The 144,179-nt window shown below is 41.4% G+C and overlaps 2 protein-coding genes and 1 pseudogene across 2 annotated transcripts; 2 read left to right on the top strand and 1 right to left on the bottom strand.

Annotated features, from left to right (window-relative positions):
• Positions 1–24,242: 24,242 nt before the first annotated feature.
• On the bottom strand, positions 24,243–24,725 carry LOC138841610 (cytosolic iron-sulfur assembly component 2B pseudogene; annotated as a pseudogene).
• A 5,765-nt stretch (positions 24,726–30,490) lies between these two features.
• LOC138841627 (zinc finger protein 585A-like) lies at positions 30,491–39,153 on the top strand. The gene is made up of 6 exons (XM_070042403.1): positions 30,491–30,541; positions 33,212–33,338; positions 34,056–34,145; positions 35,463–35,563; positions 36,684–38,459; positions 38,947–39,153. Exons 1-6 carry the CDS (start codon positions 30,491–30,493, stop codon positions 39,151–39,153), a joined length of 2,352 nt encoding a protein of 783 aa, XP_069898504.1.
• Positions 39,154–49,644: 10,491 nt separating this feature from the next.
• LOC138841626 (zinc finger protein 182-like) lies at positions 49,645–124,660 on the top strand. The gene is given in 9 exon segments (XM_070042402.1): positions 49,645–49,830; positions 60,693–60,889; positions 87,494–87,636; positions 114,331–114,389; positions 117,193–117,319; positions 119,291–119,391; positions 119,629–120,117; positions 120,196–120,928; positions 124,626–124,660. Coding segments are annotated over 9 exon segments (2,070 nt in total).
• The last annotated feature ends 19,519 nt before the right edge of the window (positions 124,661–144,179 follow it).

Below are 144,179 nucleotides of genomic sequence, written 5' to 3'. Positions count from 1 at the left end.
GAGAGGGATCTAGTTTGAAACTAGAGATTCTACATTTGAAACATAGAACTTCTCTTTTAAAAATATGTAACTAGCCAGGGGTCAATGGCTCACGCCTATAATGCTAGCTACTCAGGAGGCTGAGATCTGAAGATCATGATTCAAAGCCAGCCCATGCAAGAAAGTCCATGAGACTCCTATCTTCAATAAACCACCAGAAAACTGGAAGTGACACTGTGGCTCAAGTGGTAGAGCACTAACCTTGAGCTGAAGAGCTCAGGGACAGCGTCCAGGCCCCAGAGTTCAAGCCCCACAACCAACAACAACAACAATATGTAACTAGTTATTGTTTATAGCTGGATTTTTTTTTGGGGGGGGGTCCGGTCATGGGGCCTGAACTCTGGGACTTGGCGCTGTCTCTCAGCTCTTCAGCTCAAGGCTAGTACTCTACCACTTGAGCCACAGCGCCACTTCCGGCTTCTTTTCTTTTTGCTTATGTGGTGCTGAGGAATGGAATCCAGGGCCTCATGCATGCAAGGCAAGCGCTCTACCACTGAGCCATTTCCCAGCCCCCATAGCTGTTGTTTTATAACAATAAAGCCTTATTTAGATTTACCAGCATGTCCACTTCATTGCTTTTATTTCAATTTTTGTGTGTTTGAGAGGGCTACTAAGATTGAATTTTTTACCTTTTTGCTCTTATTTGGCTTTTTCTTTTGGGAAAGATTCAGGGCGGGGAGAGGGCTTGTCCTGGTACTTGAACTCAGGGCATACATGCCATCCCTAAGTTTTTTTTTTTTCCCTCAAGGCCTGTCCTCTATCACTTGAGCCACAGCTCTACTCTGGCTTTTTGTTTTGTTTTGTTTTGGTGGTTAATTGGAGATAATCTTCAAAATTTAGAATCATGAGTAGTTAAGATGACAGGCCCCCAGCTATTGGTACTCAGCTCAGCTCTCATTTTTTGAGGAAAGTTTTTCTCTTTTTATTTTTAATTTTATTTTTTGTCAGGTGTGGTATTGAACTCAGGGCCTGGACACTGTCCCTGAGCCTCTTTGTGGTCAAGCCACTTGGCTTTTGAGTGGTTAATTGGAAATAAGAGTCTCATGGGGACTTTTCTGACCAGCCTGGCCTTGAACTGCAATCCTCAGATATCAGCCTCCTGAGAAAGTAGGATTACATGCATGAGCTACTGGTGTCCAGGTTTTCTTCTTTTGGAAAGGTTGGATGATAGTCTTACTTTTAGCACTTTAACTTTGTTGCTCTTGCTGTCTGCTGTCCTCCTACGTTTCTGATGAGAAATTGGTCATAATCTCATTGAGGATCTCTTGTGTATGATGAGTTGTGTGTATTACTCTGGAGGTTCTCTATCTTCAACAATTTAATTACAATGTGACAGTGTGGATTTCTGAGTTTATCCTACTTGAAGTCTGGTTATTTTATTTTTTATTTTATTTTTTTTTATTGTGAAAATACTGTACAGAGGGGTTACAATTACATGGGCAAGATAATGAGTACATTTCTTATCAAGCATTGTAGCCTCCTCCTTTGTTTCCCCTTCCCATTCCTTCCCATCCTCCCTCTGCCCCCCCCACCGAATCCTCCTCAACCCCCCCCCGAAAGTTGTAAAGTTTGTTTTTTGACATAATGACTTGTACATCTCATTGTTGCAATGGGTCCACCTGTATCTCTGTTTTAAAGATTTGTTTTTTCCCTTCCCCTCCACAAATTATACCAACATCATATACAGTGAAAGCAGGGGTTATACCATGGGGAACGGTTGAAGTTTGTTGAGTTGCTAAATTCTGGTATATGTAGGTACATGCTTTAAATAAAAATTGGGAAATTCATTATGACTTCAGGGACTTTAATAATGCATATATTTGTGTCTGGTTCATTACTTTTATGTCTATTGTGTTTATTAGTTGTAGACACTGTAGATGTAACAATGAGAAAAAAGAAAAGCTTTATTTTTGAAGGTTAACACTTTAGTGTGATTGGGGGTTAGAGAATATGTATACATACACATACACATTCCTGCTTCAAACAAGCTCTCTAGAGGGGTTTGAGAACCACTAGCTAAGGTGGAGCCCCTCAGGCTATGGTGGGGAATTTGACTTTTATTCTGAAACAGAAGTTCTTAAAGGTTGGGGGTTGGAAAGTGACTTAATTTGGTTTAAGAAACATAAAAACTGGGTGCCAGTTGCTCATGCCTTTAATTCCAGCTACTCATGCAATTGAGGTTAAAGGATTGTGGTTTGAAGCTGGTCCAAGCAGGAAAGCCCATGAGACTGTTTTGTCAGTCATGGGGCTTACCAAACACCAGGAAGTGGAGCTGGGGTTCAAATGGTAGAGCACCAACTTTGAGTTAAAAAAAAGCTCAAGGATCTGGGTGATGGTGGTGGCTCGTGCCTGTAATCCTAGCTACTAAGAAGGCTGAGATCTGAGGATTGGGATTCAAAGCCAACCAGAGTAGGGTAGTCAGTGAGAGTTTTATCTCCAGTTAATCACCACAAACCCTGAAGTGAAGTTGTGGTTCTAAATAGTAGAACACTAACTAGCTTTGAACAGAAAAGCTTAAGGACAGTGCCTAGGTCCTGAGTTAAAGCCACAATTGACAAGACAAAAAGAAACACAAACAAAAACACAAGGACAGCACCAAGCCCTAGGATCAGCATTACAAAAACAAATCATTTTCAACATTCCAACAAGTGACTAGGAAGTTCAATAATTTTCCCAATGTCTTTCTGCCAGTGAGGAGCAAAGCTAGGATTAGTTGGATGCCAGTGGTGGTGACTGATGTCTGCAATCCTAGGTTACTCAAGAGGCTGAGAGCTGAGAAATAACATTCAATGCCAGCTCTGACAGGAAAGTCTGAGATTTTTTAAATTTCAAATGATCAACTAAAAAGCTGGAAGTAGAGCTGTGGCTCAAGTGGTAGATCACTAGGCATGAGGATGAAACACTCAAGAATAGGCCAGACCCTGAGTTAAAGCCTCAGGAATGGAAACAAACTATGAAACCAGAACCAGACAAGAGTGCCTGTAACTCTGTGGCTGGCCAGGAGAGGATGCTGTAGAGTCATGGATTGGGCCAGGAGGCCCACTGCTGCTCTTCCTCCCCATGGGCTGACCTAGAGTCCTGAGTGGCAAACAACAGGCTACAGCTCAGTGACCAAGCAAGCCCAGCTGGCTTGGTCACCTGCTCAAAATCAAGCCTGGCAGTTCCTGGACAAATCCAGTGAACATTTGGAATAGAAATCACCCCCAAGCTAAAGCATTTCAACATGTTCCCACCAGCTTTGGTGGACACCAGCTCCTGGAGAGAGTTGGAGAGGAAAGAAAGAACTTGTCCTGGCTCAGGTAGACACTATCCAGAATCTGAATTGCAGTGGAATGCCACGCCGACCCCAGTAGAGTCTGCTTAGCATGGGAAACCATCTATCAGACCATGATAGGGGCCTCGAGACCTATCTCTGAGTTTTGGGACTTCACCAAAGTCTACCTCAGAGAATGGGACTTTACAGAAACCTATCTCCAAGTTTTGGGACTTCACCGAAGTCTACCTCGGAGAATAGGGCTTCTAAGAGGCCTACTCCTGGGAAAAGGCTGGAAAATCCCCTGGGAAAAGATGTGTTTCTGTCTTTCTTCTCCTCATAAGAGTGCCTATCAATCTTTTACTGTTTCTGCTGTTCATTGTACTTACTCATTGTCAACGTTCCCTGATTCAAAGCTCTTTCTTAAGAGTGTTTGACGACTCCAATATCTGATGAGTGTCTTAAAAATATGACTAACTCACCAGAGTTAAGTGCTACCCTGAAACCCCTCTTATGGAGGCTAGTAGACAAGCCATAAGCAAATATAAAAGTATTGGGGGTTTCACAAAGTCACTCCAGCAGAAGGAATTGTAAGAAATTTACAAGAAGCTGTAGGCGCTGCTAGAATAGAAGGAATGTATGGCAATTGCTGAGATAACTACTTAGGAGAAAGAACTTCCTGGTACTCTCATTTACTAAGAGACTTGCTAGATCTAGGCCTCCATGACCTTACTATTAAAGAAGGAACAGGAAAAATCTTATGGGATAATTAAGGCCTCTATAGAAATAAGGTAATGGTGAGATGGTGACAAACGTCGAAACCCATTATATTTCTTAGAGATAAGCCGGAAACAAGTGCCTTTCAGGCGACCAGCTGGTGACCACTAAGAATGAAGCCCTGCAGCAAGATTGTGTAAACTTTTGCCCTTTCAGGCGACCAGCTGGTGACCATCCAAGAATGAAGCCTTGCAGCAAGATTGTGTAACCTTTTGCCCCTTTTCTTATGAAGACTTCTATTATAAAAGTTTGTTATCCTCTGCATTAAATCGCACTCAGCACTCAGCACTCAGCATCCACTCCTAATGTGTGTGAGTTGTCTGTTTGCCATCTCCCCATCCTATTCCAGGTTCCTCACCTAGGTATCCTCCGTCGTCCCAACAGAACCCGGTCCGCGGCAGTGGAAGAGTGACTCTGATTTGGAGGCTAGAAAGGAAATCCCCAAGCATTCCAGAAGGGAAAGGCAATGCCCCAGCTTGATTGGTTCATGACATGTGTCTGGATGTTCTGGTGCCACTCCCTCCACTTCTCTACTTTCCAGTGTGTGATTGGTGGAGAGAGGGTGCATACACACATTGTCTTTCATGTTCACACCAATCCTGGGGCTTGAACTCAGAATCTGGGTTGTGTCTCATCTATTTTGTTCAAGGCTAGTGCTCTACCACTTGAGGCACAGCACCACTTCTGGTTTTCTGGTGGTTAATTAGAAGTAACAGTCTGAAAGACTTTCCTGCCCTGGATGGCTTTGAACCATGATTCTCAGATCTCAGCCTCCTGAGTAGCTAGGATGACAGGCCTAAACCACCAGCTCCTGGTATACTTACAGCTTCTGGCTAAGCAGATCTCTCTGTTGCCAGCCTGGAAATCATACCATTACAATCATCCTCACTTGGAAGATAAAGAAATGGGGGCTAGGGGCTGGGAAGGTGGCTCAGTGGTAGAGTGCTTGCCTTGCATGCATGAGGCCCTGGGTTCCATTCCTCAGCACATACCCAGAAAAAGCTGGAAGTGGGTGCTATGGCTCAAGTGGTAGAGTGTTAGCCTTGAGCTGAAGAGCTCAGAACAGAATGTTAGCCTTGAGCTGAAGAGCTCAGAACAGTGCCCAGGCCCAGAGTTCAAGCTCCACGACCAGCAAAAAATAAAAAATAAAAAATAAAAAAAATTAATGGGGGCTAATGGTTTCTGGTGATGAGATGGGAAATTGGAGACTGAGTTTGTGAATCAGCAGTTTGTTAAACAATATTAAAACAAGCCACACACTGGTGGTTTTTCGCCTGAGCAAAAAGGCCTGTGAGACTCTTATCTCCAATTAACCTTACAAAAAAGCCAGAAATAGAAGTTTGTCTCAAGTAGTTGAACACCAGACTTGAGCAGAAAACTAAGCAACAGAGTAAGCCCTAGTACCAACACACACACACACACACACACACACACACACACACACACACACACACACACACACACACAATCAATTATCAATCAATACAATGTGTTTAAAACATGCTGGCCCATAAACCAGCACCTCTAGAATGGTAGATCTATTCTTTCACAATCCGTGGCTCAAGGCTTTGGCCTCATTAGCTTGAGGTTCCATGATGAATGGCATTACCATTGAAGGTATCTAAAAAGCCAAGGCAAGGACACATAGTAGAAAAGGTTTTTGTATCCCCACCAGAAAGGTTGAAGGCCTGCACTTGTTACCATTCTTCTGGTTGACTTTTCCAGTTACTAACAACAAGATGGAAAATTGGGGACAGAGTCCATGAATAAGCAGTCTGTTAAAATAAATAAATAAAAGGACCTGGATGATGGTGGCTTATGCTTGCAATCCTAGATACTCAGGAGACTGAGATCTAAGGATCATGATTTGCAACTAGTCTGGGCAAGAATGTGAGCTACTACTACTACTACTACTACTACTACTACTACTACTTTTTTGCCAGGCTTGGGCCTTAAATTCTGAGCCTGGGCACTGTCCCTAAGATCCTTTTGCTCAAAGCTAGCACTCTATCACTTGAGCCATTGTGCCACTCTGGCTCTTTCTGTGATTAATTGGAGATAAGAGTCTCATGGACTTCCATACCCTGGCTGCCTTTAAACCATGATCCTCAGATCTCAGCTTTCTGAGTAGCTAGGGTTACAAGTATGAGCCACCTGCCCTGGGTGTTTGTGAGACTCTTCTCTCCAATTAACCACCAAAAAAGCTGGAAGTGGAGCTGTGGTTCTAGTAATAGAGTGCTATACTTGAGCAAAAAAACCTCAGGAATAGTGCCCAGACCCTGAGTTCAAGGCTGAGGAACAGAGAGAGAGAGAGAGAGACAGAGAGAGACAGAGACAGAGACAGAGACAGAGACGAGACAGAGAGACAGAGAGAAAGAGACACAGAGAGAGACAGAGAGACAGAGACAGACAGAGAAAGGCAGAGACAGAGAGAAAGAAAGACAGAGAGACAGAGAGGTAGCAAGGTGACTATGGAAGGAGAAACTCACCATTCATCAGATACATATCAAATGCAAATGGTTCACAATGTAGTCTAGGAGCAGACAAGGCATCTATCAAAGTCTCAACTGATTATCTATTTGGGGAAGCCCAGTGGAAATCTAGTATATAAACAACTATATGAAGCACCCATAGCAAGATAAACAGTGCAGGTGAGAGTGCTTGTGAGTTGAGTGATGGTGAGTCACAGCTGTAATTCTAACTACTCAGGAGACTGACATCTGAGGATCATGGTTCAAAGTCAGCTTGGGCAAAGTCTGCGAATTTCTTATCTCCCAGTAACTAGCAATAAGTCATAAGTGAGAACTCAAGTGGTAGAATGCCAGCCTTGAGATACAAAAACTAAGCAACAGTGCCCAAATCATGAGATCAAACCCATTCAAATCCCAGAATCCACACACAAAGAAGGTCTCTGTAAAGAAGTGGCATTGAAGCCAACACCTGTAGGATGAGAGGGAGCCAGCTTCAGGGGCAATATGGAAATGATCAGGCAGAGGCAATAGCTAGGGTGAAAGCCTTAGGGCTGGAATGAACTCAAGACAAGGTGGAAAGGGTGTGTGGCTGGTTCCAAATGAGAAAGAGAATAAGGCTATGGCATGAGCAAGGTGGGGGGCTATCCAGGCCCTGGCTATAATCTTAGCTACTCAGGAGGTTGATATCTAAGGTTCATGTTTCAAAGCCAGCCCAGGCAAGAAAGTCCATGAAACTCTCCAGTAAACAACTCAGAAATAGCTGGAAGTGGTGCTTTGGCTCAAGTGATGGAGTGCTAGCCTGGTCTCAAGGTCAGGTCCCAGGTCCTAAGGGCAAGCCCCAGTCCTCAGACTTTAGCTTCCTGAGTAGTTAGGATTCTAGGTGTGAGCCACCAGGGCCAGGGAACACCTTATTATATATTCTCATTTAATGCCCATGACTGTCCCATAGGAAGGCTCAGACTTGAAAGCAGCAGTTCTGGTTCAGTTTTCGTTCATGGTCAACTCTGTTTTCCCCCTGGAAGTAGACTTTTCTCTGGGAGGAGGAGAAAGCTCAAGAAGCCCCTCCCCCTGCTTGGTGCATCCTATATTGCAAAAGTGATGAAAGAGGTCCCAGATTGAGGCTCAGTTATTAGGGCAGATTCCCTATTGTGGGAAGACTTGGCTGGTGTGTATCTTTGATCAAAAAGTGACTCTGGCCAGGCACCAGTGGCTCACACCTGTAATCCTAGTTATTCAGGAGACTGAGGTCTGAGGATCACAGTTCAAAACCAGCCTGGGCAGGAAAGTCCATGAGATACTTATCTCCAATTAACCACCAGAAAAACCGAAGTGGTACTGTGGCTGAAGTGGTAGATTACTTCCTGAGAGCTGAGGAACAGTGCCCAGGACCAGAGTTCAAGCCCTAATAGAGACAAAAAACAGTGAATCTGGGAAGATAAAAACAAAACAAAACAAACCTCAAATCCAGATTCCTTCAAAATCATCTAGGGAGCAAGAAGAGGAGATGGGAAGGGGAGAGATTCTAAATACTGTCCTTTCTGATTGCTATACTTTGCTCAAGCAGTAATTACTGGATACAGTAGTTACAATGTGCCTAGTCTGGGAAGGTCCTCAGTTCACCTTCCCATGGTGGAGAGGTTTTTGAGCTAAAATCTTAAGGTCTCAGCTTTACTTGGGCTGCTTAGCTCAGGGATGTAAGTTGGTCACACCATATAGGCCTCACAGGCTGTAAGGATTCTCATGGATAGTTAATGTAAAGGAAAGCCACAGGTGGTCCCCAAAGTTCATCTGAGTTTCTTATGAAAGGATGACTTTGGCTACTCTGTTACATCAGTCTGCTTAATATAAGAGACATATAATGTTATTGACTACGTTATTCACTATAGTGAAAATGTAGAAACAACCCAAATGTCCACTGATGGATAAACAAAATGTGGTAAATCCATCCAAGGGAATATTATTGAATCTTAGAAAGGAATGACATTCTGAGCAATAACATGAAAGAATCTATAAAATATAGCAAGTAAATTAAACTAGATATAAAAAACTATATGTTTCCACATCCATGAGGTATCAAAAAATAGGCAAATTTGTAGGGTAACCGTGGCTCACATTTATGATACTAGCTACTCAGAAGGCTGAGAACTAAGGATGGAGGCTTGAAGTCAGATTAGTGCCTGAGACTCCAATTTGTAAGAAATAAAAGGTGCGTGAGAACAGTTCAAGGCTTTATTGAGGGGGCAGACCTGCTGGGCCTGCTCCAAGGAAAAATGGAAGCAGCAGCCATGGACAGGTATAGGCTGAATTTAAACAAAATTTTAGTGGTAGTTTCATGGGTCACACGGCAGTCATAGGTCACATTACATACACTATGGGAATTTGTGGGTAGGGTCAGTTCTGAGAAGAGGTGTTATGAGGGTGCTACATGGACTAGCTACTCAGCCTCCTGAGTAGCTAAGATTAGAGGCATGATCCACCACTGCCCAGTTTGATTAACTCTTGCATGTCATCCCCAGAAATGCAGACTCAGCCAAGGTGACCCAAGCCTTCAAAGTTTTGTTACAGGTGTTAAGACCAAGCTGTGATGTGAGAAAAACGGACCCCTTACTGTTTGGCCTGGAGCTAGAAGAAATGGGAGGCGAGAGTCATCAGGATGCCTGTCTAGGGCGGGGGTTGGTAAGTCACCAGAATCAGTGGTTGGGCTGGAGAGGCAGAGAATCAAGAGGGCACTGTGGAGTATGCCAGAGAGGAGGGTGTTGGAAGAAACAGTTAAGGAATGAGTACTGGAGCAAGAAACCCAGATTCTCTGTGGTCCAGCCTTTCTTCAGAGCCCTTACCACAGTGATGCACACATTTCACTGTCTTGGGTAACTGCATATTTGTTTAATGTTTCAGTCCCCAACCCCCATTTCAACTCCCAGGGTTTTGAACTGCCTGCACATCTTCCTGGAGCCTGGCACAGAGTCTGGCACACATGGGTGCTGGCTGATGGCTTGCCAAATAGGACTGAATGGAGACAAACCCTGAATCTGAGGTTTTGGGAAGGGCTCAGCCTGTGCTGAGTGTCCAGTGGATATGTGTGGGACTAGACCTGCGTGAGGAAGGAGCCTGTAGATAGGCTTGGGTTACCTCCCCACCACTTTGTTAGGCATGGCAGATAGGTGTCACAGGCTGGTGGGCTCTGATTGCAGTCTGGATTACTTATGGGAGTGAACACACCCAACATCTAATATCTTCTACACAAAGAAACCTAAGACCTGTGGGCAGAACTGCACAGGGATTACTGCGTGGGCCTCATTTCACCGCACAGGACACTGAAAGAATCCATTCTGGCCATGCCAGGGAACCATGCAGAGGCAGGCACATACAGGACAAGGACTGTTGTAAAGAGATTGATTAGTGGGGCCATGTTGCCCACGGGCTAGGGAGCAATACGGTGTCTACTCCTATATAGGTGATAGTTCATAACTCTGGGGCTAGTGGTAGAGGAGGTTCTCTGCAGGCGCAGGTAGACCTGGGCAGAGTGGGAGTGGCCAGCTATTCTGGTGGGAACTCTAGGGCTGGAAGGAGCTCAGCTCTGGGTGGAGCTGGAGGGCTATGGGCTGCCCCAGGAAAGGCAGTGGGAGCGGCTGAGGATCTGAGGAGGGAAGAATGCCAAAAGACACTGCGATGCCTGGGTCAAATGAGATCTGGTTGTCCTCAGGGCCCTGCCAAGATGAGTGGGGAGTCCCAGACTCCAGGGGCTGGGAATGGCAGGGATCTACCACTATCTGCAAAGCCCAAGGACTCCCTCCCAGCAGCAGCAGAAGGAGGCCAGGATCGGATTCTGAAGCGCACTCAACCACGCCCAAACAGAGGCCTCTCAACAGCGTGTAGCCGGCACCATTTCAGCGCCCAACAAGAACTCAAATCTGCTTTCTCACCGCCTGGTGGGCAGGGGATCAGTGGAGGAGCAGGATACACTATTGCAGCGATGGAGGGGGTATCTCTGAGGTCGGACCCTCAGGTGGCATCCGGACATACTGAAACATTCCAAAAAGAGGCGGAGGTCAACAAATATAGGCGTTTTCTAGCAATTGTAGAATACAGAATCGTGGATCTGATGGCTCCTCAGGGCCCAACATTGTTATTGGTAGCTGCAACCCCCCCCCCCATGGCAGTGAGTCAATGGTATCTTCTGGCTTACATCCTGGGGAGAGGCGGAAATGCTAGGGAATTGGGGCCTGGATGGTGCTGCGGCTGCCTGAGTTTGGTGAGTTGCGGCTTCCGCGACCCGGGGTCTTGTGGTGGGTGTGGAGCAGGGCTTCGGGGCCAGGGGCTGCCGGGGTCAGCGGAGCCAGATGGGGCACGGCGATGGTGACTGGCTCTGAACTGGCAGAAGCAGTAGGGGCTTCTGCAGACGGGCGCCTTGGTACTGGCGGCCCTGGTCTTTCTACCCAACCTGGGGCTGTGGGCTCTAGACCACCAGCAACAGGCCGATGGCACCTCGTGGCCCGGGAGGTGGGATGGGGGGGCGGGGAGACAGGAGCTGTGCTGGTCCCCATAGCCGGTCAGGTGAATGCTTTGGTGCTGTGCGGCCTTCTCCCCTACCCAACACCACTCTGCAGCTCCTTTTCCCTCCTCTTCTGGTCGATGTCCTCAGAGGCAGCACCAGAAAAGTCGGTGCTTCTTCCTGTTTTTTTGGTTTGTTTGTTTCCCGGATGGAGTAAATTGAGGCTCTGAGGACAGAGATTTGACCACTCAGTAGTCAGAATTAGAACCCAGGGTCCTTGGTGCCCCATTCTGGGACTCTTATTTCAAATTTCCATACTTTACTATCTGGCCTCCTTTCTGCTGCCCTCTCCTGTCCCCTGACCTCGTCCAGTGTTCTCTTTCTTTTTATTTTCTTTTTTTTGGGGGGGGTTCGGTCATGGGGCCTGAACTCTGGGCCTGGGCACTGTCCCTCAGCTCTTCAGCTCAAGGCTAGTGCTCTACCACTTGAGCCACAGCGCCACTTCCGGCTTTTTTCTTTTTGCTTATGTGGTGCTGGGGAATCGAACCGAGGGCCTCAGGCATGCAAGGTAAGCGCTCTACCACCAGTGTTCTCTTTCTGGGGAGTACTCTTTCCACATATGCCTGTATCCCATATGCCTTCTGTAGGACTGGTTCCCTCATCATCTTTGCTCCCCTCCCTCATCCCCACCTGCTGATCCTGTTGTTTCTACTCAGGTCAGTCCCTTTCCCATTTTCCCATTTTCACAGAGATCCCTGGGCCTCCCTGCTTCTCTTTCCTTATCCAGCTTTCCCCATCCTCTTTCTTTCTCAGATCCTGTGGATTCCTTGGGGAGTGAATGCAAAGATCCTCTTAGAACTTCAAGTCCCTTGGATTGGGGTGAAAGGTGAGTTTCTGGTTCTTGAAGAACTTGCCGCCTTTGACTCACAAGAAGTATAGAGGTATCCTAGTAGAAGGATCCCCCAAAATATCCCAGAATGCAGTTCCCTGAGGGAACATACATTCCACTCTCCTCTGAACTGATGGGACTTGGTATTTTTTGCATTCAAAACTGTGATCATATTTGTTTCTGCCTCTTTGAAACTTACATGTGTACATGCACTTGGACTAAATTAGCTTTTTTTTTTCTTTGTGTGTGTGGGGGGGAGGGGGGGTCTTGAACTCAGGGCCAGGGCGCTGTCTTTTAGTTTTTTAATGGCCAGTGCTCTACTACCTGATCCACAGATCCACTTCTGGCTTTTTGGAGGTTCATTCGAGATAGGTGTCTCTTACAGACTTTCCTGCCTGAGCTGGCTTAGAATCAGGATTCTCAGACCTCAGCCTTCTAAGTAGCTAAGATTACATATGTGAACCACTGGCACCTGGCTTTGATCAGCATTTTTCTGCTCAGTCACATGCTTCAACTCTCTCATCTCAGCAAGTCTATGCAGGCTTGAATTGCTTCATATAGTAGGACATTTCAGATTTACTTAGGGGATTTTTCCTGGTCCCATGGGAAGTGGGTAATTCATGTAGCAGGGTCAGACTTGACTGATGGTTGGCTGAAACATGGTAGACTTATACCTTTCTGTTCTTTTCATGGTTAGGCACAATCGTATGATTACAACATGTCAGTGTGTAGTCTGAGTTCATTTCCCTTTGCCTGTGATCTTAGGGAAGTGTGTCAGAGCAGAGACTCTGCTCAGTGACTTCTGTCCCTCATAAGAAGAACAGAAGCTCCTACTGACTCACCTTGAACTCATATTGTGAGTAGAAAAAATGCCAGGCTGTTTGTCAATGCAGCATTACTTGGCTGGTCTTGACTCCTCTTGGTGCTTTGAAGGCAGAGTCTCCCACTGATTGTACTTTAGGGGTCTCAGAGGAGGTCACATGAAATAGGTACTGAAGAATCTCACCAGCTCTCCTTCATTAAAACCTTATTGCAGCCATAAGCCAGTGGCTCACATGTGTAATCCTAGCCACTCAGGAGGCTAGCAATCTGATGGTTGTGGTTCAGTGCCAGCTCAGGGTCGGAAAGCCTGTGCCACTTTTATCTCCAATTAAACACCAGAAAAGCTGGAAGTGCACCAGTGGCCCAAGTGGTAGAATGCCAACCTTGAGCAAAAAAGCTCAGGGACAGCCCTAGGACTGGCGCGCGCGCGCACACACACACACACACACACACACACACACACACACACACACACACACTTTATTGTTAGCTCATCTAATGCTCCCAACAACCATATAAGTCAGATATCCTCATTTCCATATTACAGAGGAGAAAAATTTCTGGTGAGTCAATGGCATCGGACAACTAATCTCTGCCCCTGTCCCAGTACCTTTCCTACGAGCAACACATGTGACCCAAGAGAAAAACAGGCTAGAGAAATTCTGTGTCCTGTGTGTGTGTGTGTGTGCTTTATGTGCGTGTGCATGCATGTGCACACATGCACCACTAGTAGGCCTTGAACTTGGACTCTGGATGCTGTCCCTGAGCTTTTATTCTCAAGCTTGGCACACTGCCACTTCAGCCACAGCTCCACTTCTTGCTCTTTAATTCTTCATTGGATATAAGAGTCTTACAGACCTTTCTGTCCAAGCTGGCTTTGTACCATGGTTCTCAGAACTCAGCCTCCTAAGTAGCTAGGATTATAGATGTGAACCATTGGCATCAGGCATAGATTCTTTTTTTTTTTAATTGTGAAAATACTGTACAGAGGGGTTACAATTACATGGGCAAGATATTGAGTACATTTCTTATCAAGCATTGTAGCCTCCTCCTTTGTTTCCCCTTCCCATCCCTTCCCATCCTCCCCCCCCTTCCCCCACCTAATCCTCCTCCCTCCCCCCACTCAATCTTTCTTCCCCCTCTCCCCCCAAAGTTGTAAAGTTCGTTTGCGACATAATGGCTTGTATATCTCATTGTTGAGTCTTCTAGATAAATCTGCTTAAGTGAGCTTAGTTTCCCCAGTGTGAATGGTTTTAATAATGTTTGATCCTAGGCCAGTTGAGACATGTATGTCCTTTTCACAGTGCCTGGCTGGTGTTTCAGTATAGCACTAACTACTCTGCCTGCAATTATAGTTCTTGAAAAGGACAACTAAGCCAGGTGTTGGTGGTTCACACTTGTAATCCTAGCTAGTCAGGAGGCTGAGATCTGAGGATTTCGGTTCAAAGCTAGCCTAGGCAAGAAACACTGTGAGGCTCCAATCTTCAATTAACTACCAAAAATCTGGAAGTGGAGCTGGGGCTCAAGTGGTAGGATTTCAGCCTTGAACAAAACAGCTCAGGAACAGTGCCCAGACCCTGAGTTCAAGAAAACAGAAAGAGTTGGGGGGGGGGGATGGAGGGAGGGAGGGGACAAAGATCTGGGCATCAGTGACTCATACCTGTAACCCTAGCCAGAAAACCAGAATTGGAACTGTTTCTCAGTGATAGAAAGCTACTCTTGAGAGAAAAAGTTCAGCACCTAGGCCCTGAGTTTAAGCCCAAAGACTGACAATAAAAGAGAGGAAGGAAGGGGGAAAGGGAAGAAGAGACGGAGGGAGGGATAGGAAGGAAAGAACTATTTCCACGAGCTGAGTGAAATAGAAGCTGCTAGGTATCTGAGAACCTACAGAGGGCCAGGAGCCAAACTTGAGTTCTTTAACCATTTGTCTGGCTGGTGCTGAATGCCAGATTCTCCTTATAGAGCCCCTGCTGTACTTTAGTTCAGGCCTACTGAATCCTCCTTGGGCTGGGCCCTGGGAAGGAAGTGCTAGCCTTTGCTTCTCTTGTGAAGACTAAGAAACTAAGGACATCAAGGACCTCTGCTGACGAGAAGAGGCAGAGATGGTTGTCCACTCCCTGGAGTCCGAGCCTTTCTGTGACATTCCTAAAATCTTCCAATCTGATCTTTCTCCTATCCCATGTTCTTGTGGTAGCCAGGAAAAATGTAAAAGCAAACAAACAAAAATACCTACAACATCAGCACCCCAGGAAAAGGAAGGGCTGGTCTCTCCAGCCCAGTTGGCAGCCTTGGGCCAGCCAGAAAAGACTGTCAGCACCACGATTAATAGACTAAACAGCTTGTGGAGCAGCCTCCTCCTTCTTTCTCTTTCTCCCTCTCCTCTCTCTCTCTTTCTCCTTATTGTCTAGGGGAACCTTCAAAGACCATAGTCTAGATTGAGCTGCTATCTCCCCATTGTCCCCAGCAGCATTTAGCCACTTTCCTCAAACATACAGCCAGAGCACTAGTGGTTAAAGTCAGTTCTGGCAGCAAGTCAGCCTATAAGGATGGGACATTTATCATGGCCAGGGGCCTCTGGTGACCTCAAAGGGGGCCAGTGAGGTAGGACAGGGAAGAGGCGGCAGTGGGACTTCTCTCATCTACCTTGCACCTTAGAAGGCTTCTCAGCTCAAGGCCAGCCCAAGTAATGACAAATAATAAATACTGATAACTAATAACTGCCGTATTTGAGAGAGGGATATTTCATTTGTTTTATCTTTATCCTATCTAATATCCATAGCCACCCCCACAAAGTATTCTGCTTTTTTAAAATCCTCATTTCACTTATCAAGAAATAGGAGTCAGGAAGTGGCGCTGTAGCTCAAGTGGTAGAGTGCTAGCCTTGAGCTGAAGAGCTGAGGGACAGCGCCCAGGCCCAGAGTTCAAGCCCCACCACCGACAAAAAAAAAAAAAAAGAAATAGGAGTCAGAGAGATTAAGCCACTTGATTAGAGCCACACAGCTAAAAATGAAATTAATATGACCAATAAGAATACTATCTGAGCCAAGTGCTGGTAGTTGATGCTTGTAATCTTAGCTACTCAGGAGGCTTATACCTGAGGATCTTGGTTGAAGCCAGTGTGAGACTTATCTCCAACTAACCACTAAAATGCCTCAAATGGATCAGGAGCCCAAGTGGTAGAGTGCTAGTCCTGAATAAAACAGCTGAGGGACAGCACCCAGATCCTGTGTTCAAGCTCTAGTACTGGCACCAAAAAAAAAAAGAAAAGAAAAAGATTTCTGACCATCCCCCAAGACAAATTCATAGTTTCTTGCCCCTTTGTCAGAACCTCCTTTGCTAGCAGCCAGGGAATAAGCCTGGCATCCTGTGTGACACCCCAGGCCTGACCCAGATCCTTGGTATATATTGACTTCCTACTAGGTGGCTTGAGCTCCTGGAGGGGCTGAGTATAAGGTCCACATGAAGGAAGAACAGCCAGTGTCTTTGATTTCTCTGGAAACAGAACCAAGATGTCATATATGTGTCATATGACAGTGACTCATGCCTATAGTTTGAGCTATTCAGGAGGCTGAGATTTGAGGATCATGGTTCAAAGCCAGAAAGTCTTATCTCCCACACACCAGTCAAAACCTGGAAATGAAGGTGTATTTCAAGAAGTACAGTACTAGTTTGAGGCAGAATAAGCTAAAGGGAAATTTACATATGCATGTGTATCATACATGTGTATATACATGCATGTGCATATATGTAGATTGGGGGATATCAGGCCTGATAGCTCAACAAGAACTCATGTTGCATCATTAATCTGTAGATTGGAAACGCAGGTAGAATTTCTACTTTGCAGCTAAGTGACAGAATTTGGGTAACTTCAACTTCCTTCTGAAGTTTATCGAGTCATTGAGTAAAGGCCATTCCTTTTAGGAAAGGTAATCACTCTTCTTTACCCAAAGTTTAAAATTACTTGGACTTACCCATTTAAACTTTACCCATGTGATTAAAATGGTAATCACATCCAAAAGTATTTTCATAGCAACATATACTGATGTTTGCCTCAAAAATGAGGTACTACAGTCTAGCAGAACTAATATGTTAAAATTCATCATCACTAGCCAGGTGTTGGTGGCACATGCCTGTAATTCTAGCTACTCAGGAAGCTTAGATATGAGGGCTGTGATTATCCCCATTTTACAGATATAGAAATAGAGACAAACAAATTCAAATGACTTGTCTTTGATGTCACAAATTAGTATATGCCAGAGCTGGGTCTTTTATCCTGGTCTTTCCAATTTATCCTTTCCAATTTTATCCTGGCCTTTCCAATTTGCTCACCCTCAAATAATACTCCATTTGTGTGTGTAGCCTTTGTCATCCCCTACCCTCACCCTCCTTGCTTTCTTTTTTTTTTTTTTTTTGCCAGTCTTAGGGCTTGAACTCAGGGCCTGAGCTCTGTTCCTGAGCCTCTCTTTGCTCAAGGCTAGCACTCTCCCACTTGAGCCACAGTGCCACTTCTGTTTATGTGGTTCTGAGGAATCGAACCCAGTCCTTTATGCACACTAGGCAAGAATTCTACCACTAAGTCACATTCCCAGCCCCATACCCTCACATTCCTCTATCATGGAATCCACAACACCCACAGTTTTGTGATCTTGGCCCTGGGTGATCATTTTTTCTGTGTTCCAATGGCCAAGGTAATCATTACCTGTCTCTTGGGTCTGTTAGCAAGTTCACATAGCAAAAGGTGAGTTGGTTCCTGGCCTATATAGTCAGCAACCCATTAAAGTCAGCTGTTATATTGGGTAAAGATGGCAACCTATGGCTGGGTGTCTCATTTAGTGGTAAAGCCTATATTTGTTTAGCATGGTGAGGAGGAAGAGGGAGGGGAGGAGAGAGGAGGAAGAACCAAGAGGAAGAAGAAGAAGAGGTGGAAGGTAGCTAGGCTCAAACCTATAATCCTAGCTACTCAAGTGGCTAAGGTCTGAGGATGTGTTTCAAATCAGCCAGGAAGGGAAGTCTGTGAAACTCTTACTCTAATAAACTATTCAGGAAAAGCTGGAAATGGCACTGTGCCTCAAGTGGTAGAGCACTAACCTTGGTTGAGCCCAAAGAGGCTCAGGGCCAGTGCTCAGTAACTGAGTGCAAATCCCATAACTGGCAAAAATAAATAAATAAATAAATAAATAAATAAATAAATAGAAGGAAAAGAGGCAGATTAGGTTGTGTTAGTCATATGTTTTGATGTTGTTGCCATAACAAAATACTTGACCCAAATAAGGGAGAAAGGATTTATTTTGCTCAGTGTCAAGAGATTTCAGGCAATCAGGACAAAGCAGAACAACTCATGGAAGCCAGGGAGCACTGGGAGGGATAAGAGGGAAAGAGAATGCCTGGATTGCAGGCCCCTTTGAATTCCATATGGAACACCAGCCTAAAGGATGGTGCCACCCGCAAGCAGGAGCGATTTCTGCTTCAGTTAATCTGCTAGGGAAGGTCCCCTTCCCCAGATTGGTGCTTTACTAATCAGCTGGGTGCATCTAAATCCAATTAAATTGATTCCAATTAAGTTCAACCTCAAGGTTAACCACCGCAGAGGTGGTTAACTTCCTTGTTCTTTCAAAACTCACCTATCATATGTCATTCTGGAGGGTTTTTTTTCACTATTAGACTACTTTCTATGTGTGTGTATGAGTGTATGTATGCATGCATGCATGCATGGACATGTGCTGATTCTGTGGCTTGAACTCAGGCTCTAAGACCTCTCCCTCAGCTTTTGTGTTTAGATAAGGTTGATGCCCTACCATTAGAGCTAGGCTTCCACTTCCGGCTTTTTGGTGGTTCATATGAGATAAGATAAGGCTATAATGGCTCACACTTGTAGCTACTCATTAGGCTGAGATCTGAGGATTGAGGCTCAAAGTCAACCAGAGCAAGCCTCTTATCTCCAATTAACCACCAGCTGTAATTGAAAGTGGTAGAGCACTAGCCTTGAGGAAAAGTTGTTCAAGGCAACACCCAGACCCTGATTTCAAACCCCATGATTGACAAAAAACTAAAAACTCACTAACTTTCCTACCTGAGCTGGCTTTGAACTCTGATCCATAGATCTTAGTCTCCTGTGTAGCTTGGATTATAGGTGTGAGTGAGCCACTGGCACCCAGCTTTCAGACTCTGAGATAATGGATGTTCCTAAAATTGCCAGAACTTTTTGTCTTTAATGGAGCCTGCAAGATGCAGAATAGGGTCAAAGCTGGGTGTGGAGTGGCTCTGCCCAGTGAAGAGGGTAGAGGGGAAAAAATAAAAGGTCAAAGACAGTTCAAAGAAAGGAACAAAAGAAACTGAATATATTAGTTATATACTTAGGGTTTCATTATGACATTTTCATATATGTTTATAATGTATTCTATTCCTTATTCTCTTCATCATGATGTAAAATAATTTGGACGTTTCATTGTTTTATTTTTTTTTATTTTTATTTTTTTGCGTATGTGGTGCTGAGGAATCGAACCCAGGGCCTCATGCATGCAAGGCAAGCACTCTACCACTGAGCCACCTTCCCAGCCCTCATTGTTTTATTCTTATACATGCAAATAATATGTTTATTCTCTTTCTGTCAAAGTATATAGAACCATTTACAAAAACAGTGCAATGAAGTAGGTTAAAATTATTTTAGGAAGGAGAGTGAATGAGGGAGAATGATTGAGTGGGGCTGATGAAGTAAATTATATTATTGTATTGAAATATCACCATGAAGCCAGGCACCAGTGGCTCATGCCTGTAATCCTAGCTACTCAGGAGGCTAAGACCTGAGGATCATGGTTCAAAGCCAGCATGGGCAGAAAAGCAAGAGCAGGAAAGTCCAAAGAGACTCTTATCTCCAATTAACCACCAGAAAACAGGAAGTGGTGCTGTGGCTCTAGTGGTAGAGTGCTCACCTTGAGCTGAAGAGCTCAGGGACAGCGCCCAGGCCTAGAGTTAAGCCACATGACCGACCAAAAAAAAAAATGTTACCATGAAACTCCCTGCATAACTGATAGATGTTAGTAAAAATATTTGTTTTTTAAAAAGAACAGTTGATAGCCATACATAATGATACATAATGGTGAAACTACAAGTAGTAATATCCTAAAATAAATATATATACTCTCATCAATTTTAAGTTGCACTGTACTAGAGTTCCTTGTAAGGTCAATTTGACAATAGAAATGTAAGTATCTATGTAGAAAGGAAGGGGTGTAATTATCTTTTGTGCAGATAAAATTATCTTTTTATTTGTGCAATCCTGGACCTAAAACTCAGGGATAGTGTGTTATCCCCGAGATTTTTACTCAAGGCTAGAGTTTTCCCACTTGAGCTGTTGTTCCACTTCTGGTTTTTTGATGGTTAATTGGAGATAAATCTCATATACTTCTTTGTCCAGATTGGCTTTCACTGTAGTCCTCAGAAGTCAATCTTCTGAGAAACTCAGATTATAGGCAACAGCCACTGGTGCCTAAAGCTAACATTTTCTTTTATTTAGAAAATCACAAAACTCATTAAAAGTAATTATGGTCAATAACTGAATTCACTGAACTAACAGGGTATAATGTATGTATAAAAATAATGAACTTGCTGGGAAAGTGGCTCAGTGGTAGAGCGCTTGCCTTGCATGCATGAGGCCCTGAGTTTGATTCCTCAGCACCACATAAGCAAAAAGAAAAAGCCGGAAGCGTTGCTGTGGCTCAAGTGGTAGAGTGCTAGCCTTGAGCTGAAGAGCTGAGGGACAGTGCCCAGGCCCAGAGTTCAGGCCCCATGACCGGACCTCCCCCCAAAAATAATAATGAACTTTCCTTTGTGAGCAATGAACAATTTTAAAATAATGTAGGGAGTCAGTTCTGTTTATACTAGTATAAAAAATAAAACATTTTAAAATAAATTGATCTAAAATGTAATCTCGAAAAATGAAAACTGCACTGTATAGCTAGTCTTCAAAGCACCCTGTTTTTACCTGATCCTTGCCTCCTTGCCTCTCAGTAATTTACTTTTATAGAAGGAAATTATTCTTTCCTTTATATTAGTATAGATGCTCTCAATTTGAAGCTTATACTTACAAATATGCCCTATGATCTCCATTTTTATGAGGAATAGATAAGGTCCACAAAAGAGACATGGAGATCCCATACACTGGAGGACTGAATATCAGGCATGAACGTTTCCTATCCAGTCTTTCCAAATCATATTTTATCATCCAAAATCACAAGAAACCTTTAAGAGAGCAGCATGGAAACTCAGATATGAGGGAGGGAGACAGTAGATTTATTGCTGATTGATAAGGTCTGGGAAGACTAGTTAGAGGTCCCTTAGATATATAGCCTGGAGTTACTGAGTGGAACTTTTAGGATCAGACAAGAGGTAGGAATTCAAAACAAAGTAGGGCGTGCAAAACAAGACAAAAACAGACTGGATTGAGGCAAGTGATAAAACGTCACCACAACTCAGACCTACCCTAAACTTCATTCCTCTACTCAAACCCATATTCACCCTGATTACAGCAATCCAGCATTTCTTGAAGGGCAATAGAAGTAATATACCATGCTCTGAGAAACTCCTGTAGGAGTTTCACTAGTTAGCTGAAGAAATTAATGAAGAAAAGGCAAGTAGAACACAGCAAATTTGCCAAAGGTCTGAGTTCAAGCAACAGGACCAATAGCAACAAACACATTAAAGGAAAGTCAAAATTCAGAAACAACCAACCAAAAATGCCTTATTGTTTCATTGATGGAATTTGGTAGTTTCTGGGAAATTAATTAATAGATTTTTGAGAAATCTAACGACACAAGCATTGTGTTTTATATCTACCTAACAGTCATACCGTTTCATTCCAGTGTATACATTTGAGCAGTGGAAAATGATCCAAGAATCAATTTAGTGGCTGTGACTATCTTTACAGTGAGAGGGTAGTTATTCCAAAATTTAAGGCAAAACAGAGACATAACTTACATTCAGCAGAACATATGTGTTAAACAAAAATAGAAAATGGAAACAATAGTCTCATAACCTCAATTACATTATTAGAACAAAGAACTAAAATGCCAACTCATTTAATGCTCCCCAAACATTTCCTTTCTCTGTTTGGTCTTGGAATTTTTCAGGAAGCAAACTGATTTTTCAAGAAGAAATTCAACTTACAGTTGGGAGAGGAAGGTCCCCATGCATCTAAGCAAGCCTAGGGTCAAGCATTGGTCCAAGCTCTGCAAGGAGCCTACTTCCTCAAGGATGGCTCATCACTTTGTGGGAATTATCATCTCAATTGCACCTAGATAGTTTGAGAGGGAGAGAGAGAGAGAGAGAGAGAGAGAGAGAGAGAGAGAGAGTGTAGATCCTTCTGCATGTGGGCCTCCCCACCCATGATTGGTGTTTTCCATTTATAAATTGTGGTTCCTGGCCCTTTGCATTGCTGTTGGAAGTGCTCTGAAGTGCAGTTTTGCATTCAGTAGGTGAAAGCCCCAAGGCAGGCACTCAGCCTCTCTTCAGTGGACTTTGGGAGTTGTACCTGTAAGGGATCTCAAGCTACAGATACGATGTCAGGCACTAACTGCAAGTTGGGCACAGGACCCGGTGATTCTACCTTGCAGGTGTTCCTATAGTCTGGGGTTGATGATTTGTTTGGGAGTCATGAACTTGTGCTGCCATTTGCCTGTGTGCTTCCAGACACCAGAATCTGGCTTCTGAAGCTCCAAGAGCAATTTGGGTGTTTCTCCAGACTAGGAGACCCTGGAACTTTATGTTTATTATTTATTATGACCTAGAGATTTTGTTGTTAACCCATGTGACTTTAATTCACTTTGCCCTGCTGTAACATGAGCATGGTAACAATTGCAGTAAAATTGTAAAGTGTGTGCCTTGAATCTTCTTATATTGCAGCTCTATTTTGGGGTTCTGTGTTGTTTATCTGAGAGGCATTTTTACTCTGCTTCTGTTTGTTAGCCTTCTTAGCACTTCTGGCTTGTTTACTCATGTTTGTACGTAACCTTGTTTTTAGAGAAAGGTCTACATGGGATATTGGAGTAGTGTGTGCTGGTCCTATAGTTTCAGGAATGAAGCCTAGCAAGGAGGGCACCCTACAAATAGAAATCTCCCTCCTAAAGAACAGAGGCAGAAAAGCACAGGAAGGTGAAGATGTTTTTAGCTTTCCTTCCCCTAAGCAATAATTGGTTCTACTTCTTAAAGCAATCACTTGATGCTTTGGAAAGGAGCAATCACTTGACGCTTTTGAAAGGTTTAGACCAACTTTCAGGAGGGAAGGTGAGCTGAGCTGAGGAATAAGCCAGAGCATAGTTATCAGAGGGTACAGGAGGGTATGGTTTAGGGTAGAAGGAAAACTATCACAACTGAAAGTATCAGTCTAGGTACTAACCCCTAATCCAATTCTCAATGATTTATTCAGCCTCTTTCCACAATTATTTATAGTATGTGATCTGTCATACTTATCTTCAGTGCCCCATCTGTGGATTTGCTGATGCTAGCTCTAACATGTTGGTACTTCCTGGCAGTTCAGGGAGTTGAAGAGACCTTTGGCCTTCTAAGAAAATTGTAGAAGAAACCTTGAGAAAATATATATTGCTTGAGGTTGTATGCTTTGTAGATGTTATATATCCTGAAGATTTAGCTAGTATTACCCATTTGTCACAATCTTCTTAAAAAAGTAATAATTAGGAAATTCCTTTTGGAAATTGAAGTTAATAAGGCATAAACATTCCTTAAAATACCTTATAGGAACATGTTGGTCCTATTTTTGTGCACTTCTTATGGCATTTGCAACTTTAAAATGTTACTAACATGGATATTCTCTACTTTCTGTTTTTTTTGTTTTTTGGGTTTTTTTTGTTGGGGGGGGGGGGTTGGTCGTGGGGCCTGAACTCTGGGCCTGGGTGCTGTCCCTCAGCTCTTCAGCTCAAGGCTAGCATTCTACCACTTGAGCCACAGCGCCACTTCCAGCTTTTTTCTTTTTGCTTATGTGGTGCTGAGGAATCTAGCCCAGGGCCTCATGCATGCAAGGCAAGCGCTCTACACTGAGCCATCTTCCCAGCTCCTCTACTTTCTGTTGTTGATAAATTACAATTTCTCCAAAAGAATAATGAGCATATTTTACACCACTTAAAATGAGAGAGTGCCTAAAAATATATTCCAAGACAATTGATAAACTATAATTAAAATACAACGCCCTCTTTTTGTGTGCTAGTCCCAGTTCTTGAGATCAAGGTCTAAACACTATGAACTTCTTTTGCTCAAGGGTAATGTTTGCCACTTAAGCCACATCTCTACTCCCAGCTATAATTGGTAGTAATATGTCTAATAAAATAATCTGAAATAGAAATTTTTTAATGAATATAAATTAAAGGTTTATTACAAAATGCAGAATGTTAATTTCTCATTGTCAGTGATTCAAGAAAACAAAGTCATGACCCCTGGATGCAGCTGGGGCCAGTAGAGACCAGTGTGCAGGCTGGGAGTCAGAAGCCAAGCTTAAGAACGAGCTGACAGACACTGATTCACAACCTCTAGTAGGTGGGTGTTCTCCAGGGTAGCTGCTACTCGCTCCTTATCTGTAAGCTGTTTGTTCACTGCATGCTCCGAGGCGTGGGTTCCTGGGGTAATGTGCACATCCATCTTGAAACGCTGGGGAAGGGATCGCAGAAGCTTGACTTTGATAGACAAACCAATAAGGGTGGCCATGCTGCAGTGCAGAATGGTGGGCGTGAAGGCCACCGCCACTGTGATCTCAGGGTCACTAACCTGAACCCGAACTTGCTCTACTACGTTCAACTCCTCTAGGGTCAGGGGATGCCCTGGGTCATTGATGGAGCGAATAAGATCGAAGATCTCTGGTGCGTCAATTCTGTCAGAAACCTCCCCGTCCTCCTCCCCTGCAGTCATGGGCCGCTCCCCAGAGCGCTCATAGATGAGGGGGTTTGCATTCTCCAGCAGGCCACAGCCACCGCCTACCATCCAGCAACTGCGGCCAACCTGAAATAGAAATTTTTTAATGTTTAAGGAGTGATCTTCAGTCACTTATGTTTATGATGATAGTCCAAATCCCAAAAGAAAAAAAATGCCCACCCTGAAATATATTTCACTCCCGGTGTCAAGCATTGTGAATATAGACACATTGCCAATAATTAAATCTTTTAAAGTTTTTTAAAGTATGAAAGCATTCAGGTGATGCGGACAAAACCAGTAGTAAGATACAAACATTGCTTTAAAATGATTCATATTGTCTTTCCTAAAACATCCTCACTGAAATCTGCAGAGTAGATTCTCATTCTTGGCAAATATCACCGTAAAGTTCATTTTTTTTTCACCAATAGAGAATTCAACATAATTATCTCTAATTTTATTACCAAACATTTATATAGGTGATCAAGGACTTTGTAGGTCTATGTGTTTCTGTGTTTTCTCACACAGAGCAATTATGTATGGTCAGTAAGATGGTGTTTCAGATTTTACTTCCTTTTTTTTTTCCTTTTTTATTGTCAAGGTGATTTGCAGAGGGGTTGCAGTTACATAAGTAAGGTAATGAGTACATTTCTTTTCAAACTTGTTCTTCCTTCCCTCAATTTTCTTTTACTTTCCCTCCCCTACAACCCAGTTCATGTTATTTTAGATTAGCAAATTTCCATTCTAAGTAATTGTGTAAAAAAAAAAAAACCAGAACTGTGGATAATAGCAATTCCTATGTGATAAACCAACAAGTATAAGCAAAAGTTCACAGCTATTTAATTCATTATATTTAACTTTTATGAATCTAAAATTTGGGGTGTCCTCAGCTTAGTATTTAGAGTTAATGTTGTTTAAGTAACATAGAAAACTTTAATATTCTGTGTCCTTTGCTGAGGGTTGTTGGTTGGATTGTGTCACTCCTATGAGCAGTATTTTATGTTGCATCTTTATTAGGCCCTGTATCTCCAGCAGGATGGCCAAGGTTCTTTTTTTTGGGGGGGGGGGGCGGTTGTGGGGCCTAAACTCTGGGCCTGAGCGCTGTCCCTCAGCTCTTCAGCTCCAGGCTAGTGCTCTACCACTTGAGCCACAGTGCCACTTCCAGCTTTTTTCTTTTTCTTTTTTTTTTTTGAGACTAGAATTCTGTTTTATTTAAAGATAGGATTTTAAAGGATTGGGACTTCTGGGTGTGTTTTTTTCTTTCTTTCTTTTTTTTAACTGTAAAATGGGGTCAAAGTTAGTTTCATATTGAGCTGGAAGATTTTCCTCCTATGAACCTAATGCAGGCTGAGTTCTCTGTTACCTCCTGACCAAGCAATTCTGACGTGGTTGCTGTTCCATGGCTTCATGGAAGGACGTGTATGCATGCATGCATGTATGTATGTATGCATGTATGTATGCATGTACGTATGTATGTATATGTATTTATTTTTGTGCCAGTCCTGGGCTGAAACTCATGCACTGTCCCTGAGCTTTTTTGCTCAAGGCTAGTACCACTTGAGCCACAGCACCACTCCCAGCTGTGTGTGTGTATGTGTGTGTGTGTGATTAATTGGAGATATGAGTCTGAGTTTTCTACTCAGGCTGACTTTGAACTGAAATCTTCAGATCTCAGTCTCCTAAGTAGCTAGGATTATAGGCCTGAACCATAGGCTCCTGGCTTTACTTTTTTTTTTTTTTTTTTTTTTTTGGGTCCGGTCATGAGGCCTGAACTCTGGGCCTGGGCACTGTCCCTCAGCTCTTCAGCTCAAGGCTAGTGCTCTACCTCTTGAGCCACAGCATCACTTCCGGCTTTTTTCTTTTTGCTTATGTGGTGCTGAGGAATTGAACCCAGGGCCTCAGGCATGCAAGGCAAGCGCTCTACCACTGAGCCACCTTCCCAGTCCCCACTTTTTTTTTTTTTAATCTACAAATGGGGTGACATTTTTGTTCTTTGTCTACAAACATTTCCTCTTTCTGCCTATGTTTACAACATGTGTCTCATCGAAGGCCTGCTACCTGGAGTTGTCCTATAGACATGCTATGTTACAATCCCTTGTATCCTATTTCACAACCCTTAGAGGATGCCCCAAACCACAAACGGAACTGAGCCTTGAAGGACCAATGGTTTTCCTATCCATGTATACCTAGGATAATGTTTCGTTTCTAAACTAGACACAATAAGGGATTGGCAAAAACAACAATCACAACAACATACTGTAAGAAGTTAGTTAATTTTTGGAATCTTCCACTTAGTATTTTCAGACTGCGTTTGCTTGTAGAAGCCGAGAAATGAGGTCATGTGCTCTAGGGGCTGCTTCCAGCCAATAGCTGACCATTAAAACATTCTTCCAGTTCCTTCCATTTTCATCCCCAAATTGAAAGCAATGGTAACAGCCTCAGGTAGTTGACCACATTTTCCTTTGCTCTGCTTATTGAATCAGTTGGGGAATCTCTAAATTCAATAGAGTATTAAAAGGAAGAGTGACAGCCAGGAACTTCTCACTGATGAGTAACAGACAGACCAATTTCACTCGTAAGTCTTCATTCACAACATCCACCAGATCTTGTAGCCAATGCAACTTCATCTACAAACTGCTGGCCCATGATAGGTGCTGTTGCGGTTTGAATGTGCAGTGGAAACTTAAATCCCCAAATGGTTTCATGCTCATTATTAAAGAGCTTGACGTTGTGAGTTCAAGCTCTTTCTCTCTCATTGTCCCTTCCTCTTCTGCTTTCTGCTATGAGATGATGCAGCATGAAGGGCCCCTCTATCTTGCATTTCCCAGCTTAACTCCACGGCTGGTCTTCAAAACCCCAGGGCCTGCTTCCAATCCGGGCTTTGACAGCATGAGCCATTGAGAGGCTGAAGGCCTTGTCATTGCTCCCTTTCCACTTTGGACATGTTACTTCTCCAGGACTTGAAATGTGCAACTTAGAATCTCTTTCCAAATAGGGAGCATCCTCAGTGCTGGTAAGTAGTTTGCAGGGTCCCTAAGAATGTTCACTTCAGCAGGACCAAGGCTTTGGCGGTCAGTGGCACTTACCCCAGGCCCTTCTGCATACCCAGATGACAAACATACAACCAGTCTAATGGAACTGTAGGCTGTCAGGGAAGCTATCCCAGGGAGGTGTCACACCTTGGAATCCACCACAAAGTCCAACAGGAGGTGCTGGAGGAAGCACTGCTTTCTGGAGACTACATCCCACTGCCCGCTGCAGAAATCAGGGTACTGGGGAGTGCGCGCGGCCTTTTGGGCCGGGAGGTGAGGCGAGACCGGGGCTGGGCGGGGCCGTGCTCCAGGCCCCGGAGTTCTCTGAGTTCTCTGTGGCCAGGCCCCCCCGCATCCCGCTGCCGGTGGCAGGGGTCGCCCCAGCTTTTTTCTTTTTGCTTATGTGGTGCTGAGGAATCAAACCTAGGGCCTCATGCATGCAAGGCAAGCGCTCTACCACTGAGCCACCTTCCCAGCCCCCAAGGTTCTTAATTTGACTGTTTAGGAAAGAGAATTAGGAGCTTCTCAAACCTGTGTTTGCATCATCTTTACTGGTGTCAAGCAGGTTCAATGGCAAATAGCAAGTCATTGCACAAGGGTGCTCTGAGTATTTCGATACAGGGAATTAGGCCATTTGGCAACCATTATTGGAACACTATAACATTAGAAAAACCAATTGTATATATTTTTTCCGGTATAACTCTGGGTGAGAAAAATTAAGTTATAACATACATGCATTCCATGGTGTCTAAGTATGTATGAGGTAGAGCACAAATGGTCACTGGAGTCCTAAGATGGATACCTGTGCATTAATAGATTAATAGCTCATGTGTCCCTAAGTGTATTTCAGTAATAACTAGTTTTAGTAAAAATGTGATATAATTTTTTTTGGTTTCAATTATTCAATTATTTTGTGGGAACATTAGTTTTTATGAATTCTACATGTATATTAAACATAGACATGAATTGCTTTTATACTATACCAACTAATGGACTGTGGATTTGTCTTTAGTGTTCAATGCTTTACTTCACACTTGAAACAATCTTCCCTTATAAGAAGGCTTTATGCTTTTCCAGCTTATGTATAATGGTTTGAGCAGGAAAATCTGGGGCAAAATCACACAGGTTTTTTCCTGACTCTGTAATTTGGCTTATCTTCCAGCCATGCTTCCAGAATAATCTGTTCATTGTCAACAGCAAGAAAGAATGAACGGATCTCTGGTGAGTTGCTTTTTATTCCTCTTTACTGTACATTCCATTTTATGAACCTAAGTATGTCTAAGATTTAAAAACAGAAAAAACAGGTCCAGCTTGAGGAACATGTTCATAAATTAATTAAAAATTGCTTATAGATTTAGTAGTTTATAAAATCTCACCTTTTGTCTTGAGTGCAGATTTGCTTGTTTCCAATGTTTTAAAATTTATTTATTGAGATGAAGTGATTACTTAAATTTCCACAATATTTTGGGATAGTTAGCCAAAGTCAAAACACATTTTTAACTTTACAAGGCTAATTGTCATCATCATGGTCTATGAAGCTTGTGAACTCTACAAACTTTGACAATACAACTATCTCTTCCATGTCGGGTGATATGCACATTTCTTTCTTTGTGCTTAGTGTAAGCTATTCCCTCTTTCTCTCTCATTCCCTCCCTTGCACCACTGCCCTTGAGTTGTGTATGTAGTTCACTTTCATGGATGTCCAGGGCAGCTGATAGACCCCTTTGCTGTATTTTATCACTTGTTTCTTTCTGATTCTATACCCTCCTCCTAGATTTCCTCATATGTGCACTTGTATATCAGGGAGACCATATGTCAGCTTGGCTTATTTTGCTCAACATGATTTGTTCTAGTTCTATTTTCCTACAAATGTCATTATTTTGTCCTTTCTAATGGCTACATAAAAAATTCCATTGTATATAGGTACCACAATTTTGGATCCATTCATCTGTAGTGGGCATCTGTGTTGTTTCCATATCTTGGCTATTGTGAAAAGTGCAGCAATGAACATGGAGGTGCATGTGTCCTTGTATCCTGGTTCCTGTTGCTCAGGGTAGATACCTAGGAGTGATATAGCTGGGTCATAGGTAAGGTGTATGTTTAGTTTTCTGAGGAACCTCCAGACTGCTTTTTCCAGAGTGGTTGCATTAGTTACATTCCCACTGCTAATGCATTCCCACCACTAATCTTTCTCCACATCCCCACCTTCATTTGTTGTTGTTTGAATTTAGGATCTAAGCCATTCTGACTATGGTAAGGTGGTACCTCAGGGTTGTTTTTATTTGCATTTCCTTTATGCCCTGGGATGATGAACATTTCCTGTGTTTAATTGCCATTTTTATCTCTTCTTCTGAGAAATTTCCCTTTAGATCCCTTTCCCATTTAATTATTGGTTTGTTAGATTTGGGAGAGATTAGTTTCTTGAGTTCCCTGTATATAGTGGATATTAGGCCTTTGTCTGGTATATTGCTGGTAAATATCTTTTCCCAGTTGTTTGGCTGTCTTTCTAGTTTGGTAGCTATGTCTGTAGCTGTGCAGAAACTTTATTTTAAGGTAGTCCCAGTTGTCGAGTCTCTCTCCAATTGTTGTGACCCTGGGACTCTCTGTTCAAGAAGGTACTGCTTGTGTCTTTAAGTTCCAGTGTCTCTCCTACTCTGTCCTGCGGTAGTTTCAGAGTTTGAGGTTTGATGTTAAGATCTTTAATCCATTTTGAGTTGATATTAGTGCATGGTATTAGGCTGGGGTCCACTATAGTTTTCTGCATGTGGCTGCCCAGTTTTCCCAGCACCAATCGTTGAAGAGACTATGTTTTTTCCAGTGTATGTCTTTAGCTCCTTTGTCAAACAGCAGCTGATGGTAAGTATGTGGTTTTATTTCTAGGTCTTCTAGTCTATTCCATTGGTTTTCAGGTCTATTTTAGTGCCAACACAAAGCTGTTTTGTTATTATGACTCTATAGAAGAGCTTGAAATCTGGTATTGTGATACCTCCTGCTTTGCTCCTTTTGCCTAGGATTGCTTTGGGTATTCTAGGTCTTTTGCAGTTCCCGATGAATTTTTGGGTTGTTTTCTCTATTTCCATAAAGAATGTCATTGGGATTTTTATTGGAACTGCATTGAATTTGTATATCATTTTTGGCAGGATGGCCATTTTCACAATATTGATTCTGCCTATCCAAGAACATGGAAGGTCTTTCCATTTCCTGATGTCCTCTTTAATTTCTTTCTTTAGGCTTTTATAGTTTTCACTAAATAGGTCCTTTACATCTTTGGTTAGGTTAATTCCTAGCCATTTGGAGGTTATTATGAATGATGTTGTTTTCCTGATTTCCCTTTCTTCTTGTATATTGTTGATATACTGAAAGGCAACTGATTTTTGTGCACTAGTTTCATATCCTGCTACTTTGCTCAAGTGACTTATAAGTTCTGTGAGTTTGGGAGTGGAATTTTGGGGGTCGTTTAGGTATAAGATCATGTCATCTGCAAATAGGGATAGTTTAATTTCTTCCTTCCTTTTGTGGCTCTCTTTAATGTCCTTTTCTTACCTTATTGCTCTGGCTAAGGATTCCAGAACTATTTATTCTAGATTTTCTACTCACTAGCTTTCATTATTTTTCTCGCTCTCTCTTTTTGTATCTATTTTTCTATCACTTTTTCATTTTCTTTCTCTCAGGGCCTCTTCCATCCATCTGTCTCTTTTTTTCTTTTCTTCAACTGATCTATCTGGGAACTAGTTTTTCTTACTGATCAATTTAATTTGCTGATGTGGCTCTTAGAATTCAGATTTTTATTATCCATTATATAGGGAAAGTGTTGCCTAGATAGTTCTATGGGATTCCAGAGCCAAAGAAAATTAGAAAAACCTAAAGACATATACACATAGAGAGATTGTTAGTTATTTCATTATAATTTTGATATGAATTTTTCTCATTACTATTATTTACTATTTGCATATATTCTTCAGTTTTTTTCCCATTTTAAAATCAGATTTTCTGTGCAGTAGTTTTGGATTGGTTTTATATTTTCTAATGCATTCCAGTAATTAACATATTTAGAAATATTTGAGAACATTTTCTTTTATACCATGTTTTTTCTTTTTGGTTCATTGTACCTTTTGAAGGAAAAGTTTTAAGTGTATGAATTTAAATAATGTTTAGCTTTGTATCAGATACTTTTGGTGTCCTATCCAAGGAGTTACTGTCAAATCTAATGTCATGAAGCTTTTCTTCCCTCCTCTCTTCTTTTCTTCCTGCCCTTTCCCTCTCTTTCCCTCCTCTCCACACCTCTCTTGCCCCTCTTCTTTCTTCTTTTCCCTACCCCTTTGCTCCCCTTCTCTCCCTGTTCCACTTTTTCTTTTCTCTTTAGCTCTGAGATGAGGATTGCTGTGTTGTCACAGTTGGTATCTAACTTGGAAACTCATTTGATATTCCTACCTCAATCACCATCATACCTTTCTTGGGCTAGTACTGGATCTTGAACTCACAGCCCTCATAGTCAGTTAGCTTCTTCATTCAATGTTGGGCCCATCACTTTAGCCATGAGTCCAACCTGCTTATTAGCTGCTTAAATTGAGTTGTCTACTCAGGCTGGTTTATAGACCTCAGCCTCCAAAGTAAGTAGGATAGGATACCAGTTGAGCCAGAAGCAATTGTTTTGTTTATTCTTACCTGAATATTTAACATTAACAGTTAATTGGATATTACAATGAAACAAGATTATTGTTATTGGTTTATGCAGAATTAATATTCAACCTAAACTCAAATATTTCATGATTCAAATTAAGTGTTGTATTTTATTTCAAATAATCTTTTCAAGAAATATTTTATTACTCCCTCACCTATAGTCTATATTGTAGGAGGTAGGCAGTGTTTACAAAAATTCATGCTAGCAGTTCTTTTTTACTTAGGAAGGAAGTATCAGAATATCTATGACCTTACTACATTCTTTAGAAAATTAATAACAAAAATGATTGACATAGGATATTGTTATTGTGGGAACTAAGTCAAATCTTGTATGGCCTTATCAATCATTAGCTACTTTCTTGAGTACTATTACTCCATTTAACATTAACCTGGACACTGTGCTTTTTGTAGATCTACTAAAGTGGTATGTAGTCCATGTGATGTCCTTAATGTGTTTTGATTGCTTACAACAATACTTTTTAATAGAAGATCTAAATAGGCTCTTCACTGGGAAGAAAAAGTAATTTTTTTTACTATATTGTTACCCTAATATGTAGTAAATTTTATCAAAACATCTTTCTGGTACCTACTTATATTTAATGTTATCATGTCAGGTTATTAGCTCCTTAGAATTGTTATCTTCTTTCTCTTGCTAGCACCAAAAATGTGTTCTGATTTATTAGGGAATCTTTGTATTTTAATTAGTGTTAACATAGAGGCAAAATATTTGATTTTTAATTCTCCCAATGTATAGATGACACAAAATACATGTTAAAAGGGTGAAATTCCGGACCTACTGTTCCCATGACTGAAGGCTAATTATTTGATGGAAATATACCCTCACAGAAGCTGGTGTCATTTGATGATTTGTCTGTGGACTTTAGCTGGGAGGAGTGGATGGACCTGGACACTGCTCAGAGGACCTTGTATAGAGATGTAATGCTGGAGACCTACAACAACCTGGTGTCTTTGGGTGAGCAAAAGTCATACTAATTTGCAAAGTCAAATGATTTGTTTTCAGTAGATATCTGAATATTTGTCAGATTTTCAATAGTATTTAAATGTAAAGTTCCAGTGTGTGAGAAGTATCATGTCTTCCAAAGGAAAACTTCAACTTTATCATGTAACTCTTGAGGCAATTTTATTCTCATTCTTCAAGGAGCAAATCAGAAATTTGACAAAAGTTTTAAACTATGCTCCACTAACAGGAGACTGTCTTCCAAACTTGAGGTGATTATTTTAGGTGGTATACAGTAGAAGAGGTATGACTATTGGAAATATGAACTGGAAATCACTAGTTGAAAGTGGCTATTTATAATCCAAACCTGTCCCTGGGTGCAATGGTTCAGGCCTATAATCCTAGCTACTCAGAAGGCTGAATCTGGGGAATTTCAGTTTGAAGCCAGCAATGGCTGAATAGTCCCCATGAGACTCTTATCTCCAATTAACCACTCAAAAATTAAAAGTGTAGAGGGGACTTAAACTTTTACAATGCTATCATAGAGCACAAGGGCCGAGATTAAGCAACAAAACCAGTAAAATAAATCCAAAGCTGGGGGAAAGTCAATCATGAAGCCAGTGAAAACTGAGAAACAACATTTAAGAGCAACATTGTGAACAGGATGTCTGAGATGTTAGAGGAATAATGACTCAGCATGAACAATAGTTCTGCACTGGTTCTTATTAACAGAGCACTGTGTTCCTAAACCTAACTTGATTGTCAAGCTGGAGCAAGGTGTAGAACCATGGATAGGAGAAGCCTCAGACAAGAATTTCTCAGGTAAGTTAATGCACCTTGCATAGTGACATTGGATCCAGCCCCCAGTTGGTAAGTTCATCTTGTGCTGAACTGAGCAATAATGTTCCTAGTCAGAGAATTATGTGATCCTTTATCTCCTTTGTGAATCAAGAATTAATATGGAGATACCCTGAATTCTGTGTGGCAGTTGAGTTATAGTTAGCAATTCTCTTTCTCTGTATGGAAATCATTCTGAAACAAACCAACAAAAAGTAATGGAGGAAATGAGATATCATTTTCTTTGAAACTAGCACAATCCGGGTAAGTGGAAATAAGGAGTACTTCTGGGCTACTATCCTTTGAGAAAGCAAATTTCTTTTTTTTTGGGGGGGGGTCCAGTCGTGGGCCTGAACTCTGGGCCTGGGTACTGTCCCTCAGCACTTCAACATAAGGCTAGTGCTCTACCATTTGAGCCACAGTGCCACTTTCCGGCTTTTTTTTTCTGCTTATGTGGTGCTGAGGAATCAAACCCAGGGCCTCATGCATGCAAGGCAAGCGCTGTACCACTGAGCCACCTTCCCAGCCCCAGAGAAGGCAAATTTCTTATCAGTCATGGTTGGCAGAGACTGGGATTCAGAACCAAAGATTTTAGTATAGAGAGGATAATTGAGTGATCTTTACCTGGAGGATATTTGGTCTTCCATGAATCTAAAAGGCAGGAGTGTTAGAAAAGGAATTTTGATGAAACTTTGTTAAAGATGGAGAGAAATGGTTTTTAAAATTCTCAAAGGGACCTAAAAGTAATTCTTACTAAGAAGTTAGAACTGAAGAGATATAGGTATGAATCCTTACTTCTGAGAACAATTCCTGTTTAAGTGAAAGGACAAGGGGTGTATAAAACATTCTTTTGGTCTCTGAATCTAGAAAATATTACTTTTCCTAACCTACTAGTTAAGAAAAAAGCAGCACAGTACATAAATTTTTTCAAGAAAAATGAAAAACACAGCAGCTATCCCCTTATGATCAAACAAAAGTATATTTGAGAAAAACAACACCGTAATTACTAAAGGCAGATGGCTAGTACTTGGCTTAAAATTCTAGCAGCACATAGTTGAGTGATTTGAGTAAATATTTCCTCTGATATAAAAGAAGAAAAAATTTAAACACAAAAACATTATTTTCCACTGGAAGTAATCAGTATTACTTCAATACATTTGAGAAAAAAGCATATATTTTCTATAAATCATTTCTGACTTTGATATTTTAAAATCTCTAACAGTTACAATGAAATAAATGTCTACACTAAGTGAACTTTGGATTTTACTTATTTTTTATATTTTTTTCTATGACTCATCTTAGATGTCCCAGGAATTGAGGATGTGATTAAGATGTGCCAGAAAAGTCCAGATGAATGTCTGTGTGAAGCAACAGTCACGAAAATTAACACAGTGGAGGAAAGGGTGAGATTAGTAATGACCCTTAATTTGAGCTCAAAACATAAGCCAGAGGTGATTAGAAATAATGTGAACTCCTTAGAGATAAGGACTGAGGATTTCATTGAGTATCAGTATAGTGAGCCTGATGAGATGCATGCTGCATGTAGGCCTGGTGTGTCTCCTGTAATTGAAGAATCCTGCAGATATTCAGAACATTTTAGTCAAAAGTATGAGAACTCCAAATGAGCTGCAGAATTTTGAATATGGAGAAGGGAAGTATTAAACTCAGAGACCATATTCTTTTTTTAAATTTTTCTTATTTAAAAAGCTTTTTTGTCAGTTGTGGGGCTTGAACTCAGGGTCTGTGCACTGTCCCTCAGCTCTTCAGCTCAACGCAGTGCTCTACCACCTGAGCCACAGCACCAATTCCTGTTTTCTGGTACTTTATTGGAGATAAGAGTCTCACAGACTTTCCTGCCCTGCCTGGCTTTGAACCACAGTTCTTAGATCTCAGCCTCTTGAGTAACCAGGATTACAGCATAAACCACCAGTGCCTGGGTTAGAGATCATATTCTTTTTTTTTTTTGGTCATGGGGCTTGAACTCTGGGCTTGGGTGCTGTCCTTGTGCTCTTCAGCTCAAGGTAAGCACTTTACCGCTTGAGTCACAGCACCACTTTCGTTTTTCTAGCAGTTTATTGGAGATAAGAGTCTCATGAACCTTCCTTCCTGCCCGGGCTGGCTTTGAACCGCAATCCTCAGATCTCAGCCTCCTGAGTAGCTAGGATTACAGGCGTGAGCCACCAGCGCCCGGCTAGAGATCATATTTTTTAGATGTAATTGGGTTTGTGTGAGAGAGACCTTCCACTTAGTAAATATAGAAAAGACTATAAGTCAGCTCTCCTTGTCTAAGAAATACTTCAGAGAGTAAGGAGAGCACCTGAATGTATGGTCTGTACGAAAACATTCTACTTTAGCCTTATAGTCACTACACATCAGAAAATATACTCAGGACAGAATCCTTGTCCATGTAGTGGACATTAGTCCATTAGTCTTTCACTAAAGCAATATACCTTACAAAACCTCAGAGCAAAGCTCCAGAGGAGTAGTCTGATGAGTTTCCAATTTGCAAAATTTATCTTTCAGAAGTCAGACCTGACTTTCCAGCCTGAAACACGCACAGTAGAGCTACCCTATGCATATGAGGAATGTAGGAAATTTCCTACCCAGAAGTCATCTCTCAGCAGGCATCGGAGAACTCACACAGAAGAGAAAACTTCTGAATGCAAGAAATGTGGAAAGACCTTCAGGCAGTCATACCTCATTTTTCATCAGAGAACACACACAGGAGAGAAACCTTATGAATGTAACAAATGTGGAAAATCTTTCAGACACAAGGCAAACTTTACTGTCCATTGGAGAATCCATACAGGAGAGAAACCTTATGACTGTGACAACTGTGGAAACTCCTTCAGACATAAGTCAGGCCTCACTTTGCATCAGAGAAGACACACAGGAGAGAAACCTTATAAATGTGACAAATGTGGAAGGTCTTTCACCCGTAAGACACACCTTCATGTTCACCACAGAATACACACAGGAGAGAAACCTTATAAATGTGACAAATGTGGAAGGTCTTTCACCCGTAAGACACACCTTCATGTTCACCACAGAATACACACAGGAGAGAAACCTTATGCATGTATAAAATGTGGACAGTCTTTCACCCGTAAGGCATCCCTTCATGTTCATCAAAGAACACACACAGGAGAGAAACCTTATGAATGTGACAACTGTGGAAACACCTTCAGACAGAAGTCAGACCTCACTTTGCATCAGAGAAGACACACAGGAGAGAAACCTTATAAATGTGACAAATGTGGAAGGTCTTTCTCCCGTAAGACACACCTTCATGTTCACCACAGAATACACACAGGAGAGAAACCTTATAAATGTGACAAATGTGGAAGGTCTTTCACCCGTAAGACACACCTTCATGCTCATCAAAGAACACACACAGGAGAGAAACCTTATGAATGTAACAAATGTGGAAAATCTTTCAGACACAAGGCAAACTTTACTGTTCATTGGAGAATCCATACAGGAGAGAAACCTTATGAATGTGACAACTGTGGAAACACCTTCAGACAGAAGTCAGACCTCACTTTGCATCAGAGAAGACACACAGGAGAGAAACCTTATAAATGTGACAAATGTGGAAGGTCTTTCGCCCGTAAGACACACCTTCATGTTCACCACAGAATACACACAGGAGAGAAACCTTATGCCTGTATAAAATGTGGACAGTCTTTCACCCGTAAGGCATGCCTTCATGCTCATCAAAGAACACACACAGGAGAGAAACCTTATGAATGTAACAAATGTGGAAAATCTTTCAGACACAAGGCAAACTTTACTGTTCATTGGAGAATCCATACAGGAGAGAAACCTTATGAATGTGACAACTGTGGAAACACCTTCAGACAGAAGTCAGACCTCACTTTGCATCAGAGAAGACACACAGGAGAGAAACCTTATAAATGTGACAAATGTGGAAGGTCTTTCGCCCGTAAGACACACCTTCATGTTCACCACAGAATACACACAGGAGAGAAACCTTATGCCTGTATAAAATGTGGACAGTCTTTCACCCGTAAGGCATGCCTTCATGCTCATCAAAGAACACACACAGGAGAGAAACCTTATGAATGTAACAAATGTGGAAAATCTTTCAGACACAAGGCAAACTTTACTGTTCATTGGAGAATCCATACAGGAGAGAAACCTTTTGAATGTGACAACTGTGGAAACACCTTCAGACAGAAGTCAGACCTCACTTTGCATCAGAGAAGACACACAGCAGAGAAACCTTATAAATGTGACAAATGTGGAAGGTCTTTCGCCCGTAAGACACACCTTCATGTTCACCACAGAATACACACAGGAGAGAAACTGATGCCTGTATAAAATGTGGACAGTCTTTCACCCGTAAGGCATACCTTCATGTTCATCAAAGAACACACACAGGAGAGAAACCTTATGAATGTAACAAATGTGGAAAGTCTTGCAACTGGAAGGCAGAACTTACTATTCATCAGAGAACACACACAGGAGAGAAGCCTTATGAATGTAAGATGTATGAAAAGTCCTTTACCTGAAAGTCAACCCTCAACAAACAAAAGAATTCACACAGGTGAGAAACCATATAAATGTAACGAATGTGCAAAGTCTTTCATCCAGAAGACAGAACTTCATGTCCATCAGAGAATACACACAGCAGAGAAAGCTTATGAATGTAAGATATGTGAAAAGTCCTTTACCCAAAAGTCAACCCTCAACAAACAAAAGAATTCACACAGGTGAGAAACCATATAAATGTAACGAATGTGCAAAGTCTTTCATCCAGAAGACAGAACTTCGTGTCCATCAGAGAATACACACTGCAGAGAAACCTTATGAATGTAAGATATGTGAAAAATCCTTTACCCAGAAGTCAAACCTCAAGAGGCATAAGAGAATTCACACAGGTGAGAAACCTTATGAATGCAATAAATGTGGAAAGTCTTTCAGCCGGAAGTCACATGTCACTTTGCATCAGAGAACACATACAGGATAGAAACCTTATGAATGCAACAACTATGGAAAGATTTTAAGTGGAGGTCACACATGATAGAATTCACACAGTTGAGAAACCTTATAGATGTAACAAATGTGGAAAATCATTTAACCAGAACCTCCCAACTCAGCAGGCATAAGTGAATTCATACACATGAGAAATCTTAGGAATATAACAAATGTGGAAGATCTTTCACCTGGAAAAAACTCAATTTATATCAGAGAACCCACACTGGATAGAAGCCTCATGCATGTAGCAAATGTGCAGTTTTTCACTCAGAAGGCACAGCTTAGGATTCTTCATTGACTACCCACAGGAGAGACATATTATGAATACAACAAATGTGGAAAGTTTTTCAAGAAGACATAGGTCAGTTTGTCTCAGAAAATACCCAGAGGACAGAAGCCATATGAATGTAACAAATATGGAAATTCCTTAGCCATTAAAGCATAGCTGAGCCCTGGATTCAAATAGAACATGACATCTATACAATGAATAGATTATTCTATGCCACAGTTCCATGTTGGTTGTTGTGGACATGTTACTCCTGCCTATGTTATTCCAATTGTCTAACCATGGGAAAGTCAAGTGAGCCTTAACTCTACATCCTTTATATTGCAGCTCATAGATAATATCTACTGTTTCCTGTGATCTCAACCCAGCCCTGAGGGAAGGGTAGATTGTTTTTAAATACTTCCTCAGAATCCCAACACTCCTGAGTAATGGTAATGAGAAAAGAATCTAGTTGAGTGCTGGAGAGCTATCTCCTGGAACCCTTCATTCCTCTGTATAATGTCATGGAATCCAAAGCCAGAGCAAGTTTTTTTCCCTTTCTTCAAATCTTCATCAACTTATCCTGGAAATACTGATGCTCTAGTAGATAGCCTAAGCCAGGAAAAGATTCAAATCATGAATGCCTACCAAGTCTACATTTCCACTCCTGGCGAAAAATAGGTCACCTTCTTCGAAATGGACTTTTTCTGAAGGACATGAGGAAGAGCACACTTGTACAATCCACTCACCATCTTGCTGTCAAAGACCTCTAGGGAGCCTTTCTGATCAGTAGGTGACCCCACCTGTGACCATTGTTCTACGTGGCTCCCAAGATGGTTCACAGATCAGAACATCCTGAACCAATTACCAATTGATATCTGTGCCAAGAATTCACTTTTCCTTGACTGATTGGCCCCGGTTTGTCTTTTGTCCTACTGAAGTGATGCTATGAAGGGAATGACAACTTTCTGCTGATTACTGATGTGAGTCAAACACGCCAGGGGTCAAGGTCAGCTGAGAAAAGTTATCTGCCTCTTCAGGTACTCCTCAACAATCAGGGGCCCAGTCAGTCTTACCCTCACCAGGTGCTTCAGGATAGATACCCAGTCACTCCCACAGTCCTTAACTCACTGAGAACCATCCAAGCTATTTTCCCTTCATCATCCACTATGCACTCTACTGACCTGATGACACTACGCCTTGTGACTACTTCCTCAGGATCCCCCTAGTCACAGGGACAAAGTTATCTTCTCTCTTTCAGGGACAGTTATCCTCTCTCTCTCTCTCTCTCTCTCTCTCTCTCTCTCTCTCTCTCTCTCTCTCTCTCTCACACACACACACACACACACACACTACTCTGAAAACCCATGTAAAATTTCTGGATTTCCATGTCTAATGTTTTCTATTTGGACATCAACACAAATAAGATGATGCACAATTTGTTTCATGATATTCTATTACTATATTTATCTTTTTTTGTTTGTGCTCATAGAGAGCTTTAAACTCATGGCACATTAGTCTTTGGTTTTTATGCTCAAGCTTGGTGCTCTACTCCTTATGCCACATATCAAATTTTGATATTGTTCTATTTTGTATCACGAGTCCTTCTGATAAGGGCAGTGAAGGTGTGCCCCCTGTTACATTTTCTCTTCTAAGATGTTTACAAAAAGATGTTTACATTCAAAGAACTACAATATTTTAAATTAGAAAAGTATTTTTAAAAATGGTTTCATTGCAGAACCTTAAGTCAAAATGTAGTATTTTGTTGCATATTTAAAAATAAGTAAAGATATTGTTTGGTTTTTTTTCTTTCTTCCTTTTTTTTTTGTCTTTCCTGGGCCTGGGCACTGTACCTCAGCTCTTCAGCTCAAGGCTAGCGTTCTACCATTTCAGCCACATCACCACTTCTGGCTTTTTCTGCTTATGTGGTGCTGAGGAATCAAACCCAGGGCCTAATGCATATAAGGCAAGCACTCTACCACTGAGCCACCTTCCCAGCCCCTATTAGAGAATTTTTAAAAAGATGAGGAATAGCTGGGCACTGGTAGCTCACACCTGCAATCCTAGCTTTTCAGAAGGCTGAGATCTGAGGATCATGGTTGAAAGCCAGCCCAGGAAGGAAAGTCCATGAGACTCTTATCTCCAATAAAAACCACTCAAAAACTGGAAGTGGCGCTGTGGCTCAAGCAGTAGAGAGCTCCCCTTGAGCTGAGAAGCACAGGGATAGAGCCCAAGCCCAGAGTTCAAGTCCCACGACTGACCAAAAAAAAAAAAAAAAAGATGAGGAATATAGATTAAGTAACATTGAGCAGTCTCTTGTAAAAGCAGCATTCAGAAACTCTAAACATACCTCCATAACAATAGTAAAGATTTCCCATTTCTCAGAATTTTAGAAGGAACCTGAGCATATCCCAACTGTTCACAAATGTGAACCTCTTGGCGCTGAATGACAGTTGGAGTTGAAGGCAAGACTTCATTCTTCATCTCATTGTGGTAAGAGGTCATAGAATGTTCACATTGAGCACCTGCCAACATACACATTGACATCGTATTGTTTCAAAAATAAATCCCACAACCACATGTTACTATAATGTCTGGATATGAAATCATTTTAAAATGGCAAAAGAGAGCATCAATCAAAATGTACTTTCATTGATTGAAAATTTCAGTGTGAATTAAAAAAAAAACAATAAAATTGGATTGGAGGAAACCCCATCACTGGAGCCCGTGAACTTCAAGATCCAGGGCCAAGTCTCAGCCTTAATGCCACTCCTGCCACCACCCAGAAGCCACTGAAACCCTGTCTGTCCTCCACCACCTACTCAGGACACAAAATCCAGTCATGGGTACAAATGAGCTGGTACAGAAGGCCAAACTGACCTAGCAGGCTGAGCAATATGGTGACATGAAGTCTCACTGAGCAAAGAGCTGAATTGTCTAATGATTAAAGGAATCTTCTCTCAGTTGCTTACAGAAATGTTATAGATGCCTATAGGTCATCTTAGAGGGTCATTTCAAGTATTGAGCAAAAAAATGGAAGGTGCTGAGAAAAACAGCAGATGATGAAGAACATAGAATCAAGAATGAGCTAGGAGATAGCTACAATGATGCACTGTCACTTTTGGAAACGTTCTCTATCCCTAGTGCTTCACAAGCAGAAAGCAGTCTTGTATTTGAAAATGAAGAGAGACTACTACCACTACTTGGCTGAGATTGCTGCTGCTGATGACAAGAAAGGGATTGTGAATCGTTCATAACCAGCATACCAAGAAGCTTTTGAGATCAGCCAAAAGGAAATGCAAGCTGAGTGCTAGTGGTTCACACCTGTAATCCTAGCTACTCAGGAGGCTTAGATCTGAGCATCACCGTTCAAAGCCAGCCCAGCCTGGGCAGGAATGTCTGAGAGACTTTTGTTTTTCTTGTCAAAATAGTGTACAGAGGGGTTACAATTACATGAGCAAGGTAATGAGTACATTTCATATCAAGCATTGTTGCCTCCTCCTTTGTTTCCCCATCCCATCCCTTCCTATCCCCCCCTCACATCTCATCACACCCTCCACCCCCATGTGCCAAAATTGTAAAATTCGTTTTTCGGCATAACGTGTTGTACTTCATATTGTTGCAATGGGTCCACCTGTATCCCTATTTAAACAATTTGTTTTTTCCTTTCCCCTCCACAAATTATACAACATCAAATACAGTGAAAACAGGGGTTATACCATCAGGGAGGGACATACAAAGCAATAAAGAAATCTTATAAATATGTTAGAAACAATAGCAAGATAGAAACATTTGAGACTCTTATATCTGATAAACCTCTCAGAAAACCAGAAGTGGCGCTGTGGCTCAAGTAGTAGAGCACTAGCTTTGAGCTGAAGAGCTGAGAGACAGTGCACAGACCCAGAGTTCAAGCTTCACAACTGATAAACCTATCAGTTTGGGTCTGCCCCTTAACTTCTCTGTGTTTTATTATGAAATTCTGAACTCCCCAGAGGAAGCTAGCTTTCTTGCAAAGACAGCTTTTGATGAAGTCATTGCTGAACTTGATACATTCAGTGAAGAGTGGTTCAAAGACTGCACGCTAATAACGTAGTTACTGAGCGAAAAGTTGACATTGTGGATATAAGATGAAGTGAAAGCAGGAGAAGGAGGGGAAATTAAATGGCTTTCCAACTTTTGTCTGCCTCATTCTAAAATTTATACAGTAGACCATTTGTCATCCATACTGTCCCACAAATAGTTTGTCGTTTATGATTTATGACAGGTTTACGTTGCTTCTATTTGAATTTCTATATTTCCCAGGGTTTTTTTTTGTTGCTTAATATTAGGGGAATAGATATTGCCCATTAACATTTAGTAAGCTATCTGTTTTCATCTTGAGATGACCAATATGAGGATGTAGAATTTTTATACAAGTTGTAAATGTTTGGCATGTACTTTGGTACATGGTGACTTCACAAAGGCCAGTGTTAAAACTGCTTCCAGGTCAAAGTGAAGAAATTTTCCTACATATTGGTTTGTACTGGTGGAGAATAAAAGGGAAAACTGGTTCCAGGCACAGGTGTAGTTATTCTGGATATTAGAAAGTTTGGGCGCACTTGCAGGGCTGTGGTACAAACATATTCCATGGCTGTTACATGCTGGAATCATGTATTTCTGTGGAAGAGTTATCTCAGTGTGCACAACTTAGAGTACAGCACTAGAAGTATTCTTTGACACAAAGTTGCGTCTCAATTAACTCTGGATAAGGGCAGAAATGGTTCACATTCCATTATTTGTAATGTTTGCTCATTATTTTTGCTACACATTTTATTTGTATTTAAATGTTTTAGGCAACCTACGAACAAATGTAAAAGTAAAGATGCAGTGAAAATGAACTGTTTGGTAATCATTATTACTACTTTCTCTACAACTTTCATGTAAATTAGTCTTTTGGTTTTGAAACACCTCAAAAGAAATTGTACATTATTATAAACTTGTTCCTTACTCCCTTTTGGCAGCTAATGGGCTTTCACCAAGTTTAAAGTGCAAAGTTTATCACAATAGCAAAAATACTAATCTATCTAATGACCATCTCCTACAGAGCCAAGTTTTTCCTTTGGGAGGGGAAAATTGATTTGAAAAGTAATATGTTCCAGTTAAAATTTTGATATATAGCATTTTCTAACTTAGGAAGCCACAACGTTTTTGACCCATCATGACATTGGTTAGCATTAACTATAAATTCTGTTTTGGTTTTTGAGAATTTCTTGATTCTGTTTGCCTTCTGATTTTGGTCATCTTATTTGTCAGGTGCACAGGATTACCTTCCTTTTTTTTAGTCTTCTGTCTTGTCACCAAACATTCCTCCTTGGTGGCCATGTGCTTTGGAAAAGGTCACATGACTTTTCTGGCTCTACTTACTGTCTAAGATCCCTTGCTTTCTTTGCTTGCATCCCACAAACTATTAACCTCATCCTCTACTGCAGCATATCTCACCTTACTTGATGAGACTGTATATCTCCTATAAACTCTATCCCAAATGGTCTGCCATTGTTTGCCTTTAAATCTTCTCTAAGTAATGATGGGTCTGAGTTATACCAAATCTCCCCTACAGAGTATTTCCTCAGAATGTTACAGAAGACACCAAATAAAAGTGCCATTTTAAAAGACAGGTGGGGCTGAGAAGGTGGCTCAGTGATAGAGTGCTTGCCTCACAAGCATAAGGCCCTAGTTTCTATTCCTCAGCACCACATGCACAGAAAAAGTCAGAAGTGGTGCTGTGGCTCAAGTGGTAGAGCACTCACCTCAAGCTGAAGAGCTGAGGGACAGTGCCCAGGCCCCACGACCAAGAAAAAAAAAAAAGATATATTTTTTTCTTTCAGAATGTAAGATCCTCCAGAGCAGGGACAATATTTTCTGTATGTTCTATTATGTCAGTACACTGTAAATGCTCAATAAATATTGATTATTGGAGGCAAAAAAAATCTGCTGTCATTGGAAATATCAACTATACCAATTACTATTCTTGAGTTTGATATAGTTCTAAAATAAAAACTGCCATTCTTTCAAAGAAACAGACACATATGTGTATATAAACACACATGCAATGCTTTGGAGTAATCAGATTACATTTCATTAATATGAAATATTAAATCAGTGTTTTGTATAAATCAGTACAAACTCATCCAGTCAATTGAATCCATCCAGACTCCTTCATAACACCTGTAAACTTATCAGATCTTTTGCACAAGCATTAGTCCTCCTGAGTTAGCTGGTCAGGAGAAGCCACAACAGGACACAAGGTGTATTATCAGGGCCTTAAAAATAGGCCCACAAAAGAGGTGTGATCAGTTTTGAAAGAAGGGATGGATATCAGTAAGATTATTAAATTATTTGGGATTGAAAATCAAAGAAATGAAGATCTCTACAAAGAAGGGGACTAAAAAGAAAGGAAACACCTCTGAGGTCCAATCAGTCCAGTGTTCATGTACAAGTCTTCCAGGGGTGATGGGCCACAGTGTGATGCCCAGGGGCCCACATGCTTAACTGCTCAAGGCAGGATGAGATGAAGTCTGGGAGCCTGTATACAGGAAGGCTGAAGGTCAAGGTGATAGGAGGCAGAACCTCTATAAGAGGGGCCCTTTGTGTGTAATCCTCGTTACTCAGGAGGCTGAGATCTGAGGATCAGGGTTCAAAGCCAGCCCAGGCAAAAAAAAAATCTATAAAACTTTTTTTTTTTTTTTTTTTTTTTTTTTTTGCTACTCCTATGGCTTGAACTCAGCATCTGGGAGCTATCCAGAGCTCTTTTGCTCAAAGGTAGCACTCTATGCCACAGCACCACTTCTAGATTTTTCTGTAAATAATTGGAGATAGGAAACTAACAGATTTTCTTGCCCAGGCTGGCTTTGAACTGACATCCTCAGATACCAGCCTCCTGAGAAGCTAGAATTAAAGGCCTGAGCAATTGACACCTAGCTCATACGAAACTCTTATCTCCAAGTAATCACCAAAAGGCCAGAAGTGGAGGTGTGGTTCAATTGGTAGAGTGCTAGCCTTGAGCATATATATTAAGGGACAGCACCCTGGCTTGAGATCAAGCCCCAGGATCAACAGAAGGAATAGAAAAGAAATAATCTGAAAATCACAAGCCAGGAAGATGCAGGATATGGAGCAGAAGGAGTCTACTGTGTTTATGTAGGAGATAGACAAGGTGAGACCCAATGAGACCAGAGGTCTGTGGAGCAGGTAAGACACTTGCCTAAGTGTCTCCTAGAATGGCAACATGCAGCATTTTGCATCTTTACCAGCAGGTGGCACTAAAACAACAAGGTTAGGCAGGCCTAGTTGGTTGGATCTGAGTAATGAGCAGGTGATTTTGTATATTTGTCAGGTGTTGGGGGTGGAATGGGGTGAACTGAGGCCCTTCAGGATTCCTTCATTCTTCCATTATCTTGCTCATCATTCCATTTTACAGATGAGGAAAGCTCTGAGCTGATTTTTTAAATTAGTTATTTGCCTGATTTTTGCTAGCATTGGGGCTTTAACTCAGAGTCTGTCACTCTTACTTGGCTTTTCTTCTCAAGGCTGGCACTCTTCCCACTGGAGCCATATGTTCACTTTTGGGATTTTGCTGGTTCATGGGAGAAAAGAATCTCTCAAATATATCTGCTGGGGCTGGCTTTGAACTGAGATCTTCAGATCTCTGCCTCCCCGAATAGATAGGATTACAGTCGTAAGCCATCAGTGAGTTGTTTTAGAGATGATTTTTTAAAGTAATATTTTTTTCTTTTTCTTTTTATTGTGAAAATACTGTACAGAGGGGTTACAATTACATGGGCAAGATAATGAGTACATTTCTTATAAGATAATATTTCTGTGTTCATCCATGGTGTGTATGTGTGTACCCTCGTGCACACACACACACACACACACACACACACACACACACACACACACACACACACACACACACACACACACACACACACACAGAAGCAGGGACCTTGTCCAAGCCCAGTCAAAGGACAGAGCAATGTTCACACCAACCATTTATTGTCCAGTGGTCTTAGATTTTGGGTGAGGGGAGGGGAGTGTTCTGTTACTCCCTGCCTTTTGGGCTATTCCTATTCCTTCCTGGTGACTACTTTGTTTCTCATCACAGACTCCCAAAACTCTCCTAGGGAGAACATCCTTTCTACCAGAATGGGAGTTCAGGGCTGCCACCCCCAAGATCTCATGTCTTTCTTTCCAGCTGTAGGCTTTCTCATTATGGGAAGAACATGGGCTCACGAGCCAGGGATCATAAATTAGCCACCTTTACTGCCTTAACCTGAAACCTGCCACATCCCTAGATGGAGGCTGGACACACAGACTTCATTCCTTCATTCTGCAAGCCATTCCTTTGCCATACTGCACATGGCAGCATGCGTGATCTGGGAAGGGTCTCAGATCAGCTTTCTGGACAAAAGCAGATAAATAGTAACAAACAGATATGGAAAAATAACATAGGAAGGATTCTGGAGGCGGAGAACTAAGGATCTTGGTTCAAAGACAACTTGGGTAGGAAAAGTCCCTAGACTTACCTTCAAAGAACCAGCAAATATTCCAAAGTTGGGCTGTGTTTAAAGTGGCAGAGTTCCAGCCTTGATCAAAAAAGTTAAGGGATAGTGACTAGGTTCTGAGTTGAAGCCTCATTACCAACAATAATAGATAGATAGATAGATAGATAGATAGATAGATAGATAGATAGATAGATAGATTTTCTGTGTACTGGTATTAGCTACTCAGGAGACTGGGAGTGAGGCAAGAATCATGGTGTGCAGCCAGACAGGAAAGTCCATAAGACACTTATCTCCAATTAACTATCAAAAAGCTGAAAGCAGAGCTGTGGCTCAAGAGATACAGAGATAACCTTGAGTAGAAAAGCTGAGGGACAATGTGCAGGTCCTAAGTTCAATTCCCAGGATGAGCGTGCACACATGCACACATGCATACATACACACACGTGTGCATGCGTGCATACACACACACACACACAGAGGAAGATACAGTAGTATGACCATGGGGTATGGGGTATAGAGGGGGTGGCTGACTGGGAGCCGTGTTTTGGGTGTGGTGCTGGGGACAGAACTGGAGGAAGGGTCTCCTAAAGGCCTAAGAATGGGGACTTCAGTAACAGGAAGAGCCAGCATCCAAATCTAAGGGAGAACAGCAAACGGGGAGGAGACAGAACTCTCTACACAGTTCTAGATTGTTCTGCAAGGTCCTAGTGTGGTAGGCAGGTGAATGAATGTTCTCTTCATGGCCTTCATCACTCTGGCTGTTAGTGGACCCCCTTGGTGTGTATGCAGGTCCTTGGTGTGTATGTATGCAGGTCCTGGGGCTTGAATTCAGAGCCTGGACATTGACCTTGAGCTGTTTATGCTCAAGGCTAGCATGCTACTTTTTGAGAAACATCTGTGCTTCCAGCTTTTTAGTAATTAAAGGGAAATGAGTGTCTCATAGCTCATGCCTGTAATCCTAGCTACTCAGGGAGCTAAGATATGAGGATCATGGTTCAAAGCTAGCCCAAACAGGAAATTCCATGAGACTTTTATCTATAATTAACCAAACGAAAACTAGAAGTGTTGCTATGGCTCCAAGTGGTAGAGTGCTAGCCTTGAGCAAAAGAGTTCAGGAACACCTAGGTCCTGAGTTCAAGCCTTGGTACTGACTCCCTCCTACCCCCTGTAGTAACTCAAAAAAAGAAGTCTCACAAACTTTCATGCTCAGGTTGGCTTTGAACCATGATCTTCAGATTTCAGCCTCCTGAGTAGCTAAGATTACAGGTGTGAACCACCAGCATCTACCTCACTTGACTTTTCACTCAAGACAGCCCTCTACCACTTGAGACACAGCTCCACTTCCAGGTTGTTGTTGTTGTTGTTGTTGTTTTGAGTAACTGGACATAAGAGTCTGTTGGATTTTTCATCATTCTCTGATCTCAGCCTCCTGAGTAGTGAGAATTACAGGTGTGAGTAACGAGCACCTGGCTACAGCTCTCTTCTTGTCCATTTTTCAGTCCCGCCAACCTCCCTAGCTTCCTGCCCTGGCTTTTCACTCCCTTGCTATCATTGGTGTTGATTGTCACTCCCTCCTATTTTGAATGAATCACTCAGTATCTGGTCCTAGGAATCTACTGCAATGCTATTATGATGAGTAGGGCAAACATAAGGAAATAAGCCAGGGATAGACAGTATGGAATCTGAGCCTGCTACCTCTTACATCTGCCACAGTATGAGTGATCTTGGGGCTTCTGATAATGCCACTGCCCTCTTGGAGACCTCTAAGGAGTTAGATGAATGCCCACTCACTGCAGACATGCCAAGTCCTGGGGTGCAGGGCACTAGGCTCCTCCTGTACCCCACTGCCACCACTGGGACTGTGAGAGGTCACCTCTGTCTTCTGAGCCTTCATTTCCTCCATAGTTCACAGACATTGTCCTTAAACCCTTGCATTCCAATCCCTTCTCCTTTCTCCTGGATCTTTGCCAGAAGTCTCAGACTTATGATTTTTGGGCTTTGCTTTCAGCTAAGCCGATCTGTCTGGTGCCAGCCTGGAAATCACACCATTATCATCATCCTTTCTTCATAGAGAAGAGAATGAATGGGGATTAAAGGTTTGTGATGATGAGATGGGAAAATGGAGACCCAGTCTTTGAATCAGGAGTTTGTTAAAGAATATTAAAAACATGGAAGTGGCTCTGTGGCTCACGCGGTAGAGCACTCGCCTTGAGCTGAAGAGTGCAAGGACAGTACCAGGCCCAGAGGTCAAGACCCACGACAGACAAAAAAAAAAAAAGAATATTAAGAACAAGCCAGGCACTGGTTCCTGCCTGCCATTCAAGCAACTTAAAGAGGCTGAGATCTAAAGACCTTGGTTTGTAGTCAGCCTGGGCAAAAAAGCTTGTGAGATTCTTACCGACAATTAAGTTTTAAAAAGTCAGAAATGGGGGCTGAGAAGATGGCTTAGTGGTAAAGCGCTTGCCTTGCATGCCTGAGGCCCTGGGTTCGATTTCTCAGCACCACATAAGCAAAAAGAAAAAAGCCGGAAGTGGTGCTGTGGCTCAAGCAGTAGAGTGCTAGCCTTGAGCTGAAGAGCTGAGGGACAGTGCCCAGCCCGAGTTCAGGCCCCACAACCCGAACCAAAAAAAAAAAAAAAAAAAAAAAGTCAGAAATGGAAGTGTGGCTTAAGTGGTAAATACCAGACTTGAGCAGAAAATCTAAGCAAGAGAGCAAGCCCTATTATCAGAGCACTCGCACATGCATGCATGCACACACACACACACACACACACACACACACACACACACACACACACACACACACACACACACACACATCCATACACACACAATAAAATGTGTTTTAAATACTGACCCATAAACCAGCACTTCCAGGTGAATCTATTCTTTTTTCAAAACCCTTGGCTAAGGCTTTGGCTTCATCAGCTTGAGGTCCCAGAATAAATAGCATCAACACTGAAGATCCCTAAAAAAGCCAAAGTAAGGACACCTGGTAGGAAATTTTGTATCCCACCAGGAAGGTTGAAGACACAGACCACAGTTTGTTAAAATAAATACTTAAATAAAAAGGGACGAGGATGTTGGTGGCTCATGCTCGTAATCCTAGCTACTTGTGGGACAGAGATCTGAGGATCACTATTCGAAGCAAATCTGGGCAGAAATGTCTATGAGTTTCTTTTTTTTTTGGGTCCAGTCGTGGGGCCTGAACTCTGGGCCTGGGCGCTGTCCCTCAGCTCTTCAGCTCAAGGCTAGTACTCTAACACTTGAGCCACAGTGCCACTTCCGGCTTTTTTTTTTCTTTTTGCTTATGTGGTGCTGGGGAATCGAACCCAGGGCCTCAGGCATGCAAGGCAAGCGCTCTACCACTGAGCCACCTTCCCAGCCTGTCTATGAGTTTCTTTCTTGCTTGCTTGCTTTCCTTTTTATTTTTTGCCAGTCTTGGGCCTTAAACTCTAGGCGTGGGCACTGTCCCTAAACTTTTGCCTAAGGATTGCGCTCTATCACTTGAGCCATATAGCCACATCTGGCTCTTTCTGTGATTGACTGGAGATAAGAATCTCCTGAACTTTCCTGCCTTTACTGGCTTTTAAACCCAGATTCTCAGATCTCTGCCTCCTGAGTAGCTAGGATTACAGGTGGGAGCCACCAGGATAGGCTTGTCTGAGACTCTTTTTTTTTGTCGGTCGTGGGGCTTGAACTCTGGGCCTGGGCGTAGTCCCTCAGCTCTTCAGCTCAAGGCGAGCGCTCTACCACTTGAGCTACAGCGCCACTAGTCTGAGACTCTTATCTCCAGTTACCCACCAAGAAAACTGAATGGGGAGGCTGTGGTTCAAGGGGTTGAGTGCTAGCATAAGCAATAAAACCTCAAGGACAGGACCCAAACCTTGAGTTCAAGGCACAGGACCACACAAAAATAATAAAGAGAGAAGTAGCAAGGGGACAGTGGGAGGAGAGACTTACCATTCATCAAATACAATAGTCTAGAAGCTGACAAGGTGCTGACCCAAGTCACAACCAATCATCTATTTGAGGAAGCACAGTGACAACCAAGTAAATAAACAAATATGTGAAGCAACCATAGCAAGATCAACAGTGCAGGTGAGAGGGCTTTAAAGGGGTCATTGTGAGTCAAGTGCTGGTGGCTCACACCTGTTATCCTAACTACTCAGGAGGCTGAGATTTGAGGATCCTGTTTCAAAGCCAGCCCAGGCACTAAAGTGTAGGGAGCCGAGGCGAGACTCCGCCCACTCCCTTGCAGCTTTGAGGTTTCCACCCCAGACGGTGCTTGGCGGGAGGCCTGGGCTGTGCGCGTGCACGAGCCAGGTAGAGTTCCCAGCCAATCCCATGACACCTGGTGACGGTGAAAGGCAGGCGACCAACAATAGAAATACCCGTGTTCCAATTCCCTATATAAGCGGCTGTATTTCGGGTGCACGCTCTCTCGCGCCCAAGCTCTCCTACAACTAAAAGGCTCTCCAATAAAGCGTGATCTGAGAAGACTCCTGGTGTGGTGGTCGTTTTTCCTCGCTGGTCACTACAACTGGTGCTGAAACCCGGGAACGAACCTGGGACGGGACCCGCGTGAGAGGCCGAATTGGAGCCAGAACTCAACACGCGGAGAGGAGACGTCGGTAAATATCCCCCGGTATGCTGTTCACTGTAGATTTAGATATTTATTGGTTGCTTGCATTGCTTCTTCCTTTGTGGCTTGTCTTTTTGATGGTGCGCACTTGCCTCGAGGAGGGAGGGTTTGATTTAATCCAGGAAGGACGCAAAGTACTAACGCAGCATCAGGATAGTCTATCAGAGTCAGCATACAGTAAGGGGGAGGAAAATAGGCCTAAAAGAAAAAGGGAAAAAAGAGAAAAGGATCCTAAAGAATTAAAGCAAGAGGGGCTGCAGCCCTCACAAAAGGAGAAGGGTTTCAGAGAGGAGGGGGTCTCAAGGAGACTCCCTTGCCCTTCTTTAAAAGCAAACCGGTTCTCAGCCCTACATGTGGAAGGGCGGGACCAAGAATATAGTAATCTTGTGAGTGACTCAGAGGAAGAAATGTTAGAGGAGGAGGGAGAGCAGCTCGATCCAGCTGATAGTGAAGACTTAGAAGAGGCTGCGGCGGAGCACGGGGCAGACAGATATGGAGGGTGGCGCCCCCTAGGGGTGGGAGTACCGCAGCAGCCAGGGAGAGGAAACGGAGCTGCCCCTCACCCGTCGGCCCCCCCGCCGTGCCCGCCGGCAGGGAAGAGTCACTTTATAAAAGGCAGCACCTGGTCGCCGTTAGCGGCCGCCTTTCCAGTTTTTGAAAATCCCATTACTAATGAGAGAATTCTTGAGCCGGTTTCCTACTTCCAGCTTAAGGATTTAGTTGAGGCAGTCCGGACTTATGGAGTGACGGCCAATTATACCACTGCCTTGCTTCGAAGGCTAACTATTAATGCTATGATTCTGTGGGAACAAAAACTGTTCAATATTTTCCTAAATTAGTGGCTAAACAGGCAATTTTGATCTGAGAAAAAAATAAAATAAAATAAAAATTAAAAAAAAAATAGAGGCAATTTTGGGTATAAAGTATTGTTTGATGCACTTTGCAAAAATTCCAGATAAATTAATTATTCCATACACCCGTGAGCAAGTTGAAATTTTAGCAGCCACAATGGATATGTGGGCAATTCTTGTTTGCTCATTTCCAAATGTAATTGATAATCATTATCCTAAGCATCCTCTGCTTGCCATAGTTAACAAAAATTTAGTGTATTTTCCTGTTGTCACTTCAAAGGAGCCCTTGGTTGATGCTCTGACCATCTTTACGGATGGATCAAAATCTGGACAAGGTGCCTTTTTTGTTCAAGGACACAAACAGCCGGTAGTTTTTAATTTTCGGCCGAATGTCCCACAGGCTGTTGAATGTTTAATTGTGCTTGAAGTTTTTAAAAGATTTGATCAACCTTTTAACTTATTTTCTGATTCATTATATGTTGTAAATGCTGTTGCTTCTCTTGAAGTTGCTGCTTCAGTTAAGCAGGCCAGTACAATTTCTAATGTTTTGTTACAGATTCAGTCCCTTATCTTAAACAGAAAACATCCTTTTTATATTGGACATATTCGCGCCCACTCTATGTTACCGGGCCCAATGGCAAAGTGTAATGATTTGGTGGACCAGGCAACTCGGGCTGTGGCTCTGGTCGCTGCTGATCCTGTAGAATTGGCAAAAGACTTTCATAGATTGTATCATGTACCTGCTAATACCCTTAGGAAAAGATATAATTTGTCCAGGCATGTGGCAAGAGATATTGTTAAAGCCTGTAAATCTTGTGTTACCTTTCTTCATCCTCCCCATGTGGGGGTAAACCCCAGGGGGTTGAGACCAAACGCCCTATGGCAAATGGATGTTACTCATCTGACGGAATTTGGTAAGTTGAAATATTTACATGTGTCTGTGGACACCTTTTCCGGTGTCATTCATGCCACACCTTTGGCAGGAGCAAAGGTGTCTCACGTCAGAATACACTGCTTAGAAGCTTGGGCAGCTTGGGGAAAGCCCCTTAGACTCAAGACGGATAATGGCCCTGCTTATACTTCCCATGGTTTTCGCGCCTTTTGCGCACAAATGCAGGTTGCCCACACCACCGGATTGCCCTACAATCCTCAAGGACAAGGTATAGTGGAAAGAGCTAATAGAAGCATAAAAGAAATGCTTCAAAAACAAAAAGGGGGAGTTGCTGAGTCCGCGTCCCCCAGGGAAAGACTTTCTCTTGCGCTCTTTACCCTTAATTTTTTAATTCTAAATGACAACGATCAGTCTGCCGCAGATCGGCATATGACAAGAGACTCCATGGATACTAAAGACATGGTTATGTGGAAGGATGTTATTAATAATAAATGGTATGGACCGGATCCGGTAATAACGAGATCCAGGGGAGCTGTTTGTGTTTTTCCACAGAGTCAAGAAGTACCTCACTGGGTGCCAACGAGACTGACCAGGCCGGTGGAGACTGCAGAAAAACCCCCTCTTGAAGATGCAGCTGATCTTCTTGCTGTTAGCAACAGTGCTAATAGCAATCCCTGTGATAGCTAAACCAATGATGCTGTGGGCTGTTACAATTTACTGACTGGATTGCCTCTGTGGTGTCCTTTGTCAAAGAGCGGGTGGGAGTCGGAATGTTTTTAGCCTGCTGCTTGGGAGGATGCGTGGTCTGCCTATGGTTGGTCTGTCGCCTTCGAGCCCAAACCAGAAGGGACAAGGTTGTTATCTCGCAAGCATTAGCCGCTTTGGAGAGTGGATCCTCACCCCAGATTTGGCTGTCGGCCCTAAGAGGCAGTTAAGCCTTACCATTCTGCATAGCCTTAGCACCCCGAGGGATCAGGGGATCCCATTGCACCGGGACAGGTATGCAATTTGCAATTTGGGACAGGGTGCAAGGCAAGTGCACTGTACTTGAGGAGATGGTTCTCATCTCCTCAAGAAGAGCATGCTGGGTTGCAAGTGGGTTGATGCCCAAGATCCCACCTCTGCAAAAAAGGCATCTGACGGGCCTGGTCATCACTGGGGAAGGCGCGCCCCTCAGGCGAAGGCCAGTGCAAGGTCCTCTCATTAATGTCTTAGACAGAGGCCCAACCTCTACTCTTACCTGTTGCCATAAAACAAAGAAGGGGGAACTGTAGGGAGCCGAGGCGAGACTCCGCCCACTCCCTTGCAGCTTTGAGGTTTCCACCCCAGACGGTGCTTGGTGGGAGGCCTGGGCTGTGCGCGTGCACGAGCCAGGTAGAGTTCCCAGCCAATCCCATGACACCTGGTGATGGTGAAAGGCAGGCGACCAACAATAGAAAGACCCGTGTTCCAATTCCCTATATAAGCGGCTGTATTTCGGGTGCACGCTCTCTCGCGCCCAAGCTCTCCTACAACTAAAAGGCTCTCCAATAAAGCGTGATCTGAGAAGACTCCTGGTGTGGTGGTCGTTTTTCCTCGCTGGTCGAGTAGACGGTCACTACACTAAAGTCCATGAGACTTTTATCTTCAATACACTACTTAAAAAAGCTGTGGCTCAAGTGGTAGAGCACTAGCCTTAAGCTCAAGGACAGGGCCCAGGCCCTGAGTTCAAGCCCCAGTCCTCAGACTTCAGCTTCCTGAGTAGATAGGATTACATATGTGAGCCACCACAGCCAGGCAACCTTTTACTATATATTATCTCATTTAATGCCCATGGCTGCCCCAATAGGAGGGCTCAGTCTGAAAGTATCAGTTCTCATTTACTTTCAGTCAATGATCAGGTCTGTTTTTCCACTGAAAGTAGTCTTGTCTCTGGGAGGAGGATAAAAATCCCTTGTTTGGTGCATCCTATATTACAAAAGTGATGAAAGGGGCTGGGAAGGTGGCTCAGTGGTAGAGTGCTTGCCTTGCATGCATGAGGCCCTGGGTTCGATTCCTCAGCACCACATAAGCAAAAAGAAAAAAGCCAGAAGTGGCGCTGTGCTTCAAGTGGTAGAGCGCTAGCCTTGAGCTGAAGAGCTGAGGGAGAGCGCCCAGGCCCAGAGTTCAGGCCCCATGACCAGAACCAAAAAAAAAAATAAAAAAGTGATGAAAGGGCATGAGATTAAATCTGGGTTCTTAAAGTATTGTGCGGAAGCCTGGCCTGGTTTGCAACTTTGATTAAAAAGTGACTCTGTGAAGATAAAAGGAAAACAAAACACACCTCAACTCCAATTTCCTTCAGAGTACTCTAGGAAGCTAGTTGAAGAGAGGTGAAGGGGAGAGAGACTAAATAATTTCCTTCCTTTTATGACTTTGACTGCTATACTTCCTTCAAGCAGTAATTACTGAATACAATAGCTACAATGTACCTAGCTGGGGAAGGTCCTCAGTTTACTTTCCCAAGGTGGAGAAGTATATGAGCTAAAATCTTCAGGTCTCAGCTTTACTTTGGCTGCTTGGCTCAGGGAAGAGGGGGACCTTTTCTGCAAATTCTTCTGTCCAGAAAGAGCTCTAGTTTATTCTCAATAAACAGTAGCAGGTGCTGCTAGAGATAAGGATGGTATAGAATAGTTTGTGACCTAGGAGCTCACATCCTCAGGAGGGAGGCCCAAACTGAGACCTGCTCTGTGGAGAAATCAAAGAACTAGTGAGAAAATGAATATTTTAGGTCAGCAGGCAAGGGAAGGGGTTGCTGAGGTAGAACTTCTGCTCCTGTTCCTGAGAAAATGGAGAGAACTACACAAAGGTTTATTGTGTGTGTGTGTGTGTGTGTGTGTGTGTGTGTGTATGCATGCCAGGGGGCTTGAACTCCAGGTCTCATGCCCTTGCTTAGCTTTTCGTGCAAGGCAGATCCTCTACCACTTGAGCCAAACCTCCACTTTGAGGTGTTTTGCTAGTTTATTGGAGATAGGAGTCTGTCAGCTTTGTCTGCCCAGTCTGGCTTTTAACAAGTATCCTCAGATCTCAGCCTACTGAGTAGCTAGGGTTATAAGCAGAAGCCTTCAAGTATCCAGGTCCACACAAAGGTTTAGAGAAGAAATTTCTAGAAGTTTGCAAAGGCCCTGCCTGATTTGTTAACTTTTTGGGTATTTATTTAGTTAGGAAAACAGCAAGATCAGCCTAACTAGGAGAAAAGCAAAAGGTGTAAATCGGTCATATCATATGGACCTTGCAGGCTGTAAGGATTCTTGTGGATTGTTAATGTGAAGGAAAAGTACTGGTGAGTCCCCACAGTTCACCTGGGGTTCTAGCCGCTCCTCTGGCTACTCTGTTACAGCAGTGTGCCCAATATAAAAGAACTATAATATTAGTCATCGCATCATTCACAGTAGTGGAAAGGTAGGAGCAACCCAAATGTCCATGGATGAATAAACAAAATGTGATCTATGCATCCAATGAAATACTATTCAATCTTAAAAAGGAATGGCATTCGGACCCATGCTACATGAATGAATCTATATATTGTAAGTGAAATAAACCAGATATAAAAAACGACAATTTGTTTCCACATCCATAGTTAAACAATAGTAAAAATAAATAAATAAAAGTCAAATTTGCTGGGTACCCATGGGTCACATTTATAATACTAGCTTCTCAGTGGGCTGAGAACTGAGGATGGAGGCTTGAAGCCAGGCTAGGCAGAAAAATCTCTGGGGCTCTTAACCCAATTATACCAAAAAGTCAGAAGTAGAAGTGGGACTCAACAGTAGAATATCAGCCTTGCGCAAAAAAAATTCAACTTCGAGTGGAGAATGAGTCGGTCAGTGCGGGTGAGAAAGAGCAAGCTTTCTGGGTGCAACAGCACTGTGGCAGAGCAGAGCACACAAAGCCAGCCCTAGGCTGATGAGGAAGGGCAGAAAAGACAGCAGAAGTTTGATTACTTTTATTGGCCAGCCCTGTGGGTTGACCCCAGGGCCTGGGTCCTGCTCCTGACCCTCATTGTGCTTAAGGCTAGTGCTCTACCACTTGAGCCACAGCCCTGCCCTGCTTTTGGCTTTTTCTGAGTCTTTATTGGAAATAACACTTTCATGGACTTCCTGCCAGACTGGCTTCAGAGATTGATCCTCAGATCGCGACCTCCCGAGTAGCTAGGCATACAGGCATGAGCTACTACTTCCCCCCCATTTCATTAACTCTTGTGTGTCATCCCCAGGAATGTGCACTGGAACCAAGGTGACCCAAGCCTTCAGGGGAGCCCCAGACCCCGGGGGCTGAGCAAAGGTGCGACTCCAGCATTATCTCCAAAGCCCAAGGAACTCGATTCCAGTGACCATTAGCAGCAGCAGAGGAGGCAGGGATCAGACTGGAGTGCACTCCAACTGCACCGAAATGCACCAGGAGCACCAATGCCCAGGGAGCACCAATTAGCTCCCAACAACCCAACTCCGCCTCTTTCTCACTGCCCAGTGGGTGAGGGAGCTACCGAGGAGCAGGATGCACGGTCGCAGCTTCAGAAGAGGGACTGAATAACGCAAAAAATCATATATATATGTATATATATATATATAATGACAGCACCTAACAGCCATTTTTGCTTCTGTATGAATTGCTTTGTACTGGATGATTGTATGGTTTTTGTATGATTTTAACTGTGACTGGTTTTAGTTACTTAGTAGTGGAATGTCAGCCTGGGAGCCTAGAGTTGCTTAGTAAAAGACTTCAAAGGGTTTACAGCCCTGACCAAGGGGGCAAAGTCCTCAGAATTATCCCCACAGCTGCAACGCCCCTCCTGGAGGCTGAGGCAGTAAAGCCCTAGGGAAGAATTATAATGTTTTAAGAAACCTAAGCAACTCCATTTTTGTTTAACACTCCATCTCAGTTCTGCGACTTGACTCGTGATCCACTTTAGCCCCAATGCTAGGAATTTATGACAGAAAGCCATGCACAATTCTTGGAGCCATAGATGGCATTTGCTTAAGGCAGGTGTTAGCCCCCAAGTGGTGTTGCCCCCCACACACCTAGGACTAAGAGTTGTTAACCAACCCATTCTTCAGAGCCCGGGGCAAGGCATGCCATGCATTCTGTTGGTCCCGGTGTGACATAACCTTTTTCGGTCAAGCTATGGACAAAGGACATTTTTTCTGTAAAGGTCAACCAATCATTATTTGCCCAGTTTAGCTTGCTTTAAATGTAAATGTTAACCAATCATGTAATTTCTTATGTAAAAGTTCCTTAAAGTTGTTGGTTCAATACTATAAAAACGGCCCTGATTCTATGCTCAGGGCCTCTTAGCATCACTGGTTACCATGTGCGCGGAGGACCAAGCTCGAGCTTGCAATAAACTGGCTCTTTGTTGCTTGCATTGATCGTGGTCTCTGGTGGTCTTCTGGGGGTCCCCGAATTTCGGTATAACAGGACCTCTAATGTTGGACCCATAGTTGGCACCCAGATAGACTTGAATCTCCACGCGAAGGTGGAGGCGAGTGATACAAGCATTTGCTAGCAAGTGTAGAATAGGGAATCATGGGTCTGTGGTGGCTTCACAGTGCCCAACACTTGCATTGGCGGCACCAACTTACCCTGCAGCTGTGACTCAGTGGTATGGCCCAGCTTGCTAGTCAGGCAGCGGTGGAAATGCTATAGAGTCAGAGTGTGGACAGCGCCATTGCTGTCTTGGGTTTGGTTAGTTGTTGCCGCTGCCACCACGTGGACACACGGTCAGGTCTGACTGCCCATATTGGCCACATGGTGATTGTAGTGTCTGGAATCTAATCTTCATGCTGGGGGAGGAAAACCAGCCTCCCAGATGAGAGGCGTGCCCGGATCCCTGGAGGCAGGGGTGGGCACTTGGCTGATAGGTTATTGAACCTGTCAGTCCAATGCCTGGGACTGGGAATTTCCGGTGGATCTGCCCGTGCTCGGATCTTTTTAGGCCAGGTGGTGGGCGTGTCCGGATCCCTGGGGTGAGCACTTGGCTGATAGGTTATTGAACCTGTCAGTCTAATGCCTGGGACTGCGAATTTCCGGTGGATCTGCCCGTGCTCCGATCTTTTTAGGCCCGGACCAGCTTAAGTCTTGCCACGTGTGTCTCCCTAGTCGAGTGCTGGGTCCTGTCTCATCTCTGGTCATCATGCCATGGTAATTCAGATCTCCATGGAAGCTGAATTGCCTTGTTGGTATTGGTTTTATTTCTTTCCTCTTTAGCATGTTTGCTAGCTGGGTTATGTGTATTTGGGGGGCTGTGGGCCTTTGTAACAACGGGCGGCCTGCAGCCTGTTAACTGTGTAATAAAGACTCCAGTATTTCATATTCCAGAATGTGGCTTCAGGGATAGCTCACAACACAGCTAGTGCGGAGCAGGGCTGCCGGGCTCTGAAGGGGCTTTTTCAGGCGGTGGTACTGGTGGCCCTGGTCTTCCTGCCCAATGTGGGGCCATGGGCTTTGGACCGTGAGAGGCAGCTCGGTGGCACCCGTGGGGGTTCAGAAAAAGTGCTGGTTCTAGCTGCGGGCAGGTGAGTGCCTCGGTCCGGTATGGCATGGAATGCTGCGCCCCCCCTTCTCCAAATACTTTTCTACTGCCCCTTCTTGCTCCTTCTCCTCCTGTCGGAGTCCTCAGAGGCAGCAGGGGGAACATCTGCATTTTTTCCTGCTTTTTTTCCCCAGATGGGGCAAATTGAGTTTCCAAGGATGAAAATGTGTCTACTCAATTGAGTCAGAATTAGAACCCAGGGCCCTTGGTGCCCCAGTCTGGGACTCTTATTTCAAATTTCCATGCTTTACAGTCAGTCCTCCTTTCTGTTGCCCTCTCTCGTCCCCTGACCTCATCCAATGTTCTCTTTCTGGAGAGAACCCTGTATCCCAGGGTGTGATGCCTTCTGTAGGACTGGTTCCCTCCTCATCTCTGCTCTCCTCCCTCATCCCCGCCCCCACCTCACCTGATCCTGTTGTTTCTGCTCAGGTCAGTCCCTTTTTCATTTTACCATTTGCACAGGGGCCCCTGGGCCTCCCTGCTCCCCTCTCCCTATTTGGCTTTCCCCATTCCTATTTTTTTCTCAGATCCTGTGGATTCCTTGGGGAGTGAGTGCAGAGAACCTCTTGGAGCTTCAGGTGCCTTGGATAGGGTGAAAGGTGAGTTTCTGGTTCCTGAGGAACTTGCCACCTTTAACTCTCCAGGAGTATGGAAGTGTCCTGGTGGAGGGATCCCCCAAAATGTCCCAAAGCACAATTCCTTGAGGGTAGAATGCCACATGCCTTCCTCCTCTCCTCTGAATTGACGGGACTTGGTATTTTTTGCATTTCAAACTGTGATCATTTTTGTTATTGCCTTTTTGAAACTTAATCATGCACCTGTACCTGTGTACATGCATTAGGCTAAATTTGCATTTTTCTGTGTGTGTGTGTGTGTGTTCAGATCCTGGGACTTGAACTCAGGACCTGGGTGCTGTCCTTTAGTGTTTTTCACTCATGGCCCGTGCTCTGCCGCCTGATCCACAGCTCCACTTCTGGCTTTTTGGTGGTTCATTAGAGATAAGTCGTACAGATTTCACTGGCTTAGAACAAGGATTCTCATATTTCAGCCTTCTGAGTAGCTAGGATGGCATGTGTGAACCATTGGCACCTGGCTTTGACTGCTCCCTCACATCATTCCAACTCCCTTATCTCCTAGCAAGTCTATGGATACTTAAATTGCTTCCTATAGTGGGGCATTTCAGATTTGCTTATGGGATTTTTCCTGGTCCCATAAGAAGTGGGTAATTTGTGTATCAGGATCTGACTTGACTGACTGTTGGCTGGACTCAAAGGAAGAGGCTGAATTTTTTTTTTGTTGGGGGGGGTCCTGTCGTGGGGCCTGAACTCTGGGCCTGGGTGCTGTCCCTCAGCTCTTCAGCTCAAGGCTAGCACTCTACCACATGAGCCACAGCGTCACTTCCGGCCTTTTTCTTTTTGCTTATGTGGTGCTGAGGAATGGAACCCAGGGCCTCATGCATGCAAGACAAGCCCTCTACCACTGAATTTTTGAGGTTGATGCTTTTCCTTTCTCCTCAGTCTCTGGCTGGTCTCTGGCCATTCTGGTGTGTTGAGTACAGAGGGCTCTTTGCCACAGGGCTAATCAAATGGAGATTAGCAAATGCTCTAGTTAATACCTTGAGGTTAACTTGGCAGCTAGAAGTATGTCCTGTAGCAGTTAATTGCCCTTGTCAGTGTTTGAATTGTGTGAGTTGTGTGTCTTCTGTATTTTGCATATGCCGGACCCTCTGCCTTTCATACATGTGTCAGAGTCAGAAAGACAAAGACTTAAATGAAACTGTTGCTTCCTAACAACCACAATGGAACTGGGAATGGAGGGAGCCTCTGTAGCATGTGCAGTGGAGTGGGGAAAGGAGGTGAGCCACAGATAACCTAGCCCGGATCTCTCTTTGAGACCTCTCCTCTTTCCCAACTTCATATGGGAACTGGAGGAAAGCTGGTAACCAGGGCTGCTAACACTAGCCCAGAGCCAGCAGGCAGGGTTAAGCTCCAGAGCTACTAACTCTAGCCCAGGGCCTGCAGGCAGGGTTAAGCTCTCCTCAGCAGGGATGATTAGCAGATCTGGCCTTATCCTGGAGGAATGGAGCTGGCAGCAGGGGAGGTTCAGGAGCCTCTAGAGAAGCTCACCCCCACTTCAGGGTGATGGGTCCTAGGTATGAGCCTAGCTCCAGGGTCTCTCAGTGGGCTCTGGCCTTATGGATTACCAGAGTGCTAGTTAATAAAGGAATATAGTTAGTTAGCTGGGCACCAGTAGCTCATGCCTGTAATCCTAGCTACTCAGGAGGCTGAGAACTAAGCTCATGATTCAAAAACAGCCTTGGCAGAAAAGTCTGAAACTTTGCTCTCCTATTAACTACCAAAAAGCCACAAAGTGGATCTATGGCTCAAATGATAGGAGCACAGAAGCTCAGGGACAGGATCCAGGCCCTGAGTTTAAGCCCTAGGACCAGTCCCCAAAATAAAACAGAACTGAAACACAAAGTTACTCTGTGCTATGGCTGGCAATTCTAGGTGCTAGTAGGACTCTCATTCCAGAAACCTATAAGGAAACTAGGGTTCTGTGGGGCTTGAACTTGTTTAAGATCCCTACCATGAGCTAGATTACCATTGGCCTTCCTGGACTTGTGCCCAAGGCTATCTAATTATTGGGCATGTACAGCCTTTTAATTTAACTTTCATTTCCTTGCAAGTGAGCTGTGGCTAAAGTGGTAAGAGCATCAGCCTAGAGAGAAAAGGTTATGAGAGAGCACACAGACCCAGACTTCAAGCTCCAGCACTGGCACAAATAAACGCACTCTCTTTTCCACCTATATGAGCCATGGAGAGACTGGTGTTGGAGTGAATGCAGTTGTGCTCCTTTGCCTACTAACTAGTGGGTCTTTCTGTACTTTATAGTGTCAGCTGTGGCTTGAAATCATGGCCTGGGTACTATAAACTGAGCTTTTTTGCTCAGTTCTACCACTTGAGCTACAGCTCTAATTCTAGGTTTTTAGGTGGCTCATTGGAGGTAAGAGTCTCATGAACTTTCCTGCCCAGACTGGTTTGACCCATGATTTTCAGATCTCGGCCTCTCCTGAATAGCTAGGATAACAGATGTGGGCCACCAGCACCTGGCTTAGCTGGCTAAAATGCAAAAACCACCTGGAGGCAGCCCCAGAGACTTGGATTTAGTTGGTCAGGTTGGGGCTGGCACTATGCTGTGTGTCTGTGTCTGTGTGTCTGTACGTGCTTGTGTAGTTGCCTAAACACAGGACCTCATATTCTATTTTGTTGTTGTTGATGCTGGGGTTGAACTCAGGAACTAGGGAAATATCCATGAGAGTCTTTTTCTCAAGGCTACCACTGAGCCACAGCTCTATTTCCAGCTTTTTCTGAGTAATTTACTGAAGATAGAATTTCATGGAGTTTTGTGCCCAGGCTGGCTTTGAACTGTGATCCCCAGCATCCTGAGTAGCAGCAGCAAGGATTACAGGTATGAGCCAGCAGGTCCCAGCTCATATTTGTAAAGAAGGATGAGGTAGTGATTATCTTTTATCATAAAGCTTGCCTCTGGGCATAAATAGTTTGTGTACTACTTGTTGTTGTTATTGTTGTTATCACGTCAGAGGTGGGGATGGAACTCAGGACCTTGTACTTATCAGGACAGGCTTCTCCAAGAGCTAAATCCCCAGCCCCACCTCATATTTTTTATTGTTTTTTTTCCCCTCACAATTGGTGCTCTACCAGATGAGCCCCATCTCTATTTCTGTTTTATGTTTTTGATTTTTTTTCTTGTTAATTGGAGGTAAGAGTGTCAGACTTGCCTGCCCAGGCTGGCTTTGAACTGCAATCCTCTCATCTCAACCTCAGGAAGTAGAATGGTGGGCTTCCAGAGGCTGGGAAAAGGCATGGATGGGTGCTGCTAATTAATAGGTACCCAATTTCAGTTTGGGATACTGAGAAAGTTCTAGAAGTTGGTATCAGTGAGGTTGCTTGAAATGTGAATGTACTTAAAGCCACTGAAGTGTATACTTCTACTTGGTTTGTATAGCATGTTTTATGCTATACTTATTTTCACACAATGAGAGAATAATTAACATTGCAGCCAGAGAGGGGCTGGACAAGAAGGGTTGGCAGGAGGTGTAAAGTTCACTCATCAGTTTCTCACCACCAAATATCTGTTGTTGGACCATTTGTGCTGGGCCTGTGCCAAGTTGGAACAAAGGCAGTGGGTGGTTGCTTGGAACTGGTGGTCTATTACTTGAGCCACACTTATACTTCTGGCTTTTTGCAGGTTAATTGGAGATTAATCTCTCAGATTTAGCTGCCATGGCTGGCTTTGAACTTAACATACTATCTTAAACTCATGAGTGGAACCTGCTCTCTCTTTTTTTTTTTTTTTTGTCAGTCATGGGGCTTGGGCGCTGTCCTTGTGATCTTCAGCTTAAGGCGAGCGCTCTACCCACTTGAGCCACAGCACCACTTCTGGTTTTCTAGTGGTTTATTGGAGATAAGAGTCTCATGAACTTTCCTGCCCGGGCTGGCTTTGAACCGTGATCCTCAGATCTCAGATCTCAGCCTCCTGAGTAGCTAGGATTACAGGCATGAGCCACCAGCTCCCGGCCTGCTCTTTTTTGTTGTTGTTGTTTTTGGTTATGCAGGCTTAAACTCAGTGCCTGGGCACTGACCCTGAGCTCTTCTGCTTAAGGCTAGTTCTCTACCACTTCGATCCACTGCACTACTTTTGGTTTTCTGGTGATTAATTAGAGATGAGAGTCTCACAGACTTTGCTGCTCATTAGCCTTGAACCTCAATCCTCCGATCTCAGCCTCCTGAGTAGTTAGGATTACAGGCAGGAGCCCCTGCACCTTGCTGGAGACCTGCTCTTCTATGAGGGAAGGGGCTCGGATTATCTCCATTTTACAGATGTAGAAACAGAGGCAAAAAAATTAAAATGACTTGTCTATGATGTCATGAGTTAGTAAATGCCAGAGCTGGGACTTATCTTTTAGCAAAGCTCACCCTCAAATAATACTCCATTTGTGTGTGGCCTTTGTCATCCCATCATATTCCTGTACCAAGGAATCAACACCCACAGGTGTGATTAAGAACATGGCCCTGTCTGGTGAGGAGAGTGCCTGCGTTCGAGTCTCATGTTCACTATTGAATTTGGATTGAGATGTTTGTATGGCCAAGATTCAAGTTTTATGATCTTGGCCCTGGCCAATCATTTGTTCTGTGTTCCAGTGGCCAGGTCTGTAAGACTAGGATAATTTATTACCAAGTTCACCCATTAAAGTCAGCTTTATAGTTCATTTGAGTGAAGATGGCAACCTTGGGCTGAGTATCTCATTCAGTGGTATTCTGTACATTTTTAGCATGGTGGGAAGGAGGAGGGAGGTGAGGATAGAGGAAGAAGAACCAAGAGGAAGAGGTAGAGGTGGAAGTTGGCCAGGTATCAGTGTCTGGAGCCAGAAATCCTAGTTACTCAGGGGGCTAACATCTGAAGATGATAGTTCAAACCAGCCAGTACAGGAAAGTCTAAGATTTTTTTGTTGTTGTTGTCAGTCATGGGGCTTGAACTCTGGACTTGGGCGCTGTCCCTGCACTCTTCAGCTCAAGGCTGAGCGCTTTACCACTTGAGCCACAGCGCCACTTCCGGTTTTCTAGTGGCTTATTGGAGATAAGAGTCTCAAGGACTTTCCTACCTGGGCTGGCTTTGAACCTTGATCCTCAGATCTCAGCCTCCTGAGTGGCTAGATTTACAGGCGTGAGCCACGAGTACCCGCCAAGATTTTTATCTCAAACTACTCAGAAAAGATTGGAAGTGGAACTGTGGCTCAAGTGGTAAAGTACTAGCCTTTTTTTGTGTGTGTGGGGTCTGGTCCTGGGGCCTGGGCGCTGTCCCTCAGCTCTTCAGCTCAAGGCTAGCACTCTACCACTTGGGTCCCAGCGCCACTTCTGGCTTTTTTCTTTTTTGCTTATGTGGTGCTGAGGAATCGAACCCAGGGCCTCATGCATGCAAGGCAAGTGCTGTACCACTGAACAACCTTCCCAGCCCCAAAGCACTAGCCTTCATTGAACACAAAGAGGCTCATGGACAGTGCTCAGGCTCTGAGTTCAAGCCCCAAGACTAGCGAAAAAGTAAGAGACAAAAGTAGAAAAGATAGGGTTTTGTGTTAGTAATATAGTTTGTTGTTGCTGCGACAAAATACTTGACAGAAATAACCTAAAGGAAAAAGGATTTCTTTTGCTTCATGTCAGAGGCAATCTTGGCAAAGCAGAACAACTCATGGTAGCCAGGGAGTTAGGGGAAGGGGTAAGAGTGGGAAAGAGAATGCCTGTCTGCATTGCAGTATTCTCTCCCCCACCCTACTTTAATTTCATATTGCAAGCCTGCCTATGGAATGGTGCGACCTATATGCAGGAGAGATTCAGTTAATCTGATATCCAGCCCAACCCCCCCCCACACACAAAGGCATGCTTTACTCATCAGCTGGATGCATCTAAACCAATCGATCTCAATTAAGTTCATCCTCAAGATTTAACCATCACAGATGTCAGCTTCATTTGCCTCCAGATTTACCTTACTTGTTCTCTCACAACTCACCTATAATTTGTCATTGTTGGGTTTTGTTTTGTTATGTTTTGTTGGTTATGGGGCTTGGGCCTGGGCTCTGTCCCTAAGCTCTTCAGCTTAAGGCTAGCACTCTACCACCTGAGCCACAGTGCCACTTTGAGTTTTCTGAGTGGCTTATTGGAGATAGGAGTCTCACAGACTTTTCTGCCTGGGTTGGCTTTGAACTATGATCCTCAGATCTCAGCCTCCTGAGTAGCTAGGATTACAGGCATGAGCCACCAGCACCCAGCTTCATTGTTGGTTTTTTTTAAGCACTCTTAAACTACTATGTGTGTGTGTGTGTATGTATGCACCTGCAGGCATGTGTACACATGCTGATACTGTGGCTGGAACTCAGCCTCTGTGAGTGAGTTCTTCCTTTTGTATTCAAGATAAGGCTGATGCTACTACTTGAGCCATGCCTCCATTTTGGTTTTTTTAGGCCAGGCTCAAGTGGCTCACACTGTAATCCTAGCTACTCAAAAGGCTTGATATCTGATGTTGAGGTTCAAAGCCAGCCAGAGCAGGGCTTTTATCTCCAATTAGCAACCTACTGTGATTTAAAGTGGTAGACCACTTGCCCTGAGGAATAGGAGTTCTGGTGGGTACAGCAACCAGGCCCTGAGTTCAAACTCCACAAACAACAACAAAAAAACCCCTGAAAACTCTCATGAACTTTCTTGCCTGACCTGAGCTGACTTTGAAACGTGATCCTTAGATCTGAGGCTCCTGAATAGCTAGGATTACAGGTGTATGTGAGCCACTGGCACCCAGCTTTTAAATTCTGAGATAATGGATGTTCCTAAAATTGCCAGAACTTTTTGCCTTGAATGGAGCCTGCAAGATGCAGAACAGGGTCAAAGCTGGGTGTAGAGTGGCTCTGCCCAATGGAAAGGGCAGAACTGATCATCTTTGCAAGCTGAGTGGCTTAGACAACAGTTGTTAACCCTCCCCTGGGGTCCACATCGGTCAGACCTTGGGGCCTTCCAGAGCAGCTCTGTAAGTCACAGGGGGGATGTTGTATATAGAGTTATTCAGTCAACTAATCCAGTAAACAGGATCAGCAGGACCTAGCTGGATTTATGGATTGCCAGAGGGCCTTTCACTGAAGGAGATGTGCCTGCTTGTGGCTCTTCTGCTCACCACTGGCCAAGCTTGAACTCAGTATCTGAACACTGTTCCTGGGCTCTTTGGCTCCAGACTGCTACTCTACCACTAGAGCCATAGCTCCATTTCTGGTTTTCTGGTGGTTAATTGAAGATAAGAGTCTTAATGGACTTTCCTGCCCAGGTTGTCTTTGAATTGTAATCTTCAGATCTCAGCTTGCTGGGTAGCTAGGATCACAGGTATGAGGTACCAGCTCCCAGCCATTTTTTTTATTGAGCCCAAGTTTTTCTGTTTGTAGAATAGTGATGTTCTGAGTACATTTGAAGTATTGTTATTTTGTGTTTCTGTGTGTCTGTGTCTAATGGTCCTGGGGCTTGAACTCCAGGCCTGAGTACTCTCCCTAAGCTGTTTTTTTGTTTGTTTGTTTTTGTTTTGTTTTGTTTTTTTGCCCAAGGTTAATGCTCTACCACTTGAGTCTAAGCTCCATTGCTGGCCTTTTGGTAATTAGTTGAGTAGCTAAGAAACAGGCCTAAGCCACCAATGAGAAAGGTACATTTTACCAAAACAAATATGCTTACATCCAAAACAAGAATACACATGTCATGTCAGGTACCCATGGTTCATGTCTGTAATTGTAGCTCCTGTGTGAGCCCTGTGACAGGCTCTACCTTTTAACAGCAGTCATTTTTCCTCACTTACTTACTGTCTCCAGAATTCTTTCATTAGGTGGGCACCAGTTGCTCATGCCTGTAATCCTCACTACTCAGGAGGCTGATATCTGAGGATCACAGTTCAAATCCAGCTTGGGCAGGAAAGTCCCTGTGAGACTCTTAGTTCCAATGAACCACTGTAAAACTGGAAGTGGAGCTTTTTGGCTCAAGTGGTAGAGTGCTAGCCTTGAGAACAAAAACTCATGGATAGCATCCAGATCAAGATTTTAAACCCCAGGACCAGAAAAAAAAATTCCTGCATTGTGCAGAAGTGACAGTACATACCACTAATCAATACTTAGAGGATTGAGTGTGATTAAGATTCCTTCCTAAGCCAGGGACCAGTGGTTCACGTCTATAATCCTAGCTACTCAGGCAGCTGAGATCTGATAATCAAGGTTTAAAGCCAGCCTGGGCAGGAAAGTCTGTGAGGCCCTTATCTCCAATTAACCACCTTTTGAAAAGCCAGAAATGGAGGTGTCACTCAAGTGGTAGATCACTAGACTTAAACAAAAGATCAAGGAGGGGGCCCAGACCTTGACTTCAAGCCCCAGAATTGGCACACATGCACAATTTTTTCCTATGGTCTCTGTTCTCTTGGCCTCTGCATGCAGGCCATGAAGCATGGCTGGTGTAGATTCAGAACCACTGCTGCCTTGGTGGGTGCCAATGATGCCCATTGAGCAATGCCCTCTGACCCTTTTACCATTTCCATGGCTCTGCTCCTCAGCCCTCAACACCTGTGGCTTTCTTTAGAGGAGAAAGCAAAATAGAGGGATGACCAAATGGATTAGGGCAGCAGGAGGAGATTGTTCACTGCAACTCAAGGCTCTCCAAGTTCAGGTTTGCACAGAACCCCATATCACCCCGTTATACTTTACTTCTGCTGCTGATCCCCTGGAACATCATACACCTTACATATAATCATTTCATGGACTCCCTAGAAACCTTGAGGAAGCATCACTCCTTCATTGCTGTCTGTTCTTCTCTGTCCACATACTGACTTCACTGAGTATATCCCTCTTCCCCAGCATTCCTTCAGTCTCCATGGAAGTGCATTGAAGGGACATAGGCATGTAAATGAGAGTCACTGTCTGACAGATCTATCGTGTGTGTGTGTGTGTGTGTGTGTGTGTGTGTGTGTGTGTGTGTGTGTGTGTGTGTGTGTGTGTGTGTGTGTGTGTGTGTGTGTGTGTGTGTGTGTGTGATTCCTAGGGTTTGAACTCAAATCTGGGTGATGCCCCTGAGTTTTTTGGCTCAAAACTCGTGCTCTACCAGGTGCTGGTGGCTCACGCCTGTAATCCTAGCTACTCAGGAGGCTGAGATCTGAGGATCACTGTTCAAAGCCAGCCCGGGCAGAAAAGATTGTGAGACTCCTATCTCCAATAAACCACCAGAAAACCGGAAATGGTGCTGTAGCTCAAGTGGTAGAGTGCTCGCCTTGAACTGACGAGCTGAAGGACAGCGCCCAGGCCCAGAGTTCAAGCCCCACGACCGACAAAAAAAACAAAACAAAACAAAATAAAAAACAAAAAAAAACTCGTGCTCTACCACTTGAGCCACAGCTCCATATCCAGGTTTTGGGTAGTCGATTGTAGATAAGATTCCACTTGCTTTCCTTCCCAGGCTGTCTTTGAACCATGATCCTTAGATCTCAGCCTCCTGATTCAGCTAGGTTTACATGCATGAGCCACCAGTGCCTGTCCCTAAGCCTTTTTAATTTACCTTCAAGGTCACTGAAAGCCCAAGAGTTCTTCAGACAATCTGACAACTCTCCAGGAATCAGAACTGTCCTTGATTCTCTGCCCTCATGAGGGCGCTCTGAGTATTTGGATACAAGGAAATGTGCCATTTGACAATTATCATTGTTGTGTACATTTTCCCTCTATAAATTTAGGTGAAAAATACTGAGTTACAATATTCGTGTTCTCCATGGTGTTTAAATATGTAAATGAATGTTAGAATACAAATGCTCAGTGGAGTCCTAGGATATCTTTGCATTAGTAGAATAATAGATCATACATCTCTAAGTGTATTTGAGTAATGGCTAGTTTTAGTGAAGATGTGACTTTTTGATTATTCAATTATTTTTGTAGGAACATCAGTTTTTATTAATTCTGTATGTACATTAATGGAGAAATGAATTGCTTTTGTACTATCTGTTAGGGTATATTAGACTTTGCAAGAGAACCATGCAAACATCCAGGTACAAAGAACAAAGAAAGTATTATTGACAGCAGTGGAACTGGCAAGACCCCTTCTCACAAGTGAAGAATGAGAAGAAGTGCCGGCTATTGTTTGCGGTGACCTATAAAACTCGGGGCTAGGAGGTGGAAACCCCAGTGTGGACATGTGGACCAAGGGATCCATCATGGTGGACTAGGATTTATGGCTGCTTACCCAAATAGTAGATAAGGGGCTCTGCAGCTGCCCAGACCTTAAGGTCACTCTAGGGAGTTCTTGCTGCCCTATATCGTAGTAGCTACCCCAGAAGAGTGCCATCTCAAGATAAAGGGGGCTTGGAGGGAGGCTGATTATTAACTGCCTAGTGTTGACCAGGAAGGGAGCATGCCAAGCTGTGGAAAAGGGAAGGAGCATGCTTAGCTATGGGAAAGAAGCTTATTGGGCTAACAGTATCTAGCAACTAAGGACTGTGGATTTGTCTTTAGTGGAGAGTTTGATGCTTTACTTGAGACATAAAAGATTCTTCTCCCATAAGAAGGCCTTTCCTCCCATGTATAATGTTTCGAGCAGGAAAATTTCAGTAAAATTACACAGGTTCTTTCCTGACTACCTCATTTGCCTTCTCTCCCAGCCATGCTTCCTGCATCTTCTGTTCATTGTCAACAGCAAGAAAGAATGAAAGACTCTCTGGTGAGTTGCATTTTATTTCTCATTTTGTATTACATTCCATCTTATGAACTTAAAAGTGTCCAAGATTTAAAAACAGAAAAACAGATCCAGCTTCAGGAACATGTTCATAAATCACATAAAGATGGCTATTAGGTTTAGCATATTATAAAATCTGACATTCTGTCTATGTTAAGTGCAGATTTGCTTCACCTTGTTTCTAGTTTTTCTTATGTAAGAAAAAGTATTCACACTGTTATGTGATTCAGTAACCTAGAGGAGGTGATATCTAATGGAAGATGAAGGTTCCCTAGCAACTTGTCAGAGATCCCATCCTCATAAGTAACATTGAACTATCTTAATGAAGTCTTTGGTCACACACACCTTTGAATGTTTTAGAGGACTGAGTAAGTAAGCAATATGTACTTAAATTACTCTTCATACCTTATTGGACTGCTTCATGGTCATTTTCTTACTTGAAACTTAGGCTATAGGCGATGATACGGTCTATGATTTTTCTAGAAATCCCTCTATTTTTTCTAAGGTGTCCTCACAAGATTCCCCCCTCCCCCTACTATTTTGTTTCAATCTTTGTTTTCTGCTCTCTAGCTTTGCTTATTTGTATTTTTCTTTATGTATCTATTTTTCTTTCTGTATTTTTTTTCTCCCAGCCTGTCTTTCCTCCATCTGTCTCTCACTTTTTACTTTTCTTCGAATGCTGTGTCTGGGAACTAGTTTTTCTTACAAATTTTCCTTTGCTGCATTGGCTCTTAGAATTGACATTTTTCTTATGGTTTGATTTTTCCGTATTCCCTTTGAAGACAGGTCTTGCTATGCAGTCTAGCTTGCTCTTGAAATTTTATGTAGCCTAGGCTGGCTGGTAATCCCAAATTCAGAGAGTATAGGTATATTCCATCCTTTTTGGCTACATTAACCATTCATTACATATGGCCACATTGTTTTATGGTTATGCCTTCCATCCATCTACAGCATTTTTTACCTTCCATAAATGAAGCTGTAAAAATCATTAAATACACAGCTCCTACCAGTCTTTGGAACCATTATAGTTACTGGGTCTGTGAGTTTGTTGATCCATGGAAGAGCAGTAAGGGAAATCATAGCATGGCTGATACTTGATGCCTGGTGTATTTTATTTAGCTTATTGTATTCAAGATTTATCCCTGCTGTAAAATGTATTAAAGTTTTCTTCGTGTTAAACACATTTATCTATTCTTTCCAGGCTTCTGTCTTTTGGTTATTGTGAGTAGTTGTTGTGTAGTGATTCTCCAAATATTTGTTCTAGTCCCTGCTTTCACTTCCATTGGTATAAATCTAGAAATAGAAGTGCTAGACCATATTCCTATGTAATTCTTTTTTTTTTTAATTGTATTTTATTTTATTTGAGAACATACTGTACAGAGGGGCTACAATTACATGGGCAGGATAATGCATACGTTTCTTACCAAGCATTGCAGCCTCCTCCTTTGTTTACCCTTCACTTCCCTTCCCCGCCTCCCCCCTCCCCCCACCCAATTTTACCCCCCTCCCCTCACCCTATTATACCCCCCTCCCCCCCCCCACACCGACATTGTAAGGCTGGTTTTGACATGACATTTTTTACTTCTCATTGTTGCAACAGGTCCACCTGAATCCTTAAACGACTTGTTTGTCCCCATCTCCTCCACATGTTATACTGACATCAAATATACTGAAAGCGGGGGTTACACTGTGGGGGAGGGACATACAAAGCAACAAAGAAATAATCTTATAAATGCGTTAGAAACCCATGCATGAAAGAAACGAAAACATTAAAATACATATTTAAGGGTTCATTTTCCTAACATCACATTATCTGACCTTTTCCGCTTGACTCATACCTATACTAGATATTGCAAATAAGGGAAACCATGGGACCTATGCTTCTTTGGGCCTGGCTTACTTCACTTAATATAATTTTTTCCAAACCTTTCCATTTCCTAACAAATGGGGAAATGTCATTCTTTCTGATGGAGGCATAGAATTCCATTGTGTATATATACCACATTTTCTTGATCCATTCATCTACTGAGGGGCATCTGGGTTGGTTCCATATCTTAGCTATGGTAAATAATGCTGGAATAAACATAGTTGTGCTGGTAGCTTTAGTGTGGTCTTGTTTGTAAACATTTGGGTAAATGCCCAAAAGTGCGATTGCTGGATCATAGGGGAGATCTATGTGAAGTCTTTTGAGGAACCTCCATACTGCTTTCCAAAGTGGTTGAACAAGTTTACATTCCCACCAACAATGAAGTAAGGTTCCTTTCTGTCCACATCCCCTCCAGCATCTGTTGTTGTTAGAGTTCTTGATTTTTGCTGTTCTAACTGGAGTGAGGTGATATCTCAATGTTGTTTTGATTTGCATTTCTTTTATGGCTAGGGATGTTGAACATTTCTTCATGTGTCTATTGGCCATCCTTCTTTCTTCTTCAGAGAAGCTTCTCTTTAAGTCTTTCGCCCACTTATTTATTGGGCAGTTGTTTCTTTGAGGATTTGTTGTTGGGTGGTTTAATTTTTTGAGTTCTAAGTATATTTTAGATATGAGACCCTTGTCCGTTGTATGGCTAGTAAAGATCTTCTCCCAATCGGTGGGCTTTCTATTGATCTTGCCAGCTATGTCATTTGCCCTGCAGAAGCTCTGCAATCTTATGCAATCCCATTTGTCCAACCTTTCTTTGATTTGTTGTGCTTCCGGGTCTCTATTCAGAAAATTTCGACCTGAGCCAAGGAGACCTAGGGTTTCTCCTATTCCATCCTGTAATGTTTTCAGAGTGTCTACTTTGAGTTCAAGGTCTTTGATCCATTTGGAGTTGATTCTGGTGCAGGGTGATATATAAGGATCTAGCTTTAGTTTTCTACATGTAGTTAACCAATTTTGCCAGCACCATTTACTGAAGAGGCTGTCTTTCTTCCATTCTATTGTTTTAGCTTCCTTATCGAAGATTAGATGGCTATAGGTCTGTAGGTTCATTTCTGGGTTTTCAATTCTATTCCATTGGTCCTGAGGTCTGTTCTTATGCCAATACCAAGCTGTTTTGATTACTATGGCTTTATAGTAGAGTTTGAAATTTGGTATTGATATTCCTCCAGCAGTGTTCTTTCTGTTGAGGAGCGTTTTTGCTATTCGGGGTCTTTTATTGTTCCATATGAATTTTTGGATTTCCTCCTCTATTTCCTTGAAGAATGAGGGTGGAATTTTGATAGGTATCGCGTTGAATTTGTAGATAGCCTTGGGAAGTATTGCCATTTTCACGATGTTAATCTTGCCAATCCAGGAGCATGGGAGGTTTTGCCATTTTTTAAGTTCTGTGTTGATTTCCTTTTTCAAGATTTTAAAGTTTTCATCATAGAGGTCCTTCACTTCTTTGGTTAAGTTAATTCCTAGGTATTTTATTTTTTGTGGGGCTATTACAAATGGAGTTGCTTTCCTAATTTCAGCCACACTTTTCTCATTGTTGGCATATAGAAAAGCCATTGATTTTGGGGGGTTAATTTTATAACCTGCTACTTTGCCAAAGTTTTGAATCAGCTTGAGTAATTTGGGAGTGGAGTCTATGGGATTCTTTAAATACAAGATCATGTCATCTGCAAAGAGGGAGAGTTTTATTTCTTCTTTCCCTATTTGGATCCCCTTTATGTCTGCATCTTGTCTTATTGCTGTAGCTAGGCATTCTAATACTAGATTGAAGAGAAGTGGAGAGAGTGGGCATCCTTGTCTTGTTCCTGAGTTAAGAGGAAATGGCTTTAGTTTTTCACCATTGAGAATAATGCTGGCTGTAGGTTTGTCATATACAGCCTTTATTGTATTGAGGAATGTTCCATGGATTCCTAATTTTTCCAGAACCTTCATCATAAAGGGGTGTTGGATCTTGTCAAATGCTTTTTCTGCATCTATTGAGATAACCATGTGGTTGTTATTCTTGCTCCTGTTGATGTGATGAATAATATTAATGGATTTGCGTATATTGAACCAGCTTTGCATCCCTGAAATGAATCCTGTTTGATCATGGTGTATGATTTTTTGGATGAATTGTTGAAGTCGATTGGCCAAAATTTTGTTGAGAAGTTTTGCATCAATGTTCATCAAAGAAATGGGTCTATAGTTCTCTTTCTTTGATGAGTCCCTGCCTGGTTTTGGGATGAGGGTTATGATGACTTCATAGAATGTGTTCGGTAGTGAGCTTTCTCTTTCAATTTCATTGAAGAGTTGGAGGAGTATTGGTGTGAGCTCTGCTTTGAAGGCCTTGTAAAATTCCGCTGTAAAACCATCTGGTCCTGGACTTTTCTTAGCTGGGAGGTCTCTTATTGCTGTTTCTATTTCAATGCTTGATATGGGCCTGTTAAGCTGGTTTAACTCATCTTGGTTTAGTTTTGGCATGTCAATATTTGCTAGGAAAAGGTCCATTTCTGTCAAGTTCTCAAACTTATTAGCATAAAGTTTTGAGAAGTATTCCCTTATAATGTTCTGAATCTTGGTTGTTTCCGTGGTGATGTTTCCATTCTCATCTCTGAGTTTATTAATTTGGGTGTGTTCTCTCCTTTTTCTGATAAGGTTTGCTAAGGGTCTGTCAATTTTGTTAAGTTTTTCGAAGAACCAACTCTTTGTTTTGTTGATTCTTTCTATAGTTTTTTTGGATTCTAATTCATTTAATTCTGATTTAATTTTGATTATTTCTTTCCGTCTACTGGATTGGGGTTTATCTTGCTGCTCTTTTTCAAGGAGGTTTAGATGTGTCAATAAATTGTTAGTTTCCGATCTCTCCAATTTGTTGATGTAGGAGCTCAGAGCTATAAACTTGCCTCTGAGTACTGCCTTTGCTGTGTCCCAGAGGAGCTGGTAATTTGTGTGTTCATTTTTGTTGAATAGCATGAACATTTGAATTACCTTTCTAATCTCTTCCATGACCCACTCATGATTCAGCAGTGTGTTGTTCAGCCTCCATGTGATACCGGACTTTCTTTGGTGGCTTTTGGTGTTGAGTTCTAATTTTATTCCCTTGTGGTCAGAGAGAATGCAAGGTATAACTTCAATGTTTCTGAATTTAGACAAGTTTGCTTTGTGGCCTAAAATGTGGTCTATTTTAGAAAACGTTCCATGTGCTGCTGAGAAGAACGTGTATTCTGATGCTGCTGGGTGAAATGTTCGGTAAATGTCTGTTAAGTCTAGTTGATCTATGCAGCTGTTTAGATCTGCGGTTTCTCTGTTGAGTTTTTGCCGAGTTGATCTATCTAGTGGGGAGAGTGGTGTGTTAAAATCCCCAACAATTAATGTCTTTGGATCTATCTGGGATTTGAGGGAAAGTAGTGTTTCTTTGATAAATTTGGGTGCTCCATTGTTTGGCGAATAGATATTTAGAATTGTAATATCCTCCTGAAGGAGAGATCCTTTAATTAGTATGTAGCGACCTTCTTTATCTCTTCTCACGAATTTTAATTTGAAGTCTATTTTATCTGATATTAGGATTGCAACTCCCGCCTGTTTATGAGGGCCGTTTGCTTGGTAGATTTTGTTCCAGCCTTTAACCTTGAAAATATGTTTGTTTTTACGGGCAAGATGTGACTCCTGCAGGCAGCAGATAGAAGGGTCTTGTTTTTTAATCCAACTAGACAGTCTATGTCGCTTAATTGGAGAGTTCAGTCCGTTAACGTTAAGAGATAGGACTGAGAGGTATTTGGGAGTTCCTGCCATGTTATCCACCTTCTTGGGGGCTGTGAAAACTGGGTTCTTCCTAAGGTTCTTGGATTCTCAGTTTGGGTGCAGTTTCTTGGCCTTTGTTGCGTTCTTGTTGGTTTTCTATGTGTAGGACATCTTTAAGAATCTTTTGCAGGGCTGGTTTGGTGGAGATGTATTGTTTCAATTTTTCTTTGCTATGGAAGGTTTTTATTTGGCCTTCAGTTATGAAGGAGAGTTTAGCTGGGTACAGTATTCTTGTTTGATAGTTGTTTGTTTTTAGGGCATGGCATACGTCATTCCAGGCTCTTCTTACTTTGATTGTCTCTGCTGAGAAATCTGAGGTAATTCTAATTGGTTTCCCTTTATAGGTGATTAACCTTTTCTCCTTGACAGCTTTAAGGATCTTTTCCTTGGTCTGGGTTGATCCTGTGTGGATTATAATGTGAAGGTGGGATGTCCTATTCTGGTCTGGTCTATTTGGGGTTCTAAAAGCTTCTTGTATCTAAATAGGCCTATCTTTTTGTATGTTTGGGAAGTTCTCTGCTAGGATCCTGTTAAACAAATTTCCTAGACCATTAACTTCTGTTTCTAGGTGCTCCTCTACACCCATTATCCTTAGATTGGGCCTTCTGATGGTGTCTTCCAGGTGTTGGATAGACCTATCATATTTCTTGGACTTGTCTTGGATGGTTGTATGTTCTTTCTCTATAATATCTAGGCTGTCTTCAATCCCTGAGATTCGATCTTCTGCATGATCTAACCTGCTGTCAAGACTCTCTACTTTGTTTTTTATCTCTTTTCCTTCTAATTGGTCAGCTTTGATGGCTTCAAGTTCTTTGTTGAAGCTCTGTTTTAGGTCTTGTATGAATTTCTTTACTTCCTTAATTTGGTGTTCAGTGTTTGTTCTCAAATCACTTAGTTGATTGGTTATGGTTTCTTTGGACTCCCATTCCTTCTGTTGGGTTCCATTCAGCATTCCCTTTGTGGTCTCCCTGACTTCCTTCAGCTCTTTGTTAATGGATTCCATGAATGCCTTTAGTGATCTTTGTGTATTCTCTACCTGGTCTCTTAATTCATGAATTACTCTTTGATTAGTTTCCTCTCTTCTGTGGGATTCCTGCAGTTCTCTTTGAGTGTTCTCTGCCTGCTCACGCCATTCCTCCCTTTCTCTTTGAGTATTCTCAAGTTGTTCACGCAAATCCTGTATCAGTTTTTGAGAAGCTTCCTCATGCTTATGATATTCCTGTATAAACTTCTGGGATGCCTCCTCTCTCTCCCTATCACGCTCATACAGAGTCCTTTGTACATTGTCAAACTTCTCATTTATCATGTTTGCTATTAGTGTTTGTAGAGCTATTTGGGAACTCTCCTCTGGATTATTCTTTATCTGTTCTAATCCCTGATTATCAAGGTTGGGAATTGAGATACCCGAATTTGCCATTTTTTCTTGTGTTTTTCCGGCTTACTCGGCCCATTTGAGATAAAGATTGCACCAGTTTTGTGCTAGAACACTATCTTAAGGCAACCATCAACCAAAGTTTGCATTTGTACAGTCAATAGTCTACAGATACAATCTAGTTCAACAGATACATCTATTCAACATCAAACAACTATATGTTAAAGTACTTCAAACCGCAGAAAAGAATTTGGAAAACCAGAAATTATTAGGATTAGGGAGAGATGTGGGTAAAAAATAGGAATAGATTGGTGTGGGGAGGCCCAGGGAGAGTTAACTATGTCCTAATCACAGTGCAGGAAATGGGTTGGGTAGGATGCAAGTAGAGAGAGAGAGAAAAAGAAGAGACGGAAAGGGGAATAAAGAGAGACCAGAAAAAGAATAGAAACGTAAAAATTAATGTTATTATAGAGGTTAAAAGACCGTCTATTTAGAGAGGAATGTGAATATGTTCAGAGAAGGGGAGGGACATAGAGGAGATGTGAAAAGCTTTAAGGATGGGAAAGGGAGAAGAAAAGATCAGAACTTCAGTAGAGCTAGATAAAAAACAAAAAGATAATTAAGAAAGAAAGAAAAAGAGAAAGAAGACAAGAAAAGAAAGGAAAACTCTCATTCACGTATTCCTAAAATAAAAATTATAAGATGAGAAAAAAAAAAGTTACTGGAAAACAATCATTTTTTCAGAAGAGGCAAAAATTAAAGATTAATAAAAGTTTTAGAAGGGAAAAAAAAAATATATGGTAACAAAAAACAAGCAAAAAAAAAAGAAAAGAAGAAGAAGAAAAAAAAAAGAAAAAAAAAGTCTTTTGATTTTTTTTTGGGGGGGGGGGAGGAGTGGGAAGAATCCTGTATCTCCCTTTTGTCTGCAACCAGTCTCTTGTTGGAGTCTCTGGTCAGCTTGAGGTCCTGTGGCTTGATTGGTTTCTTAAGTCGGTTGGTTGGAAGAGGCAGAAAAATGCTCTGCTTTACCCAAGATTTTGAGATCCCCCTCCCAGGTTAGTTTTCTGGGAGGGTGGTCTGCTTTGAGAGTCACAAAAGAGGGGGATGTGGTGATGAGGCTAGGTTCTGGGTAGAGTTGAGGCCTTTCAACAAACAGTAGCTTTTCCCTGGGGCTATTTTGTGATAAAGCTCACAGCGCCCAGCCTGGAGCCATTCTCAGGGTTTCTGTTTTTCAATTGATTGTGGTGGCTGCTAGAGGGAGGGGCAGCCTCTGGCTCTGGTTACCCAGTGAGGCAAGGCACTCCGATGGCTGGCGCCTGAGCTGGGTGACTTTTCCCTGGATGGAGCTGAGTCTGGCAGGTCACTTTGCCGTTAAGTTCTTGTGACCTGCTAAATGACTCATTTTATTCCAAGGCCTGAGCTGGAGCTAGCAGCTCCTCCGAGCTTTGTCGGTATCCAAGATGGAGATCACCGGTGCTGGGGGGGGGGGAAGGGGTGGCCTTCCCTCCTCTGCTCCCTGAGGAGTGAGGATGTCGGGCTTGTACTCACGCCGAGTCTTGGATCCTGGGTCGTCTCTGGTCTGCAAACAGCAGGATGAAGATGTTCACTCCTTGTCAGTTCTTGTTGGTGTTAAGTAGAATCCGCTCGTCCGCTGCGTCTGGCTCCTTCGTCCTCGACTCTCTGTGTCTCAGGTATGACTCCGCGGCAGTGGTCGCCGCCGCGGCCCCGCCGCCGGAGCGGCAGCTGATGCGTTTCCTTGGCTTCCCCTCTCTTGTCTAACTCTCTGTCCTGTGATGGCACATTTGGTGTGATTCTCTGGCTTGGGACTGTTCACTGGAACTCTAATACTACTTTCTATGCGAGAGCTTGTTCAGATTCCAGCTTCTCCTCCGCCATCTTCCCGGAACCTATTATTCCTATGTAATTCTATATTTAGTTCTTTTAGAAGTCTCCATACCATCGTTGATTATTTTACATTCCTGCCAGAAATGCATCAAAATTCACTTTATTTTCATATCTTTCCCAACAGTTGTTAGACTTTGGAAACATATTTGTTTTTGTTTAAAAGTGTGTATGAAGAAGTAGATATTTCATTTTGATTTGAATTTTTCTAATAACTATTGACATTGAACTTTTTTATATTTAATGAGCTACCTGTATACTTTTTAGAAAAGTCTCTTCAGTTTTTTCCATTTTTAAATTAGATTTTCTGTGGGGGGGAGGAGGGAAGGGGGTGGGTGTGGTTAATTATAGGATTTTGTTTTATGTGAACTCTGGGCCTGACTGCTGTCCCTCAGCTCTTCAGCTCAAGGCTAGTACTTGAGCCACAGCACCACCTCCGGCCTTTTCTGCTTATATGGTGCTCAGGAATCAAACCCAGGGCCTCAGGCATGCAAGGCAAGCACTCTACCACTGAGCCACCTTCCCAGCCCCATTTTTTTATGTTTTTAATTCACTGTGGTTAGTAATCTATTTAGAGAAAAACTAATACCATGCTTTCTCTTCCTTGTTGATCACGCTTTCTGATATACAATGTTTTAATTATATGCACTAAATTTGATTTTGTTTAGTATTAAACACTTTTGGTGTCCTATCAAATGAGTCACTGGCAAGTCTAATGTCATGAAACTTTCCTCCCTTCCTCTCTTCTTTTCCTTTCCCTTCCCTTCTTTTTCCCTTTTTTCCCACTACTGTCTTGTCAGCTCTTCTTTTCTCTGCCCCTTTTTTCTCCTCTCCCCACCCCATTCATTTTCATTTCTCTTTATGTCTGAGGACTTACTGTGTTGCCACAATTAGTGTCAAAGCCCCAACCATGCTTTCTTGTGCTAGTACTAGATCTTGAACTCAGTCAGTCAGCTTCCTCAATCGCTGTTGACACACTCATTTAAACCATGCCTCCAATCTGTTTTTAGCGACTTAATTTGAGTTGTCCACCAAGGCTGCTTCCAGACCTCAACCTCCTTAGTAAGTAGGATACATTCTCGTTCCTGAAACACTTGTTTTTGTTTTTCTTACCAGCATATACTGTTATTGGCTTATGTGGAATTAATATTCAACCTCAACTCCAAAATTTCAAATGAATTTGAGTTGTCTACCATGCTGGCTTCCAGACCTCAGCCTCCTTGAGTAGCTAGTGTCTGATAACAGTCTTGAGCTAGAGCACTTGTTTTGATTTGCTTTTTTCTTACCTGAACATTTAATACTAACAGTTAATTCGATACTAAAACAAGATTATTGTTACTGGTTTATATAGAATTAATATTCAACCTCAATTCCAATATTTCACGTTTCAAATTAAGTCTTGTATTTTATTTCTAATAGTTGTAACTATTCTAACTGGTATATTTTCTTCACTAAGCAAACAGTTTAGGCTAGCACAACTACATGGAAGGATTGTTTTATAATTAATTTAATTTATTGTTATAGAGATACAGAGAGATTACAATTACATGAGTCAGGTAATGAGTATATTTTCTTTCACAGAGTGTCTTCCTTGCCTTACTCCCTCACAATTCCTCCCTCCCTTCTCTAATCATGAGTTGTATAGTTTATTTTTATTAGTGTCTAATGAATTCCACTGCTCTACTTTTTCCCTGTTTCCCTGGAGTTCTGACTTTCCCCCACCCTCCAGAAAATATACCTGTGAATAGATCATACATAGTTAAAAGCATTTGTTTTTAGTGCAAAGGCGAAGTAACAAAGTGACTGCTTTTCATAGCCTATAAAACATAGTGATAATGTACATTTCTCCCATATCCATGCTAATTTCCCTGTGTTTATTTCACTCATAGATTTTTAGAAATATATTACTTAACTGTAATGTGTTTATAACCTAGCTTTATATCTCATTTTTTCCTAGGAAGTTTGTCTTGAGAATTACTCTCATTGTTTTAGTCTTCGTAAAATTAACACTGCAGTACTTTATAAACAGCATTTAGTTTGAAATAATGCCAGTGATATGTATGTTCCTGCTGATGTTTTGTCCTGATGTTTATAAATTAGAGGAGTATTACTTTTCCAATAGTAATGGAAGATTAAAAAATTACAATTCTGTGGCCTTTTTTGCACAGTTCCTTGATCTCAGGCATTCATTCTCTCTAAGCTTCTTTCCCTGAAGTCTAGCACTCACTGCTTGAGCCACAGCACCACATTCAGCTTTTTTTGTTCATGTGGTACTGAGGAATCAAAACCATTACTTCATGCATGCTAAGCAAGCACTCTTTATAAGCCATGTTCCCAGCCCTAAATTTATTGCCTTTTTATTTTCTTTTGGTAGAATTAATTCGTTGGTCTCAGGCCTTCATATTTATCAAGCAAGTAAAGTATTAATTGATACATATGCCTAGTGCAAATACTTTGTGTATAATACACTTGTGCATTTGTGTATTGAATCTTAATAAATTAGTTTTTCTTCCATGAATTGTTTCAGAAAGATTACCTAAAATCTAACATATGTTCTACAGATTTCCTTTTAATGACCTTGTCCTATGTGTACATGCATGTTGGCATCTTATTCTTTTGAAGCAGGATAATTTTTTGTAACAGTCTTAAAATGCAGATGTGTTATTAATGAATTATCTTTCCATTTAAATATCTCCAATCTACATTTTCTGAAGAGTTCCGCTACCCAATGGATTATCTATTGAAGATTATTTTCTTTCAACACTTGACACATATATTTCCTTTTTTGTGTGCTAGTCAGCATTCACCACTAGTATTGTCACGCATGGCTGGATTGATAGGATGATCGTTGGCCATTCTTCCTTTGTAATGGGGTTCAAAATGGGAATCAAAAGACTTTCCTTTTAGCCTCTGCAAAACAAAATAGTACTATATTTCATTCCAACTTTTAAAATTTCCTTCTGTAGGTTTTAGGTAGCATCACTTTTTATCCTTTTTATTCTCTGTTGTGCTGTGGTCATATTTCACAATTTTTTTTTGTCATTTTTTAATGTTCCATAAGCCTTTTGCCCTTTGCCTCCATCCTTCAATAAAAGATTGATAAAATGCAATTGTAGTCAAGGAACATTTTATTCCTCTGCCACCTAAATTTCTTATTGTAGGAGGTATGCAGTGTTCACAAAAGTTCATGTAGCACGTCTTACAGAGGAAGGAAGTATCAGGGTATCTATGACCACATTTCAATCATTAGAATTTCTTCAGACTGGGGAAGCATCAGTTGCTGCATGGGGAGGAGGCTGCGGCCACTGCTCCATGAGCCCCTGGCCCCTCTGTGCCTGTGTCTGGGAAAGCCAGTGTAAGATGAAGATAGTCTTTCCCCAGCCACCTGGATAATCAAGAGTTTGGGACAGATCCTTCGATAGTGAGGAGCCAGGAGAAAAGCACAGAGTATGGTGTTGAAATGGATTAATAAGGAATAATGTTCTCTTATATTCTGTTATGTAATGACAGCCCATATCATGGAGGTGTATTTTTTTAACAATTCATTTTCCTACAGACTACCCAACAAACCACCTGAGGTTGCGTTTACAACAAGAATTTAGCATCCAAATATTAACAATATTGACAGTATTTGTCTTGATATTCTAAGGTCACAGTGGTCTCCTGCTTTAACTATTTCTAAAGTTTGTTTATCCATTTATTTACTGCTATGTGATCTGATCCTAGAGATTGCATGGACAATAAAACAGACAGAGACAAATACAACAGAGTATCTTGGAAATAGAATTAAAAGTATGTCATGTGATGATACCTAAAAGTCAGAATAACCTGCATTATAGCTGGAATGAACTTGAAACTACTGTTCCTTTTTTGATTTCTTATCTGGCTGCTCCCCTATTAGATGTCATCTTTTCTTTTAAATTTTATTTTTCACTTAGCTCCCTCCCTCCATTCATTTAGATTCTCATCTGAGTAGACTTAAACTGTAGTTACAAGAAAGCAGTTGCCCAAGACTCAAAAATTTTTTTAAAGTTCAGCATTTGTATTATACAGCCAGTATGTTCACTTTTTTTTTTTTTTTTTTGGTCGGTCATGGGGCTTGAACTCTGGGCCTGAGCGCTGTCCCTCAGCTCTCCAGCTTAAGGCTAGCGCTCTACCACTTGCGCTACAGCACTACTTCCTATATTCACTCTTTTTTTATCTTTTTTTTTGTGCTTTTCTTTTTTTATTGTGAAAATACTGTAGCCTCCTCCTTTGTTTCCCCTTCCCATCCCTTCCCATCTGCCCCACAACCCCCACCCAACCTATAATCACTATTAACCTGATTATGAAACAAAACCATTCCTCACTACTCTAACATGATGAAGAAGCCACCTGAGGGGGCGGGAGCTGGATTCTCAGTTGTCACATCAAAGGAAACAACATTCTAGCAGCATCCATTCTTGTTGAAGCCTTCCACTGTTAGAGATTTGAGGTTACATGTACTTTATGCTCCTAACTGATGTGGCTGGAGAATTGATATTGAATTTATAGTATCAGCAGAACAGAAAATGTGGTGTATTTTATACAGGTCAATAAAGATGTGAGCTGTTCTTCTCCAGAGAGTGGAAATTAGAAGTCAAACACCCTTTGTATTTCAAAATAGGGTGTCAAACATTTTGTAATTTTCATTTAAATTCTTAGGAGGCTTGGAGCTATTAGTTAAACGGTCTTCCAATACACTGCTTAATATAGCACTGAATAAATGATGCAAGTTGTTACTAGATAAGTGATGGATAGCTCTGCTAGTAATTGATTTATTTTTCTTCAATAAAGTTTCATAAACCAGTTAGCTGCCTGAATTAATCAGTATGGGGAGTATATTTTGTAAATGGAAAGCTGTTTTTATTATTTTCCATGTACATTCCCTAACTAAACCTCTTTATCATGTGCATTTGAAGCTGGGGGGTGGGGGGGAGGGAAAAAGGAAGTAATAGTAGGTTACAGTTTACAAAATAAAGTACTGTTGTGGGAGTCGTAATGAGGCTGTGTTGACTATAACCATGAGATATTGGGCATCCGTGGGTTTGTTCAGCCATTTACATTAATGAGCATTAAATGCAGCAGATATCATTTCAGGTGACTTAACATGAATAAATAAAAGTCAATGCTACTATAAAAAATTTTAATAACAAAAACAGTTAACAAAAATATTTTTATGTGCTAAGTCAAATCTTAAAATGTCCAAATCAGTCATTAGCTACTTTCTTGAGTACTGTTAACTCTCTTTTACATTCACATGAACACTGCTTTTCATAGGTTGATGAATATGGTATATATTCGATATAATATCCTGAATGTGTTGTGCTTGCTTATGTGAGAGCACTTTTTTTTTTTTTTTTTGGTCCGGTCATGGGGCCTGAACTCTGGGCCTGGGTGCTGTCCCTCAGCTCTTCAGCTCAAGGCTAGCGCTCTACCACTTGAGCCACAGCGCCACATCCGGCTTTTTTTCTTTTTGCTTATGTGGTGCTGAGGAATCAAACCCAGGGCCTCGAGCATGCAAGGCAAGCGCTCTACCACTGAGCCACCTTCCCAGCCCATGTGAGAGCACTTTTTAAGTGAGGCAGAATATGAAAATGCAAGAAAAGATTCCTGTTTACTTCATTGTCACCCTGATACATAGGAAATTTTATCAAAGTAAGCTAAACATACTCTTTTACTACCTAGACTTAATGTGGGCATGCCAGATTATTATCTCCTTAGAAATGTGTGGTGATGTATTAGGGAAACTATTTTTTTTTATTTTTTTATTTTTTTATTTTTTTATTTTTTCTAATATGATTTTATTTTATTTTAGAACATACTGTACAGAGGGGCTACAATTACATGGGCAGGATAATGCATACATTTCTTACCAAGCATTGCAGCCTCCTCCTTTGGGAAACTATTTTTTTTTATTTTTGTTGTCTGTGGGGTTTGAACTCTGGGCATGGGTGCTGTCCCTGAGCTCTTCAGCTCAAGACTAGCACGCTACCACTTAAGCCACAGAGCCACTTCTGGCTTTTTCTGCTTATGTGGTGCTGAGGAATCAAACCCAGAGTCTCATACATGCTAGGCAAGCACTCTAATACTGAGCCACCTTCCCAGCAGGAAACCTTGTATTTTAATTACCAAGTTAATACAGTGGCAAACATTTCTACTTTGATCATTCTTTCTCCCACTGTATAGATAACACTTCAAGCTCCAAACATTTTTATATAATATAAAATGCATACCTGTAGACGAATGAAATTCCAGCCTTCGTGTTCTCATGACTCAGGGCTAATTACTTGACAGAAATGTGTCCTTACAGAAGCTAGTGTCATTTGATGATGTGGCTGTGGACTTCAGCTGGGAGGAGTGGCAGTACCTGGACGTTGCTCAGAGGACCCTGTATAGAGATGTAATGCTGGAGATCTACTGTAACATTGTGTCCTTGGGTGAGCAAAAGTCACATTAACTTGTAAGGTCATGTGCTTTGTTTTTCGTAAATATATGAATATTTATGTTATTTAGATGTAGCATTCCAGAAGACTGTCTTCCCAACCTTGAGCATATTATTGTAAATGGTTATACAATCTAGAATATAATGTATATCACTGTTGGAAAGATGATCTGGAAACCACAGATGATCTATCTGTAGGTGACTTTGGTCTGTTAAAGCCGCCAAAAATCAATGTGTTTGGATCTGTGCATATTACGGGTTAAGTAGTATCTGTTTGATGAAGGGGGTATTCATTTGGGGTATAGCTATTTAGGATTATTATATCCTCTCATAGGAAAGGTCCATTTATTGGTATGTCATGGCCTTCTTAGTCTTCTTACTAATTATAATTTGAAATATATTCTATCTGATATTAGTATTGCTATTCTGGCCTGCTTGGGAGTATTTCCTTGATTGAATTTATTCTACCCATTCATATTCAGGATACTTATTTCTGTGGGCAAGGTGTGCCTCTTGAAGACAGATAGATGGATCTTGTTTCTTGATTCAACTTATCAATCTTTTTCATTTAATTGGGAGTTAAGTCCTTGAGTATTGACAGGAGTGAAAAGTTTTGGCAATTCCTGCTATGTTACCCACCTTTCTATGGCCTGTGCCTTCTCATTCTTACTATGTTTATTTGGTTCTATGGTAAATAGCTATTTCTCTGACTATATCAAGACTGGGCTGGGTGCTCTTCTTTTCATTTTCATTTTATTGTATTGTAAAAGTGCAGCACAAAGGAGTTATAGTTACACGTGTAAAGTAATGAGTACATTTATTGTTGAACATCATTACCCTCTCCTTTCTTTATCTCCTACTATCCCTTCCCACTCCCACCTTGAAGTTGTCAAGTTCATTTCCAACATACTGTCACCCCTTTAATCCTATCACTTTTGGTTAAATCCACTATTTGAATTAATCTGGAGTGCAACTTCCAACCATGGTGTAATTGCTGTGGCTTAGAAATCCTATCAGAAGCTACTCTCTGATTGGTTCATATGTGATACTCTGTGTGGGGTTGGGTTATAAAGATGCCAGTGAGCCATCTTGCTCTCCATGAGCCAGTGCTCCCAGCTCATTCATTTCCTATGGAACCAACATCTCCATGCCCTCCCTGCAGAACCTCTTGAGCCACACTGGCAGGCTAGGCCATTTGAGATGAGGGCTCTATCCTGCCTCTCTGGAGAGTTACCAATGTTCAGTGTGGGTGGAAGAGCCAGGATGTCTGAGCTTTTCAATTCAATCATTGCTCTAGAACCCCATCATGGCACTTTTGCGGTACACGTGTCCTATGCACACTGCATCAGGAATCTGGAGTAAATTCAGCCTAAAAAACCTGGAACAAGATCTTGTTTTTACAACTAAATGGTGTGAGCATACCTCCATGTCTTGGGGCAGTCCTTGACTAATTTACTGTGCAAGCAATAAGTTGGTTTACAAAAGAAAGAAATTAAGTAGATGTCATTTCTCAGGTCCAAAAATAACAAAAAGCAAAAAAAAAACAAAGAGTATTACTTGTGCCTAGAATCCAAGCTACTCAACAAGTTAGAGATCAATGGATCACAGATCAAAATGATCCTGAACAGGAAACTCATCTCCAGTGAATCAGAAGAAATCCAGAAGTGGAACTGTGGCTCAAAATGGTAAACCACTTGAGTAAGACAGCTTAGGGACAACACTCCAGCTCCAAGTTCAAGCCCAGGATTGATCAAGAAAAGAATAAATCATCCCTCAGGTTGGTGATTCACACCTGTTGATGAGATCTGAGGATCACAGTTCAAAGCCAGTCAACCCAAGAATGACAGATAGTTATCTTCAATTACCCAATGAAAAGTTGGAAGTAGAGTCTGTGGGTCACCTGGTAGAGTGCCAGCCTTGAATGAAAAAAGCTGAGGGTGGACAGTGACCAAGCCATGCATTCAAGTCCCATTCCTGGCACACAACACAGACACACAGAAGAAGCAAAAGAGAAACAGAAAGAAAAATAACCATCTCACTTTCTAAGAGACTGAGAATGTTTATTGACTGAATAAATAAACAATGTATACATGGGTTCTGCTATGTGCACATGATTTATAACGAGCTAAACTTAAATAGCTTCTTGAGATTGGAACATCAGTAAAATACTATTTCTCATTTTAAAAATCAGATGATGAGCAACATGTCAGTTGTATGCAGTGTAATGAACACCATGGGAACTCTCATAGTCCATGGGAAGGGCAATGCACACCCATCCTAAATACCAGAAATAACCTAACACATGTAAGTAAAAATATCTAAAGCTGTTGATCACAGGAGACTCATGACTATAAACCTGATGTCTGCGGATTGAGCCTTGAAACCAGCCTCAGAATAAAATTCCATAAGATTCTTATCCCCAAATAATCACCACAAATGTGGGAAGTAGAATTAGAGATGTGGTTCAACTGGTAGAGCAGTAGCCTTGGGAAAAGCTCAGGAACAGCCCTGAGGCAATGAGTTCAAGCCTTAAAATTGGATGTTTGTGATGTATAGAAATTAATATAGTGTGTATACATGTGTAAAATGCACACATATGTGTCAGTTGTGGGGCGTGAACTTGACCTGAGCACTGTCCTGCAGCTCTTAAGCTCAAGGCTATTGCTCTACCATTTGAGCCACAATGCCACTTCTGATTTTCTGGTGGTTTATAGGAAATAGGATGTCTCACAGAGTTTTCTCTGTTGGCTGGCTTTGAACCATGATCCTCAGATCTCAGCCTCCTGAGTAGGATTATAGGTGTGTGCCACCAGCACCTGGCAAAATTCACTTTTAAGAATTGCTCTTAGGGACTGGGAAGGTGGCTTGGTGGTAGAGTGCTTGTCTTGCATGCATGAGGCCCTGGGTTCGATACCTCAGCACCACATAAATAAAAAGAAAAAAGCCGGAAGTGGTGCTATGGCTCAAGTGTAGAGCGCTAGCCTTGAGCTGAAGAGCTGAGGGACAGCACCCAGGCCCAGCGTTCAGGCCCCACGACCAGACCCCCCCCCCCAAAAAAAAAAGAATTGCTCTTAGATGTAATAGGGTTGTGGGGGTATTTCATTAAGTCACTATTCATTTGAGGATGACAGTGAACTCATTTCAAATAACAGTAAACCAATTGTGATGGAGTAGGCTTATAATTTTAATTGAAGAGGTGAAGTCAGGAAGTTCACTAGTTTGAGAGCAACCCAACCTACATACTAAGATCCTGCCTCCAAACTAAGTTTCTGTTTGTGTGCATATGTGGATGTTTGTATATATCCACACATTCAAGCATGCATGCATACATGTGCACATAGATAAAATACTGCTAGGTTATTGTAAAGAATGCTCATAGCAATGGTGAGCCAGGTAATGTGCTTAGTATCCTCTTTATATATATATACTGGTCCACATAGAAGTAGACATATTTTTGTAAAACTGAGCACTTGAAATTTCATCTTGTTTTATGCTGCAACAGACATAAAAGTAAAGAAACAGCCAAAGGTGGTGTTTGCCTCTAAGTCTAGATATTCATGAACTGAGATGTGAAGATCAAGGAATAGAGCCACCGAGACAGAAAAGCCTACAAGACTAGCTCCAATTAGCCACCAAAAAAGCTGAGTTGTGGACATGGGATAAGAGGTAGTGAGCTCTGAGCAAGGAAATTCAACAAGCACAAAATCTGAGTTTATAAAACAAGGTAGAAGCTGAGTTGTGGCACAAGGATTAGAGCACTAGCCTTGAGGAAAAAAAGCTCAGAAAGCCCTCAAGCCCTGAATTCACCTGCAGGCCACACAAATGCAAACAAAATTATTCAACCATATTAAAAACCTTACTGTCTACTACTCTAGAGATGGGGATGGTGGCTCAGGAGTAAAGCATGTGCTCTACATGGGTGAGGCCCAAGGTTTGAACCTTAACTACTACAAACATTAAGAAACTGGCCTTGGGGCTGGGTGGGTGGCTCAGTGGTAGAGCACTTGCCTTGCATGCATGAGGCCCTGGGTTCGATTCCTTAGCACCACATAAGCAAAAAGAAAAAAGCCGGAAGTGGTGCTGTGGCTCAAGTGGTAGAGCGCTAGCCTTGAGCTGAAGAGCTGAGGGACAGTGCCCAGGCCCAGAGTTCAGGCCCCCCGACCAGACCCAAAAACACCGGCCAAAACTTTATATGTGCATTCTAACTTAAATGTTTGTTACCAAAGGTTTGATGTGGAGACTTCATCTGATGTGGTGGAAGTTGGTTGGGCTCATGGTCTATGCCAGAACTCAAAGTGGAAGGTACAGGAAAGAAAAGTTTGGTAAGGAGCCAGCTGAGTAGAGGAGGACTCTGCCAAAGTCTTCATGCAACCGGCCAACCAGGCAAGCCCCTTGGGACAGGAGTGAGAAGCCCAGAGCAGGGTATGTGCTACCCCTCAGTCCACCAGCACAGCACGGCACCTGCAGCATGGGCCAAGGTGCACACGTGTTTCCTGCAGGGCTGACTGTTGACACAGGGACCTGTCAGAGCAGTCAGTGGCCTAATGTAATAGTCTTGTCCTATGTAGATAAGACAATTGCTTGTGGACTAGAAGAATTGGTAGTAAAACATTGTTAGATGAAGTAGTAAAAATTCTTCAGGATCTGTGTGAATGTGTGTGTCCTAAGAAGAAAAGAAATTGAAAAGAAATTCTATGATAACTCAATTGACAAGTGTGGGACTTGAGTGCACAGCAAAATAGATCCATTACAATCACAACAAATAGGTGAAAAGGAAGGGTTTCCTTCATTTATTTTTACCAACCCTTACAAATCCTTTTGTGTTCAAAATAATAAAGGCAGAAATGTTTCTGTTGATGTTTACTGTTGTACAACAGCTAGTTTATAAGTGACAGCAGAAGCATAGGGTCTCTTCTGTATGCAGCCCCTGAACTCTCTGGAAACGAGGACAATACTATTGAAAGTGAACTTATGTCACTTGTAAGTTTGTTTAAATTGCAGGGGAAGCATTGACTAATTTAAATGAGCAGACTTTTTGTTTTGCTGGTCCTTTGGTTTGAACTCAGGATACAGGTGCTTTCCCTGAGCTGCTTTTGCTCAAGGGTAGCACTCTACCACTTGAGCCACAGCACCACTTCTGGCTTTTCCTGTGTATGAGAACCTGAGGAATAGAACCCAGTTCCTCATTCATGCAATGCAAGCACTGTACCACTTAGCTACCTTCCCTGTCCTATAAGCAGACTTTTTATGTTAAAAGAAGAAAGAATAGGGGCTGGGAAGTTGGCTCAGTGGTAGAGCACTTGCCTTGCATGCCTGAGGCCCTGGGTTCGATTCCTCAGCACCACATAAGCAAAATGAAAAAAGCCGGAAGTGGCGCTGTGGCTCAAGTGGTAGAGCGCTAGCTTTGAGCTGAAGAGCTGAGGGACAACGCCCAGGCCCAGAGTTCAGGCCCCACGACCGCCCCCCCAAAAAAAGAAGAAGAAGAAGAAAGAATAGGTTGGTAGGCAGTATCCACTTTCCATGTGCAAGTCCCAAAGTTCAATCCCCCAAAGTGAAAGGAAGAAAGTAGAAAATGGAATGACAAGAAGTATTCAGTTACAACTACAAAAAAAAAAAAAAATAGAAGAACAAAGGCAATGAGCAAGTAATTAGGTTTTTGTTTGGGATTGTTTCTTTTTTCTTTCAGTTGTTAGCTGTGGGGTTTAAACTCAGGGAAGGCCTGGCATATTCCCTCTGCTTTTCACTAAAGGCTGGCATGCTACCACTTCCAGCCAGAATGTCACTTCTAGTTTTCTGGCATTTAATTGGTGATAAGTCACAATGAATTTTCTGCTGATGTGGTGCTGAGGCATAGAAACCAGTGCTTCATGTATGCAAGGCAAGCAGTCCACCACTGAGCCACACTCCCAGCCCTGCCTCCTTTCTTAAAACAGTGTGGTTGGGGCTGGCACTGTGGCTTAGTGATAAAGTGCTTGCCTAGCATGCATGGAGCACTATGTTTGAAATCTCATTACCTAATAAACAACAACAGCCCCCAAATACCCTTAGAAGCACTGGTGCTGTAACTCAAATGGTAGAGTGGTAGCCTTCAGCATAATGATATTCAGGGACAGTTCTCAAGCCCTGAGTTCTAGCCTCAGGAATGTCAAACAAGAACAACAACAACACGATGAAATGGTAGATGAAAACAAGAAACACAATGTCAGCAAGTTTCATTGATAAACACAACACACAAACACACACACATAGATACACACACACACACAAATACACATTTATTAAACCATATTCACCTCTTTTTCCCTGTCTGCTCACCCTCCCTGCTCCAACTGCTACCTACATCCACTGGAGAACTTATTCTATGTTTCTGTTGTTTGTGCATTCATAAAAAATTATTGTGAAGATTATATATATACATATATATGAGTGAAAATTGCATAAGCCAGTATGCATTTTTGCACAATTCCACCCAGTTATTAAACCTGGCGTTTATTTCCCTATATCACATTAAAATGTACCAATGTAAGGTATTGATCTCATTGTCTGGGTGCTATCCCGTACCATTTTACCTTAAGGCTCTATCACCATTTCTACTTGTAGATTTTTAGGTGATTAATTGTAGATAAGAGTTTCATTGACTTTTCTGAAAGGACTGGATGAAAACTCAATCCTCAGATCCTAGGTTTACCACCATGAGAAACTTGTGTCCAGCACGTTTAAATAGTATTACATGCACTATGTTGTTTGTGGTGTTTAGTAGTGGACTTTTGTTTGTTTTTGTGCTGGTCCTGGGCTTGAACTAATGGTCCCAGGGCTGTCCCAGAGCTCTTCAGATCAAGGTGAGCACCCTACCACTTGAGCGACAGCACCACTTTTTTTTTCCTGTGATTAATTGGGGATAAGAGTGTCACTGACTTCACTGCCCAAGCTGGCTTTGAACTGTGATCTTCAGATCTCAGCCTCCAGACTAGCTACAATTGCAGGCGTGATCCATCAGCATCTGGTTGTACTTCAAAATAATGTATTTACCTATCTATGGAATACAAAATGGGGCTGGGAAGGTGGTTCAGTGGTAGAGTGCTTGCCTTGCATGCATGAGGCTCTGGGTTCGATTCCTCAGGACCACATAAGCAAAAAGAAAATGCCAGAAGTGGTGCTGTGGCTCAAGTGGTAGAGCGCTAGCCTTGAGCTGAAGAGCTGAGGGACAGCGCCCAGGCCCAGAGTTAGGCCCCACAACCAGACCCAAAAAAACAAATAAATAAAAATAAAATAAAATAAAAAATAAGGTTTCTCTTCTGTGTGAATTCTGTGGTGCGTGCTGAGAACTGACTTGTACATCGAAATTTTCTTACATTCCTCATATTTATAGGGTTTCTCTACTGTGGGCTCTTGTGGAGGGAAAATCAGTTCTGTTTTCTCAGACATAGATTTTGGACACTGCTGATGCTCATCAAGCTTCTCCTGTGGATACATCCTCTGAGGTTTTGTTAGGTGTATGTCCTTATTGAAAGATTTTGCAAATCCAGTACAAATATAAAGATTCTCTCCTGTGTACATTTTTTTATGTGAACTGACTGTAGGTATTTTTTTTTTTGGCTCCAGTCATGGGGGCCTGAACTCTAGGCCTGGGTGCTGTCCCTCAGCTCTTCAGCTCAAGGCTAGCGCTCTACCACTTGAGCCATAGTGACATTTCTGGCTTTTTTCTTTTTGCTAATGTGGTGCTGAGGAATTAAACCCAGGGCCTCAGGCATGCAAGGCAAGCACTCTACCACTGAGCCACCTTCCCAGACCTACTGTAGGTCTTAAGTGGAATGATTTTGCACATACAGTACATTCAGGTGTTTTCCTCCCTCCCTGAAATATTTCTTGGGGAAGGAGAGTAGAATTATCACACTCTTCTCTATATTCATTATGTTTACTGGAGTGTCCTCCAATACTGTCTAAAGAATATGGTCTCTTATTGTACTACCTTCCGTTCTCTACTATATTCAAATGTTGCAGCTCATTTGGATTCTCATAATTTTGGATAAAAATGCTCAAAATATCTGTGGGGTTCTTCAACTTCAGTAGACACCCTGGGCATGCATCTCATCAGGTTCATTGAAATCCTTAGTCCTCATCCTTCAGGGTTCCCATTAGTCCTAGTCAGCTCTGCCTTATATTTTGAGCTCAAAATAAAAGTTGTTCCTAATCACACTCTTCCCTCAACTGTATCAGTAGTTGTGACTATTTCACACAGAGATTTATCCTGGAAAGACTTAATCACAGCATCTATTTTTTTGCACCTCTAAAATGATTCATAGGAAAAAAAATACAAAAACTTAATTGATATCCAAAAACTCTTCATTATAAAGACAACACATTATGTTTTTAAATTTAAGATTTTAAAATAGCAAAGTAGGAATTTATTTATGAGAATTATATGCCTTTCTCTCTAAGGTATTATGAAAGTAATAATGATATTTTACGATAGAAAATAATATTTTTCTGTGTTTAAGTTTTTCTTTCTTAGTCAATTCACACTTCTAAAAATGCAGATTATGGGTATTTTCAGGAAAGGTAATTAATTAATAACACATCTCCCTCTAAAACTGTTACAAGAAATTTATCCTGCTTCAAGACAATAAGAAAGATGTCAACATGAAACTACACATGAAAATTATAAATGTGTAGGTAATATAAAGGAATGTATAGATATAATATAAAGGAATATATAATATAAAGGAATGTATATATATTTAATGTAATCTGTCTAAAATGATTTGTGAAGGGAAAACACAGCACAATATTCATGATTCATAAAGCATGAAGATTCACTATATAAATAGGTATAATCAAAACAAAATATGTGGATTAGTAATATGCATTAATTAGTACTGTACTTGCCTGGCAAATATGAGGACCAATGTTCAAAGAATACCAACAAAAAATTAAAAAGTGTAATTGATTCAGATTTTCAATGGAATTATTCCATTGAAAAGTAACTATATTATATAATGTCATAGGCTAGTATTGTGAGAATATTGTAAACTCTTAGAGTACCTAGTAATAATGCAATGCAGTACCTCCAGTAACTTAACTACCTATGTCTACCATAAGAAAATCAGACTGTTTGGAAAATTTACTTTCTTGCAGTTCTATAGTATAGCAACAATTATGATGCATGTTTTACATATTTAGAAGTTCTGTGCTTCATCCTAAGGATGGTCTTTATTCTGTACACAAAATTTGTAGTAACTTCTTTTTTTTTTTTAGATTTTATTTATTTTTTATTGTGAAAATACTGTACAGAGGGGTTACAATTACATGGGCAAGATAATGAGCATTTCTTATCAAGCATTGTAGCCTCCTCCTTAGTTTCCCCTTCCCATCACTGCCCATTCCCCCGACCCTCCTACCCAATCCTCCCCCGCCACCAAAGTTGTAAAGGTTGTTTTTCGACATAACAACTTGTATATCTCATTGTTGTAATGGGTCCACCTGCATCCCTATTTAAATGATTTGCTTGGGGTTACTTCTTTATTAAAGAAAACATTCAAACTACAAGATTAGGTTACAGTTACTGTATAAGAGCATTTTTTTTTCTTTTTGCTTTCATCAGTCACGGGGCTTGATCTTTGGGCCTGGGCTCTGTCCCTTATCTCTTCAGCTCAAGGCTAGTGCTCTACCACTTGAGCCACAGCACCACTTCCAGCTTTTTCTGTTTATCTGGTGCTGAGCAATCGAACCCAGGGCCTCATGCATGAAAGGCAAGCACTCTACCACTGAGTCACCTTCCCAGCCCCTCTAGTAGCATTTTCAAAGGAGTATATTAGGCCTTACATATTTGTTTGTTTCACAGATTCAACAAACCATAGAACCAAAATACTTGACAAAGTATGGCACCTATAGTAAACATGGAGCCTTTGAAAAAACTGGCATTATCATGAACCATGCAGTATAACAACTATTTAGTAGGATTTAAAATGTAATAGGCATCAGAGGTGATTTTCAGTGTATAGAAGATTGCCTGAAATTATATTACAGGTAATTTGCACTGTATAGAATGCTGTCTGTAGGTTACATGAAAGCAAACTAAGAAAGAAGAATCAGATGAGACATAATAAATAGCAAACATAATAAATAGCAAAGTAATTACTAAAATGAAATCATATTTATATTATAATCTAAAAATACTAAATATATCAGGTAATTTCTGATTTAAACTGAAGAAAATATACTCAAAAAACTCAATAAGCCATCCAAAGCAATATACATTAATTATTAAGAAATCAAAATAAATCAATAATGATACCTGAAGCAAAAAGCAATAATGAAAAGTAAAATACTGATAATATGAGAGGAAATAAACATCAGCACAAATTGCGTTACCACAGATACAGAGCATTGATAATAACAGGTATATCATCAGTCTATATAATAAAAATTTTATTCTGAAAAGTAGTGTACAAAGGTATGGTTAAAAGGCCAAAGAATGTTAATTTCTTTAATCTATAATTATGATTGTAGAATTAATACTCCTCTTTTTTTTTTGTCGGTCGTGGGGCTTGTACTCAGGGTTTGCATGCTATCCCTCAACTCTTTTTTTTTTAATTTAATTTTATTTTATTTGTGAACATACTGTACAGAGGAGTTACAATTACATGGGCAGGATAATGCGTACATTTCTTACCAAGCATTGCAGCCTCCTCCTTTGTTTACCCTTCACATCCCTTCCCAGCCTCCCCCCTCCCCCCCAATCCCAATCCTTCTCCTTCCCCCCTTCCCCCAACCCCCCCCCCAACCGACGTTGTAAAGCTCGTTTTGGACATGACAACTTGTACTTCTCATTGTTGCAACAGGTCCACCTGTATCCTTAAACAACTGGTTTTTCCCCATCTACTCCACAAGTTATACTGACATCAAATATAGTGAAAGCAGGGGTTATACTGTGGGGGAGGGACATACAAAGCAACAAAGAGACAATCTTATGAATGCATTAGAAACACATGCATGAAAGAAAAAAAACATTAAAATACATATCTAAGGGTTCATTTTCCTGACATCACATTATCTGACCTTTTCCGCTTGACTCATACATATACTAGATATTACAAATAAGGGAAACCATGGGACCTATGTTTCTTTGGGCCTGGCTTACTTCACTTAATATAATTTTTTCCAAGTTTTTCCATTTCCTAACAAATGGGGCAATGTCATTCTTTCTGATGGAGGCATAGAATTCCATTGTGTATATATACCACATTTTCTTGATCCATTCATCTACTGAGGGGCATCTGGGTTGGTTCCATATCTTAGCTATGGTAAATAATGCTGCAATAAACATAGTTGTGCTGGTAGCTTTAGTGTGGTCTTGTTTGTAAACATTTGGGTAAATGCCCAAAAGTGGGATTGCTGGGTCATAGGGGAGTTCTATGTGAAGTCTTTTGAGGAACCTCCATACTGCTTTCCAAAGTGGTTGAACAAGTTTACATTCCCACCAACAATGAAGTAAGGTTCCTTTCTGTCCACATCCCCTCCAGCATCTGTTGTTGTTAGAGTTCTTGATTTTTGCTGTTCTAACTGGAGTGAGGTGATATCTCAATGTTGTTTTGATTTGCATTTCTTTTACGGCTAGGGATGTTGAACATTTCTTCATGTGTCTATTGGCCATCCTTCTTTCTTCTTCAGAGAAGTTTCTCTTTAAGTCTTTCGCCCACTTGTTTATTGGGCAGTTGTTTCTTTGAGGATTTGTTGTTGGGGGGTTTAATTTTTTGAGTTCTAAGTATATTTTAGATATGAGACCCTTGTCCGTTGTATGGCTAGTAAAGATCTTCTCCCAATCGGTGGGCTTTCTATTGATCTTGCTAGCTATGTCATTTGCCCTGCAGAAGCTCTGCAACTTTATGCAATCCCATTTGTCCAACCTTTCTTTGATTTGTTGTGTTTCCGGGTCTCTATTCAGAAAATTTCGTCCTAAGCCAAGGAGACCTAGGGTTTCTCCTATTCCATCCTGTAATGTTTTCAGAGTGTGTGCTTTGAGTTCACAGTCTTTGATCCATTTGGAGATGATTCTGGTGCAGGGTGATATATAAGGATCTAGCTTTAGTTTTCTACAAGTAGTTAACCAATTTTGCCAGCACCATTTACTGAAGAGGTTGTTTTTCTTCCATTCTATTGTTTTAGCTCCCTTATCGAAGATTAAATGGCTATAGGTCTGTAGGTTCATTTCTGGGTTTTCAATTCTATTCCATTGGTCCTGAGGTCTGTTCTTATGCCAATACCAAGCTGTTTTGATTACTATGGCTTTATAGTAGAGTTTGAAATTTGGTATTGATATTCCTCCAGCAGTGTTCTTTCTGTTGAGGAGCGTTTTTGCTATTCGGGGTCTTTTATTGTTCCATATGAATTTTTGGATTGCCTCTTCTATTTCCTTGAAGAATGAGGTTGGAATTTTGATAGGTATTGCGTTGAATTTGTAGATAGCCTTGGGAAGTATTGCCATTTTCACAATGTTAATCTTTCCAATCCAGGAACATGTATCACTCAACTCTTGATATCAAGGTGAGTGCTCTACCACTTGAGCCACACTGCCACTTCCGGTTTTCTAGTGCTTTATTGGAGATAAGAGTCTCATGGACATTCTTGCCCGTGCTGTCTTTGAACTGTGATCCTCATATCTCAGCCTCCTGAGTAGCTAGGATTACAGGCGTGAGCTACCGGGGCCTGGCATCTAATACTCCTCTTAATGACTGAACAACCAGATAAACGGTCATCACACACACACATGTGGAAGGCATTATCTTTATCTAAGTGCTGTTTATAAAGAACTATGCTGTTATATTTACCAAGAGAGACACACTGAGAATAGATCTGAAGACAAATTGTCTAGAAATTTGAAGTACCTGGTTTCAGATGCCCCCTTACAGACCACCAGAGACCATGATCAATGCAAACAGCAAAGAGTCGTTTATTGCAAGCTTGAGCTTGGTCCTCCGTGCACTCAGTAACTGGTAATGCTCAGAGGCCCCGAGCACAAAATTAGTACAACTTTTATAGTATTAAACAAGTTCACAAGTTCAGGGTGTTTCCACACAAGCAAGTTCAGGGGGGTTTCCACACAAGGAAGTTCATAAGTTCAGGGGGTTTAAGTACACCCTGACTGTACTTCCCTTTTTCTGATGGAATACCTGGGCAACTGTTCTGTTCCTTAAGGTTGGGCAGGGTTGGTGGCAATCTGCGGTTTTTCTGAGAACTATTTTTTCCTTTGGCAGCACAGCTCTCTTTCGTGGTTACTCGGAGGGCAGCACAGCTCAAGGGGCTTGATCTTAAAACAGAGTTACTTTAGCTCTTCAGAAATCAGTATGAGAAAGAAATCTATGTTATAAACACAATAAAATCCAACAATATGTTTCTAATGATCTATCAGTCAAACAAACAGATGGAAACTAGAATGGATCTGTAACAAATGTATGCTATCACTATGATTTATAGAATATTAAAGGGAGCCACACTCTTAATTCAGTTGTGAAATAATACAAGTGCTTTCAATTATGTATGGTGTATTCACATGTATATCTTCTGGAGGGTGTGGCAGAGCCACAGAATTTGAGGGATATAGGCAGATGAAAATATAGTATACAACTCAAGAGTAGAGATAGGAGGGAGGGATTGGGAGAGAGTGAAGGAATGGAAGACACTGTATAAAAATAAAAGTATTAATCTCTGTATGCATTACCTCCATAATAACATTAAATTACATTAATAATAAAATAATACCTCCAGCATAAACCATTTGCTTGGTGATCAAAATCTACCATAGTTAGAAGAACAGTTTCAATTATTAGACAATATAATGCAACACTTAAATGGAAAGATAAACTATTTCAGTTTATTAATTAATTCTACATAAACCAATAACAATAATCTGTTTCATTGTAGTATTCAATTAAGTGTTAATGTTAAATGTTGAGGTAAGAAAAAACAAGACAAGCACTTCTGGATCAAGACTGTCATTTAACCCTAACTATTAAGGAGGAAACTGAGGTCTGGAAGCCAGCTTAGATAGACAACTCAAATTAAGCAGCTAATGAACAGGTTAGAGGTGAGACTCAAGTGATAGTGCCAACAGTGAGTGAGGAAGCTGACTGACTGTGAGACCTGGAGTTCAAGCTCCAATAGTACCTCTAGAAACCTATGGTGGAGTCTGAGTTATGTGTATTACATGTGTTTCTAAATTAGAAAACTAATTGTTGTGAAAACTGGCAAGTCTTCATCTCAGACATAAAGAGAAAAGAAAATGAGTGGAGGAGAGAGAGAAGGGAAGCCAAAAGTCAGGGAAAAGGTGGAAGAAGAGGAGACCAAGAGAGTAGTGGAGAGAAGGGAAAAAGAGGAAAAGGGAAAGGAGGAGGAGAAGACAGGAGAGGAAGAAAGCCTTCTGGCATTAGATTTGACAGTAAATCTTAAATAAGACACCAAAAGTGACTCATGCAACAAAGAGGCAAACAAACAAGTGCCAGGCTCTGGGGGCTCACACCTGGAATCCTAACTACTCAGGAGAGTCAGATCTGAGGACCATGGTTCAAAGCCAGCCTGGGCAGGAAAACCTGTGAAATCTTATCTCCAATGAAGCACCAGAAAGCCAGAAGTGGTGCAGTGGCCCAAGTGGTAGAGTGCTAGGCTTGAACTGATGGGCTGAGGCACAAGCTCAGACCCAGACTTCAAGCCACATGACTGACAATAAATAAATTAATGAATAAGGGCTAGGAAGGTGGCTCAATGGTAGAGTGCTTGCCTCGAATGCATCAGGCCCTGGGTTCCATTACTCAGCACCACATAAGCAGAAAAAGTTGGAAGTGGGTGCTGTGGCTTAAGTGGTAGAGTGCTAGCCTTGAGCTGAATAGCTGAGGGATAGCACCCAGGCCCAGAGTTCAGGCCCCAGAACTGACCAAAAACAAAACAAAACAAAACAAAGCCAAGAAAATAAATAATAAGTAAAAATTAAAAAATAAATACAAAACCAAAAAAGAAAAAAAACAAACAAGATTAAGTGCACATAATCATAATCTTGTATAAAGAAAAGAACTATCAATGAAGAAGCAAAAGCATGGTAGGAGAAAATATTTACATATGTCTTTAAATAGATTTCTAACAAATCTGAATGAGAAAATATAAAGAAAATCCTACAAGTAACCCCCACACAACAAAATCTAATTTTAAAATAGGAAAAAGATTGAAGAGACTTTTCCAAAAAGGACATACACAAATAGCTGATTAAAATATAAAAGTAGAATCAATCATCATGATAATAATTCAAATCAAAATTACAATAAAATAACTATTTTACACATGTTAGTATGGCCATAGTTTAAAAAAAAAACACCAAAAATCCTTCCAAACTCCAACAAAAGCTAGGAAAGTTGTGACAACAATGTGAACCTTGGTGCATTTCTCTCAAGTATGTAAAAGTATCAAAGATGGCACAAAGTGTCCTAAAAAGAACTTAATATAGAATTACATAGAAATATGGTCCAGCACTTCTACACTTGTACATACCTTAGAGAAAAACAGAGATTTCTATAAATACCATCAAAAATACAGCCTAAGTTTCAAGAAAGACAAATACCACAAAGCAGTTCTAGAGTATTTACAGAGACAATTGAAGTACTTATAACACACTCAGTCCTGTACAACAATCAAAGTTATGTTTGAACACACCATTTCAGCAAATCCAGTAAAACTTCATTAGGATAGTCTAATGTGTATGAGGATGTGATGTCTGACCAGTTTCTAGCCAACCTTTACCTTCCATGAGAAGTTACCTCCTAGGTGTCATTGAATCACATAACAAGTGGGACCACTTTGTCCTCACATTAAAAAATGAGAAACAAACTAAAGCAAAGCTGCTCTTAACTTAGAAGGCAAGTTTTGATAATCTGCTAAATCTCCAAGCCATCTTTAGCTTTTTTATAAACATGTTCCTGAAGCTGAATCTTTTTTTTTTAATGTTCTTCAATCTTGTTAACACTTAGATTCATAAAATGGAATGTCAAACAGTGAGAAGTAAAAGAATCTCATCAGAGAACCTGCCATTCTTTCTTGCTGTTGACAATGAATAAAGATTCTGGAACCATGGCTTGGAGAGAAGCCAAATGAGAGTCAGAAAGAACCTGTGTGATTTTACCCTAGAAGTTCCTGCTCAGAACATGATAGGTGGGCTGGAAAAGCATAAAGCCTTCTTTTGGGAGAAGAAACATTCCTGAATCAAGTAGAACATTAAAGTATCCAGTAATGACAAATCCACAGAAGACTAAACTTATGTGTTACTAAACACTATTAACAGAAAATACACACCAAAATGTAGATCCATAAAATGTAAATGAAACAAATTATATAGGGATGTGCTTTTGCTTATACTTGTTGGTTGATGACACAGGAAATTCTTTTATCCAGCGTTCTGTTTTTTTTTCCTCTCCCATTTACCCACAATGGTAATTGTTAATATAAAATACATGAACTTTACAGTGACATTTACAAAAAGTAAAATTTTATTCTGTTTACTTCAGTGAGGTTGTTTTTGATAGGAAACACAATAAGAATCTTTTAAAAGAAGTGTTTGCACATTAGTACTGGCGTTTTCTATATCATAAGAATATTTTCTTTCTTTGAAAAATTAAAGTGCAGTTGGGAAGGTGGCTCAGTGGTAGATGCTTGTCTTGCATGCCAGAGGCCCTGGGTTGCATTCCTCAGCACCACATAAGCAAAAAGAAAAAGCCAGAAATGGCACTATGGCTCAAGTGGTAGAGGGCTAGACTTGAGCTGAAGAACTGAGGGACAGCGCCCAGGCCCAGAGTTCAGGCCCCACGACTAGACCCCCCCCCCAAAAAAAAGAGAAAACTTAAAACGTATTTATTGTAGCCTAAATGTTCACATTCACAATACTTAAGATGAGGAGTGTTACACATTTCAAAGTGGGATATTTTTGTGTGTTTGGGGATTTGGACTGTCCTCATCCACATTAGTGACTGAACAATCTGCCTTAAAATTGTCAAGTTTTCTATTTCATCTTATTTTATTAGAATATAACCTGAATTTAAAAGAGGACATTGTAACTGGGCTCTCATGTCTAATGGCTGTAATCTTAGCTTCTCAGAAGACTGAGATCTGAGGAAAGTTAATATTATCCCCACCTTTGCTCTTCAGCTCCACCATGACTTGAGCTCCTCCCAGACCAAGAGTTCCCTCCATACTGCTGACCACTCCCTCCCTCTACCGACACCTAGCTGAGCTTGCACCTACCTAACTTCCTGCCCCCTGCTCCTGTGGCTACCTGAAGACAGACACATGCATGTGCTCCCTCTCCTGGGAAATATGGTCCTTCTAGTAAACCTTATAATAATCTTTCTCCTGTGCCTGCTTGTGGTCCCCTGGGATGCACATGATGGATCCCTACAAGGATCACAAAATGAAGCCATTGGTAAAAGAATGTCTGAGAGACTTATCTCCAATAAAATAGCCAAAGTAGCTGGAAGGGGAGGTGTGGCTTAAGTGGTACAACATTATAATTGAACCAAATAATTTCATGGTCATTTTCCAGACCTTGAGTTCAAGTATCAGGACAAGCACACATATATCAAGGTCATTGTATTGTATTCAAATTATATTTTAACAATTAAATTGGAATACATAGATAGGAAGTCTCTCTCTCTCTCTCCTTTCTTGTTGGTTGTGGGTCCTGAACTCTGAGCCTGGGAACTGTTCCTAAGCTCCTAAACTCAAAGCTAGCACTCTACTACTTGAGCCACAGTGCACTGCCAGCTTTTCCTGCTTCTGTGGTTCTGAGGAATCATACTCAGGGTCTCATTCATGCAAAGCAAGAACTCTACCACTGAACCACCTGCCCAGCCAGTCTCTCTCATTTTAAGTGATGTAAAATAGACTAATTATATTAATGGAGACATTGTAATTTGTCAAGAAAGGACACAATAATTGGAGTATATCTGTGCCAGGCGCATTTTGAAAGTTTCAAACACCATAGTAAGTGCAGAGGGTGAAAAGAAGATCACTATGTTTATATAAGACATATAGAAGGAATGTTTACCATTCATTGGCTTCAAAGCACAAAAACCAAGTTGATAAAGCCACATGGGTGAGTGCCAGAATCTCTAGGTTCAGTCTCTAGACTCTCCTTGTCTAGAGAACCAGAGGATTCTCAGCCAGTTTCTTGCACCTGCAGGAACAAGTGCTAATGGCAGCACAATTCCATTAGGCCAAAAAATATCATCAACCTCAGACTGGTGAAAGATGGTAAGGGCAGACTTTGGCTGGCGACTCAGATTGCTTCAAGTTACAGCTCCCAAGTTCCTCTGAAGAAGAGACACTGGGCTTCTTCCTCTTGGCTCTGACTATAGAATGCAAAGCTGTACTTCAGAGCACTTCCAGCAGCAAGGCAAAAGGAAAGAAACTTGAATTTACAAAGTAAAAACACCAACAGTGGCAAAGTAGGTTCAAGGGCCTTACCCCGGCAGCCCTCCATTCTTTCAAAGGATCTGTGCCTCAATAGAAACTACAATTCCCATAACACAATGCATTCAACTAGAGGAAGTGGGCTTGTTACAGCGTTTGGACTGGCACCAGACACTTGGTCCTAAGTGTGCATGGATGCATGGGGACCTTTCTCTCCCAGCTGCAGGAACTAAGGTGAGTTTCTTCTTGAAAAATCAGTTTACCTCCTGAAACATTGTGAGATCAACCAAAAAAAAGAAATGTATTAGGATCATTAGATAATTCGGCTTTTTAATTCTTAGTTTTATTAATGTAATTGAGGTTATGAGACTCCATGGTTATTGATTTTGTTTTTGTTCAAAAGTATGTTCCTCTGAATATAAATTAGGTCACTGTTTTGCCTTAAAAATTTGAATATCTCCCCTCTCACTTTAAAAAGATATTTGCAGCTGGGTGCCAGTGGCTCATGCCTGTAATCCTATGTACTAAGGATGCTGAGATCTGAGGATGCTGGTCCAAAGCCAACTTGGGCAAGAACATTCATGAGCTTTCTCTCCAATTAACCACCAAAAATACGGAAGTGGCCTTGTGGTTCAGGTGGTGTAGAGCTCACCTTGAGTTGAACAGCTCACGGATAGTGCTCAGGCCCAGAGTTCAAGCCACAAGATCAGGTATTTACATACACCTAGCTGATTGATTCTGGGATCATTTTCCCCTTCTCTAACATATATGTACATTAAATATATACATATACATACATATATATATGAATAAAATAGCAGAATTTTAAGGTAGACATACTTTATAATCTTAGAATTAAATAGATTGGTCAAACTCTACCCATTATTTTTCCAGAAACTCCCAAATTCCCTCTATGAAATTTTAAGGAGTTTTTGGTTATTTGCATACGAAATTTGCCTTTCCTTTAATATTTTTTCCCTCCTTTTGTCTTTGGTCCTGTGGCTTGAACTCAGAGCATGGGCACTGTCTGTGAGCATTTGCTGTGCTCTACTTGCCTTTCTTTTCTTAATTGCTTCAGGAAACTAGTGAAAAGTTTCCTCCCAGGGGTTTCTTAGAAAATGGTACTCCTCCTCCAAGACTCTTTCAAAAATGGTTGTCTAGGGTGATCAGGGTGAATGTGGGTGGAGATAGAGTTCAGGGTAGGTCTATGTTCATGTGAAGCTTGATAACTTGATCCAAACCAGTCTATTTTTAGTTTTCTGTTTTGCATATCCTGTTGTTTTGATTTTCTAACTGTTCTCTGATCCTAGAAGTTTCTGCCACCTGCGGGTCCTCAGACTTGTTTTCCCAACTGTATCCATTACACTGTGGAATAAACCTTTTGCGTCTGTCCCTCATATCAGACATCCCAAGCTTTTCTCTTAAGTATTTGTTGTGACTGTTGATGATCCTTTCCCCACATCATGATTGGGAAGGATTGTGTAGGAAATATTCATGGCTGATATTCAGTCCTCCAGTGCATAGGTTCTCCATGCCTCTTTTAGTGGACCTGAGCTATTCCTCATGAAAATGGAGATCATGAGGCACATTTGGATGTATAGACATCAACTTTGGAGCAACTATAAAATATGAAGGAAAAATAATTCTTTCTTTCTGTAAAAGTTAAAAGTAAGTTTCTGAGAGGCAAGGAGATAAGGATCCGGTATAAATGGGTGCTTCCTAGACTAGCTGTGTCACATAGTTTTCATTGTTCAAGGGTACATTTTTCAAACATTCATTTCGAAGTATTATGTTCATTGTACTAGTAGAAATAGAATTTACTTCCTACATTATTTTTGAATTGTTCATTTCTCACAGAAGTAAGTCTCATTATTATACAAATATTATATCCTCTTATTTCATTGGTTACAGTTATTGACTTTTGCAGATCCTGAGGTAGAAGGTACATGTATGGTAAGGTATTCAGGGATAGATTATGGTTCTGACGTTCTCTGGAGGAAAAGGTGAACGAATGGAAAACATGGAGCTCATGCATAACACTTCTAGAATTCCTATAGCAGGAGATGTGGTGCACCCCTCATGGGTTCCACTAGGCCTGGAGATTCCTGTGGTTGTGATGATCCACCCCCATGTAGGGCATGTGGATTATGGAGAGCCTGTGGATTTCACATCTTGTCTACTGTTGTACTGGTGGAAGTCTCCCAGTATGCACTGCATAACTGGGCTCAAGGAGTGATGTGATCAGTGGTACCTTGCTGGCCCCCATGTTTGTCAGCATGTTTTGACAAGCTCACCCTGACATCTGCAACTGGCTGCTGCTGAGGCCTTTGGACTAATGCCTCTCTCTATCCCATACCTCTGTATCAGAGATGTGTCCTGTTTCATGGTTTTGTATCAGTTACTGTGCAATGTTGTGTTATGTATCCATACATGCTGATAGTAAAGCTAGGTATGGTTTTCAAGGCTGGGGTAGTTTTTGATGCCTCTAGCAGGAGCAATTGTGTTCTCACTAACTGCATAAATACTCTGAGATTACTATGCAATCACCTTAACTTATGTTGCTTGTTCAGTTGATATAACCATTATGGTATAATAAATTTGGGTCTCTGTTTTCTATTGAGGTTTATAGGCTCTTAGCCATTGCTGCAGATTTTCTGGAATATTGGTTGCCAGCATTTTTGCTACCCTAAATGTTCTTGCTAGTGCTACTGCTTCTGCTGTGAACCTGTTTCTGGTGCCCTGGGATGCAGGTGGGCTTGCATAAGATTGTGATATGTTTTATGATTTGGAAACAGCAATGATGTATATTGATAATCAAGTAGATGTGCTAAAGACCCAGTTAAAAATGATGTGACATGCGAATGGTTAGTACGTCTGTGTTATCCCTCAGTATGATATGGGCCAATATCAAGTGACATATTTGAGGAATCCGGACCTTTGATAATATTTTGGGGGGGAGGATCTGGTCATAGGGCCTGAACTCTGGGCCTGGGCACTGCAAGGCTAGCGGGCTACCACTTGAACGACAGTGCCATTCTTGCTTTTTTCTTTTTGCTTATGTGGTGCCGAGGAATCGAACTCAGGACCTCATGCATGCAAGGCAAGGGTTCTACCACTGAGCCACACTGAGCCACCTTCCCAGCCCTCCTTTGATAAGTTAAGGTTAGACATTAGGCAGCTACAGGGTCAGAAATCTGATATTGGTCACTCCACCCTATAGGTAGCACAGCCTGCAGACTTAGCTGCATCAGTTCTCCATTATCTGCAAGGATTCAACCTGGGAAATAGCACTCCTTTTTCCATTTCTTAGGCATTTTCCTGTTTCTTGTTTTGGTATTCCTTTTTCTTCCATTCTTATTGAGATGTATGATCTGCTGCATTTTCTAGGCTCAAGCTGATAGACACTTGCTCAATTTACAAAATAAAAAGGAGGACTTGTTGCAGACTCAGAGGTGCAAGGACTGTCAAGGTGTGAGCAAAAGCTCCACAACCATGGACTGCAACCTTCAGGGCTGTAAGTACTTGCCATTTTCATAGGAGGGAGTGTTCCTTTTAGCTTCTGGGCCTGGGGCCTTACCTGTAGGAGTTTGGTGGACAAAGGTTGAACTAGAATGAGGAAGGATGCACATGATCTGCAGTTGTTGCCACATTGAGTCCTAGAACAATGTGATGCAAGAACTGGACAGATATAGAAAGTGTCTATAGCTAAGTATATTGCAGAAATAAAGAGAGATTCATCATTGCCCTGGTCTCTGTCTCTTCCATTATCATCCCCTTGTTCTTCTGGAGCACTGCTGGTGTTGTGGCTGGCCCCAAGCAGTGGTAGTATGCTTACCTAGCATCCCTGGTTCAAGTCCTCACTACCACATACACAGGAACACAATATGTGGAATTGTGGCTCAAGTAGTAGGATGCTAGTCTTGAGCAAAAGAAGTTCAGTGACAGTGTCCATGCACTGAGTTCAAGCCCCAGGGTTGGGACATAAAACACAAGAAATGCAAGCTGGGTGCTGGTTCCTCATGTCTGTAATCCTTGCTGTTCAATAGGCTGAAACCTGAGGATCCCAGTTCAAAGTCAGCCTGGCCAACAACATGTGTGAGACACTTATCTCCAGTGACCACTAGAAATCCAGAAGTGTGTTGTGGCTCACATGGTAGAGTACTTCAGCTCAGAGATGGTGCCCAATTTCAGAGTACAAGTGCCATGAACGACCCCCCAAAAAAGGATAAAAATATAAGTAAATGCATCAGAAATAAGGCTTGAACAATGAAAACCACACTTCATATGTAGTCTTGGAAGTACTCCAATTCTTTGTGATCCTTTTCTTTTTGCCTCTCAGGAATTTACTTTTTTTGAATGAAATTAAATTTTTTTTATAATATTAGAGGTGCTTTTAAGTTGAAGTCTATAAATCCAAATATGCCCTTTGATTTCCATTTCCATGAGGAATAATTCAGGTCCAAAAAGGAGATAAAGAAAACCTATACACTGGAGACCTAAAACCAGGCATGAAACTTTCCAATCCAAACCATCTCAATTATATTGTATGTAAAGGATCACCAAAAGTCACAATAAATATTTAAGAGACAAGTATAGGATCTCTGAATATGAGAGAGGGAGACTGTTGCAGATCCTGGGGTGCCTGCCAGGAGCAGGCAAACTGTGAACAAAGGCTTCAGGGCCATTGACTCCCACCCTCAGGGTTGGAAGTCCTTGCCCTTTCTTGGTTTGAGGAAGTGTGTGTTGTAGCTGTTTGGCCTGGGGCTTTAAGTGAAGGGAGGCTTTGGTGGAAAAGATAGATTGAAGTAGAATGAGGAAAGGTGTGTGCTGTTTGCACTTTTTGGCACAGTGGGCGTAGACCAATATTACACAAGCATTTGAGAAATATAGCAGAATTGTGCCATCAGCCATCTCTCTGTCTCCTTAATTATTATCCCATTGGCCCACATAAGTCTTACTTGTGCTCTGTACGACTGTGGCAGAAGGCAAAGATTTATTCCACAGCTTAATGGATAAGGTCTGAGAAGACAAGTCAGAGGTCCCCTAGATATGTAGCCTAAAGCTACTGAGAGGAAGTTTTAGGATCAGAGAAGAGGTAAGAATTCTAAAGAGATTTTCACATGCAAAATGAGAAGACAAAAGCAGACTGGTTTGTAAATGATTAAGATTCACATCAACATAGCCTAGCCTAAACTTCACTCTTCTACTCACCTGCATTCATTCTGAGGCCCAAACCACTCTCTCTTTGTAGGAAAATCAGGGAAATGTGCCATGCTCTTAAGAATCCCTGTGAGGAAACTTTTCACTAGTTACCTGAAGAAATTATTAAAGGAAATCCAAGTAGAGCAAAGCAAATGCTCAGACAGTGACCAAGCTCTGAGTTGAAGCCTCAGGATGAACAGAAAAAGAAAAAACATAAAACCCTTAAATGAAAAGCAAATTTCAGAAACAGCTAAAAACTCATTTTCATTTAATAGATAGAGTTGGGGATTTTCTGGAAAAATTGTTTCATTTTGCAAAATTTAAATCAACACAAGGATTATGATGCATATCCACATAACCATCTTCTTATTCTATGCCAGTGTGTAAATTACACTAATGGAAAATGACCGGTTATAAGTTCAGTGTCTATGAGTACGTTTGTAAGATGAGAGGGGAGGTATTAAACAATGTAAAGCAAAACAGAGATATAATTTACACTCAGCAGAACACAGGCATAGAACAAAAAGAAAGGTATGAGAAACAGTCTCATAACCTCAATTTCATTATTAGAACTAAGTACCAAAAAGTCAATGCATCTAATTCTCCCCATGTATATCCATTTTCTGGTTGGTCTTACAATATTTCACGAAGGAAACAGTGGTTTTGAAGAAGAAACTCACCTAAGCTCCCACAGCAGGGAGAGAAAAGTCCCAATGCATTCAAGCACTCTTCTGAGCAGAGGTGAAGCAAGGTGGCGCCGAGCATTATGGGAATTGTAGTCTCGCTGGAAGGCTTTTGGTTTGAAAGTCCTGAGTTGTTTTTGTTTTTGGAGGGCGGAAGTGGCGCAGAGATCCTTTTGCGCATGCGTCTCCCCGCCAACCTTGGGCGTTTTAAGTCTGCCCCTTCTGGGTTCTTTTCCTTTGCCTTGCTGCTGGAAGTGCCCTGAAGTAAAGTTTGGCCTTCCATAGGTGGGAGCCAGGAGGCAGGCACCCAGCTCTGTGCAGTGGAGCTTGGGAGCTGTAACTTGAAGGAATCTCAGGCTTTGGAACTGATGTCAGGTAGGAACTGTGGGATTGCTGCTGGAGTCTGTCCTCCATGGGTTTCTTTTTCTGGTTCTGTTTTTTTTGGTCGTTGGTGGGCCTTGAACTCTGGGCCTTCAAGCAATGTTCGTGAGCTCATCAGCTCGATAGGAGAGCTTTACACTTGAGCCAAAGCATCCGCTTTCCCCTGCACGCTTTTCTCCAGTCTGGGATTGATAATTTGCTTGAGGTTCAGGAGTTTGTGCTGCCATTAGCTTCTGGGCTCTGAGCTGCAAGAACCTGGTTCCCAAATGTCTGAGAGCAAGCTTGGTGATTCTGCAGACAAGGAGAGCCCAAGAGCTGTGCATTTGTACTCCAAGACCAAGGGATTCTTCTATTAATGCATGTGACTTTATTTGCTTTGCCCAGGTGGAAGAGGAGTACAGGAAGAATTCTAGTGAAATTGTGAGGTGTGTGCCTGCCTTGAGTCCTCTTACATGGAAGTTGTATTTAGGGCTTCTGTGTTGTTTCTCCTAGAGATATTATAATCTTTTTGGCTTGAGGTTTTAATCTCCTGGCTTAACTTCACAGATGTTTGTTCACCATCCTGTTTCGAGAGACAGTTGTACATGGGATATTGGAGTAGTGAGTGCTGGTCCTGTATTTTTAGGAATGAAGCCTAGCAATGTTTGAAGCAGAGCACCCTATGAATAAGAATCTCCATCCTAAATGGACAGACCTTTTCAATTCTGAGAAGCCCAAAAGGGAAGAAGCAGAAAAGCACAGGAAGGGGAAGATGTTGCTAGCTTCCCTTGCCTTATGCAAAAATTTTTGCTACTTCCCTAAGCACCAGATTCACGTGGTACTCTTTCCTACATCACTCTCAATCACTTTGTGTTGTTGCAAGATTTAAGCTGATTTCTAGGAGTCGTGATGAGCTGGCTTGAGGAATAACCCAGAGGCTAGTTATCAGAAGGTACCTGAGACTGTGGTTTGGGGAGGTGGGGTAATTGTTATGACTGAAAATATCTATTCATATAGTAATCCCTAATCCTCTTCTTTCTAATTTATTCAGCCTGTGTTACCACTATAATTTTTAGTATGTATTCATTGAAACTTATCTTAAATGTCCCATCTATGGATTTGTAAATGCTAGCTCTAATGTGTTGGCTGTGCCTCCTAGTTCAGAAAGTGTTGGTCGGGGACATTTGGCCTTAAATGAAAAATCACAGAAGAAAACTTGAGGTAATATGTCTTACTCAAGGTTGTATGCTTTGTAGGTGTTGCTTATCTTCAGGTGTGTCACTCCTATATGGAGTATTTTATGTTGTATCTTTAGGATAGTCAAGGTTCTTTCCAAGACTGTTTAGGGAAATGAACATTAGGGACTTCTCAAACCTGGGTTTACCTCATCCTTACTCATGTTCCTTTGGCCAAAGCATGTTACATGGCAAATTGCAAATCATTGCATATGTTTGCAATGATACAGTGAAATGTGCCATTTGACAACCTTTATTGAAATAGTATAGCACAAGAAATATATTCTGTACATAGTTTCCTCTGTATCTTTGGGTGAAAACTACTGAGTTACATCATACATGCTTTCCATGATGTTTATATATGTAAATGAATGAGGTAGAAAACAAATTCCATTGGATTCCTAGGATACCTTTGCATTAAAAAAGCAGTTCATACATCCTGAAGTATATTCAGTAATAATTACTTTTAGTGGCAATGTGATATGTTTTTGCTTTCAGTTAGTCAATATTTTTTGTAGGAACATTCAGTTTTATATGTAGTATGTACATAAACATAGAAATTAGTTGGTTTAATAATATCTATCTACCAGGAAATGGACTGGATTTGTATTTATTGGAGACTTTAATGCTCTGCCCGAGACAGTAAAGATTCTTCACTTATAAGAAGTCTTTGCCGTTTTTCAGCCCATTATGTTGCAAGGGGAAATTCTGGGCTGAAAGTCTCACAGATTCATTTCTGAATACATCATTTGTCTTGTATCCCAGCCGTGCTTCCAGAATCTTCTGCTCATTGTCAGCAGCAAGACAGAATGAATGGATCTCTGGTGAGTTGTTTTTTTTATTTCTCATTTGGTTTTATTCCATTATATGAACCTAAAGATGTTCAAGAATTTAAAACAAGTCCAAACACACAGATTCAGCCCCAGGAACATATTCATATGGCTTATAGATTATCAGATTAAGATTGTTTGTAGGTTTAGCAGATTAAATGGTTGTATTCTTTCTAAGTTGAATGCAGATTGGCTTCAGAATGTCTAGGTTTCATGTTGTCATAAAATGTAATCAAATCTGTTATGTGATGTAATGACACCCAGCAGGTTACTTCTTATGGAAGGTGAAGGATAGCTTGTAAACAGATCACATCCTCATGAGCAACATTAAACTATTTCAATGAAATTTTCCTGGAATTGCTGAAATAGTGTGGTCATACATACCTTCATGTGTTCTTAAGGAATGATTAACCTATATGTACTGAAATTACTCTCCATATATAGTACTTGGACGACTTCATGGTCTTCGTCTTACTTGAAACTTAGGCTATATTTGTTGCTAAACTTTATGGTCTTTCTACAAATTCCTGTTTGTTTTCTAAAGTATCCTCACAAAATTTCTTTCCTCTATTTTATCTGTCTATTTTTGATTTTCTACTCACTAGTGTTGGTTATTTTTCTCTTTCTCTCTCTTTGTATCTATCTTTCTATCATTTTTTCTTACTTTTCTCATTTTCTCTTTCCTCCATATGTCTCTCAGTTTTTTCTTTTCTTCAAATGATCTATCTGGGAGCTAGTTTTTCTTAGTGATCAGTTTTACTTTGCTGACATGGCTCTTAGGTTTGACATTTTTCTTACCCATTATATAGGAAAATTGTTGCCTAGAGAGTTCTACAGGATTCCAGAAACAAACTTAGAAAATCACAAAAACATAAACAGATAGACTTAGGGAAAACCAGGGTTCAGAAGGCTCTCTGGCACTTGGTCCCTTGCTGCCAGCAATCAAGCATAGTTCCTTGAGTGCACACAGGGAAGATTACCATTGATAACCTGCAAAAATGAAGTATCTATATTAATAGTACAATCAGAGCCACAACAGGTTGTGAGGAAAACATGTTTCCTTATTCTCCTGAGACAAAAGAGTGGTGCCCAGAGAAAATGCAGACATGAAGTTCACCTTAGCTAGCCTTGAAGGTGAACAGCAGCTCAGTTTCAGATGTTATCTTTCCAACAGTAAGGAAAAGGCCTGCCCTCCAGTCTCTTAACCCTCTCCAGAATTCTCTTTTAACCCTTCTGTGGCCAGCTCTCAGTGTTCTCATTGCGGTCAGGCTCGAATTCCAACCTCTCAAACCTTTTCCCCCTTGGCTCAACCTCAGAGTTCCCCACAGAAAAGTATTTCCTTCGCCCAGCTTATAAACTACAAGAAAATCAGTTTTCTCCTGATTCTGTTATCTTTGGACTAACTTCATTTGATGTGGTATTCTGTTTTGTCTTTCCTTCCCACTACTTTTGAATATTTTAATTCACTGCCAGTATAGGATAGGAACTGGTTTTGATTTAAAAAAATACAGTGACAAGGTGTTCTTTATTAGAAATATCACTTGTTGCAAAATCTCACGGATGATTTCTCAGGAATTGATTTGGATCTCTGAGGAATTTTGCTATTAACTAACACAAGTAGAAATATATCCTTAGGGATCTACTGGAGAAATGACTCAGAAATATGTGACACATTGGAGCATTTGTGCATATTCATCATTTTTGTCATATTGAGTATTCCTTGAGCTTCTATACATTTTCCTCCACCTTCCATGAAGCCTATTAATATGAAAATATTGTAAAGAATATTTTATTCCCCTCCTACATATATTTTGTATTGTAGAATGTAGGCAAAGTTTACAAAACCTCATGGTAGCAATTCTTTTTTACATAGGATGTAATTTTCAGGGTATCTGTGACCACTTTTCAATATTTAGTATTTAAACCAAACATGGTTAACCTAGGATATTTTTATGTGTGAACTCAATTAAATCTTATATGGGAAAAATAAATCATTAGCTACTTTCTGGAGTATTGTTAGTATTTTTTAATATTTATGTGGACACTGCTTCTCATAGGTCTAGTAATGTTCTATGTTCTGTATTCCATGTCATATCCTGAATGTGTTCTGGTTGCTGATGAGAGTACCTGTTAATAGAAAGTCTAAATAGGATTTATGGTGAAGCAGTATATGTAAATGCAGAAAAAAATATTTGTTTAATTCATTGTTACCCTTATATGTACTAAAATTTTATCAAAAAATGATAATATAATTTTTCAGACACCTCCTTAGACTTATTGTTGTCATACCAGATTATTGTCTCCTTAGAGTTTTTACCTTGTCTCTATTGCTAGCAGCAGAAATGTGTTTGCATGCATTACGGAAACTGTAATTTTTTATTGGTCTTGGGGCTTGAATTCTGGGCCTGGTTGTTATCCCTCAGCTCTTCAGGGCAAAGTGAGTGCTCTACCACTTGAGTCACAGTGCTACTTTCAGTTTTCTGGTGGTTTATTGGAGTTAAGTGTCTCATGGACTTTCCTGCCTGGGCTGGCCTTGAACCTTGATCCTCAGACCTCAGCCTCCTGAATAACTAGGAGGATAAGCCACCAGTGCCCTGCAAATCTGTGTGTTTTAATGACCAGGTTTATATATTGTCCAATATTTCTAATTTGCTATTTAATTCTCCCAGTGAATAGATAACACAGCAAGGTGCAAACATTTTATGTAAGACAAAAGCATACCTGCAGCATAATGAAATTCCAGTTTGGAATTCTCATGACCCAGGCCTAATTTCTTGATGGAAATGTGCCATTACAGAAGCTGATCTCATTTGAGGATGTGGCTGTGTACTTCACATGGAAGGAGTGGCAGGATCTGGATCCTGGTCAGTGAACCCTTCACAGAGATGTGATGCTGGAGACCTATAGCAACCTCATGTCCTTGGGTGAGCAAAGGTCACTTTTATTTGGAAGATCAAGTGCTTTTATTTTAGTAGACATTTGACTGTTTATGTTATCTATGTATAAGATTCCAGTCCATTCCCAGGTAAAAAACTGCTAGTATAAAAGCCAGTGAAATTCAGGTCGAGGTGCTTGGTGTTGTTTGCCTTTCGCACTACTGCATGAACCACAACTCCATTTTGGCTTTTTTTGGGGAGTATATTCTGGGTTTCCATGCTCAGGTTGGTTTCAAGCCTGCCACTTCTGATCTCACCTCGTCAATGAAGGATTAAAGTTATAAGCCTTTGAACCATATCATTTTCTAAAACAAACAAACAAACAAACAAACAAACAAACTAAAAAAGATTCCAGTCCATATGAAGTGTCATTTCTTTGTAAGGGAAACTTCAACTCATTATATGTAACTCAAGAGCTAATTTTATTCTCAATCTTTAACATTTCTAATCAATAGTTGTATAAAAGTTCTAAAGTATGATCCAATAATAGGAAACTGACTTCCCAGACTTGGGGTAATTATCATAGGTGGATCTACAGTCTAGATAGAATATACATTACTAGTGACAGTATGATCTGGAAATCAGTAGGTGAATGTGTGTATTTGTAAGCCAAACTTGACACAGAGTTTAGTGCATCAAGATTGGAATTCTAGATACTCTGGAGGCTGAAATCTGAAGATTTTGGTTTGAAGCCAGCAACTGTGGAAAAGTGACCATGAAACTCTTATCTCCAATTAACCATTCAAAAACTAGAATCGTAGGCAAGACTCAAACTAGTAGAATGCTAGCTTTGAGCAAAAGAGCTGAGTTCAAGCCACACAATGGACACAATAAACTCAAAGCTGGGGGAAACTCCACCATGGAGTTATTAAGAATAAAGAAACAATGGGCTGGGAAGATGGCTCAGGGGTAGAGTGATTGCCTTGCATGCTTGAGGCTCTGTGTTCGATATCTCAGCACCACATAAGCAGGGAAATAAAGCTAGAATTGGTGTTGTGGCTCAAGTGATAGAGTGCTAGCCTTGTGCTTAAGAGCTGAGAGACAGCTCCCAGGCCCAGAGTTCAGGCCCCACAACTCGACGGACCCCACAAAAACAATTGAGAAACCAGATTTAGGAGCAACCTTGTGAACAGGATGTCTGTGACCTTACATTAATGATGACCCAGCAAGAGCAATTGTTCTCCACTATTTCTTATTCACAGGGCACTGTGTTCCTAAACCTGCGTTGATTGTGAAGCTGGAGCAAGGTGCAGAACCATGGATAAGAGAAGGCTCAGACAAGAATTTTACAGGTGAGTTAAAGCATCTTGAATGGTGATGATGGATCCAGAGCCCAGTGGGTCTGTTTATATTCAGCGGTACAGAGCAGTATTATTCCTAATGCCCCTGAGTCATGTGTGGCAGAGAACTAGGTGATCCTTTGTCTCAAGGAATTGTCAATCCAGAATTCATGTGGAGACACACTGAATTTGGTGTGCCAGTGTAGGTAGTGTTAGCAATTCCCTTTTTCTGTAGAGAAGTCATTCATAAAGAGAAAAAGAGAATAAGAAATGTAGAAAGGAGACCTCATTTTCTTTTAAACTAGTATTATGCAGGTAGGAGGAAAATAGGAGTATGCTAGGGCTGCTATCCTCTGATGGGGACAATTTCTTATCAGTGGTGCTGGGCATAGAGGGCAATTCAGAATGGAAGCATTAAGAGTATGGAGATGAATAATTTCAGGAAATATTTCCTGGGACAACATATAATAATCTGAAATACAGAAAAACATTATTTTGCATTGTAAAATGTCAGTACTACTTTCTTAATTACTACATTGCAGAGAAAAGTATATATTCTGCATAAAGCAATGCTTTGATATTTGAAAATCTAGTAACAGAATGTGAGGAAATATTGTTATCGTAAGGAATTTGTGGGTCTCATTTATGTTTTTGTCTATTTTTCTATTATGCATTTTAGATGTCCCAGTAATGGAGGATGTGATTAGCACCTGTCAGGAAAGTCACAATAAATATCGCTCTGAAGTGGCAGTCATGAATAGTAACCCAGGGGAGGAAAAAGTGAGACTTATAAAAAGTTTTCATTTGAGCTCAAAACAGAAGTCAGAACTGATTAAGAATAATGGGAACTCCTTAGGGATGAGGATAGAAAAGGTCACTGGATGTCAGAACATGGGTGTTTTCAGTGAACCTGGTAAGATGTGTGCTGCCTATAGTCCTCATGTGTCTTCTGTAGTTGAAGAATATAAACAATGTGAAAAGTCTTTCACTGAGAAGACACACCCTGTTGTCCCTCAGAGAACACACACAAGAGAGAAACCTTATGAATGTAACGTGTGTCGAAAGTCTTTTACCAAGAAATCAAATCTTACTGTCCACCAGAGAACACACACAAAACAGAAACCTTTTCAATGCAACATTTGTGGAAAATCTTTCATCTGCAAGGCATATCTTACTAGACATCAGAGAACACACACTGGAAAGAAAATTTATGAATGTAACTTATGTGGAAAGTCCTTCTCCTGGAAGTCAACTCTCACTGTCCATCAGATAACACACACAGGAAAGAAACCTTATGAATGTAATGTGTGTGGAAATTCTTTCGCCAGGATGGCATATCTTACTGTCCACCAGAGAACACATACTAGAGAGAAACCTTATGAATGTAACATGTGTGGAAAGTCTTTCACCAAGAAATCAAAGCTTACTGTCCACCACAGAACACACACAGGAGAGAGACCTTATGAATGTAACCTGTGTGGAAAGTGTTTCACCCAGAAATCAAAGGTTACTGTCCACCAGAGAACACACACAAAAGAGAAACCTTTTGAATGTAAGATTTGCGGAAAGTTTTTCACCAACAAGGGATATCTTCCTACCCACCAGAGAACACACACAGGAGATAAAATTTATGAATGTAACTTGTGTGGAAAGTCCTTTACCTGGAAGTCAACCCTCACTGTCCATCAGATAACACACACAGGAAAGAAACCTTTTGAATGTAACGTGTGTGGAAAGTCTTTCACCTGCAAGGTATATCTTACTAGACACCAGAGAACACACACTGGAAAGAAAATTCATGAATGTAACTTATGTGGAAAGTCCTTCTCCTGGAAGTCAAAACTCACTGTCCATCAGATAACACACACAGGAAAGAAACCTTTTGAATGTAACGTGTGTGGAAAGTATTTCAACCAGAAATCAAAGCTTATTGTTCACCTGAGTACACACACAAAAGAGAAACCTTTTGAATGTAACATTTGTGGAATGTCTTTCTCCTGCAAGGGATATCTTACTAGCCACCAGAGAACACACAAAGGAGAGAAACCTTATGAATGTAACATTTGTGGAAAGTCTTTCGCCAGGATGGCATACCTTACTGTCCACCAGAGAACACACAGAAAAGAGAAACCTTTTGAATGTAACATTTGTGGAAAGTCTTTCACCTGCAAGGTATATCTTACTAGCCACCAGAGAACACACACAGGAGAGAGACCTTATGAATGTAACCTGTGTGGAAAGTGTTTCATCCAGAAATCAAATCTTACTCGCCACCAGAGAACACACACACAGGAGAGAAACCTTATGTATGTAACACGTATGGAAAGTCTTTCACCAAGAAGTCATACCTTACTTGCCACCAGACAACACACACAAGAGAGAAACCTTATTAATGTAACATGTGTGGAAAGGCTTTCACCTGGAAGTAAAACTTCACTGTCCATCAGAAAACACACATGAAAGAAACCTTATGAATGTCATATGTGTGGAAAGATTTTCAGCTAGAAGCTACACCTTACTGTCCACCAGAGAGCACACACAGGAGAGAAATTTTATGAATGTAACCTATGTGGAAATTCTTTCACCCAGAACATACACCTTTCTGTCCATCAGAAAAAAACCCACCAGAGAGAAATGTTATGTATGTAGTAGGCATGGAAATTCTTTCATCTGGAAGGCAAACCATAACGTCCATCACAGAACACAAGGAGAGAAACCTTATGAATGCAACCAGTGTGGAAAGACCTGGAGTTCACAGTTTAACACACAGAAGTTGATTCACACAAATGAAATAACTTAGGATTGTTCCAAATGGGGAAAGTCTTTGATCTGTAAGAAAATTGAAATTGCAATACAGAACCAATACAGGATAGAGACCTTATGATATAGCAGATGTGGAGTCCTCCAACTACAAGACACAGCTCAGAGTGCATCACAGAACACCCAAAACACACAGAAACACAGACACATACTCTCACACACAAAGAGAAGAGAAAAAATATGTAGGAAAAAATGGAAAGGTTTTCAAGAAAATTTCCTAACTCAGTTTGCATCAGAGGACAGACACAGATGAGAAAATACAAATATATCAAATGTGGAAAGTCCTATACTAAGTATTCATAGATCCAAGTTCATATCACACACAGCAGAGAAATCTTAAAAATATTACAAATGTGGAAGGTCTTTGACCTGAAAGGAATATCTCAGTTTTCATGAGAGAAATGACTCACATAGGAGAAAAGGAAGTAGTGCATAGAACATATGTGAAATGACTTTCAATCAGAACTGAGTCCTCAGCATATGTGAGATCATACACAGGAGAGAAATTATGAGTATAGAAAACATTTTGCCAGAAGTCTAATCTGTACCGGTATCAGAGACCTGGACACATGACAGAATTTCTGTAAATATAAACATGAGAGGAAGTCTTTCAACCAGAAGCCAACCTTCAGCAATTATTAAAATATTCACCCAGGAAAGAAACCCAATGTAGGAAAATCTTTGTCAGAAAACCTCTGTAAATTATACAGAGAAATTCTTCATGGCAGAGGTAAGTTATGGGTGATGGGAAACCATTCTTCATTCTTCAGCTCTCTTTGAACCAACATTTGTCATTATGTTGAGTGTGGATGGTGTCCTTCAATATTATCCAAAGCATGTAGAAACAACCTGTCTCGACAAGGAATTAAGAAATTGAAATAATTCACTTGTGTCTTTTATACTAAGGAATGGCGTGTCAAGGTTATTTGATAAACTCTTCTTAGAAATATGAGCTCTAGCCCTTTGGGACTGGATTCAGATCATCTCCAACATGCTTATGGGAACAATAGATAAGTAAATACTGTTATGATTGGAGGCAAGAACATGAGAACAACCATATTTCTACTGCTCCCTTAAGTCTTCCTCTGTATGTGTGATCCATGCGTTATAGTACAAATGACTTACTTATTCCAGTTCAGTTTTTGAATGAAAGATCTAAAGGAAGACATTAGTCCTTGTTGCAGTACATACATAGTAGTAAAGTCTTTCTCAGAGATGTAACAATGCTCAAAAGGAAATGTATTCATGACCTAACTCATAATGGTATAACCAATCTGTACAGTATGTTTAAAATAAAATATATATTTAAAAATATGATAGATTAATAAAGACTAGAATCTGCATTGTGCCTTGCGGGAGAACCCCAAAGTGTCTTCAGTGCTTGCTCTTTACTTTAGTTAATCATTGGTGATGAGCAACTTGTGATTGATTCACTCTTAGACTATTTAGTTGTTCTGCTGAGCAAGCTATTACAAAACACCAGTGTGGATGATGTGTCGCACCTGTGTTATCTCATAGAGGGCCAAAGTGGATAGGATATTAGGGGAAATAATTGAGCACACAAAGATATTGATCAACTTCTCACAAAAATTGAAGTTAACAAAAAAATAAAACCATCTGCCACTTGAGTTACAGCATCACTTCTAGGCCCTGAGAGGAAGGAAGGAAAGAAGGAAGGATAGAAAGAAGGAAAGAAAGAAGGAAGGAAGGAAGGCAGGAAGGAGTGATGTGAGAGAGGGAAAGAGGAAGGGAAGGAATGAGGAAGAAGGAAGAAATAAACTATTCAAAAGAAGAATGTTTAATTTTTGGTGAATGTGAGAATTATTGTTTCAGAGATGGGGCTCAAGAAAAATGGCTTTTACAAAAGGTAATTCTTGAACTGTTTACAAAATTATAAGGAAGCTGTAACATTTTATAAATTGACTTAATATTTCAATCATATTAAGTAAGGAGGTCAGGTTTGGCTGGTGCCCTATTGGACACATGGTGGATGGTGGGGTCTGGCATCTTGTCTTCATGCAGGGGCAAGGAATACCTCCTTCATCACTTGCCACCTAACTGATAGGTGTGGCTGGTTCCCTGGAAGCAGGGGTGAGAATTTGGTTGATATGTTACTCAATCTCTTAGTCCAGTGACTGGGAATTTCCTGTAGACCTCCCTCCTGCTTAGGCCCTATTTAGGCTGGACCAGCAGTGGCACTAGCTGCTATGGTACATGTCTCTGTGATCATGTCCTGTGTCCTGTCTCCTGGCTTGTCTCTGGTCATCATAGTGTGCCAATTCAGCACTCTTTTTGTGCTGATTGGTTTCTTGGTGTTGTTTTACTTCTTTTTTTTTTTTCCTTTCTGTCCTGTTTCCAAGCTGTCTATTTGTGGACTACAAGTCATTTTTACAACAGGCTGCATGCAGACTGCTAGCTGTGTAATAAACACTGCAGTATTCCATCTTCCATAATGTGGCTTCCAACAAGTGTACTGTCTTCTTTTACAGAAACACAAAGGTTGACCTAAATTTAGAATTTCTAGAGCCAAGATAGATGCCACTGTTTTTCCTCCCATAATTAGCATAGTATTAGGTGTACATTTTTCTTGCTCCTTTGAGAAACATGTTACCCTAACCTCTCTTTTCTGTTTCCTCAATGAATTGTGAAGATCTTTTAAATATTTTTTTGTTCAGGTTTCTTGATCAGAAACATCCTTGTATGAAGTCCCTGTTATAGAGTTGTCAGTACTTTGAGAAGATCACTACCTGGAGCATCCACAGCTAACCATCTTTTCTTCACTTGTCCATGGGGTCTGAGCAAACCCAAGCCAAATCTTTATATGTGCATTCTAACTTAAATGTTTGTTACCAAAAGTTTGATGTGGAGACTTCATCAGGTGTGTTGGAAGTTGGCTGGGCTCATAGTGTAAGCCAGAACTCAAAATGGAAGATACAGGAAAGAAAAGATTGGTGAGGAGCCAGCCGAGGAGAGGAGCACAGTGACAAAGTCTTCATGCAATATGCAAGCCCCTTGGGACAGGAGTGAGGAGCCAGAACAGGGCCTGTGCTACCCATCAGTACACCACCAGTACCACATGGCAAATCTAGCATGGGACATGGTGTGCCCAGGTTTCAGGAGGGCTGACTGTTGACACAGGGACCTGTTAGTCAAGTTAAGCCAGTGGCCTAATGTAATTCTCTTGTCTTATGTAGATGATACAATTGCTGTGGACAAGAAGAATTGGTAATAAAACTATTGTCTGATGAACTAGTTAAAATTCTTCAGGATATTTGTGTGTGTGTGTGTGTGTGTGTGTGTGTGTGTGTGTGTGTATGTGTGTGTGTCCTAAGAAGAAAACAAATTGAAAAGTAGTTCAGAGAGAACTCAAATGACAGGAGTGTGAGATTTAAGTCCTCAGCAAGATAGATCCATTACAATCACAACCAATAAATGAAAAGGAAAGGTTTCCTTCACTTATTTTTACCTACCTTGACAAAGCCCATGGAGTTCAAAATAACACGAACAGAAATGTATGTGTTGCTGCTTACTGTTGTACAACAGTAGTTTACAAGTGACAGCAGAGGTAGAGAGTCTCTTCTGTGTGCGGCCCCTGCACTCACTGGAAATGAGGACAGTAGTATTGAAAAGGAACGAAAGTTACTTGTAAGTTTGTCTTTTAAATTGCAGGGGAAGCATTGACTAAATGAGCAGACTTTTTGTTTTGCTGGTCCTTAGGCTTGACCTCAGAGGCCAGGTGCTGTCCCTGAGCTGCTTTTGCTAAAGTGTACCATTCTACCACTTGAGCCAGAGCACAACTGCCAGGTTTTTCTGTGCATGTGGAACTGAGGAATAGAACCCAGCTCCTCATTCATGCAATGCAAGCCCTGTACCATTTTGCTACCTTGCCTGTCCTATAAGCTGACTTTTTATGTTAAAAGAAGAAAGAATAGGTTGGTATGTAGTATCCACTTTCCATGTGCAAGTCCCAAGGTTCAATCCCCCAAAGTGAAAGGAAGAAAGTAGAAAATGGAATGATATGAAGTATACAGATACAAGAACAAGGAAAAATAGAAGAACAAAGGCAATGAGCAAGTGTTTAGGTTTTTGTTTGTTCCTAATTGTTTCTTTTTTCTTTTAATTGTTAGCTGTGGGGTTTAAACTCAGGGAGGGCCTGGCATATTCCCTAGGCTTTTCACTAAAGGCTGGCATGCTACCACTTCCAGCCAGAATGTCACTTCTAGTTTTCTGGCATTTAATTGGTGAGAAGTCACAATGAATTTTCTGCTGATGTGGTGCTGAGGAGTGGAACCCAGTGCCTCATGTATACAAGGCAAGCACTGTACCACTGAGCCACACTCCCAGCCCTGCTTCCCTTCTTAAAACAGTGTGGATGGGGCTGGCAATGTGGTTTAGTGATAAAGTGCTTGCCTAGCATGCATGGAGCACTAAGTTTGATATTTCAATACCTAACAAACAACAAAAACTACCAAACACCCCTAGAAGCACTGGTGCTGTAGCTGAAGTGGTAGAGTGGTAGGCTTCAGCATAATGAAATTCAGGAACAGTTCCCACACCATGAGTTCAAGCCCCAGGAATGTCAAACAACAACAACAAATGAGCAAATGAAAACAAAAAACCCAATGTCAGCAAGTTTCATTGATAAACACCACACACACACACACACACATTTTTTTAAACCATAGTCACCTCCTTTACTGTGTGTGCTCACCCACTGGGCTCCAAATGCTACCTACATTCATGGGAGAACTTATTGTATGTTTCTGTTGTTTTTGCATTTTTAAAAAATTGTTGTGGGGGCTGGGAAGGTGGCCCAGTGGTAGAGCACTTGCCTTGCATGCCTAAGGCCCTGGGTTCGATTCCTCTGCACCACATAAGCAAAAAGAAAATAAAAAGTGGGAAATGGCGCTGTGGCTCAAGTGGTAGAATGCTAGCCTTGATCTTAAGACCTGTGGGACAGCGCCCAGGCCCAGAGTTCAAGCCCTACGACCAGCCCCCCCCCCAAAAATTATTGTAAAGGTGATATATACACATATACATCTGGACATACATACATATGTATGTCTATATATACATATATATGTACATATACATATGTATATATACATATATACATATGTGTATATATACATGTATATACATATATACATCTATGTACATATACATATGTGTGTATATATATACACATAGATGCATGTATGTATGTCAAAGTTACATAAGCCAGGTATTGAATTCATTACTTGATTAATTACTCGATTGATTTCATTGATTTCATTACTTATTGAACAATATGCATTTTTGCACAATTCCAACCACTTTTGAAAAGTAGCATTTATTTCCATATAACCCAGTATAATATACCAATATTAGGTATTGATCTCATTGAGTGCTGTCCCTGACCATTTTATCTTAATGATCTATCACTGGAGCCATCTATCAATTTCTACCCCTGGATTTTTAGGTGATTAATTGTAGATAAGAGTCTCATTGACTTTTCTGAAAGGGCTGGATGAAATCTCAATCCTCAGGTCTCAGGTTTACTACCCTGAGACACTGGTGTCTAGCACCTTTAAATATTATTATATGCACTATGTTATTTGTGGTATTTTTTTCTTTTCATTATTCATGCAGCTTGATCTCTGCGCCTGGGCTCTGTCCCTCAGCTCTTCAGCTCAAGGCTAATGCTCTACTCCTGAACCCACAGCACCACTTTCAGATTCTTCTGTTTATGTGGTGCTGAGCAACCTAACCCAGAGCCTCATGCATGCAAGGCAAGCACTCTCCACTGAGCCACCTTTCCAGCCCCTACAGTAACATTTTTAAAGGATTATTTTAGGCCTTACATATTTGTTTGTTGCACAGATTCAACAAACCATAAAACCCAAAGACTTGACAAAGTATGGCACCTATAGTAAACATGCAATCTTTGAAAAAACTGGTATTATCCTATGAACAATGAATTGTAACAACTATTTAGTAGGATTTAAATTGTAATAGGTATCAGAGGTGATTTGCAGTGTATAGAAGATTCTCTGGAGATTATATGAGAGGTGATTTGCATGGTATAGAACGATGTGTGCAAGTTGCATGAAAGCAAACTAAGAAATACATGTCAGATGAGACAAACATAATAAATAGCAAAGTAATCACTAAAATAAAACCATGTTAATATTGTAATATAAAAATAGTAAATATATCAGGTACTGTCTGATTTGAACAGAAGAAAACATACTCAAAAAACTCAATAAGCCAAACAGACGTACATTAATTATCAAGAAATAAAATTAAATCAATATAAACATACCATAAGCAACAATCATTATTGAAAAATACAAGTAGTCATAATATGAAAGGAAAGGAACCTCAGCACAAATTGTGTTACCACAGATACGGAGCATTGATAATAACAGGCAAATTATAAATCTGTATAACAAGTTCTATTCTGAAAAGTAAAGTCTACAAAGACATGATTAAAAAGACAAAGAATGATAATTTCTTTAATCTGTCATTATGATTGGAGAAGTAATTTTCCTCTTTTTTTTTTTTTTTTTTTTTTTTTTTTTTTTTTTTTTTTGGGTCCAGTTGTGAGGCCTGAACTCTGGGCCTGGGTGCTGTCCCTCAGCTCTTCAGCTCAAGGCTAGCGCTCTACCACTTGAGCCACAGCGCCACTTCCGGCTTTTTTTTTTGCTTATGTGGTGCTGAGGAATCGAACCCAGGGCCTCATGCATGCAAGGCAAGCACTCTACCACTGGGCCACCTTCCCAGCCCAGTAATTTTCCTCTTAATGACTGTATAACTAGACAAATGGTCACTAGAAACACAGACAGGGATAGCATTATCTTTACTAAATGCTGTTTATAAAGCACTATGCAGTTATATTTACCAAGACAGACACACTGACAATAGATCTGAAGACAGATTGTCTAGAAATCAGTATGACAAATAAATCTATGATATAAATACAAAAAAATCCAACAATATGTTTCTAATAATCTAACAGTAAAATAAACAGAAGGAAACTAGAATGAATATGTAAAAATGTATGTCTGCTATCATTGTGATTTATTAAAGAGAGCTACTTTCTTCACTTGTGAAATAAAAACAATTGCTTTCAATTATGTATGGTGTATTCACATGTATATCTTCTGGTGGGTGTGGCAGAGTCATAGAATGTGAGGGAAATAGGGTGATGAAAGTAAAATATACAACTCAAGAGTAGAGATAAGAAGGAGAGATTGGGAGAGAATGAAGGCATGGAAGACATTGTATGAAACGAAGGGTATTTTTTACCTCACTCATGACATATCTCTCTATACATCACCTCCATAATAAGATTAAATTACATTAATTATAAAACAATACCTCCAGCATAAACGATCTGCTTAGTGAAGAAAATCTACCACAGGTAGAACAGGTACAGTTGTTAGAAAAACAATACAACACTTAATTTGAAAGATAAACTATTTCAGTTTAGGTTGCAAAATAACTCTACATAAACCAGAAACAATAAACTATTTCATTGTATTATCCAATTAAGTGTTAATGTTAAATGTTGAAGTAAGAAAAATCAAGGCAAGTACTTCTTGCTCAGACTGTCATTTTAGCCTAGCTACTAAGGAGGAAACTGAGGTCTGCAAGCCAGCCTGGATAGACAACTCAAACTAAGCAGCTAATGAACAGGTTAGAGGTATGGCTCAAGTGATAGTGCCAACAGTGAGTGAGGAAGTTGACTGAATATGAGACCTGAAGTTCAAGCTCCAATAGTAGCTCAAGAAAACCATGAGCTATGTTTATTACTGTGTTTCTAAGTTAGAAACCTAACTGTAATGATACTAGCAAGTCTTCATCTCAAATATAAAGGGAAAAGAAGATGAGTGGAGGAGGGAGAGAAGGGAAGCAAAAGGTCAGGAAAAAGAAGGAAGGAGAGAGGACAAGAGAGTAGTGGAGTGGAGGGGAAAAGAGGAAAAGGGAAAAGAAGAGAAGAGAGATGGGGAGGAAAGTTTCATGGCATCAGATTTGACAGTAACTGGTCTGGGAAGATTGCTCAGTGGTAGAGCGCGTGCTTATCATGCATAAGGCCCTGGGTTTAATTCCTCAGTACCACATAAGCAAAATGTTGGAAATGTTCCTTTGGTTCAATCTGTAATGTACTCACCATGAGCTGAAGAGCTGAGTGACAGCACCCAGGCCTACAGTTCAGGACTCACTGCTGAGAAAAAAGAAAAGAAAAGAAAAAAAACTAAAGCAAGATTTGACAGTAACCCCATAAATAAAACTCCAAAACTACCTCTTGGAAAAAACAAAGAAACAAACAAACAATGTGAGTCTCTGGTGGATCACACCTGTAATATTAGGTACTCAAGAGGGTGAGATCTGAAGATCGGGTCTCAAAGTCAGCCTGGGCAAGTATAGCTGTGAAATTCTTACTTCCAGTAAATCACCAGAAAACCAGAAGTGGTGCTGTGGCCAAAGTGGTAGAGTGCTAGTCTTGAATTTAAGAGCTGAGGGACAGTGTTCAGGCCCAGAGTTCAAGCCTCATGACCTACAATATATAAATAAATAACTAATAAATAAATACAAATGAAAACCTTGTATATTGAAAAACACTACCAATAAAGGAAAAAAAAACATGTACGTGAGAAATATTTGCATATATCTCTAAATGGATTGCTAACCAATATGAATTAGAAAATATAAAGAAAATCCTTCAAGTAACCCAGACAACAAAATCTAATTTTAAAGTTGGAAAAAGATTGAAGAGATTTTTCTAAAAATGATATACATATGTAGTACATTAAAATATAAAAGTAGTTTAATATCAGTAGTCATGAGAAAAATTCAAATCAAAATTCCAATAAAATAACACTTGATACATGCTAGTATGGACATAGTTTTAAATAAAAACAACCAAAATATTCCCAAAGTCTCAAAAAATCTAGGAAAGATGTGAAAAGGATGTGAACCTTGGTGCATTTCTGTCATGTATATAAAAATATCAAAGATGAAGCCAGGTATCCATGGTTCACACCTGTAATCATATCTACTCAGAAGGCTGAGATTTGAGGATCACGGTTCAAAGCCAGCATGGGCAGGAAAATCCGTGAAACTCTTATCTCCAATAAAATCACCAGAAAACCAGAAGTGGTGCTGTGGCTCCAGTGGTAGAGCGCTAGCCTTGAGCTAAAGAGCTGAGGGAGTACGGCTCAGGCCTGGAGTTCAAGCCCCTTGATCGACCTAACAAACAAACAAACAAATAATCTATCAAAGATGGTACGAAGAGTCCTAAAAAGAACTAAACATAGAATTATATAGGAATATGGTCCAGCATTTCTATGCTTGTGTGCAACAGCAGATAAAGCAGGGAGTACAACAAATGCTTGGAGAATCACTTCTCAAAATCTACTCACAATAAGTAAAACATTGAAGCATGTAAAACAATAAATGTGTTCAAAGGAGAAAACTTTACTACATTTTATGGCAGGGATGAACTTTAAGTAAAATAAGCTAAATAAAACACACCAATCATAAAGGAGCAGCCATGGTATAATTTCCCTTACTGAGCTTCCAAGGATCAACAAACTTGTGGAGCCCAAATGTAGGATGATTCCAGAGACTGGGATAGAGAGGAACAGGGGCTGCCTATTCAATGATCAAATAGCTTCACAGATGGAAGATGAAAAGTGTTGTAGATGGATGGATGGAATGGCTTCACAACAGTGTGGCCCAGTGTTTTATCAATGAACTCTACACATAAGAATGGCTAATGTAGCCACACACAGTCTGAAACACAACTATTCTCCCTGGACTTGGGAAACTCAAGAAAGATTATTTGCCAGCCTAGGTTACATAAAAAGATGAAGAGCTGAAGTGGCACTGTAGCTCAAGTGGTAGAGCGCTCGCCTTGAGCTGAAGAGCTGAGGGACAGCGCCCAGGCCCAGAGTTCAAGCCCCACGGCCGACAAAAAAAAAAAAAAAAAAAAAAAAAGAGTAAAGATGAAGAGTTTGCTTGGAGGTGGGTGGGGGAGTGTAGTCCAGGAAATGGGAGGGCCGGGATGGTAGGGGAAAAACAAAGGAGAAGGCAACAATGCTTAATAAGAAATGTCCTCATTATCTTGCTCATGTAAGTGTAACCCCTCTGTATGGTATTTTCACAATAAATAAACTTATTTAACAAATAAGAGCTTGCTGGACTACATAGCTAGACCTATCATCCAAAGAAACATGGAAAAATCAAATTTTGGATTCTGTGAAGACATATGGGTGACAAACATATCTATTTTACCTACTAAAATAATAAACAAACTGAAAGTGTTTGAACACATGCTCAAACAGTGTTTAGTTGGAAATACACACTACAAATAGCATTAATAACAAACACACATGGACAAAAATACAAATTATTATAATCTGTGTAGGTTTTGCAGATGATTTCACTGACTATTGCTCAAGTGTGTCACATATTCCTGAACCATTTCTTCCACTAGATTCCTAAGGATACATTGCCACACATGCTATTTAGTATTGACGTTCCTGAGATTAAAGTTTATTACTTAGCAAATGTATGTCAGAATTTTCCATTAGTGATATTTCCAATACCAAAACTATAGTCACTGTATGTTTATTTTCACAACAAGCTTCTATGTTATAACATCAGTGAATGCAAATATTCAAGCAGAGCAAGAAGAAAAAGGAAAACTGCAGGAACCACATCAAATAAGGTTAAACCAGAGACAGATAATAGAATCTGGAAACTCAAATTTTTTATGTTTAGCAACAATTTTCCTGTATAATGAATAACAAAAATGTCAATTCTAAGAGCCATGTCACCAAAAGAAAACTGATCAGTAAGAGAAGCTACTTCCCCGATAAAACATTTGAAGAAAAGAAAAATTAAGAGACAAGTGGAGGAAAGAGAAGCAGAGAGAATGAAAGAGCAAAAGAGACAGAGAAAAATAGACAACAAGAGAAGAGAGAAATAAAGCTAGTGAACTCACATGGTGGTGGCTCATGCATGTAATCCTAGCTACTCAGGAGGCTGAGATCTGAGCATAGAGGTTCAAACCCAGCCCAGGCAGGACCATCTGTGAGACTCCTATCTCCAGTTAACCACTAGAAACCTGGAAGTGGCGATGTGGCACCACTGGTAAAGTACTAGCCTTGAGCTGCAGAGTTTAAGTATAGCGACTAGGCCCAGAGTTCCAGACCTACAACTGAAAAAAAAAAAAAAAAGATGAAAGAAGGATGGTAAAGGGAAACGAAGGAGGAGGCAACAATGCATGATAAGAAATGTACTCACTATCTTGCCCATGTAATTGTAACCTCCCTTTATGGTATTTTCACAATAAATAAATGTAATACAAAAGAAAGAAAAAAAGCTAATAAACATGAAAAATAGAATGAATTGGGAAAATAGGAAAGAGAACTCCTATGAGAACACCATAGAGAAAAACAGAGATTTCTATAAATACCATCAAGCTCAGCCTAAGTTTCAAGTAAAACAAAGAGCACAAAGCAGTCCAAGAGTATTTACAGAGATTAATTGAAGTACTTATAGCTCACTCAGTCCTGTAGAATATTTGAAGTTATGTTTGACCACACTATTTCAGCAAATCCAGTAAAATTTCATTAGGATAGTTTAATATTACATATGAGGATGCGATGTCTGAGCAGTTGCTAGCCATCCTTCATCTTCTATGAGAAGTCATCTCCTAGGTGTCACTAAATCACATAACTAGTGGGACAACTTTTTCTCACACTAGAAAAAGTAGAAACAAATTGAAGCAAATCAGCACTTAACTTAGAATGACAGATTTTATAATCTGCTAAATCTCCAAGCCATCTTCAGCTTTTTTTTTTTTTTTTCGGTCCTGGGGCTTCAGCTCTGGGCTATGGTTCTGTCCCTGTGCTCTTCAGCTCAAGGCGAGCGCTCTATAGCTTGAGCCACAGCACCACTTCTGGTTTTTTAGTGGTTTATTGGAGATAACAGTCTCACAGACTTTCCTGCCTGGGCTGGCTCTGAACCCTGATCCTAAGCTCCCAGCCTCCTGAGTAGCTAGGATTACAGGTGTGAGCCACTGGTGTCCACCAACATCTTTAGCATTTTTAGAAACATGTTCCTGAAGCTGATTCTTTTTTCTTTTCTTTTCTTTTCTTCAATCTTGGACACCCTTAGATTCATAAAATGGAATGTCAAACAAAGTGAGAAATAAAAGAATCTCACTAGAGATCCTTTCATTCTTTCTTGCTGTTGACAATGAATAAAGATTCTGGAACCATGGCTAGGAGTGAAGGCAAATAAGGGAGTCAGAAAAGAACCTGTGGGATTTTCCCCTAGATGTTCCTGCTCAAAACATGATATGTGGGCTGGAAAAGCCTTCCTATGGGAGAAGCATCATTCCTGTCTTAAGAAGATCATTAAAGTGTCCACTAAAGACATATGCACGGGGGCTGGGAAGGTGGTTAAGTGGTAGAGCACTTGCCTTGGATGCCTGAGGCCCTGGGTTCGATTCCTCAGCACCACATAAGCAAAAAGAAAAAAGCTGCAAGTGGCACTGTGGCTCAAGTAGTAGAGCGCTAGGCTTCAGCTGAAGAGCTAAGGTACAGGGCCCAGGCCCAGAGTTCAGGCCCCACCACCAGATCCCGCACCTCCCAAAAAAACAGAAAAGAAAACTAAAGCTCCTACAAAAGATTCTTGAAAAATTGAACCCAAAAAAGGAAAACATGCCACCTGTTCACTAAAAGTAATTACCACTGAAATACATCTAGGGATATATAAACTATTTTTCTATTAAGGTAAAGGTATCTTAGGATTCCATTGATTATTTGTACTCTACCTCATTTATTTACATATTCAAAGACATGTATGTTAGGAACAGTATTTTCACACAAAGTTATAGAGATAAAATATATACAACACATATTTTTTGTTTTATAATATTTCAGTAATGGTTGGTTGTCATATGGCACATTATCCTTTATGCAAATAATTAGCATACCTTGTACAATGACTTGCAATTTGAGTTTGAACCTGCTTTGGCCAAAGGTACCTCAGTAATGATGATATAAACACAGATTGAGAAGTCCCTCACTTTCCTCAGTAGTCATATTAAGAATCATGACCATTCTGCTGGAGATACAGGGCCTAATAAAGATGCAACATAAAATGCTGGTCAGAGGAGTGACAAAATCCCAGTCAACCATCCCCAGCCAAGGCACTAGTAAATTGAAGTCTTATGTGTTACTAAACAACATTAACAGAAAATACACCCCAAAATGTAGATCCATCAAAATTAAAACCAACAAATTATATCCCGATGTGCTTTTGCTTGTACTTATTGGTTGATTACACAGGATATTCTGTTATCGAGTAGTGATGTAATTTTTACAATTATGTAGAATGGTAATTGTTAATATAAAATACATCACCTTTACAGTGACATATACAAAAAGTGAAAATCTATTCTGTATACATCATTGAGGTTGTTTTTGCTCAGAAAGACACTATGAATCCTTTAAAAGCAATACTTGCACATTACTACTGGGTTTTTCTGTCACAAGAATGTTTTCTTATTTTGAAAAACTTAAAACAATTTATTATAGACTAAGTGTTCACATTCACAATACTTAAGATCAGGAGTGTTACAGATTTCAAGGTGGGGGCATTTTCTGTCTTTTGGGATTTGGACTGTCCTCATACACATTAGTGACTGAACATTCTGCCTTAAAATTTTCAAGTTTTCTATTTCATATTATTTCATTAGAATATAATCTGAATTTTAAAAAGAGCATTTTAACTGGGCTATCATGTCTAATAGCTGCAATCTATGGTATTCAGAATGCTGAGATCTGAGGAAAGTTAGTATTATCCCAACCTTTAGTGCTCAGCTCCACCCAGAACTGAGCTCCTCCCAGACCTAGACTTCCCTCCCTACAGCTGGCCACTCCCTCTCATCTCAGACACACCTGAGCATGTACTTAACTCACTTCCTGCCCCTCAGATTGTGTTGCAACCTGAAGAGGGACAAATGCTTGTGCTCCCTGTCCTGGGAAATATGGTCCTTCTAATAAACCTTATAATAATCTTTCTCCCGTGCCTGCTTGTGGTCCCCTGTGATGGACATGAAGAAACCCTACAAGGATCACTGATTTAAGCCAGGGTGATAAGAAAGTCTGAGAGTCTTATGTCCTATAAAATACCAAAGTAGTGGGAAGTGCAAATGCGGCTTAAGAGGCAGAACATTATCATTGAACCAAATAATTTCAAGGTCAGTTTCCAGACCTTGAGTTCAAGAATCAGGACAGGCAGACACATATCAAGGGCATTGTATTGTATTCAAATTTTAACATATTTTTAACATTTGTTATATTTAATAATTATCATATTTTAACAATTGCTTTTGGTGTAGCTGTAGAGGAAACCTCTCTCATTTTTTTTTGTCTTTGTGAGGCCTGAACTCTAAGCCTGGGCACTGTCCCTCTGACCTTCAGCTCAAATCTATCACTCTACTACTTGAGCCACAGTACACTGTTGGCTGTTTCTGGCTTTTTTGTTCTGAGCTCTCAAACCCAGGGCTTCATTCAAGCAAGTCAAGCACTTTACCACTGAACCAACTGCCCAGCCAGTCTCTCTCATTTTAAGTGATGTAAAATAGGCTAAATATATTAGTGGAGAAATTGTAATTTGTCAGAACAGACACATCAATTGGAGTATATCTGTGCTAGCAGCATTTAGAAAGTTTCAAAATCCATAGGAAATTCAGATAATGAAAAGAGGATCAGTATGGTTTATATAAGACATTTTCAAGGAATGTTTACCATTCATTGGCTTCAATTCACAAAAAGCAAGTTTATAAAATCAAATGGGTGAGTACCAGAATCTCTAGGGTCAGGAGTATAAACGCACAACTCCTGACTCTCCTTGTCTCGAAAATCAGAGGTTTGTAGCCACTTTCTGACACCTGGAGGAACAATTGCTAATGGCAGCACAAACCCATGAGCCCTAAAATATCATCCACCCGAGACCGGGGAAAGATGGGAAGGGCAGAATCTGGCTAGGAGCCTCACATTGCTTCAAGTTTCAGCTCCCAAGTTCCCCTGAAAAAGAGAAGCTGTGCTTCTACATCTTGGCTCTGACTATGGAGTGCAAAGCTGTACTTCAGAGCACTTCCAGCAGAAAGGCAAAAGAAAAGAAACCCTAATTTACAAACTAAAAAGAACTTTGGGCAAGGTGGCATTGGTGCCTCTTCCCCCCCCTCCCCCACCTACTCTGATTACTCCTCCCCTCTCTCCCCCACCCACACACAAGAAACTACAATTCCCAGAATGCGATGCACAATTCACCTAGAGGAAGTCGGCTTGTTACAGGGTTTTGACTGGCACAAGACGTTTGATCCTAAGTGTGCAAGGATGCATGGGAACCTTTCTCTCCCAGCTGCGGGAACTTAGGTGAGTTTCTTCTTGAAAATTCATTTTACCAACATAAATATTATGAGACCAATTAAAAACACAAATGTATTAGGAGCATTGTATATTTGGTTTTTTATTTCTTAGTTCTTTTAATATAATTGAGGTTATGAATCTAGAAGCTCCTGTCAGCATGTCTAGGCCACATATCTAGGGGTCCTCAGACTTGTCTTCCCAGACTGTATCCATTACACTATGGAATAAATCTTTTGCCTCCCTCCCTCATATCAGACATTCTAAGCTTGTCTCTTAAGGGGTTGTTGTGATTGTTGATGATCCTTTCCACCCATCATGATTTGGAAGGATTGTGTAGGAAATTTTCATGCCTGATATTCATTCCTCCACTGTAAGGGTTTTCCATCCCTCTTTTAGTGGACCTGAGCTTTTCCTCATGAAAATGGAGATTGTGAGGCACTTTTGGATGAATAGACGGCGAACACCTATAAAATATGAAGTAAAAATAATGCTTTCTTTCTGTAAAAGTTAAAAGAAAGTTACTGAGAAGCAAGACATAAGGATCAGGTAAAAATGGGTGCTTCCTGGACTAGCTGTGTCCCATAGTTGTCATTGCTCTTGCTTACATTTTTGAAACATTTATTTTTAAGTATTATGTTTATTATACTAGTTTAAATAGAATTTACTTCATACATTATTTTTGAATTGTTCTTGGTTGAAATAGAATGAGGAAGGATGCATATGGTCTGCACTTGTTCGCACAGTGAGTCCTTCAAAAATGTGATGCAAGCACTGGACAGATCTAGAAAGTGCCTATAGCTAAGGTTATTGCTGGAATAAAGAGAGATTCATCATTGGCCTTCTCTCAGTCTGTTCCATTATCATCCCATTGTCCTTCCAGAGCACTGTTGGTGTTGTGGCTGTCCTGAAACAGTGGTAGAGTGCTTACTTAACCTGCATGAAGCCCTGGTTCAAGTCCTCAGTACCACATACATAGAAAAAGCCAAATGTGAAATTGTGGCTCCAGGAGTAGGGTGCTAGTTTTGAGCAAAACTTTAGGGACAGTGTCCAGGCACTGAGTTCAAGCCCCAAGGCTGGGACATAAAAGAAAAGAAATGCAAGTTAGGTGCTGGTACCTCATGTCTTTAATCCTAGCTCTTCAAAAGGCTGAAACCTGAGGATTGCATCCAAAGTCAGCCTGGGCAGCTATGTCTGTGAGACACTTATCTCCAATAAAAACCAGAAAACCAGAATTGGTGCTTTAGCTCACAATGTAGAGCACTTGACTTGAGCTGAGGGGCTAAGGGATGGTTCCTAGGCTCACAGTTTAAGTGGCATGACCCAAAACAAAACAAAACAAAAGGAAAAAGGAATAAAGAAATTCATCACAAATGTATGCTTGAACAATGAAAACCATATTTCAGGGATGGGAAGATGGTTCAGTGGTAGAGTGCTTGCCTTGCATGCATGAGGCCCTGTGTTCCATTCTTCAGCACCACAGAAGCAGAATAAGCCAGAAGTGGCACTGTGGATTAAGTGGTTGAGCACTAGCCTTGAGCTGAAGAGCCGAGGAACAGTACCTAGGCCCAGACTTCAGGCCCCATGACTAACAGAAAAAGAAAAGAAAAGAAAACTACATTTCATAGGTACTCTTGGAAGCACCCCAGTTTTATCTCTTTATCTCACAGGAATTTAGTTTTAGGGAGGAATTTTTTTTTTTTTTTTTGGTTGTGGGGCTTGAACTCTGGGCCTGAGCACTTGTCCCTCAGCTCTTCAGCTCAAGGCGAGCACTCTACCATACCACTTGAGCCACAGTGCCACTTCCCAGGAATTTAGTTTTAAAGAATGAAATTATTTTTTCTTTATATTGTTAGAGGTGCTTTTAAGTTGAAGTCTATACATTCAAATATGCTCTTTGATTCCCATTTTCTTGAGGAATAGTTCTGGTCCACAATAGAGACATGGAGAACCCATACACTAAAATCAAACGTGAAAGTTTCCAATCCAGTCTTTCCCAATTATTTTTTATGGAAGGGATTACAAAAAATCACAATAAACATCTAAGAGACAAGTGTAGGTTCTCTGATAAGAGAGAGGGAGACTGTTGTAGACCCTGGGGTGCCTGCCAGGAGAAGACAAAATGTGAGCAAAGGCTTCAGGGCCATTGACTCCCACCCTCAGGGCTGCAAGTCCTTGCCCTTTATTGGTTTGAGGAAGTGTGTGTTCTAGGTTTTGGCCTGGGGCTTTAACTGACAGGAGGCTTGGGTGGAAAAGATGTATTAAAATAGAATGAGGAAAGATGTGTGCTGTTTGCACTTTTGGGCACAGTGGGTCTAGACCAATATTACTCAAGCATTTGAGAAATATAGCAGAACTGTGTCATCAGCCATCTCTCTGTCTCCTTAATTATCATCCCATTGGCTCTCAGAGCCTTGCTTGTGCTCTGATGGCATTGTGGCAGGAGACAAATGATTTATTGCACATTTTAATGGATAAGGTCTGAGAAGACAAGTCTGAGATCCCTTAGATATGTAGCCTAAAGCTACTGAGAGGAACTGTTAAGATCAGAGAAGAGGTAAGAATTCTAAAGACATTTTCACATGCAAATTGAAAAGACAAAAGCAGACTGGTTTGCAAGTGATTAAGCTTCACATCAACATAGCCTAGCCTAAACTTCACTCTTCTATCTCTCCTGCATTCATCCCTGACCCCCCTAACCACTATCTCTTTGAAGGGAAATGGAGGTGATGTGCCAGGTTGATAAGAATCGCTGTGTGGGAACTTTTCACTAGTTACCTGAAGAAATTAATAAAGGAAAGGCAAATAGAGCACAGCAAATGCTCACAGACAGTGCCGGGGTTGTGAGGTCAAGCCACAGGACCAACAACATAACAAAACATAAAATCCTTAAATGAAATGCAAAATTCAGGAAAATAATAAAATCTCATTTGATTTAATAGATAGAATTGGGGAGTTTCTGGAAAATTAATTGTTAGATTTTGTGAAATCCAAATCACCAGAAGTATTATGCTGTACATTTACCTAACAAGATCACTATTTTATGCCAGTATATACATTACAGCAATGGGAAATGACCCAGGTATAAGTTTAGTGGCTGTGAATACCTTTGTAAAGTAAGAGGGGATGTATTAAAAAATTTAAGACAAAACAGAGATATAATTTACATTCAGCAGAAGGCAGGCATTGAATAAACACAAATGTATAAGCAACGCCATCTCATAACCTCAAGTTCATTATTAGAACTAAGACCCAAAAAGCCAGTGTAGCCAATTCTCCCCATATATATCCATTTTCTGGGTGGTCTTTGTTAGGTTTTTAAAAAGAGGTAGCCGAGTAAGAACTGCACCACGCACGTGGTATTTAGGTAAGGGGTAGGTTTATTCAGTAGACCTGCTGGGACCAGGCAAGGTTGGCACTCCACGCAGCTGGCAAAGGAAAAAAAGGGGCGGTCTGGCGGCGGTTTAGGCCTTATATAGGGTAGGGGCGGGGAAGGGTGTGTCCAGGTAAAGGGAAGTGGGATCAGGTGGGAGAAAGGTGTGGCCACATCAGGTTAGGATGTGACTTCAGCAGATGAGGACGTGACCTCTTCCAGGTATCCCAGTTGCCTGGGTAACGCAGGTACTGGGCGAGGTCTGTTCGTAGTCCAGGAATGGACCTTACATTCCAGCCTTTTGATAATTATGAAAAAGGGCGAAGACTCTCTCTGGCTACTTCCTGCTGGCAAGGGGCGCCGTAGGGGTAAAAGGCTGGGATGTGGTCCATGCTGGGAGAAGGCAGCAGGCTGCAGCTGTCACTTGGGTGTTGATTCCTCGATGAAGTCTGGAGGAGGCGAGTCTGTTGGACGGAGTCTGGAGAAGTTTCATGAGGCATTGACGGAAACCTGAACAAATGGAAACTCTGACAATTTTTAAACCTAGAATGGCTAGCCTTTGAGAGGGAACCTAGAGGGGGGGTCCCCGGGACCCAGCCTGCGTCACACTCTTCAGGGCACAAGCCAAAAAGTAGAGTCAGTCTGGTGAGTGAAGAAGAGCTGACCAGGCAGAAGCGGCGTCCCGACTTCCCCCAGAGCCCTCTAGAGAGAAATGGCCAAGCCCCCAAAGCCAAGCGTCCTCGGCTTCAGAGGTGACCGCCTTTCAGCTAAAGGCCGTAGGAGCTCTCTGGCGTGGCGCCACATCTGGACAGAGACTGAGTGACAGAGAGCCGTAGAGTAGTTTCACTCACCAGAGTAGAGAAGTGGTGTGGACGTGGATGTGAAGGCCAGAAATGGTATTGGTGAAAAATCTTGCATGGTGTCAAGGCACTTTGGTTCACACAAAAGGGGTAGTTAGGTGGTTAGGAAATTCTAGGTTTTATTGGGTAGGTGAAAAGAACACCATGCGCTATTCAGGCAGGAAAAGAAGTTACTGAACTGTAGCCCCACCCAGCATGGTGGAGAAGCATGGCTGAAAAAGGAAAGGGGGGGGAAAGAGAGGTGACCTAGTAGGAGGTGACTGCTTCCAGGGCTGCCAGTTCCATGATGTCTGCAAGAAGCGAGTCTCTTAGATGAAGTCTGGAGGAAGTCTTCTCAGGCAGGGGGCTGAACAAAGATGAAAAGCAAATGTATTACTGGAAAGAAAAGATTGGATGTCCATGGCTTGGAGGTGACCTAAGGGATGAGGTAGTGAGGTCCTTGGGGAGGAGAGCAGTTAGCTCAGTGTTACTCACCCGGATCTTCAGGGATGCGAGATAGCCTTACCTTGGTAGGCCCAAGGGGGGAACAGGTGTACCTCGAAGTCAGTGTTGGCATAGAAGGGGCAGGAGCAGGAGACCTTTTTATTCTTGACAGGTGAATCCACTGTGGCTGTCCCTTGAGCTTCACTGCTGTGGGGGTGGTCAGCAGAACCTGGTGAGGGCCTGTCCACTTAGGGTGTAAACCAGATGGATTAAGGGTCTTGAGAAACACTTGATCACCAGGCAAAATTGGGGGAGTGGGAAAGGGGCCTTGATGAGGCTGAGGGAGACACTGGTCAGCATGTTGGCGCAGCATGTGCCTAAGAAAGGTTAGGACGGGAAGGTAGTCTATTAGTGGAGTTTTGGTATTGTCAGTAGGGAAATTACCTAGGAGAAAAGGTCTTCCATACATTAACTCAAAGGGGCTGAGGAAAGTAGGGCTGCGGGGAGAAACACGTAAGCGGGTGAGCGCCAGGGGTAACAGTTCTGGCCAGGATTGCTGGAGCTCTAGAGAAAGTTTAGTAAGTTGTGTCTTAAGGAGCGCATTAGCTCTTTCAACCTTTCCAGAAGACTGAGGCCTATAAGGAATGTGAAGATTCCACTGGATGTTTAGAGAGGATGCCACCTGTTGGGTCACTTTGGAGATGAAAGCAGGTCCATTGTCAGATTGAAGTGAACTGGGTAAGCCAAACCTAGGAATAATTTCTTTAATAAGGACAGAGGCAACAGTGTCAGCTGTCTCCGACGTTGTGGGATAGGCTTCAATTCATCCTGAAAAGGTATCAACCATAGTTAGAAGGTATTTCAGCCGCTTACATCTGGGCATGTGAGTGAAGTCTATCTGCCAGTCTTCCCCTGGGGTGTGTCCCCGTGCTTGGTGTGTGGGGAATGCAGCTGGTCGGAGACCACCCTGTGAGGAAGTAAGAGAACACGTGGGGCAGGCTTGGGTAATAGCCTTTAGTCGAGTAGTTAGGCTAGGGCAATGGATTAAAGGTTTAAGAAGGTGGGAGAGAGGCTTGTATCCAATATGCAGCGCCTGGTGAACCTGGGAAAGAAAGCTGTCTGCTTGTGTCTCAGGAAGAACAACTCGTCCTTCCAGAGACCACCATCCCTGTGCTTCCTGGGAGGCTCCCTGGTGCATAAGTTCCTCGATCTCCTGTGGGGTATAAGAGGGTTGAATTGAAGGCAATACCAGAAGCAAGGGAGCTGGAAGTTGTCCCTGGAGTTGTCTCTGGGCTGCTAGCTTTGCCTCCCGGTCTGCTTTTGAATTGCCGACTGTAATGGCATCCAATCCTGTCTGGTGTCCTCTGCAGTGGATGACCGCAACCTGTTGGGGAAGGGAAGCAGCTTCTAATAGTTTAAGAATAAGTGAGGCATTAGTTATGGGAGTCCCTTTGGTGGTCAGGAAGCCACGTTCCTTCCAGATTGCTGCATGAGAATGGAGAATATGATAGGCATATTTTGAGTCTGTATAAATATTGATCTTCCGGCCCTTGGCTAGAATTAAGGCCCTAGTTAAAGCTATAAGTTCTGCCTTTTGTGAGGTAGTGCTAGGGGGCAGAGGGCTGCTTTCAAGAATGGTAGAGTTATTAACGATGGCATAGCCCGCCACTCGGCTTCCTGAAGAGGTAGATGTGGAACTGCCATCGATGTACCAGGTGTCTTCTGGGTCAGGAAGAGGAGTTTCTGAGATACCTGTAAAATGGGGTGTGAATTCCTCCAAGGTCTCTGTACAGGAATTGGAAAGAGGGTTAGAATTGGATGGAAGCAAGGTGGCTGGATTGAGCGGGGAGCAGCTTTCCAGTGAAAAGTCAGGGTTTTGAATAAAAGTAACATGAAACAGCTGTAGGCGGGAAGGGGAAAGGGAAGACAGGGATTTATGAGACAAAAGGTCCTTTAGTCTGTGGGGAGAGCGAATGGTAGTAGGTTGGCCAAAAGTGAGTTTTGTGCTCTCCTGTGCCAAGGTGGCTGCTGCGGCCAAAGCTCGAAGACATGCTGGCCAGCCTTTTACTGTTGGGTCTAGCTGCTTTGAGAGGTAGGCCACAGGTCTAAATGAGGGGCCTGACATTTGTCCAAGAACCCCAAGGCCAATTCCCCACTTCTCAGTGACATAGAGTATAAAGGGTTCCTTGAGGTTAGGTAGAGCCAGTGCTGGAGCCCGAAGAAGCGCTTGCTTCAGAACTTTAAATGGGGTGTCAATGGGCTTTGTGGGGTCTGGCGGCTCCAGTAGGGAACCTTTGGATGCCTCATAAAGAGGTTTGGCCAATGTAGCAAAACCGGGTATCCAAATACGAAGGAAGCCTGCAAGTCCCAGGAAAGACAGAATGTCCTCCTTGGTCTGTGGGACAGAGAGAGACTCAATGTAGGCTTTTCTATCAAGGGTAATTCTTCTCTCTGTAGGAGTTATGGACAAACCCAAGTATGTTACCTCTGACTTCGCTATCTGGGCCTTTGAAGGAGAGACTCTATATCCTTTTGTCAACAGGAAGTTGAGGAGGTCAGCTGTATGTTGGCGAGCCAACTCAAAGGAAGGGCTGCAAAGCAAAAGATCATCCACATACTGGAGAACAATGCTAGGAGACACCTGAATAGAGAGGAGAT

This window comes from Dipodomys merriami, unplaced genomic scaffold (genome assembly GCF_024711535.1).
Source record: "Dipodomys merriami isolate MVZ:Mamm:240054 unplaced genomic scaffold, mDipMer1.0.p SCAF_323, whole genome shotgun sequence".
Taxonomy (NCBI): domain Eukaryota; kingdom Metazoa; phylum Chordata; class Mammalia; order Rodentia; family Heteromyidae; genus Dipodomys; species Dipodomys merriami.
Note: the sequence above shows the minus strand (reverse complement) of the source record. Positions and strands in the feature narration are given on the sequence as shown.

Excerpts from the sequence above, each read along its gene's own strand:
- LOC138841627 (XM_070042403.1), top strand. The coding sequence starts at position 30,491 with ATGTTTTTTCCAGTGTATGTCTTTAGCTCCTTTGTCAAACAGCAGCTG. Across the intron at positions 30,542-33,211 it reads TTGTCAAACAGCAGCTGATG|AAGCTGGTGTCATTTGATGA; the intron begins GTAAGTATGTGG and ends ATACCCTCACAG. Across the intron at positions 35,564-36,683 it reads TTAACACAGTGGAGGAAAGG|AAGTCAGACCTGACTTTCCA; the intron begins GTGAGATTAGTA and ends TTTATCTTTCAG.